The sequence below is a fragment of the Dipodomys merriami genome, unplaced genomic scaffold, assembly GCF_024711535.1.
Source record: "Dipodomys merriami isolate MVZ:Mamm:240054 unplaced genomic scaffold, mDipMer1.0.p SCAF_28, whole genome shotgun sequence".
In the NCBI taxonomy this organism is placed as follows: Eukaryota; Metazoa; Chordata; class Mammalia; order Rodentia; family Heteromyidae; genus Dipodomys; species Dipodomys merriami.
The window spans coordinates 7570721-7698248 of NW_027204270.1; the positions used below are offsets into that span (position 1 = coordinate 7570721).

Below are 127528 nucleotides of genomic sequence, written 5' to 3' on the forward strand. Positions count from 1 at the left end.
GACCTGCTATCTCTTTGTCCCTCGGTCTCTGGGTCTCTGGGTGGTCTCTCAGGCCCGGGATCCCCTGCCATCGCCGTCGGAAGACCCCCCACACACCTCGGAACCCAGGCTAGCGCTGACCAGAGAGCCGCCGGGTCCCCCCGACGCCGCCCGGGGTCCCGTGCGCCCCGTGCATTCCCACGCAGCCCATCTGGGGCTGCACCCCAGCACCCCGACAGTGCCGGGCTTCCTCCTCCGGGCAGACTCCGGTCCCCTTCCTCCCCACGGCCGCTTTTCCCCTCGCCACCCAGGGGCCTCATCTATGGGAGACCGGACAGCGCCTGCGTTTCCCGCCAAGTTTCCCTTGGCGACCTCTGCTGGGGGCTCCCTCGGCGGCAGCTCCCGGGGCGGCCGCCCTGGCCCGCTGCACCCCCCCCCCACTGCCCACCTTCTAGTCTGGCGCCAGCCACGGAGTTGGCAGCTCGTCCTTCCATCCTCCTGGGTGATGGCGCGCTGGTGTTCCTGGAGACATCCTTGACAAAGGCAGGCGTCTTTTAGGAGCCTGGTGCCTTCATCATAAAAGAGGGATCAAAAAAAGGGGGGGCGGATCAAGGGCCTGCACGCAGGGGCGTGTGTCCAAATGGGAGGAAAGCCAATGCAATGGTAGTGGGTGCTGGTGAGGACAGGAGCACCGCAGAAAACACCATGAATTCTAGGTGTGGAGACGGGGACCCTCCCACCACCCTCTCTTGCACACGCAGGACCCAGGCAGCCATGCTTCCCTGCCATTGCTTTCTCCTCTCTGCCTGTCCTACAGTCAGAGTTTAAAAGGCAGGTGGAATAGGGAATATGAACTATGGGTGCTTTGCTGGCCGGCCCTCAGGAGGCATGGGGACCGCTCACCCCCACTTCCGAACCTCTCATCCTGCACAATTTCTTTTCTTCTACTTTTTTAAAATGGTGCTAGCCCTCAAGTCATTTGCATTTCTTTCTCCTGGGGATTGTCTCGGTTGGACCCAGAACTGTAGCATCACCCACGAACCCCCTGATCATGGCTCCCACGCCTCAGATGTCCGGCCGTGATGTAGAACACACGGCTTGTTGAGGGCCCCTTCGGGAGAGGGCAGGCTCTCAGCTGGCAGAGGCCTGGCTGCCCTGGCTGAGTTTTTGTTTCAGCCACAGCTAGCTGAAAGCATTGGCGAGGAGCTTTTCCTTTAAAGAGGCAAGAATGGGCCGTACTTCCCCCCACCTCCCCACCCCCAGCTCCATCCAGGCTTCTTCTGCCCCGCAGACAGATCCATCTTGGCTGAACTGGCCCCTGCCAACTCTTCCTCCATACCCTGCCCCCCCCCGCCCCCCCAGCAGTTTTCCTGAGAAGCTAACTCAGCAGATCCTGTCACCTCCTGGGAGTTACACCACGTGGAAACCTTAGTACTCCCTCCCCCCATTCAATCCATCTCCCTTCCTCACCCAAACTCCCCCACAGCTCCAACACCTCTTCTGCCCCCCTCTCCAGCCCTTTGCCAGGCATCTTCCCCCCCATCTACATCCCAAGTTCCCCAGATCGTGGCTGGGCCCCCACTTCTGAGCTTTTGCCAGAGCTCCCCCCTCTGTCTGAGGTGTCTTCCCTGGCCTGCATTCAGTCCAAGCCCACTTCCTCCCCGGTGACCAAGGTGGGTGACCGTCCTGTGGGAGCCCACCACTCCCCCTCATTCCCTGTTCTTCTCTAGGTTTGGGGCTGGGGCTCCTCCAGCCTGGCACAGAGTAGATACTCCATGCACATTTGATCCAGAGGGCACGAATGAATGGAAAATTGTAAACCACAGCTTCTCCCCAAGTTCTGCCTGGTCCTGCTGGCCAGGCCAGGGCCGAGCTGGGTCCAGAGCCAAGCACTCTAGCCAGGCATGGTGAGGGCCGGGCGGATGGGTGCTGAAAGTCCCCGCTTTCCTGGGGCTGGGCGGTGCTCTGGAAAGTGATGATCTCTGTGCTTGGTGAGGAAACAGACTGGTGGGAAGGGGCTCACTGGGCAGACTGGCTCAGCCACTGTTCCTCCTGGAAGAGCAGGGGGCTTCCGGGGTGGAGGGTCATACAAGCATCCCTCATTCTGCCCAGACTGCCTCTTATCTATCTACCTATTTATTTTTAAATTTACTGCTATTTTAGAGATGATATTCATTTTCTCTTACTAATTTAGCTTTTTGTTTGTTTGTTGTTGTTTCGCCAGTCCTAGGACTTGAACTTAGGGCCTGGGTGCTGTCCCTGAGCTTCTTTTGCTCAAGGCGAGCACTCTACCACTTGAGCCACAGCACCACTTCTGCTTTTTTTCTGTTTATGTGGTTTTGAGGAATTGAACCCAGGACTTCATGCATGCTTGGCAAGTACTCTACCACAAGCCACCTTCCCAGCCCTAGTTTAGTCTTACTGCTGGTATAGGGGCTTGAACTCAGGGCCTGGGAGCCATTCCCTTAGCCTGTTTCTTTCTTTTTCTTTTTTCTCTTTTTTTTTTTTTTGCTCAAGGCCTGAGCTCTGCCACTTGAGCCACAGCTTCACTTCCAGCTTTATGCTGGTTCATTGGAGATAGTTTTACTGACTGGCTTTGAACTCTGATCCTCAGATCTCAGCCTCCCAAATAGCTAGGATTACTGGCCAGAGCCCCAGGCACCAACCTCTTGCTTGTCTTCATGCTTCTGACCTGACCCCTCTGCCAGTTCTAACCCAGCCTTTTCCTTTGCATAGGTGATGGCGGGGCAGGGGTGTGGGGGAGGGGGCGGGGAACCAATGTGTTCTCTCCAGCAGTGTAGACAGAAGGTGGCTAAGCCCTGCTCCCAGAGTGGATAACACACCACACCCCAATCCCATGTCCTGCCATTGGCCACCTGATACCTGTCCCTGATGGAGCTGGGCTGGGAGAGCGGAGGGTTTGTGGAGTAAGGCCCTGCTGGTATCCAGAGCAGGTAGATGGGGGCATCCTAGGCCTGTGAGTTTGTGTGTCACTCTCCCAGCCTCTGGGTTAGGCACATGTCTCTGGTCCCCAAGAACCCCAGCAACTGCACTGGTATTCCTTACTGAATGGGGACAGGAGGAATGGTCAGATGCAAAGGAGCCACGGAGCTATGGGTTCAAATCCCACCTCTACTGCTTTTTTTTTTTTTTTTTTTTTGTCCATCATGGGGCCTGAACTCTGGGCCTGGGCGCTGCCCCTCAGCTCTTCAGCTCAAGGTTAGCACTCTACCACTTGAGCCACAGTGCCACTTCCAGCTTCTTCTGCTCATGTGGTGCTGATGCTCATGCAGGGGAGGCAAGTATTCCTACCACTGAGCCACCTTCCCAGCCCTCTATAGATTGTTTTGCTGTGCAACCTTGGGCTAGTCCCTCAAATATTTATCCTGATAATTCCGTGTAGCCATTGTTGTTGTTATCTGAAAAATATCATCCAATGCAAAGAACTTAATTAGATAAAACACACAAAGCTCTAGGCCTAGAATAGGAGATGTCCAACAGCTGAAACCTAAAGAAATGTATTCACGGGGCTGGGAAGGTGGCTCAGTGGTAGAGCGCTTGCCTTGCATGCATGAGGCCCTGGGTTCGATTTCTCAGCACCACATAAGCAAAAAGAAAAAAGCCGGAAGTGGCGCTGTGGCTCAAGTGGTAGAGCGCTAGCCTTGAGCTGAAGAGCTGAGGGACAGCGCCCAGGCCCAGAGCTCAGGCCCCACGACAGACCCCCCCCCCAAAAAAAAAAGAAATGTATTCACTGTTCCAATGTGGGACAGAAGCCCAGAGAGGTGAAGCTACTTGCCTGGGTCACATGGCTTGTTCAGCGCAGGAGGCAGGATTCACACCCACATCTCTCCTGCTCGCCCGCCTGTGCCAGAACCCCACAGAAGGCGTTTTGTCACTTGAAGATTAAGTGACAGGTCTGAGCAAATGACAAATGATGCTGAATCGTCTGGGCACCAAGATAACGAAGTTTGGGAGACGGTGGGGCTTCTCTCCCTCCCCCCACAAACTGCTTTGGAGAGGAGGGCTGTTGAGGATCTGTGATCAGGCAGAAGCTGTAGGCCGGGTGGCGGGGTGGGGGGGACGGCGTCCGGGATGGGGGTGAGAGGAGGCAGAGCTGGAAGGCCCTGGCCAGGAAAGCCTCTGCAGTTCTGGGGGGGGGGTGCAGAGCCCAAAGCTGCTGTGGGACACAGTTAAAGCAGATGGAGCCACCCCTGCAGGGAAGTGAAATCTCATTTGCTAAGACAATGGTCCCCTCCAGGGTGGCCGAGTGCTGTCCACCGGGCCATCCATCACCCGACTCAACAAGGAGGATGTGGCCCCCTGCACGTGAAGCCACAAAGGGTTCCAGAGGCCTCCTGAGCCTTGCCCCACCCCGTCCCTAGCTCCCTGATTCCTCTCTTTCCCCATCTCATAATAACAGCAGCCATTAGCCGTACTCATTGCATTTACTCCACATCTTAACATCAGAGAGGTTAAGAGACTTGTTTAAGTCACACAGCTCCTTTTACTGTGCTCAGTGGAGTTCATCCATGGCTAGTTTAACAGGTTTGGGGGACCTATCTTTTAATTCTTAATGGTTATGTCTGTGCCTCTACCTTTCATTAGTCCTGTGACTCCTACCTATGATTCCAGCTAATTGGAAGGCAGAGATCAGGAGGATGACACTTTGAGGCTGCCCCAGACAAAATGATTGAAACTCATGCCAGGCGCTGAAGGCTCACACTTGTGATCTCAGCTATTCAGGAGGCTGAGATCTAGAGATCCTGGTTCAAAGCCAGCCTGTGCAGACAAATCTGAGACTCATCTCCATCCAATAACCAGCAAAAAAATGGGAGGGGAGGTATGGCTCAAGTGGTAGAGCACCAGCCTTGAGCAAAATTGTTAAGCAAGAGGAAGTGGCACTGTGGCTCAAGTGGTGGAGTGTTAGCCTTGAGCTGAGGGACAGTGTCCAGGCCCAGAGTTCAAGCCTCATGACTGACAAAAAAAAAAAAGCTCTAAGTAGGCCAGGCATGGTGGCTCACGCCTGTAATCCTAGCTATTCAGGAGGCTGAGATCTGAGGATCGCAGTTCAAAGTCAACCCAGGCAGAAAAGTCCATGAGACTTTTATCTCCAATAAACCACTCAGAAAACCAGAAGTGGTGCTATGGCTCAAGAGGTAGAGCATTAGTTAGCCTTGAGCTGAAGAGCTCAGGGACAGCGCCCAGGCCCAAAGTTCAAATCCCATGGCCTTGAGTTCAAGCCCTAGTACCAACGTACGCACTTGCTTGTGCGCACAACCACTAGAGCCACCAGCGCTGGACTTGAACTTTCTCATAAGCCTCGGAGGGCTTATGTTTTTGTGGGGAGCGGAGCCTCTCCCTGTCCAGCACACTTTCCCTCTGGTGAGGCGCTCCTGAAAGATGGCCGTACCCCCTCAGAGAGGCCCTGTGCCAGTCTCCAGGTGCCCTTGCCAGCAGTCAGATCTGTAAGGGTCACCCTCGTGCTCAGCAATCAGCCAGAGTTGGCTGGCAAGGCTGAGCACCGTCTGGGCCTGGCTGGGCTAGCCTTCACACGGTGTGCCCGCAGGCCGTGCTGGTACATGCATGGCCCAGCCCTGGTGGGCACCTGCAGGCCCCAAGGGACGGTCTGTCACCTCTCCCTACCTGTGGCTGGTAGCTGGATAGACACATGGAGGAGTCGTGTTACCATGGACTGTAAATGCCCAGCTGACCCAGAGTCTGGGGCTCAGTCTCCCCTACCTCCCTCTCTCTCTCACACACACAAAGTGGGGTTTTTGTTTTTGCTTGTTTTGGGCAGTGCTGGGGTGGAATCCAGGACCCTTGCACACTAGGCAAGCTCTCTACCTTTGAAATACAGCCTCAGTCCTACCCCCCACCCCCAAAAATCTTTTGGGGAGGTATTCAGTTGAGATTTCTCAATTGAAATCTAACCCAGAATCCCAATACTTCACATAAAGCCAGTAAAACGTATTTCATGAGCCGTGTAGCACCCCCGCAATGTTTGCTCTGATTTATGCAGCTGCAGCTGTAAGCCCTACATTTTCAGCCTCTCTACTTAGATTCTGTGCAGCCCCCTGCCAAACTTCTTTAAAGGAAGTCAACAAAGGCAAAGGAAGTGGCCACTTCCTGTCCTCCTAGGTATTTGCCGGTGCCCGGGTAGGTTCCTGTCACACCAGTGCTGAGCTGAGTCTCTAGCTGGCTTTGCTTGATGCTCCAGTTCAGAAAAATCCTGGCTACTCAGGAGGCCGATATCTGAGGATTGAAGTTCAAAGCCAGCCTGGGCAGGAAAATGTGTGAGTCTCTAGTAAACCACTAGAAAGCCAGAAGTGGAGCTGTGGCTCAAGTGGTAGAGTGCTAGCCTTGAGTGAAAAAAGCCAAAGGATAGCATCTAGGCCTCAAGTTCAAGCCCCAGTCCCGGCCCACACATACAGAAAATATTGTTTTGTGGTGCTGGAGGTGGAATCCAAGGTCGCTAGTGCATGGTAGGCAAGCACTTAACTGAGCTTCAATCCCCAGCCCTGGAAGAACAAAAATCAAACAAACAAACAAAAAACAACAGGTGCCACTCAGCCTGCTTGATTAGCTTGAGCCATGCCTCCACCCTAGCTTTTTGCTGGTTAATTTGGAGATAGTCTCTGGGACTTCCCTGCCCAAGCTGGCTTCAAGCTGTTATCCTCCAGATGGCAGCCTCCGGAGTAGCTAGAATTCCAGGTGTGCCCAGCTAAAATACAGTGTGTGAATTAGATTAGGTGAATTAAATTCTATTAGGTGAACTAGATTCAAAAGCTCTGCTCCACAACAGCACTGGCCAAGATTCACACCTCCAACATACCACTTTCACACAAGACTGGAGACAGGGCCTGAATTCTTGTTGGATGGGGGGGGCAATCCTTTGGCCCTAGCATAGAATCCTGACACCCCTCAGCCAGCACCCGCTCCCCAGCCCACCAGGCAACCTGTGGGCCCTCTAGAGCATGGTAGAAATCTGGTCTTGCAGCTGTCCTGGGGAGCCAGGTGGCTGAGCTCCACAGTTGTCTTGCGGGCATAGCAGGAGCGCCCTCAGCCCCAGAGGCAAGGCTGCTGGTGGGGAAGGGCTTTCGAAGGGATTAGTTATCTCATTTGCATATGCTGTTGCTTCCCGCCCCCAAGTGCTCTCCAGGGAATGGCAGGTGCATGTGGTGGGGGGGAGCTTTGAGCACTGGCTTTGGAGGCAAGGACTGTATCCTGTATCCCCAGTGCAGCCGCTACTTTGTGGCTTGCCATTACTTAGCCTGTTTCCTTGTTTGTAGACAAGTGGAGGGGAGCTCAAGTGTTATAATTCTGTTAGTAGGATGGTGTGCCTGTGTGTGTGTGTGTGTGTGTGTGTGTACACGCATGTATACATGTGTGTTCCAGTACTGGGCCTTGAACTCAGGGCCTCTGGCTCTCACTTGGCTTTTTCAGCCCAAGGCTGGTACTCTGACCACTTGAGCCACAGCTCTACTTCCAGCATTTTTTTGGTGTCTCACAGGGGGCTGGGAAGGTGGCTCAGTGGTAGAGTGCTTGCCTTGCATGCATGAGGCCCTGGGTTCGATTCCTCAGCACCACATAAGCAGAAAACGCCAGAAGTGGTGCTGTGGCTCAAGTGGTAGAGTGCTAGCCTTGAGCTGAAGAGCTGAGGGACAGTGCCCAGACCCAGAGTTCAAGAACCACAACTGACAAAAAAAAAAAAAAAAAAAAAAAGAGTCTCACAGTTTCCTGCCCTGCCTGGCTTGGAGCCATGATCCTCAGACCTCAGCCTCCTGATTTGCTAGGATGTCAGGCGTGAGCCACCGGAGCCTGGCTTAGGATCATTTTTTGTTTGTTTGGACTTGTGTCAAGATGGACACTCCTGAGGTCTGTCCACCACGCCCATTCAGATCAGCTCCGGGCTTGGCCTGTGCCCAGCATGGAGGGCAGGGGCGAAGGATCCACTCGGGCTCCTAGGCCGGCTTTGTGAGTGAGCTGCGGGCAGAGCCGTCTGAGGAGGGGGCGGGGGGAGCGCCTGCCTCCCGTTCTCACTTGGATGCTTGCTGCTTTGTGACATGGCCTCCAACTGGCTTCCAGAGTGACAGGAATGGATGGGCGCCTGTCACCTCATCGCTGGGGATCCTTGGCACGGCTTCTGTGGCAGCCCATGTTTCCTGAGTGGCGCTCTGCCAGGTTGGCATCTTGGTGGTTGGGCTGTTCCAAGATCTGATGGGCTTGAAGTGGGGGGGGAGGGTGCATACATTCTCCTCCCTACCCTGTGTACCCAGTACACACACACAGGCACACATATGCACAACACGTGTGTGCACACCCACTTCAGGGCGTCCCCTGCACCCTAATCTGCAGTCACCAGTGCCTAGACTTGTGCCTGATCTTGCAGCGCCCCGCCCCCGAGTGTCATTGTCTGGGCAGGGCTTAGATAAAAAGACCGAGATGCCCCGTCCAGCCTGGCAGACCAGGGCTGCAAGAGCCAGGGAGGGCTGTGAAGGAACAGAGAGAAGGCAGTGCACCGGGGCAGGGACTGGAGGAGGCTGCATGGAGCAGGAAACCCTGGGGACAGATGGAGGGTGCTCAGGGCAGAGGGGCCAGCCTGTGTGAGAACAGACGGCAAAGATGGGGTGTCCTGGGGGCCAGGGGCCAGCCTCTGCCCAGTGTGAAGAAGAGAAAGCAGAAGTCGGTATTGTAAAATGAGCTCCGGGCCACACTGTACAGATTCTTCAGCACCAAAATGAGGAGGCTGTGGTTCAGTGGGAAGGAAGTGCTGGGTGGGAAGGTACTAAGTGGAAAGGTGCTAGTTAGGAAGATGCTGGGTGGGGAGGTACTGGATGGGAAGGGGCTAAGTGGGGAGGTGCCGGGTAGGAAGGTACTAAGTGGGAAGGTGTGTGCTGGATGGGAAGGTACTAAGTGGGGAGGTACTGGGTGGGAAGGTGCTAAGTGGAAAGGTGCTGGGCAAGAAGGTGCTAGTTAGAAAGGTGCTAAGAGGGAAGGTACTGGGTGGGAAGATGCTGGGTGAAAAAGTGCTTGGTGGGAAGGTACTGAGTCGTTGACCATCCTCACAGTCAGAGACAGTGAGCGGCCTCTTTGTGCCCACAGGCCTGCCAGCCTCTGCCAAGTCCCCATCTGCCCCCTGCCTGCATTCCCTGAATCTCCCGTCCTCCCCTCTTTTATCCCAGAATGATGGATTCCATCCACCAACAGATAGATGCCCCAAAGGTTCTCTGTGGCCCGGGGACGTCCTGCTGGCATCTGAAGGACAGAAAGACGGGTCCTGAGTTGGACAGCGTCCAACCCAGACCCAGCCTGTCCCTTCTCCCCATGACAGGGAGTGCCGAGGGCGGTGTCCCACTGTGGTCAGACTAAATGCCGGCCTGGACGGCAGCCCTGCTCTGAACAGAACGAAGCTGGACTGATGCGTCCAGAGGCTCCTGGGCCCCCACGGGGCTGCCTCGGGAACAGCCTCACTAGCCAGAGGCCCTGGGGGAGCACTGCAGTTTATGACCTCCGGTCCGGATGGATGGGGATGAGGAAATGGTGTCACCAATGTCCCCCTTCACCTGCAGGCTGGTCCCCTGAGGGGACAAAATGGAAAAGGATGGAGGAGACTTATGCGTTCACTTTTAGCCCCAGGAGGAGCCTAGCTGGCTCAGTGGAGTCCGGATGTGCGAGGAGGGCCCCTCCTGGCCTCCCCCCTGGGCCTCCCTCCTGGCCTCCCTCCTGGCCTCCCTCCTGGCCTCCCCCCTGGGCCTCCCTCCTGGCCTCCCTTCCTGCCTCTGAGTTGGGTACTGCGAGCCTGGGGGGGGGGGGCACAGGAGCCGAGAAGATGCTGGGGGATTAGGGAACTTTCCCAGGCCTGCCAATCTTTCTTCAGCCCTGGGCTATTCTCTGGCCACAAATCACAAGGAAACCATGGTGTAAGCACCTTGGGGAGCCTAATGGAGTTCTGGGAAGGCCATAAAAATTCAATCAGCCGGCCTGGTGCCATCTGAAGATGGAGTGGGGTTGATGTGGGGGCAGGGCCCTAGGGCCAGACAGACACCCCCACCAACCCAGCCACCAGCCTCCTGAGCCCCGCTGAACAGTCCTCTGGGTACCTCCTGCCCCAGAGGTCAGCATCCTGGGGGGATGTGGCAGGGACGACAGAGAGCAGACAGAGCCAGCCTGCAGAGACCCCAACACTCATCAGCATTGCAGGGACAATGTCAGGAGTTCCAGGGAGCCAAGAGCTCATGATGAAAGGAGAAGAAGAGTAGCTGGGCTGGGCATTGGCTCACACCCCCCCCCCCGCCCGACCCCCTTAATCCTAGCTACTCAGGCTGAGATCTGAGAACAAAGGTTCAAAGCCAGCCCAGGCAGACAAGGTCCATGGAGACCCTTATCTCAATTAATCACCGAAAAGCCAGAAGTGGAACTGTGGCTCAAGTGGCAGAGCACCAGCCTTGAGCAAAACAAAGCAAAGAGACAGCGCCCAGGCCCTGAGTTCAAGCCCCAGGACCAGCACGCAAGCGCACACACATGCACACAATGACACTCGCAAAGTGTGACTTACCCACTCAGCCTTAATTGCCACTTCAGAAAACAAGAGCAATCACAGAAGCCTTTTCAGAGAGCGGTTGAAAGACAGCAAAACAGACCTGCCCAGAGCACGTAGCATGGGGTGTGCTATTATTCTGTTTGTTTGCATGTAGGCTCCCACTCAAGTCTCAGCGCCTTGCAGTGCATTCTGGAGCTCTGCAGGGCTCCGCTGTGCAGCAGGGGACTTGGCCAAGGGCAGAGGTCTGTGCAGAGAAAGGAATTTCAGTCGGGGCTGGAGCCTGGAGGCTGCAGGTCCCGATGTAGGCCACGGCTGCTCAGTCTGGATACCACCAACTTCCCCGGCCAGATGAATGTTGCTGGGGCCTGTTCTGTGCATGGTTGGGTTGCACCCCTCCCCTTCCTAGATGCCATTAGCTTGGAGAGTCCCTAGGGGGCACAGTCCCCCAACATCCCTGTTAAGAACCTGGTTAAGCCCAGTGCTAGTGGTTCATGCCACTCAGAAGGCTGAGGTCTGAGGATCGTGGTTCGGAGCCAGTCTGGGCAGGAAACACCATGAGACTTTTATCTCTAACCACCAAAAAAAAAAAAAAAACTGGAAGCAGAGCTGTGGCTCAAGTGGTAAGAGTGCTAGCCTTGAGCATAAAAGCTAAAGGACAGAACCCTGAGTTCAAGTCCCAGAACCAGAACAACAAAAAGAACCAAGTTGGGGGCTGGGAAGGTGGCTCAGTGGTAGAGTGCTTGCCTTGCATGCATGAGGCCCTGGGTTCAATTCCTCAGTACCACATAAGCAGAAAAAAAAAAAGCCAGAAGTGGTGCTGTGGCTCAAGTGGTAGAGCACTAGCCTTGAGCTGAAGAGCTGAGGGAAAGCGCCCAGGCCAGAGTTCGGGCCCCACGACTGACTATAAAAAAAAAAAAAAGAACCAAGTTAACTGAACACTGGTAGCTCACACCTGTAATCCTAGCTAATTGGGAGGCTGAGATCTGAGGGTCAAGGTTCAAAGCCAGCCTAGACACATATCTGAGAGACTCTTATCTGTAATTAAACAGGCTCAGATGGTAGAGCACCAGTCTTGAGTGGAAAGCCATACAAGAATGTAAGGCTTGGGGCTGGGAAGGTGGCTCAGTGGTATAGTGCTTGTCTTGCATACATGAGGCTCTGGGTTCGATTCCTCAGTACCACATAAACAAAAAAGAAAAAAGCTGGAAGTGGTGCTGTGGCTCAAGTGGTAGAGCGCTAGCCTTGAGCTAAAGAGCTGAGGGACAGCGCCCAGGCCCAGAGTTCAGGCCCCACGACTGGACTAAAAAAATTAAATTAAATTAAAAGAAGCCTCCGTACAGGTACCAGAAGAAGAAGGAAGTCCTAACAGTGGGTGAGGGATCTGGGACCAGAAGCAGGGGCTGGGGCCTACCCTAGAGAACTACTTTCCTTGCAGGGCAGAGCCAATGGCAGCATCCACCCTCTGCAGGGTCCCCACGCTGCTCCTCAGCCTCCTGGTGCTGTTGGAGGGGGGCCTGGCAGGCTCGCTCAGCCCAGCCCGGAACCTGCCTGAGATTCACAGGGACCCAGGCTCTGTGCTATGGACACGGGGCAGCCATCACCGCCGGCGGGGCCCGGGCATGCCCAGCCGGGCTCAGGATGGAGCAGTGGTCACCACCCCCAAGCAGGCCTCCAGGCTCCCTGGGGGGCAGCTGCCTGGACAGAGTCCTGCAGGCCTGCTGCTGGACAAGGAGCTGTTCCTGGGACTGGCGTCACCCTATCCCGAGAAGGAGCCCCGGCCTCCAGGGTGGGAGAGGGCGAAGAAACGTGGCAGGGAGCACAAGAGACGCAGAGACAGGCTGAAACCACACCGAGGTAGCTCGGGGATTGGGGAGGATTGGGAGGGGCGATGGCCCAGGGCAGGAGGGGGAGGCCAACTGGGTCTCCTGGTAGCTGCAGACAATAAGCACCCAGAAGAGTGGCGGGATCTCAGAGAGGTGGTGTAGGTAGTGGAGGAGGCAGGCGAGTTAGATCCTCCTCCTGTGTCAGGAAGTTCTGCCTTGTATCTAACCTAAATCTATCCTACTCTAAGTGCTAGGTATAGACAAAACAGCTCATCGCTGTTCTAGCCTCTCATTCGATCAATTGTAGAACAGAGTGGAGGCTCTGAAGTCAGATCCACCAAGATCAGCCCCCTGGCTCCACCTTGAGGATAATGTTCCCTCTTCCCCCAGCCTCAGAGTGGAGACCTGATTTGTGAATGTTTAGACTCAGGCATGAGCAGCAGACCATAACAAGTCCAAGTCCATCCTCAGTGGGACCGGCGTCCACTCTGTCACCTGAGTACAAGTGACTCCATGTGTCTGTCAGCTCTCTATAGCCACCACCCAAAGCCTGAGAGATAAACTAATTAAAGAAGGAAACCACGTCCTTTGGCTGGTGGTTTCAAAGGTCTTAGCCCATCTATGTCCTCCCCCCACCCTGCTTTGGGCCTGGAGTGGAGTCATGGCTGGAGCTCAAGCTGCTCACCTCTTGGGGGCCAGGAAGCAGAGAGAGGGGAAGAGCCCAAGGTCTTGATAGCTCCTTGGAGGCCACGCCCCCAATAACCTCACTTCCTCCCACCAGGCCCCACCTTTTAAAAAGGCAGCAGCATCACAGGCTGGGCCTTTGGGATGTATTGTAGACCTAAACCCTAGCACCCTGGGGGGAGACATGACACCCCCACTCCCCTGTGTCACCCTGTGTGTATCAGGAGGGCTTATCCACAGTGAGCTCCAAGCCACCCAGGCCTCCCTCCCTTCTTTTCCCTCCCTTGGCCCCTGTCCAGTCTCTGAAAAAAAACCAAAGCCAAACCCTAGGCAGCTAGCTCACAGGTAGTACTTCCCCAGTCTCCCCAAGGCCCCAGCAGCCCACTTGGAGCTTCTGTCTCTTCATGGGACAAGACTGCCCCTAGGGGCCAGGAAGGGCCAGGGACATGCTGGTGTTCCTTTGGGAAGAAAGAGGTGGGGCCTCTGCCTCCCTCCTCCCACAAGTGGGAAGGGGGGAGGGCTTGCTCCTGAGACCCCACCCACCCCAGCGGGCAAACCTAGACAAAGCCCCAGCCTGGGAGCCTGGAGATCCTCTGGGGCACCCTTGAGGATGAGCAGGAGGGCACATGCATGGCTCCATCTCCACCCAGCCCCACTTCCTGGCTTCCAGGGAGCAGTGGCAGGGGGCAAGGGACAGAGGAACCTGTAGGCTCAGCCTCTGGCTGTTTCCTTAAGGGAAGGAAAAAAAAAAAAAGAATGGTTCCAAAGGAATGGTTCTGAAGTCCCCTAAAGTCCCCTATCTGCCTTCTGGGATTCAATTCTGCAAGGTGAGATGACTGCTACAGACCCAACCTCACCTCCTCCAGGAAGCCTTCCAGGGTTAACCCCTCTAGCTCTTATGCGACACGCCCACCTCAGCCAGCTCCTAGGGGACTTGCCAGAATGCTGGGAGGCGGGCTTCACCGACTCGTTTCCTCTGTCCGGGGTCCCAAGCAGGGCAGGCAGCGGCGGGGATGGTACCTGGACTAAGTCACGTGGTCCCTGCCACCCCGTGGCTGGCGGTGGGAAAGGTGGGCTGAGCTGGTGTGTGGCAGCAGATCAACCTATGCTTGCTGCCGGGTCTCAGGCCGAGCGCTGATCCGAGGCCCCAGCTCCCTGATGAAGAAGGCGGAGCTGCCTGAAGACCAGATCCTGGAGGCCGCCATGGAGGAGTCGTCCACCAGCCTGGCCCCCACCATGCTCTTCCTGACCACACTGGAGGCCACACCTGCCACGGAAGAGTCCCTGATCCTGCCGGTCACCTCCCTGCGGCCCCAGGTAGGGGCCCCCCGCAGCTCAGGGCTGGAAGGGCTCTTGAGATGGGCAGGGCCATGTAGGAAGGCCTCTGATGCCAGGGCAGTTGAGTTCCCACCCTGCTGGGCGGGACTCTATCCTGAGGAAGAGGGCCCGGAGCCCACTCTGGGCAGAGCCCAGGAAGCAAGCGCCAACCTAGCATTCGGGTCTCCACGCACAGAGGGTGGTAGGACTTGGGAAAGAACCCCATTCAAAAGAGCTCAGAACAGTCTAGTAATTTTTAAAGCCGTGTTCCAGCCGAGTGCTGTGGTTTACACCTATAATCCCCACGACTCAGGAGGCTGAGGTCAGGAGGATCGCAACTCGAGGCCAACACCGACAAAACATTTATGAAACCCTCATCTCAATACATTAAAAAAAAAAAAAAAAAGACTGGACCCATTGGGGCACACCTGTCACTCCGGTTACAAGAGAAGCAGTAATAGCGGGATTGTGGTCTAGCCTGGCCTGGGGACAAAAGCAGATTCCTATTAGAAAAGTAACAAAAGGCTAGGGGCATAGCTCAAGTAGTAGAGCACCTACCTAGCAGACACATGGCTCTGAGTTCAGGCCCTAGTGTTGCCAAAACTCCCCATATGGCCTAGGCTCACCTGGTGCTAGTCAGCCTTTGCTCTGTCTACGCTCACATAAATGCCACTGCTGCTGCCTGTGGAAGGCTGTGTTGGAGTTCACCCGCTCACTCCTGACTCCTCTGCAGCTCTGAGAGCTCCCAAAATAAAGTCCTTTCAAGGGATCCGTATAATGGAATAGAACTTATAAATCAGCACTGACAAGTATTTACAATTTCACTCACTCCCCTCCCCCCAACGCCTAGTTCTGGGGCTTGAACTCAGGGCCTGGGCACTATCCTGAGCACTCTGCCATTTGAGCCACAGCACCACTTCTGGCTTTTTCTGTGTGTGTGGTACTGAGGCATGGAACCCAGGGCTTCATGCCTGCCAGGCAAGCACTCTACCACTGAGCCACCTTCCCAGCCCCAGTTTCATTTTCTGTAATTTCAGTCACTCCTGGTTGAAAGATACTTGCTTTCCCAAATGACCCTCATCTTACTCAGTGATGGCCTCAAACACAAGAAAAAGTGTTGTCTGGGCTGGGGAGGTGGCTCAAGTGATAGAGCGCTAGCTTTGAGCTGAAGAGCTGAGGGACAGTGCCCAGGCCCAGAGTTCAGGCCCCACGACCAGACCAAAAAAAAAAAAAAAAAGTATTGTCTTTAGTGGTCCCAAGAACACAAGAATAGGGGCTGGGAAGGTAGCTCAGTGGTAGAGTGCTTGCTTTGCATGCATGAGGCCCTGGGTTCGATTCCTCAGCACCACATACGCAGAAAAAGCTGGAAGTGGTGCTGTGGCTCCAGTGGTAGAGCGCTAGCCTTGAGCTAAAGAGCTGAGGGACAACACCCAGGCCCAGAGTTCAGGCCTCATGACTGGCAAAAAAAAAAAAAAAAAAAAAGAAAGAAAAGAAAAAAAAAAGAATACAAGTATAATAAAATCATTTGTGTGAGAGAGAGAGGCCATAGTCATAATATGTGTGATTGTGCCAATCCTGGGGCTTGAACTCATGTCCTAGACACTGTCCCTTAGCTTTTTTGCTCAAGGCTGGTGCTCTACCACTTGAGCCACAGCTCCACTCCTGGTTTTTTAATGATTTTTGGGGGGTTGTGGGGCTTGAACTCTGGGCCTGGGTGCTGTCCCTCAGCCCTTCAGCTCAAGGCAAGCGCTTTACCATTTGAGCCACAGTGCCACTTCTGGCTTTTTCTGTTTATGTAGTGCTGAGGAATCGAACCCAGGGTCTCATGCATAAAAGGCAAGCACTCTACCACTGAGCCACCTTCCCAGCCCTGGCTTTTTAATGGTTGACTGGAGATAAGAGTGCTATGGGAGCCGGGCGCTGGTGGCTCACGCCTGTAATCCTAGCTACTCAGGAGGCTGAGATCTGAGGATCGCGGTTCAAAGCCAGCCCGGGCAGGAAAGACCGCGAGACTCCTATTTCCAATAAACCACCAGAAAACCGGAAGTGGCACTGTAGCTCAAGTGGTAGAGCGCTCGCCTTGAGCTGAAGAGCTGAGGGACAGCGCCCAGGCCCAGAGTTCAAGCCCCACGACCGACAAAAAAAAAAAAAAAAAAAAGAGTGTTTGGGAGGGCTGGGAAGGTGGCTCAGTGGTAGAGTGCTTGCCTTGCATGCATGAAGCCCTGGGTTCAATTCCTCAGCACTACATAAGCAGAAAAAGCCGGAAGTGGTGCTGTAGCTCAAGTGGTCGAGCACTAGCCTTGAGCTGAAGAGCTGAGGGACAGCGCCCAGGCCCAGAGTTCAGGCCCATGACTGACCAAAAAAAAAAAAAAAAAGAGTCTTATGGGCTTTCCTTTCCAGGCTGGCTTCAAACCACAATCCTCAGATCTCAGCCTCCTGAGCAGCCGGGATTGCAGGCGTGAGTCTCCAGGGCTGGGCTTCACTTGGCTGGAACAGAGGCTCACCAATGTAGAGCAGGAGGAGCAGCTTCTCCTCTGGGGCCTGAGCCCCCCCCCCATTCCTGCTCTCTGGTGGGAAGGTTTCAGGTCCTCTCCTTCTTCCCCTTCAGGGGCAGCCCAGGTCTGATGGAGAGGTGATGCCCACGCTGGACATGGCCTTGTTCGACTGGACCGACTATGAAGACTTAAAACCTGAAGTCTGGCCTTCTGCAAAGAAGAAAGGTATGCCCAGCTCTCCCACACACACCTGGAACCCAGGGCCCTCCCTGGCCCCGTGCTGCCAGGTAAGGCCCCCATGGAGGGTGGTTTGAGCTGCAGATAGCCAAAAGTGGGCTGGGGGCTCGTCAGCCTGGAGCCAGCACTGAGGAAGAAAATGATGCCAAGTGCCTACCCCATGCCAAGCCCGTGGGGACACAGGCCTGGGCCTGGGCGCTGGCCTGAGCTTTTGTGCTCAAGGTGAGCATTCTCACCCTTGAGCCACTGCTCCACTTCCAGCTTTTTTTTTGGTAGTTACTTAGAGATGCGTCCCATTGACTCTCCTACCCAAGTTGGCTTTGAACCACAATCCTCAGATCTCAGCCTCCTGAGTAGCTGGGATTACAGGCGTGGGCCACCGGCACCCAGCTGCTCCCACTTTACAGAAGAAAGAACTGAGGCAGAGAGAGGTAGTGGCTTGTCTGAGCTATGCCAGGCTGCCTGGAATACCAGAGTCGTGTATTTAATCCCTCCCTCTGTTCTCCTTGCTGGGCTTCAACTTCTGATGACACACCTTGTCCCCAGAGAAACACCGGGGCCACCTCTCTGGTGACGGCAATGAGACATCGCCAGCCGAAGGAGAACCGTGTGACCACCACCAGGACTGCCTGCCAGGTACCCCCGTGCCCACACCCAGGGCCCCAGGCTGGGCCGCATGGAGTGGGGCAGGGGTTTCCCATTGGGAGCAATGCCTGAGGGTTCTTGACTCTTGTGTTGTTGCTGTTGTTGTCATTCTCGGGCTTGGACTCTGGGCCTGGGTGCTCTGCTTCAGCTCTTCAGCTCAAGGCTAGCTCGCTCTACCACTTGAGCCACAGCGGTTTTCTCGTGGTTTATTGGAGATAAGAGTCTCACAGACTTCCCTGCTCAGGCTGGCTTTGAACCTCGATCCTCAGATCTCAGCCTCCTGAATAACTAGGATTACAGGCGTGAGCCACTGGTGCCTGGCCAAGGGTCCCTGACTCTTTATAGACAATTAATAATAACCACGAGAGAGCCAATTTCCTAAGGGTGGCTATTGTACATGAATTCACCTAATACCTACAGCAACCCAAGGGGAGGAGAGAGACAGACAGACAAAGAGACAGAGAAAGACTGAAACAGAGAGAGACAGAGAGACCCTGCCATTCTGTTTGCTACAAAGCCCACTGGGCCCTAGGGAGAGAAGGGCTAAGTGTCTTACCCAAGGGCCCAAATTGGTTTTGATTGTTGTTGATTTTTATTTTTGTCAGTCATGGGCCTTCAACTCAGGTTCTGGATGTTGTCTCTGAGCTCTTTTTGCTCAAGGCTAGTGCTCTACCACTTTGAGCCACTGATCCAATTCTGGCTTTTTGCTGGTTAAATGGAGATAAAGAGCTGAGGGCCGGTGGCTCACGCTTATACTCCCACCTACTCAGAAGGCTGATATCTGAGAATCACAGTTAAAAGCCGGCCCAGGCAGGAAATCCTGAGACTCTTATCTCCAATGAACCACCAGGAAACCGGAAGTGGTGCTGTGGCTCAAGTGGTAGAGTGCTAGCCTTGAACTGAAGAGCTGATGGACAGGGCCCAGGCCCAGAGTTCAAGCCCCACAACTGACCAGAGACAGAGAGAGAGAGAGAGAGAGAGAGAGAGAGAGAGAGAGAGAGTCAAGGGCTTTTCTGCTCTGGCTGGCTTTGAACCTTGTAATCTTCAGCTCTCAGCCTCCTGAGTAGTTACGGCATGAGCCCCTGGTGCTCAGCCTAAGGAGAGGAAGCAGGGTGCGTAGAGTAACATCAGTCTCAGCCCGTGAAACAGGAGTCCTGGGGCCAGGCCTGGCTGGGCGGAGGAGGCCAGCCCTGGGGCCCTTGCTGCGCTGGTTCTCAGCTGGGGCTGGACACCGGCAGAGGCGACCTCTGTCACAGCCAGCAGCTGGAGACGGTCAGCCACGTGCCCTTTTTGTCACTGCAAAAACCAACCCAAAAACCAGAAATCCGGCACTGTCCTTGGGAGAGATCTGAGCACCATGATGGTGGCCAGACACCACTCCCGCCTGGCCCGCCTCCTCACGGGCTGTTTCTTTCTCACACTATTGTCTGAGCCAACTGGATAGACAGACCGTGTCCCTGAGCGCCGGCTCAGGAGAAGCTGTGCCTGGGCCCTCATCTGTCAGAAAGATGCTGGCGCCCATGAGCCCTGAGGGCCCGATGTCCAAGTCTAGTCCACACCTGGCACCCCTAGCTGTATCCCCCATCTCCCTGTGAGGTGGTCGCACCTCCATTCCGCTCATGATCGTTCCTAGCTGGGGTCTCCCGCCAGCGGCCCGCCCCCCGGGATGTCAGCCATGACACCCATGGGTAGCGCCTCACCAGATGGCCCAGCCTGCTGGGACAGGGCCGGCCTCCCAGGTGACCGATGTCCTGTCCAGTGGGGCAGTGGGCAGGGCAGGGCAGGAGGGAGGAGCAGCGTGGCTGACCACGTGTGCGCCGTGTGTCACCAGGGACCTGCTGCGACCTGCGGGGGCACCTGTGCACGCCCCACAACCGTGGGCTCAACAACAAATGCTTCGATGACTGCATGTGTGTGGAAGGTGAGACCCCGAGGGGCGCCCTGTGCTCCCAAGCCCCCTCTGCAGGGAGCAGGACAGGGGAGGACACAGGATTTCCTAGGAGAGTGGCCAAGGGTGGGAGGAAGCCGAGGGTGGGAAGGGCTGGGGAGGGAGGAGCATCCCCTGGGAACAGAAAATGTGAACTCAGATCAGCTTTGCTTGGAGGCCCCCCCGCCCCCCCTCACCCCACCCCGGTCTGGGTTCCCACTGTCTCCACTCCTGGCACTGTTTCTCAGATTTGTTTTTCTCACCCCTTGAAATACAAGCTGGCGCGATCGCCAGATCTGTTTCAATCCGATCCAACCTGAGGAGGCTGGCGCTGACAGCTCAGCTTTATCCCTGGCGGGACACCGGGGCCCCGCCGGGCCTCTCTTGGGCTGTTTAACTCCCCTGAGCTCCACCTCAGGCTGTCCATGTGCCCACCTGCACACGTGTGCCCAGTGTGCCCGGCTCTGTGCCAAGCCCTTCCTTCTTTTCTGGGATCCTCACAGCCATCCCCAGAGGAGAGCCGTTACAATCCCTACTTTACAGTGACACACTCAGACCCGAGTGGTTAGGGGAAGGGAGAAGGGAGGGAAGGAGGAAGGAAGGGAAGGGAGGACAAAAACTAAAGTCAGAGTATTGCTTTTTTTTGTCAGTCGTGGGGCCTGAACTCTGGGCCTGGGCGCTGTCCCTCAGCTCTTCAGCTCAAGGCTAGCGCTCTACCCCTTGAGCCACAGCACCACTTCCAGCCTTTTCTGGTGATGTGGTACTGAGGAATTGAACCCAGGGCCTCAAGTATGCAAGGCAAGCACTCTACCACTGAGCCACCTTCCCAGCCAGCCCCCCACAATGGTCTTAAGCAACTCCTGAAGGTTTACAGAAATTTCCCCTGGAATGATTTCCACACACAAAGTGTAGATAGATAGATAGATAGATAGATAGATAGATAGATAGATAGATAGATAGATAGGTAGGTAGGTAGGTAGGTAGGTAGATAGATAGATAGATAGATAGATAGATAGATAGATAGATAGATAGATAGAGATTTGGAGATACACACATACAGTGTGTGTGTGTCTGTGTCTGTGTCTGTGTGTGTGTGTGTGTGTGTGTATCCTAGTACTAGGACCTGACTCAGGGCTTTGTGCTCTCACTTGGCACTCTATGACTTGAGCCACTTCTGGCTTTTTGGTGGTTACTTGGAGATAAGGATCTCTTGGACTTTGCTGTCTGGGCTGGCTTTGAACTGTGATCCTAGGATTAGAAGTGTGAGCCACCCAGTTGCAGTATCCATATATATGTCAGCTGTGGGGCTGAGCTCTTTTGTTCATGGTAGCACTCTACCACTTGAGCCACAGCTTCATTTTCCATTTTCTGGTAGTTAATTGGAGATAAGATCCTTAGATCCCAGCCTCTTGAGTAGCTAGGATTACAGGTGTGAGCCACTGGCACCCAGCTGCAGTTTCTATTTTTTATTTTTATTTTTTATTTTTTTGGGTCCGGTCGTGGGGCCTGAACTCTGGGCCTCCGCTCTTCAGCTCAAGGCTAGCGCTCTACCATTTGAGCCACAGCACCACTTCCGGCTTTTTTATTCTGCTTATGTGGTGCTGAGGAATTGAACCCAGAGCCTCATGCATGCAAGGCAAGTGCTTTACCACTGAGCCACCTTCCCAGCCCTGCAGTTTCCCTATTTTTAATCATTTTCCTTTTCACTTAGTACTGTGGGGCAAAATCAATACAGGTACATTATTAACTATAGTTTATTATCATCACTGCCCTAAATATCCCCTGGTCCACCCCTCACCCATATGCCTCACCCCACCCTGTCCCCCCTTCAAACCCATCCAGGCACTGCTGCACCCAGGGGCCTTCGGGCAGAGATGGAGGGGGTAGGGTAAAGGGAGGGAGGGAGGGGAAGAGAGGGGAGGGGAGGGAGGAGAGCAGGCCCATGGCCTGATCCTTAGCTCCCCTCTGCCCAGGTCTGCGCTGCTATGCCAGATTCCACCGAAACCGCAGGGTCACGAGGAGGAAGGGGCGCTGTGTGGAGCCCGAGTCGGCCGATGGTGACCAAGGATCCTTCATCAACGTTTAGCGCCAGGGAGCCACCTCCCCACTGGCCCGGGGCTGAGCCCCCGAGGTCTGGGGAAGCTGGACCTGGGGTTTGTAGCTAGCAGTGGGAGATCAAGTGGGGGACAGGTGGCAGAGACCATGGACTCAGGCCCCGGACGCCGGGCCTCAAGCCCAGGACTGCAGGGTGGCACTCCTGCCCCATCTGCTGGACCATGCAGTCCGCATCTCCCTCACGGCCATGTGCACAGCGCCCTCTGCTGCTGGGCAGCTGCACTACCACAGGCTCAAGGTGAAAAACTGGAGGCGACTTCAGAGGCCCTGGTCAAGGCAGGCGGTGGATCTGGAAGTTCTCGGCCGGTGCTTGGTGCAGTCACATGCATTGTCTGTCTCTGTGCTTGGTGCAGTCACATGCGTTGTCTCTGTGAATCGTCCGGTGGCCTTTTCAAGTGGGCACAGTGGCCCTGTTGCAGGGCAGAACGTGGAGACACACTTGAGTCCCCTGATTGTCTGGGGTCCCCTGAATGAAGTCAAGTCACTTGGGACCTGAAGAGCAGAAGCAACCTTGGCTGGGTGCTGGGGGCAGATCGGAACCTGGGTGTGTGTGGGGGGGCTATGGACCACTAAGCCCCCCATCCCTCATTCTGCCTCTCCACAGCTAAGAACTGATGCCAGGTTTTCCTGTAGCTTTCAGCAACAGAGACACACTCCTTGGTCATTCCTTTTGCTGTGGCTAGAATAGTGTGAGCTCTCTCAGTCTTCTGTGGACATAAGTGTATTTGCGTGTGTGTGATGAGCCCTGAACTCGGGGCGCCGGGTGTTTGTCCCTGAGCTTTTGTGCTCAAGGCTAGTGCTTTGCCACTTGTGCCACACACAGCTCCACTCTGGCTTTTTGGGGGTGATTCATTGGAGGTAAGAGTTCAAAGACTTTCCTGCCTAGGCTGGCTCTGAACTACGGTCCTTAGATCTCAGCCTCCAGAGTAGCTAGGATGACAGGCGTGAGCCGCAGGCCGCTGTCAAGTGTGTCATCTTTAAACACAAAGCAAGCACTCGTGTGGCACTCCCAAGACCCAGGGTTCCACCCCAGGACATTTCTCCTCAAATTCATTACATTAAGCACCACTTAAGGAGTGCTGTGGGGGCCGAGGCGTCTCCGCTCTCTGGCAGTATTCTGAGACATGACGTGATTGGGAAACAGTAATGTTCTTTCTGACTCATGGCTCTGCTCCTCCAGCTCTGGGATCCACATTCCCTCCTTGTCCTGTCCTGAGGCCTTTGACCCCCACAGTCTGATGCAAGCATGGAGATGCACCCTTGCACACCACTTCGGTAATTCGCAGCCCCCTCAGGGACCATCCTAGATTCCATTCCATGTTTCAGCAGAGCTCTCCCCACCCCCCCCAAACTGGGAAGTGGGGGGGCACCTAAGCCAGACCCAAGATGCCCACCCAGAATGTCTGTCTGCATCCCAGCAGATCTGAGGGTCACCCAGGAGAGCTACAACCCCACTCACTTCTCCCTTTTGGCCAGCTGCCTGAACCAAGAAACCTGTGTTCATCCAAGTCTCTCACCCCCCTCGCCCACAGCCAGGCCCGTGGGATGCCAGGGCTGTTTACTGCTTTAGATCAGTCAGGACCAAGGGCCAGACACCGAGGAGAACAGGCAGATCTAGAAGAAATCAAATATGCTTGTTCTTCCCTCCCTGCTCAAGTTTGATAGCAGGCATGGGAGTCTGGGGGCAGAGCAAGGGTGGGGGAGGCGGAGAGGTCAGAGCCGGCTGCTTGGAAGGGGAGCCTGACCTTGGGAGAGAGGAGCCAGGTGCTGTCGGTGATTCCCAGCATTGCTGTGGCTGGAGGCCATGGTAGCTGTGGTCCTGGGACATCAACTACGGGAAACAGTCCAGACAAAGCCGGAAGGCGTAGAGGACTGTGGGAATTCCAGACCCAGTTCTTGGCTGCCTCCATTTTACCTGTGTGTGTGTGGGGGGGGATAGTAAGGGGTCTCCTTTTAACTCCAGAATCGAGAATTCACTCCCCCTCCAAATATTGTATCCATTCCTCTGCCAGGAAGTTCTTTCTTAGGTCTATCTTAAATTTCTTTTGCTGATAAACCAGTGTCCTCCACTCCAGGTTCTGCATCCTTTTCCCTTAAAAGGTCAAATAAATGTCCTAGGCTTTATAGACCACACAGTGTCACATGAGTCCAGTCGGCTGGCACTTGAAGCATCTGTGGACACCATCAAAATGAATGTTATGGGCACCAATGTGTGCCCATAAAACGGGGGGGGGGCTGGGTGCCAGTGGCTCATGCCTATCTCCTAGCTACTCAGGAGGCTGAGATCTGAGGATTATGGTGTGAAGCCAGCCCAGGCAGAAATGTCTGTGAGATCCTCCAGCTAATGATTCAAAAGCTGGAAGTAGAGCTGTGGCTCAAGCAGTCGCATGCCAGCCTTGAGCAAAATGCCAAGGGACATCGCCCAGGCATAGAGCAAAACGGTGAAGTGATCAAACAGCCTATTCCAACTCTCACCCCTTGCTGCCCTTTGGAAAGTTGTTGAAAGTGTGTGTGTGTGTGTGTGTGTGTGCGCGTGCGCGCGCATGCGTGCACACTGGTACTAAGGCTTGAACTCTGGGCCTCACACTCTTGCTTGGCTTTTCACCTTAAGACTGGTGCTCTACCACTTGAACCACAGTTCCACTTTCAGCTTTTTGTTGGTTCATTGGATATGTGTTTCTGGGGCTTTTCTGCCCAAGCTGGCTTTGAATCTGAATCCTCAGATCTCAGCCTCCTGAGTCATGAGGATTATAGGCATGAGCAACAGGTGTCCAGCCAACAGCTCTTCCTTCTTAGAGATGTCAGGACCAGTAAGTACACGATCCTTTAAGATGCTGGGCACACAGTACACGGAGACCCAGTATTACCTAGTTGATTATTTAGAAGATTTATTTAGCAGATCTTCTGCTCTCCTGCAAAGATCCATCACATGCTCAAAGGTATTTTCATGTCACCAGGCAGGCTGCAAAGGGTGCTCTGTAGAACCCTGGGCTGGGAGACGCTCCCTTGGGAAAGGTCCTGTGGTGGGCAGGGTGGGAGTCTCCTAGATGCAGCTCTGGATAGCATTCATTAGATAACATAGTTCAGACCCCGGGTGCTGAAGGAGAAAGTCATGAGTGCGAAGATGTTCCCCAGGGGACAGGGAGCTCAGAGGGGCCCAAGAGAAAGCCCAGAGCTGCTGAGGCCTGCCCTCCCCTGAGCCCCACAAAGCCTACCACCACTGCTTTGCTGTGCTCTAGCGATGCCAAGCACCAACCCCACAGCTGCTGGGCACTGACCAAGGCTCTGATGACATGAGGGTCATCAGAAAAAGCACCAAGATGCTACATATGGGTCTTTACTAAGCCGTGTTCACACCAGCCAGTCCTGTTCCCCAGCAACAGGAAAGCATGGGAAACATCAGGCAGGTATCGGGGTGCTGGGGAGAGGGGAGAGGCGCCTCCTTGGGAACTTCCTGAGGCTGGACTGGGGGCCATCGCTGCACCTCGACATTCACACCCCCAGGTGTGCTAGGGAGGAAGGGGCAGGGGTGGCCGTGTAACATCTGCGTCTAGGTGACAGGAAGTGCCTTTTGGAGTGCAAAAACAAGAGGTTACCCAGCCCAGGACCCAGAGTTGGGTCCTCACCCCTCTCACCATCTCCAGAACCTGGAGCATTATCTGGGGGCCTGGTAGAATGACAGAATCTTGGGGCCCATTCCACACTGCTAACTCACAAATACCAGGAATGGACCCAGCCACCTGGCCCCGGGCCGGTTCATTCTCCAGATCATTCTCAGGATGAGAAAGCCTGAGGTCATGGGTCAGAGGGGAAAAGGGAAATGCCTGCCGGGGAGGACGTTTGGGTGGTTCGGGACGGTTGTGTTCAGGCACGTGTTGGCCAATGGGAGGTCGTTTCTGGGCCACTTACCCTGGGTGACACATTTGCAGGCTCAGAGACCCCGCCCCTGGGCTGGCATCCACTGGTGTATTTACACTGGCACACCAGGCCTGCCTGCCGCTCTTGGCCCTAGGGTGCTCTGACTTTTAGGAAGTTTCAAGGGGAGGGGAGGGTCTTTAAAGTGTGGGCACACAGGGGTGCTATGCCTTGTAGTCCCACAATGTCACACTGCATGTGATCTCCCAAGCTGTAAATAAAGAGATGGTTGGTAGCCCTGCTTCCTGCTCTCCGCTCCCCCTCCCTCCCTCCCAGTGGGATGGTCGGTCTGCCTTGTCAGGGTCTTCCCACCGCACTTCCGGTTCATTCTCTCCACAGGTTTGATTGACATCTGCTCTGAACTGGGCTGCAGGCAAGGCGACCCAGTTCCGCCCTCTCCCTGGCCTGGACCCTTGATGGTCCTCCAGCCCGACCCCTGGGGGTTGGTGGGGAGGGGGGTCATGTCTTCACCTCACTCTCCATTTGGGGGTTGGGGTCACTGAGAGATTATGAAGCTGGTCACTACTGGAAGCCTTCCAGAAACTTCACCCTAGGAGTAGCCAAGCAGAGACAATCAGATATCCCTGGGAGTGAGTGGCTCATAACTGTAATCCTAGCCACTCAAGAGGCTTAGATCTGAGGATCAAGGTTCAAAGCCAGCCAGACTCTGATCTCCGATGAACCAAAAATATTCGGAAGAGGAGCTGTAGGCTCGAGTGGCAGAGAGCCAGCCTTGAGTGGAAAAAGCTAGTACCCAAGCTCTGAATCCAAGCCCCAGTACTGGCACGCGCGTGTGCATATGCACGCGTATACACACACACACACACACGTGTGTGCGTGCATGCACTCACACATTAGATGCCAGTTTTGGGGGGGCGGGGGGGAGGCAGGAGGAGGAAGCAGCTAGTGCTCAGGCCAGCTCTGGGCAGGCTCAGATGCCATCTTGGAACAGCATGTGAACTGCCCGGCAGTGGCAGAGTTTGGCACAGGAAGGACGTCTCTTAGCCACAGACCCTGCCAGCACCGCCCCACAGCGCTGCCCGCGCCCTCGGAGACCCGGGTGTTAGAGCCGGGTATGTTCTGGCCCCCTGGTGGCATCATATCCTGGCATAGCCAAGGCTAGACCCAGGCTTGTCCCCGCGTCCCCCCCCCCCCACCAGGGCCTGGTGTCCCCACAGACATCTCACTGCCCAGCCTGGACAGGACACCAGCATTTCCTAAAATGCGGAGAGCCACCCAGGGCTCTGAGGCTCTCTGGGCCTCGGGGCTCAGCCTGTTGGGTAACTCAGGGCTGAGCAGGGCTCCCTCAAACCTTCCTGCTCAGGCCCCAGGTGAAGCAATCACTGCAGATGGCTCTGAAGAATCGGTCCAAGAAGTTCCGTTCCCATGGGTGTCTCAGCCTACCCCTCCCTCCCTGTGCAAACAAATGAATGCAGTGAGTGGTGTGGGCTGGATCTGGGCCCGGGGCTGTGGTTTGCCCATCCCAGTGGCCAACCCCCAAGTCAGTGGTCTGAGAAGGACACACTGAGCGGCACAAACTCTTCCTGTTCTGGGAGGTGAACCCAAACCAGAATGGAGCTGAGGTAAAAGGTCAAGATAAAAGAACGCAGGAATGCCAGCTCTCTGGGCCCGCAGCCTGGTTACGGCCTCAGGTTAGGGGGCAGGAGGGAAGCAGGTCGCTCAGGGGCCAGGCCCTCTGGGACAGTCACTCACAGTTCGCCAAAGAAACAGAACCACAGTGCTGGTGACTGATGCCTGTAATCCTAGCTACTCAGGAGATCTGAGGGTGGGTGGTTCAAAGCCAGACCTGGCAGAAAGGACCATGAGATTATCATCTCTGATGAACTAGCAAAAAAGTAGAGGTGTGGCTCAAGTGGTATAGCACCAGCCTTGAATGGAAAAGCTAAGGAACAATATCTAGGCCTTGAGTTCAAGCCCTAGGACCAGCACCAAAATAACAACAACAAAAAGCCAGAACCAATACGGTATTTATCTATCTTAATATCTTACATATAGTAGTATCTTAACATCTCTCTCTATGCATATGTATGTGTCTGAGTACACCTATAGAGAGAGGACTAAAAGGGTTGTTTTGAGGAATTGGCTCACATGGCCACAGTGCTAGTGAACCTGGGTGAAACAGTACAGCAGCTGGTAGGCCAGAAACTCAGGCAAGATCAAAGCTACATGCAGACTTAAGAATGGATTTCTTGGGCTGGGAAGGTGGTTCAGTGGTAGAGCGTTTGCCTTGCATGCATGAGGCCCTGGGTTCAATTCCTCAGCACCACATAAGCAAAAAGAAAAAAGCCAGAAGTGGTGCTGTGGCTCAAGTGGTAGAGCGCTAGCCTTGAGCTGAAGAGCTGAGGGACAGCGCCCAGGCCCAGAGTTCAGGCCCCACGACCAGACCCCAAAAACAACAACAGCAAGAATGGATTTCTTCTCTGTTTTGGCTCTTTAAGGTCTTCCACTGCTCTTCTCCAAAATCCTTAACCTCCTGGGGCAGGGTTGCCTCTGGCCAGTGGTGGAGCTCAGGCCTCCTTTCTCCATTGGCCAGGTGGAGCTTTAGGTGACAGCAGAGGCTGAGGTGTTTTACCTCTGCGGGCCTTCATGGCCCAAGAGCCCAGCTCAGGAGCCTGGGTTCCTCCCCTCCTGGGGACTGGCAGAGGCAGCTCGGCACAGTGTGGTCCTGAACTGTCTGTGTGTCCTTGACCTTGGCCTTGGACCAGAGCCTGGAACAGACTTGAGTACAGCATGGAGAAGGGGTGCATTCATGCACCCCCACCTTCAGCCACAACTTACCACAGGAGACACCCCTTCTCTTGTGTAACTGGAAGATGTTAGATCCTCTTTTGTTTAAGAGCTTGAATTCAGGGCCTACTGCTCTCCTTTGGCTTTTTCACCCAAGGGTGGTGCTCTACCACTTGAGACACACCTCTACAGGCTTCTTGGTGATTAGTTGGAGATAGGAGTCTCCTGGCCTTTCCTGCAATTAAAGATAAGCCTTAGTCACCTCGATAGAACCTTTTGTGAAAAGGAAGAAGACTAAAACACAAAGCAGTGAAGGCCATGTGCCTAAGGTGTCCAGGCCAGTTGGTGGCAGTGTCAAAGGCTCCATCTATCTGACTCCCAATCCTGATTATATGGCCGTGACCCTAAGGCAGGATGGTAAGGGTGAGGTGACAGGGAAATTAGAAATGGGCCAGGTGCTGCACACCTGCAATCCTAGCTATTCAGGAGCATGAGATCTGAGAATCCTGGTTTGAAGCCAGCCCAGGCAGGAAAGTCTGTGAGACTTTTACGTCTAATTAACCACCAGAAAACTAGAACTGGTGCTGTGGCTCAAGTGGTAGAGTGTTTGGCTTTGACCAAAATAGCTTAGGGGCAGCACCCAGGTCCCAAGTTCAAGCCCCATGACAGACAAAAAAAGAAAAGAAATTAAAAATGTGGCCAGGTGCCAGGGGCTCATGCCTGTAACCCTAGCTACTCAGGAGGTTGAGGTCTGAGGATTGAGGTTCAAAGCCAACCCAGGCAGGAATGTCCCTGAGACTCATCACCAATTAACAACCAGAAAACCAGAAGTAGCACTGTGGCTCAAGTGGTAGAGCACTTGCCTTGAGCTGAAGAGCTCAGGAACAGTACACAGGCCCAGAGTTCAAGACCCATCACACACACACACACACACACACACACACACACACACACACACACACACACACACACACACACACACACACAATGTGGTTTAGTGGTACAGTGGTTTCCTAGCATGCATGAAGCCCTGGGTTCGATTCCTCAGTACCACATACACAGAAAAAGTCTGAAGTGGTACTGTGGCTCAAGTGGTAGTGTGCTAGCCTTGAGCAAAAGAGGCTCAGGGACAACGCCCAGGCCCTGAGTCCAAACCCCATGACTGACATAAAGAAAAGAAAAGAAATTAGAAAATGGATCAGAATAATAGTAATAATGAGCCAAGCGCCAATGGCTCACGCCTGTAATCCTAGCTACTCAGATCTGAGGATTGCTGTTCAAAGCCAACTCAGGCAGGAATGTCCCTGAGACTCATCTCCAATTAACAACCAGAAAACCAAAAGTGGTGCTGTGGCTCTAGTGGTAGAGCACTAGCCTTGAGCAAAAGAGCTCAGGGACCATGCCCAAGCCCAGAGTTCAAACTCCACAAAAACAACAACAAAATAATTAGCTGGGTCTAGAAGCTGAGGCTAAACAATCACTGGACCAGTAAGGAATCCAATCAACTGGTTCAAGAATGCCCAGTCCTGCATTCCATCCTCCCTCCCTCCCTCCCTCCTAGATTCTAAATGAGATACAGTGTCCCAGATAAGTAATGGAGTTGCAAGATACAAAATGCCTGGCTTGTTTTATGTATCTGTGACCACAAAAAAAAAAAAAAAGAAAGAAAGAAAGCCACAAAGAAAAGACACCATGTTCCCACACCCTTTGATTGTAAAGCCAACTCAAGACCCATTGTCCTCAGGCATGGATAAAATGACCAAAATGGGATAATTGGCAAGTTGGGTCACATGTCTAGGCTGTTGGGGACCGCTGATCTCCTAAGCTAGGCTATAGGCACCCTTGGCTACGTGTAAAGGCATGGTGCCAGGGATACCTGAGTGGCAAGGGTCACTCGGGTGAATGTAGAGGAGAACAGTGCCCGGCCCCTGTTCCTGACCCTTCTCCTAAACCAGGATAAGAAAGCAGCTAGTGGGGCTGGGAAGGTGGCTCAGTGGTAGAGTGCTTGCCTTGCATGCATGAAGCCCTGGGTTCGATTCCTCAGCACCACGTAAGCAAAAAGCCAGAAGTGGCGCTGTGGCTCAGGTGGTAGAGCGCTAGCCTTGAGCTGAAGAGCTGAGGGACAGCACCCAGGTCTAGAGTTCAGGCCCCACGACTGGACCCCCCCCCAAAAAAAAAAAAAAAGAAAGCAGCTAGTTTACTCACCATGTCAGCTTAAGACCTTATGTTCAGCCTGGGGTTACTTTTCTACCAAAATGATGTCTGCTTTGTGTGAGAAAACTTTTTTACTTATTGCTAGTTATGCACAAAGTTCACTGCCTTTCCTACTAGGTCATACTGATTAATAACTGCCTAGCCGGGCCCTGGTGGCTCACGCCGGGCCCTGGTGGCTCACGCCTGTAATCCTGACTACTCAGGAGGCTGAGATCTGAGGATTGTGGTTCAAAGCCAGCCTAGGCAGGAAAGTCCATGAGACTCTTACCACCAATTAACCACCAGAACAATCAGAAGCGTTGCTATGGCTCAAAGTGGTAGAGTGATAGCCTTGAGCAAAAGAGCTCAGAGATAGTGCCCAGGCCTGGAGTTTAAGCCCCAGGACCACCACCACCACCAACAACAAAAAACAACTGTCTGGGAGATGAACCAGGGACTTTGTCCTTCGAGGCAGAGTGTCCTCTGGCTCCCTGTGTGGATGCTGAGATGGCCTTTGTGTTTTTCTTTCTTTCTCACAGGGCACCGTCCCTTTCTAGCTTCCTGATCACTCTGCAGTGCTGGATGCAGCACCAGGTGACCAATTTCAAACCAGAAACCCCTCAGCCACTAAGGGACAGACATGCCCTGGGATGAAGGCTTTCCACTGAGCTTCAGTCCCTACTCCCGAGGGCCTGGCACAAGGTGCTGCACGACTCCCTCCTTCTTTTCTTCCTGTTTTGTGACCTGCGTTAACTCTGCTCACTTCTGGGTTTTTTGTTTTCTTGTCAGTCGTGGGGCTTGGACTCTGGGCCTGGGTGCTGTCCCTGAGCTCTTCAGCTCAAGGCTAGTGCTCTACCACTTGAGCCACAGCGCCACTTCCGGCTTTTTCTACTTATGTGGTGCTGAGGAATCGAACCCAGGGCCTCATGCATGCAAGGCAAGCACTCTTACCACTGAGCTACCTTCCCAGCCCTCTGCTCACTTCTGAATTCATTGCATCATTAGTCCAAGATTCTAGCATCTTAAATGATTAGAAAGTTGAGTAGAAAGTTCCTCCCTTCTAGGGGCTGGCAAGGTGGCTTAATGGTAGAGTACTTGCCTAGCATACATGAAGCCCTGGGTTTGGTTCCTCAATACCACTTAGACAGAAAAAGCCAGGGCTGGGAAGGTGGCTCAGTGGTAGAGTGCTTGCCTTGCATGCATGAGGCCCTGGGTTCGATTCCTCAGTACCACATAAGCAGAAAAAGCCAGAAGTGGTGCTGTGGCTCAAGTGGTAGAGCACTAGCCTTGAGCTGAAGAGCTGAGGGACAGCGCCCAGGCCCAGAGTTCAGCCCCTACAGCCAACAAAGAAAAAAGAAAACAGAAAAGAAAAAGCCAGAAGTGATGTTGTGGCTCAAGTGGTAGAGCCCCAGTCTGGAGCAAAAAAAAAAAAAAAAAAGCTAAGGGACAGCACCTAGGCCCTGAGTTAGAGATGGCAGGGAGATGAAGGAAAGTTTATTTCTTCTGTGGGGAAATCTCATTTCTGATAAGGTCCTGGTGACAACTCTTGTGGCCTCCCAAATGTCACTGTGTCCCTGAGAATCTACTAGGAGCTGTTAGTGGGCCCCTCCCCCTCGGCTTCCTCAGGCCGTGTGACTCACTCAGGCCCCCAAGTTCCCCAAGGCTGCTGTGAAGTCCTTCAGGCTGGCCTCGACTCTGGATTACTGCAGGGCTTTCTGTTGGGCCCTTCCTCATTCTTCTCTTATCTGGGCTGCTTGGGGACAGGCTGAGGCTCAGTTACACCCCTGCAAGCCGGTGAGAAGGCCCTGAGAGGCCCCAGTCAGACTTGAAAGCCATGGGAATGAAAGCAAACACCCAGATAAGCACAGGGGAAGGCCGTGGGCACCTTGGGGACTGCGGGGCCAGGTCACCAACGGCCTGTGTGCGCACCCGAGCTTCTGTTGGGCCAGATAGAGCCTTCAGGTGTCTCCTTTGAAATTCTAGCACCATCCACGTGGAAAGATGGGAGGTCTGACAAAGGCGAGCTGTCACTACCTGTAGTGTGCAAACCAGGCCAGGCCCTGGCTGGCAGGGGAGAATCATATCTCCAGAAACCACAGGTCTGCTGGGAGCCCAGCCTGGCCCAGAGACTGGAGAACGCAGCCTGAACAAGGGGCTTCGAGTCAAGAGAATGAACACACGTACACACGTACATACACAAGGATGCGCACATGTGCACAGATATCTCACACTTACGTGTACAATCAAACACAGGTGCACACATGCAACACACGATTATGCATGGCTATTGACACAGGTATATGTGTCTATACACACACATCAACTCACACACACGTATTCATACACATGTATTCATACACACATTCAAAGACACATTTCAATGCACATCACACACATGTATCTACACAACTATACACACTAGCATGCACACACATACACATGCATAGCTATTCATACAATATATACAATACCAGCATGCACATGTGTGCCCATGTGCTCACATGAATTTACATACATACATAGACACGCACACGTGTCATGTATGTGTACACATGTGCATTCAGACACAAGGAACTCACACACATGTGGCAGGCATATGTTCACATACACACCGAAGCACATGGAATAAAGGACTGGTGCTGTGAGGATGTTTGAAGGGAATGCCACAGAATGAAAACTAGGAGAGGCTAGGGGGTCCTTCTTTTTAGGCAATATTGTCTTTCCGCCTGGTTTCCTGGAATCCATCGGAACACAGGCAATGTCCTTTTCTGCCTTTTCCATAGGACCAAGATGAGGTGAAATGCTCCCCCTGCTCCTCCCCCCCCCCCCCCCCCCCCCGTCACAGGGCTTGAACTCTGGGTCTGCGTGCCATCGCTCAGCTCTTCAGCTCAAGGCTAGTGCTCTACCACTTGAGCCACAGCACCACTTCCAGTTTTCTGGTGGTTTATTGGAGATAAGGTGTCACAGAAGCCGGGCGCTGGTGGCTCATGCCTGTAATCCTAGCTACTCAGAAGGCTGAGATCTGAGGATTGCGGTTCAAAGCCAGCCCGGGCAGAAAAGACTGTGAGACTATCTCCAATAAACCACAAGAAGTGGCACTGTAGCTCAAGTGGTAGAGTGCTCGCCTTGAGCTGAAGAGCTGAGGGACAGCGCCCAGGCCCAGAGTTCAAGCCCCATGACCACTACCAACAACAACAAAAAGAGTATCACAGACTTTCCCGCTGGGCTGGCTTTGAACTGAGATCCTCAGATCTCAGCCTCCTGAGTAGCTAGGATGACAGGCGTGAGCCACTGGTGCCCTTTTGAGACAAGGTCTTCCTGTGTTGCGCAGGCCATCTTTAAAGTCAGGGTTTCAAGGGATTCTTTTGCTTGTTCTGCCTCCTATTTCAGCCTCTGGAATGGCTGGAATTACAAGCACTACGAAGTCCTCTTCTCAGCTATGACCTTGGCCTTCGGTCTCCCTGTCCTTGCTCAGCCTACATAACTAAGTTTAGTAAGAAATCTGCTAAATTTGGGAGGAATCTCTTTTCCCTGGGTGTCTTGGCTATAAACCCTCCCATGGTCTTGTTTGGAATTGAGCCCTAGCTCTGTCCCTTCAATTCTATTCTGGAATAGTTCCTTATTGAGTAAACAAATGTCAGTTTATAGCCAACTCTGACAGGCCTCCAATTCACAATCCTGCCTCAGCCTCCCCTGCTCTCACCACAGGTGTGAGCCACGGAGGTGAGCCTTCCTTTCTTTCTGCTGGTTACTTGGAGTCTCTGCGGCGGCTTCCGAAATCACGATCGCCACCTCTCGGCCTCCTGTGTAGCTAGGAGTACAGGCGTGAGCCACGGCCGCCTGACTTAATTATGCTCTTGGACGACATGGATTAGCTCATCTACGCTCACTAGCACCTGTGAGGCAGGACTGTCACTAACGTAAGTCCACCGGGAAGAGAGGACGGCCGGGACAGACCCCAGCTGTTGCCCATGGGGCTGCGGGTGATCCCACGGCGGTCCCACCGGCTCACCGGAGAGAGTAACCAGGTAGGGAAAGTATTGCTTGCGTCCAGGGCGACGCTCCCAAGCAAGGGCCTGGGCGGGGCGGGGCCATCTCGGGGCGGGGCCATCTCGGGGCGGGGCCATCTCGGGGCGGGGCCATCTCGGGGCGGGGCCAGCCAGGAATCCAGGGGCGGGGAAAGGAGCTTCCTAGAAGGCGCGAGGTGCAGGACGCTGTCTCCTAGCAACTGGTGGCGGCGGTCACGTGGCCGCGCGCGCGGCGCCTCACATGGGCCGGGGCCGAGCCGGGATTGGAGGAGAAGTCACGGGAGGGGCGGAGCCTGTCAAGTTTGTTCCCCGAGTTCGGAGCCCAGGATCCCCCGCGGCCGTGGCGCAGGTTCCCTCCGCCGGGGTTGGGATGGAGCTGCCGGCCGTGAACCTGAAGGTGGCCGCGGCGGGCGGGCGGGGCGGGGCTCTTGCGCCGGAGGGGGCGGAGCACTCGCTTTTGGGGGGCGGGCGGGGAGCAGGGCGAAGGACCCCAGGTGGGAAGCAGGTGCGCGCGGGCCCGTGGCCGGGCCGGGCCCGGAGGAAGCCCCGGGGCGGGGGGGGGGTCCGGCGGGCGCAGCAGCTGGGCGGCCCGTGCAGAGCACGCCTTCCGTCCGGACGCGCGGGTTCGCGTCCTGCGCGCCCAGAGTCTCCCGGGCGCAGGGCGGGGCGCGCCGGGGGCGGCGGGGTCCCCGGGGGGAGCGCGCCGGGCCTCTGCCGGAGCCCCCGCGGCCCCCGGTACGTGCCAGCGCCCACGGCGGAAGTCGGATGTCCGCAGGCCCTTGGTTCTCCAGTTTCCCAACGCGCCGCCCGGGTGTCGCAACCGGGGCGCGCGAGCTGCACAAGTTGCTTTAAAGTGCAGAAAACCCCGGGCGCCCTCGCTTCCGGAGCTCGGTCGGCCGGGCTGTTCTCCTTTTGCTCCCCCGCCTCCCCCTCGCCCCGTGGGCAGCCGGAGGCCTCTGGGCCGGGAGCCCTGGCCGAAACCGGCCATCTTGGGCCGCGGTGCGGTTGTGAGAAGATGGTGCGCCCGGGGGTGCCGCGCACGGCGCCCCGCATCCGGCTTGTTCTATCTCACGGCCCCGGCCAGCCACAGAGGGAAGCAGATTGTAGTGAAGAGGATGGACCTGCGGGAAGCATTTAGCCAGTATTGGCCCGCGGGGCGGCAGAGGTTTGCAGCGATCAGGGCTCCCTCCCTGTCCCGGCAACGCGAGCATACTACATTGAGTGCCTTTCCGCCTCCGGAAACGTGCACAAAGTAGTTGGTAAGACAGGCCCAGGTGAGGGGCAGAAGGAAGAGGGCACAGGGGAGACCCGGGGGACTCGAGTGTCTGTTAACCACAGCTGCCATCTGTGCAAACGGACACTCATTTTTTTCCCCTGGACAACCAACTTGGTATTATTTATGTATTTATTGTGACAGTCCTGGGGCTTGAACTTGGGGCCTCAGGTTCTTGCTTGGCTTATTTTTTTGCCCAAGGCTGGCACTCTAACCATTTGAGTCACACCTCCACTTCTGGCATTTTGCTAGTTAATTAGAAATAAGAGTCTGATAAGACTTTCCCTCCCAGGCTGGCTTTGAATCACAACCCTCTGATCTCCGCCTCCTGAGTAGCTAGGATGACAGTCTTGAGCCACCAGCACTTGAGTCAACTTTAGATCAATAAGCTGCCAAGGTCCTTGAGGGACAAGCAGTAGTCAGGAGGGCATTTCCCCGTACCAGGATAGTGAAGAGTGATCTCACCTTGAGGGTTTATGTACGTTTTGTTTTTTGTTTGTTGGTTATGGGGCTTGAACTCAGAGCCTGGGTGCCGACCTTGAGCTCTTTTGCTCAGGGCTAGTACTCTACCACTTTGAACTACAGCACCACTTCAGGTGGGTAATTGGAGATAAGAGTTCTCATGGGCACTTTCTTGCTTCGAACTGCAGTCCTCAGCTCTCAGCCTCCTGAGTAGTTAGGATGACAGGTGTGACACCGGCCTTTATGTGCATTTTTATGGACATGATGTTATATAAGCATCCAGTGCCTAGAATGAAAAAGCACAGGGCTGGGAAGGTGTCTCAGTGGTAGAGTGCTTGCCTTGTATGCATGAGGTCCTAGGTTCTATTCCTCAGCACCACATAAACAGAAAAGGCCAGAAGTGGCACTGTGGCTCAAATGGTAGAGCACTAGCCTGGAGCTGAAGAGCTGAGGGACAGCACCCAGGCCCAGAGTTCAAGCCCCACAACCAATAAAAAAAGAAAAAGCTGGGGCTGGGAAGGTGGCTCAGTGGTAGAGCGCTTGCCTTGCATGCATGAGGCCCTGGGTTCGATTCCTCAGCATCACATAAGCAAAAAGAAAAAAAGCCAGAAGTGGCGCTATGGCTCAAGTGGTAGAGTGCTAGCCTTGAGTTGAAGAGCTGAGGGACATGTGCGCCCAGGCCCAGAGTTCAGGCCCCATGACTGGACCCAAAAAAAAAAAAAAGAAAGAAAAAGCTAATCCTTTTTTTTAAATTTAATTTAATTTTTTTTTTATTTTTATTTTTTGGTCCAGTTGTGGGGCCTGAACTCTGGGCCTGGGCACTGTCCCTGAGCTCTTCAGCTCAAGGCTAGTGCTCTACCACTTGAGCCACAGCGCCACTTCCGGCTTTTTTCGTATGTGGTGCTGAGGAATCGAACCCAGGGCCTCAGGCATGCAAGGCAAGTGCTCTACCACTGAGCCACCTTCCCAGCCCCAAAGAGCAATTTTTTTGTTGTTGTTGGTCGTGGGGCTTGAACTCTGGGCCTGGGTGCTGTCCCTCAGCTCTTCAGCTCAAGGCGAGCGCTCTACCACTTGAGCTACAGCGCCACTTCTAAAAGCTAATCCTTTCATTGACCTTGGTCACAGGGTACCGTCTTCAGTCTCTACTAGTCAGACAAGTAAACCTCAGAGGCCTGCAAGGCCAGAGCCAGGAAACCCACAGGACGAGTGAATTGGGATTCATATCAGCAGGATTTTAATGTGGCAGGGGCGGTGTGTGTGTGTGTCTCAGTTGGTGTCAGGATCATACTCATTTACTTGTGATCTGCAGTGCAGGGTGAACACGGTATTCTGTAGTGAACTCCTGTTGTCAAACCTGGAGACTGTGAGGCCAGCTTTTAACATGGTGCTCTGGGGCACTGAAGTGCGGTGGTACTCAGGAGCAGGGGAGACCCCCTGGGGCCCCTCCCCATGCCCTCTATCCCCTCAGTATTGTCTGAGCGCCTGCTTTACCCTGAGCCCATGGGAACTACTGTTGCAGGCCCTTTGCACGAAGACCTGTCCCTGACTCTCCCACCCATGCTTGAAGCAGGCCCTGAGCTGGAAGAATGGTATGGTGACTAGGTCAGAAAGGGCTAGTCTTGGGGTTATTACGGTCCTGTGAGTGGACGCAGGGCATGGATGGGGCAGAATCTGAGAAGCCGGCCTCCTGTTGTGTCTGAGGCTTGGCCCCCTGGCCGGCTTTGTGCTGAGGGCTTCCTGGCCTCTCCGCCGCCCCTGTCCCTCAGAGAGCAGATTGCAGCAATCAGAGGTCAGACAGGTTGTAAGTTTTGGAGCCAGGCTGGGTTCTATCCTCCGATCTCAGCCTCCTGAGTAGCTAGGGTGACAGGTGTGAGCCACCCGTGCTACACTAGGGACAGCTTTTTGTTGTTCAAAGTGAGTTACTGGTCTCTCCTGTAGGCACCAGAAAGAGGCAGGACAAGATGCCTCTGCTCCCCCTGGAGCTTTCTTGGACGTTGGGGCTCTCTAGGCAGACAGGCAGGAGAGGCTCCCTCGGCCATGCGTTCTGGGGAGCTTAAGAGGAGTGATGGAACGGGCACTCAGGTTGCTTAAATATTTTCAAAGCAGCAGTGTCAGGTGTCCACAAGGCGTCACACATCTTGTGCGGATGGAGCTGCAGAATTTCCAGGGTGATTGTTTTTCCTTGCAGCCAGAGGCAGAATCTCCCACAGTTAATTCAGAGACCTGCCCAGGGTGGGGTGGTCAGTTGCCTGCTGTACCTCAACCTTGTTCTACCCATCCTTTCCCCCCACCCCTTAAAAAGCCAGGACCTGCAGGCTGGGGGTAGAGCTCAATGCTAGAGCACATGCGTAGTGTGTGTGAGGCCCTGGATGTCATCTCCAGCACCCAAAACAATAAGTAAATAAATAGCAGCCAGGACTCTCAGGGTCCACTATTCTAGAATCTACTGTGTACAGCTGAGGAGTGGGAGGTCAGAGCATTTGGAACTGGAAGTTGGTAAAGAAGCCAAAAGTGGGAAGGGTCGGGGCTGGGAAGGTGGCTCAGTGGTAGAGCGCTTGCCTTGCATGCTCAAGGCCCTGGGTTCGATTCCTCAGTACCACATAAGCAGAAAAAGCCAGAAGTGGTGCTGTGGCTCAAGTGGTAGAGCGCTAGCCTTGAGCTGAAGAGCTGAGGGACAGCGCCCAGGCCCAGAATTCAGGCCCTACGACCGGACCCAAAAAAAAAAAAAAAGGTAGGAAGGGTCTGGATGTTCACTCCTGTAATCCTACCTACTCAGGAGGCTGAGACTAGAAGGATGGAGGTTCAAAGCCAACCCCCAGCAGAAAAGTTCCTGAGACTTCATCTCCAGTATAATGAGCAAAAAACAGGGCTTGACCCACAGCTTCCCCAGCTCCAGGGTCCCCAGAAGTCTCCACCATCTGAGCACGGCTCCATCTCCATATTCAAGTGCTCCCTAGAGCCTTGCTCTGCACACAGGTGGGGGCACCAGGGTCGGCTCCCCTCCAGTCCCGGCCCCTTGCTGTGGCCAGCGTTTCCTCTCTCTCTCTCTCTCTCTCTCTCTCTCTCTCTCTCTCTCTCTCTCTCTCTCTCTCTCTCTCTCTCTCTCTCTCTCTCTCTCTCTTAATTTCTTTCTTTCTGTCAGTCGCGGGGCTTGAACTCTGGGCCTGGGCGCTGTCCCTCAGCTCTTAAGATCAAGGCTAGCACTCTATCACAGCGCCACTTCCAGCTTTTCTGCTTATGTGGTGCTGAGGAATCGAACCCAGGGCCTCATGCATGCAAGGCAAGCACTCTACCACTGACCCACTTTCCCAGCCCTGCCATTTTTTTATTACATAAATTTCACAGTATTGTGGGATAGTGATACTTTGTTAAAGTCACAAACACATTCTAACTTTCATGGGGCAAATTGTCATTATCGTGGTCTATAAAGTTTATGAGTTTTATGAACTCTGACAATAGTTATTTCTTCCACATCGGGTGACAGGTACATTTCTTTCCTTTTGCTTAGTGTCAGCTGTTCCCTCTTTCCCACTCATTCCCTCCCTCCCATCTCTGCCCTTTAGTTGCTTAGTTCGTTTTCATCAATGTCCAGTGCAGCTGATGGGTCCTGCTGTTGTATGTTTTCCTGTTTCCTTCTGGTTCTGTGTCCTCCTAGTTTTCCTCCGATGTGCACATATAGACCATATATGTGGTCAGCAGCATGGGGTCATTTAGTAATGATTTGACCAGATGAGTGGAGGTCCTTTGTTTCTTGAGTCTTGTTTACTTTGTTGTATCACCTTACATTTTGGATTTAACATCCACTTATCAGGGAGACCATGTGCCGTTTATCTCTTTGCTCTTGGCTTACCTCACTCAACATGATTTCTTCTAGTTCCATTCATTTCCCTGCAAATACCATTATTTTGTCCTTTCTAATGGCTGCATAATATCCATTGTATATAGGTACCACAATTTTTGGATCCATTCATCTGTGGTGGGGCATCTGGGTTGTTTCCATATCCTGGCTATTGTGAACAATGCTGCAATAAACATGGAGGTGCATGTGTCCTTGTATCCTGGTTCCTATTGTTCAGGGTAGATGTTTGGAGTGGTATGGCTGGGTCATAGGGAAGGTCAATATTTAGCTTTCTGTGGACGCTCCAGACTGCTTTCCAGAGTGATTGTGTAAGTGTACATTCCCACCAGAGTGCAATAGTGTTCCTCTTTCTCCGCATCCCCTCCAGCATTTGTTGTTGGCTGACTTTAGGATGTGGGCCATTCTGACTGGGGTAAGGTGGTATCTCAAGGTTGTTTTTATTTGCATTTCCTTTACAACCAAGGATGGTAAACGTATTTCCTCCTGTGTTTCTTTGACATTTTTATCTCTTCTTCTGAGAAGTCTCTCTAGTTTCCTTGCCCATTTAGTAATTGGTTTGTTAGGTTTGGGAGGGATTAGTTTCTTGAGTTCCCTATATCTACTGGATATTAACCCCTTGTCTGATATATTGCTGATAAATACTTTTTCACAATTAGTTGGCTTTCTTTCTAGTTTGGTTGCTATGTCTTTAGCTGTGCAGAAATTTTTTTAATTTTATTTTATTTTATTTGAGAACATACTGTACAGAGGAGTTACAATTACATGGGCAGGATAATGCGTACATTTCTTACCAAGCACTGCAGCCTCCTCCTTTGTTTACCCTTCACATCCCTTCCCAGCCTCCCCCCCTCCCCAGAAATTTTTATTTTAAGGTAGTCCCATTTGTCCAGTCTCTCTCCAGTTTGTTGTGACCCTGTGACTCTGTTCAGAAGTTCCTGCCTGTGCCTTTAAGTTCAAGTGTCTCCTACTCTGTTGTGCAGTAGTTTTAGAGATTCAGGTTTGATGTTAAGGTCTTTAATGCATTTTGAGTTGATGTTAGTGCATGGTGACAGGCTGGGGTCCACTTTTAGTTTTCTGCATGTGGCCGAGTGGCTAGTGTTTCCTTGAGACTCGCGTGAAGCCCTGGTGGGCTTTGTTCCTGGCGGCCATGTCACATTGTTCACGTCTCGCACTCTCCTGTACCACAGGTGATTCTCCTCGTTCACTGGCTGCTGACCACCTGGTGAGTCACTGGGGGGTGGGGTTCCCTGCTCTGTCACCTGTGTCCTTCGGTCTTTCTCCTTCTTCCCCTTCTCTCCCTTTCATTTCTCTCCTTTTCTACTCAGCACCACATAAGCAGAAAAAGCTGGAAATGGCTCTGTGGCTCAAGTGGTAGGGCGTTTACCTTGTGCTGAAGAGCTGAGGGACAGCGCCCAGGTCCAGAGTTCGGGCCCCACAACTGACAAAACAAAACAAAACAAAAAACGAATACAAGGCCCTGAGTGTAAGCTCCAGTCAAGGACACTAGATAGATGGATGATAGATTAATGTGATTTACGGCCTGAGGCCATGGAGTGGGAGGGAGACCTTTGGGCCGCTGTAGGGCCTTCTGTCTGATGGTGTGGCATCTTCCTGCAGGGGCTGCATCGTGTTCTCTGGCCCTTATGCCTGGGCCAACTTCACCATCCTGGCCCTGGGCGTGTGGGCCGTTGCTCAGCGGGATTCCATCGACGCCATTAGCATGGTGAGTGAGGCCCTGGCTCTGCGGCCCGGCAGCAGGGGGCGCTGTGCCCCCATCTGCCCCGCCACCCTCACCTGGCTTCCTCATTGTCTGCTTTCTAAAGCCTGGCACATACATGAGCAACTTCCCAAGCCAGGCCTGCTGCACGGCTTGCCTGGCTCACCTGGCTCACTTCTGAACCCATCCCTGCCTTCCCTAGGACAGGCGATGGGTGAGAACCCAACAGTGTCCCCAAGATTGCCCATTCCCCAGGGCAGCCTGGTCCACCTCAGGGACTGTGTCTGGAGGGATGTGGCTGTGGGGGGAGCCACCAAGGCTCCTCTCTCCCGGCACCTCTGCCCAGGCACACCCGGGCCCCAGCCTCAGGACCCTGAGACGGGGTACAGCAGGCTGGCTGGATCCCAGGGGCCTTTCCTTCTTGGGCCCTGTGTTGACCTTGGGGGACGTGGGGGGTGGGGCTCTGTCACCAGTGAATGTCAGAGGCCTCAGGAAGGGAAGAACCCCGGGTGGGTTGGGGTGTCAGTGCCCATGAGCCGCTGCTGGTGTTTCTTGCAGTTTCTGGGGGGGTTGCTGGCCACCATCTTCCTGGACATCGTCCACATCAGCATCTTCTACCCGCGGGCCGGCCTGTCGGACACTGGCCGCTTCGGCGCCGGCATGGCCATCCTCAGCCTGCTGCTCAAGCCCTTCTCCTGCTGCCTGCTCTACCACATGCACCGCGAGCGCGGGGGCGTGCTCCCCTTCCACACCGGTGAGCCCGGGCCCGGCGTGCCCCTGCCGGCTGGCTGTGGTGGCTCCCTGTGGCCAGACCTCCCGCCTCCTAGCGCACAGATGTGGACGGGGTGGGGTCCCCCAGCCCAAGCCCTGCAGGCGACTATGGGAGCCTCTCCTCCCACCTGCCCCCAGATCCTGCTCTCCTGCTGTGTAGGGCAGGGGTGGGGGGAGGAAGGGAGGCTCTCACCTGCACAGAGAGCTTGGGCTATAAAGCCAACTCAGATACAGGCGACCCCTCTGGCTGCCTGCCGCCCCCTGGCACCGTGCCCATTTGTCCTGATGGAGGCCTGTGCCCTCCTAGCTTTCTGTGGCAGCCCGGAACCCACCAGGGCAATACTGGACAAGGACAGGAGTGGCCCATGGCCGCCTACCCTGGCTGACCTCAGCGCCCTCCTGACCTGCCCTGGGATGAGGAGAACCAGGGGCAGGCTGACCATGTCGCAAATAGGAAACTGAGGCCCACAGCCCTTGAGACTGGTTCAGATGTGCAGAGGGGAGGGAAGTGGGGTATGGGAGTTCTCACAGCCTTTCGCTCTGCCTTGCACTCCAAGCTTTATTCCCTGGTAGCAGTAACTCTGCCGGGCTGTGGGGCTGCTGGCTACAGTCATGCAGAGTCCCTGTTCTGGGAGGGGAGCTGAAGAGAAGTCTGGCCCTGGGCTGTATGTCTGGGTATCTTGGAGACCCCGGTGGGCCTCAGGTGGGGGTGGGCCCAGGGTAGCGGCTGGTCTCAGGTAGGGGTGGGTCTCAGGTGCGGTGGGCCTTGGGCAGTCCTCAGCAGTCTTCATCCTCCATTTCCCTCCCTCCCTGCCTGCCCCCCAGATGACCTTGGGCCTTCTCCAGAGCGCAGTGCCTACCAGACGATCGACTCCACAGAAGTTCCAGCAGACCCCTTTGCAGGCCCAGATGGCAGGGGCCAGGCCACCCCCCGAGGGTACTGAAGCCTCCCTGGTGCCCTCCTGACCCCGGCTGCATCACCTTTGGACGCTCCTGACCTCCTGTTCTTGCACCTGCGGTGGACTGTCCTCCATCCCCTCTCCAAACGCCTGAATCATGTGTTACAAGAGGGTCAGAGCCTCCCACCCTCTTCCCTTCATGGCACCCAACTGTCACCAGGCTAGAACTATAGCCTCTTTCTTCATCTCCCACCCCACAGCTGCGCTGTGTTGACCCTGACCAAGTTGTGCCTGAGTGAGTTGGGACAGTGGTGTCCCCGTCCCTACGCCACCCCACTGCAAACCCCCCAGGCTGTGGACCCCCTCTTCAGGAGCTCACTAAGCCTCAAGATCCACAGGGACCAGTGCCTCTCACTGCCTGGTCGCGTGGTGCCTGGGGATCTAGGCCCAGAGGGAGGAGGTGTCTGCAGTTCCCAAGACCCACCACAGCCCACAGCTGCCCCTCTCAGAGCCCTGGCATTAAACTCAGGTGATTCTGTGGCTGAGCCCTGTCTCCTCTCCCACCGGGGCCCACCCGGCCATCCCTGGCATGATTTCTTTGACCCCCAAGTGGAGCCTGGACAGTCACCTGCCCCGCTGTCTCCAGAGAAAGTGGGGGGCCTCACTGAGTCTGCTGGGGGACAGCATGGCATGGGCTTCATGGCTCCAGCTCAGGTGACCCGGGTGTTGCTCGGAATCCTGCTCTGCCACTTGGCTGTGTGCCTTCACAGGCTTCTAGCAAGGCCGGTGTCCGCTCGGAGGTGAGATTCAGTGCTGAGTGTCAGGGCCCTCAGCGGCGCACTCCCTGGTGTCTGCCGTGAGCTGGAGTGCCGGGTCCTGGGATGGCCTCTCCAGCAGGCCACAGAGCTCCTGGGACCCCAGGGTCCAAGTCCTTCCTTGGACTGGGCTGGCTGTTCACAGCTGCCTTTCTGTCCTCTCAGGTGCCAGACAAGGGCCTGCGGCCGTGTGTGTGTGTGTGTGTGTGTGTGTGTGTGTGTGTGTGTGTGTGTGTGTGTGTGTGTGTGTGTGTGTGTGTGTGTGTGTGTGTGTGTGTGTGTGTGTGTGTGTGTGTGTGTGTGTGTGTGTGTGTGTGTGTGCTGAAGCCTACTCACAAGCTACACAGGCCACTCTGGGTGGGTGAGGGAGACCAAGTTGAGAAAAACAGAACGTCCTGGCTGTCAGGAGGTTACGTAGCCCCACCCATTTGTGACTTAGAGTAACTACAATATTAAGCAGACCTGTGTATGTGAACACTGCTGCCCCAAAGTGGACAAATGAAACGTGCAAGGCTGGTGTCATCTTAGAACCTTGGTAACGCCCTAGAGTTCTTGTGTGTGTATGGTGTGATGCACGGATGCACTAAAGCAAGAGCTAGAAAGACAAGGTGGAGTCCATGATTTTGGTGGCATGGGCTGGGGGCAATGGGGACAAACAGGTCCGTTTCTCATGTTTGTATGGCTCCTGGCCTGTTTGGTACGTGCGGAGCTTCTGTTGCAAATTGAGACTGGCAGAGGAAATGAACGGGGGAGGGGTGGAAAGGCCAGGTCCCAGAGCCCGTGCCAGGCAGTGGACTGTGGAGACAGCTCCTTGAGTCCTGGGTCCCCCAGGAAAGGGCTCTGGCTCTGGAAGATTCCCCCAGAAGCAGTCCCAGTGAGAGGCAGGAGCGGGGTCTGTCAGTCACAGGCCAAAGGCTGCCCTGGGTAGTTCCAGGAGACTAGAAGGGGCGTCAAGAGAGGATGGCCCCCTACATCAGCCCCCCACAGAAGGGCACCCAGCGTTCCACAAAGGGAGCTGGGTGAGGTGCTGCGGTGGCAGAGGGGGAGAAATGCCTGTAACTCCAGGAGGCTCCATTTGGCCGGAGGGGCCAGGCTACAAAGTAACATTCCCGAGGTGGCGCGCGGGGCGGGGCCTGCGCGGGGCGGGGCCTGCGCGGGGCGGGGCCTGCGCGGGGCGGGGCCTGCGCGGGGCGGGGCCTGCGCGGGGCGGGGCCTGCGCGGGGCGGGGCGTACGTCGTTAGCGGACTTGCTACGAGTCCAGGACAGGAAAGTGGCCTCAGGCTCCCTTGGTGGGAAGGGGTGGGAGGCTTTTCCCTAAGTGGGCAGGGAGGGGGATGGCCTGCAGGCGGCCTGAGGGAGGAAGGGGCTGACGGGAGAAGTGGACGGATGAGCCCGGCCAGGGTAAGAAGAGCCCCTGTGGATTGAGCCGCCTGCAGTGGGCTTGGGCGGGGCGGGGCGGTCGCGCAGGTTTGACCCTGAGCCAGGCCTTGGGCGGGCAGGTGGCCTTCTGAGTCCTGGTGTCCTCTTTTTGTACTGTGCCGGTACTCAGGCTTGAACTTGGGGCCTAGTCATTGTCCCTTCATCCCTCCTCCCCCAAGCTGGTGCTCTACCACTTGAGCCACAACTCCACTGCTGGCTTTTTTGTAGAAATGACTCTAGCGGGGCACTGGTGGCCCACACTGATAATCCTAGCTACTCAGGGGGCTGAGATCTCAGCATCTGGTTCGAAGCCAGCCCCAGGAGCTGCTGGGAAGGTGGCTCAGTAGTAGAGTGCTTGCCTTGCATGCTTGAGGCCCTGGGTTCCATTCAAAAGAAAAAGCCGGAAGTGGCGCTGTGGCTCAAGTAGTAGAGTGCTAGCCTTGAGCTGAAGAGCTGAGGGACAGTGCCCAGGCCCAGAGTTCAGCCCGCACAACCGGACCCCCCCCCCAAAAAAAGAAGCCAGCCTCGGCAGGAAAGTCTGAAACTTTTTATCTCTAATAAACTACTCAGAAAAGGCTGGAAGTGGTGCTGTGACTCAAGTGGTAGAGTGCTAGCCTTGAGCAAAAACAGCTCAAGGACAGCTCCCAGGCCCTGAGTTCAAACCCCAGAACCGGCAAAAAGAAAAAAAAGTCTCAGATTTTCCTGTGCTGGGTGGCTTCAAGTCATGATCCTCAGATCTCAACCTCCTGAGTAGCTGCATGAGCCTTGGTGCCCAGCCAATATTCTCATTTCTAAAACAGGAAAACTAAACCATAGGCCTGCGGTGGTGTGGACTGAGTGGCAGGATGCCAGCTGAGAGCTTTGCTGGTGCCTAGTATGGGTCATTCACTTGACAGTAGTTTATGAAGCTTAGATATGTGCAGGGCTATTCTACTTACTCAAATTCAGCAGGGAAATAGGACCAAATGGCCTGTGTTCATATGCATCTATGCAAGAGGGGGGAAGAAAAGCAGTCGTTAAGTATATTGGAGGAAAATAGGATACAGAGCAAGAAGTGAGTAGAATGTTACATTTGGAAGGGCTCCTCAGGATATTCAAGGCAACAGGTAAAGGCATGAAGGAGACAGTTCTAGGCAAGAGGAACAAGTACAAAGGCCTTGGGGCAGACCTATCAAAGGTGTGTTGGAGAAACAGCTTGGGGAGGGCTGGTGGGCTTGGAGTGAGTGAGAGGAGAAAAGGTGAGGTTAGTGAAGAAAGCATGTGAGGAGCGTTACAAAAACCTGCCCCCTCCCACAGGGCCTTGGACTTCCTAGGACCCTTAGGTGGCCAGGAAGTTTTGGGGTGGGGTCAAGGCTGGTTGTGTGTTCATGAGCTCACTCTGGCCACCATTGGGGAGTGACCTGTTGGCTCATGCCTGGACAGAAATGTTCATGAGAAGGAAAGATAAGAGGGAGAGAGGGAAGGAGGAAGGGAAGGAGGGAAGGAGGGAGGGAGGAAGGAAGGAAGGAAGGAAGGAAGGAAGGAAGGAAAGAAGGGGCCTGAAATCTTAGGATCTCTTTATTTATTTTTAATTGTGAAAATATCATACAGAGGGGTTATAATTACATGGGCAAGGTAATGAGTTCATTTCTTTTTTTTTGGGTCCGGTTGTGGGGCCTGAACTCTGGGCCTGGGCACTGTCCCTCAGCTCTTCGGCTCAAGGCTAGCACTCTACAACTTAAGCCACAGCGCCGCTTCCAGCTTTTTTCTTTTTGTTTATGTGGTGCTGAGGAATCGAACCCTGGGCCTCATGCATGCAAGGCAAGTGCTCTACCACTGAGCCACCTTCCCAGCCCCATGAGTTCATTTCTTTTTTTTTTGGGGGGGTCCAATCGTGGGGCCTGAACCCTGGGCCTGGGCGCTGTCCCTCGGCTCTTCAGCTCAAGGCTAGCACTCTACCACTTGATCCACAGCACCACTTCCAGCTTTTTTCTTTTTGCTTATGTGGCACTGAGGAATCGAACCCAGGGCCTCAGGCATGCAAGGCAAGCACTCTACCACTGAGCCACCTTCCCAGCCCCCCATGAGTTAATTTCTTATCAAGCATTGTTACCTCCTCCTTTGTTTCCCCTTCCCATCCCTTCTCATCACCCCCCACACCCCCAGGATCTCAGTTTAAAGACAGCACAAGCAGAAAACATGAGAGACTTTAGCTCACCAACAAAAGGCTGGTCTGGAGGCATGGCTCAAGTGGTAGAGCTACTGCTTAGCAAGTGTGATGTCCTAAGCTCAAACCCCAGTACATCCAAAAAAGAAAGTGAGGAAGGGATGAGAAAGGGAAGGAAACTACTGGGGAAAGAGCAAAATACGTGCAGCGGGGAGAGGAGACTAAGGGGCAGGAGTGCTGCGGGGCAGACCCAGAGCAGCCGGGGACCAGAGAAATGTGAGCTGGTTACTCTGGCCTCTCCCTACAGAGCCTGGCTTGTCCTGTCCCAGTGGGGATGGAGCCCAGGGCTAGCGCTGTGTCTCTGAGCCAACCCCCAGCCCAGCCCACCTGGTTACAAAGGCAGACCCAACCCTGGCGTGAACCAAGAACGCTGCTGCCTCCACCCGTGGAGCGGACACCTGTCCCCAGCCACAAGGAGAACGTGCCCCCACGGCAGGCGGCCGCTCCAAAGCCAGGCAAGAGGCCCAGGGAGGTTGCAGAGATGGGGTCCTCTCCACCTGCCTGCCAGGGTCGCAGGCACATGTCCCTGGAGACCAGGAGTGGAACTGGATGTTCCCCGCAGCTGAGCCCGGCTCCCCCCGCCAGGCCAGGCTGGGGGAAGGGGTGGGGACTCCCTGCTCAAGGTCCCCCCCACCCCAGAGTCTAAGAAGATAGGAAGTGGGTCCAGCCCAGGACAGAAGCAACCCAAGAACACAACTTCAAACTGTGATTCTCGTCCTGTGAGCACGTTCCTTCCCTCTCTGAGCTTTAGTTGCTACCCATAAAGACAGCCTCTTCTTTCCTCCTCTTCCTCCTCCTCCTCCTCCTCCTTCTGCTGCTTCTTCTTGAATTCAGGCCTGGGCACTGTCCCTGAGCTGCTTTTGCTCAAGCCTAGCGCTCTACCACTTGAGCCACAGCGCCACTTCCAGTTTTTTCTGTGTGTGTGGTACTGAGGAATCGCACCCAGGGCTTCATGCGTGCTAGGCAGGCGCTCTACCACTCAGCCACATTCCCAGCCCAAAGACAGTCACTTCTATGGCCAATGGTACCGGCCAGCCCTGTGTCTAGAGCCCCTCAGACACCTTGCCAGTCCCCACCAGCCTGTCCCTCCACCTCTCACACCAGCCATGGAGAGAGTTCCTCCCCCCTTACCCTCTCCCCCCACGCCAGCCTGGATCAGCCCCTCACCGCCCCCATACCCACCCCTGTCATTCCCCTTCAGGGCTGAACTGAAGTCCTGGCTCCCAATGGAGCCTGGCAGTCCCACCTGAGAGCTAACCCCCGGGATTCTCTCTCCTGTCCCTAGAGCAGCAGACTGTCTGGAGGAGCCAGAACTGTGCGCATGGCTGGTGGCCGCCGGTGAGCTGGGACAGGAACAGAGGGCCCACCGCCACCTCCCCCCTGAGGCCAGTGCGGTGTCCGGAGCACCGCCAGGTCCAGACCAACGTGGCCAGCCCCAGTCCCCGCCTGGGCCTGGCTCTGAAGGATGCGATGGGTCCGTGGGTCCATTCACGCTTCCAGCAACAGAGCAACATGAGGCCCAGGGCGCCCGGGGGACCCCGGAGGAAGGCCCCAGAGCCAGCCGTGCAGCAGAGCAACCTGAGCCTCGGGGGGACCACCACCCCCCGCCTCCAGGCTGGCCTTGGGCAGCGGGCTCCCCTGGGGCTCGGTGCAGGACACATGACCCCGGCCACAGCGCCCTCCACCTCTGACCTCAGGCTCAGCACGGGTTTTCTACGTCCTGATGGGCGCACGCAGCTTGATGAAGGATCCCGGCCCAGGCTGGGGAGCGGGGCCCCCGGGCTCCTCGGGGAGCCCCTCACTCTGGAGGATCTGGCCGTCCCGGCCCCCACTGCCCTCCGGCGGCGGCGGCGGCGGCTGGGTGCTGCTCAGCAGCTGGAGCTCAGGGCGGCCAGGCTCAGGCAGCCTCCGGGCCCTGACTACAGCCGGTCACCCCCTGCCCGTCCCCAGCCCTGCCAGCCTGGTGTGGCCTCCCTGGATGAGAGGAACCGGGCCCGAGGCCCCAGGGGGACTGCACGGGGCTCAGAGATGCCCGAGGCCCAGGCTGGACTCCCGGACCGCCCAGTGCCTGGTGAGCCAGGCTCTCCCAACACCGCCTCGGGGGTCGTCACCCACAGTTTGCTCCGCTCTGAGCGGGGGCCCAGCCAGAAGTGCCCCCAGTGGCCTTCCCATGGCAGGAGGCACAGGGCGCCCCCCAGGCTCACTCCAGGGGAGCCCCGCTTCCCTGCTTCCACCGGGGGCATCCTGCGTGAGTGGGAAGGAGACAAGGTCCAGGGCCAAGGGGCCAGCAGGAAGGAGGAGAGGCTGACTTCCAGCCCACCCAACCCAGCCCGGGCCTACAGGAGTGCCCAGCAGGTAGAGGCCCGGGAGGCGAGGGTGGGTTGTGGGCTCCATAGGGGAGGCTGGGGGGAGAGGCCCCACCTGGCCCTTTGGCCTGAGAGGGGTCACATTGCTTCTCCAGAGCAACGCGCAAAGCATTGTGGTCCAGGAGCGCCAGGCAGCTGGGTGAGGTCTTGGGGGAGAAGGAGAGGGGGACCTTCTAGGGACAGTTCATGGGCTGTGGGGACAAAGGTCTGCTGGAGATACAGCCTTCTTGGGAACATGGGGGGAGGCTGCAATCCTGGGGTGGGGTCCTTGGGGATGGGTCAGCTTCTGGGGCCAGCAGGGCTATGGTGGTCCATTCTGCCTTGGGAGGCATCCTGGAGGAGGTTCTGGTCATTGCTGGAACACTGTGTGGCCACCAGGGGGCCAGGCCAGCCCCCTGACCAGTGTTGGTGTGTCCCCAGCCCGCAGCCGCTGGCCACCTGTTTCAGAGCCTGGAGGCGCCTGGCCCAGAGGCGGCGGGCGGTGGCCGCGGCCGTGGCTCTGAGTCGCCGGCGGCGGCTGCTTTGAAAGGGTCTCCGGGCGCTGCGATGGACTGTGTGGACACAGGAGGCTCAGCTGGACGTGGCCTGGCGGCGACACACCAGGGCCTTGCTGGCCCGGAGCTTCCACAAGGTCAGCCAGCTTCGGGCTGGGCCCCGGCGGGGAGGAAATACAGCCCTGGGGTGTCTGGGAAGTTTGGAGGGCCCCGCTGACCTCAGGTGGCCCCTCCTGACTGGCCAGCACCGTCCGGGTTCAGTCACACCGCTTTCCAGCTGTGTGACCTGGGGCAAATGACCTGACCTCTCCCTGCCTCAAGTCTCTCTTTAAAATGGGATGATAGGGCTGGGAAGGTGGCTCAGTGGTAGAGCACTTGCCTTGCATGCCTGAGGCCCTGGGTTTGATTCCTCAGCACCACATAAGCAAAAATGAAAAAAGCCGGAAGTGGCGCTATGGCTCAAGTGGTAGAGTGCTAGACTTGAGCTGAAGAGCTGAGGGACAGCACCCAGGCCCAGAGTTCAGGCCCCACGACCGGACCAAAAAAAATAAAATAAAATAAAAAATAAAAAAATAAAAATAAATAAAATGGGATGATAATAGTTGTAGGATTAACGGAGTGAATCCAGAAGGCTCAGATCCACTTGGCAAACACTCTGCTCTAGAAGTAGGTGCTGAGCCAGGCGCTTGTAGCTCACACCTGTAATCTTAGCCACTCAAGAGGCTGAGATCTGAGGATCGCGGTTCAAAGCCAGCCTGGGCAGGAAAGTTTGTGAGACTCATCTCTAATGAACCACCAGAAAACTGAAATTTGGAGCTGTGGCTCAAATGTCAGGGACAGCACCCAGGCCCAGAGTTCATAGTCCCACAACAACAACAAAAATGCTGTTTTTTATTACTGACTTGTCTGCCTGTCTTGCTGCTTGCTTTCCGCCCCCCTTCCTCCCCCTCCCTCCCCCTTAATCATTCCCAGCAGGGAGGTGGAATGGAATGGTTGAGACTACAGGCCGCAGGCCCTGGTGGCTCACCCCTGTAATCCAGGCTCTGAACCCCTGTTTTGACCCAGTGGAGGCGACTGGCTCTACAGCTGCCCCCCACCCAGGCTGCATCAGGACCCCCTACTTCCAGGAGAAGCCGGAGCCAAGACCCAGGCCCCTCCTCGGGAGGAAAGGCGGTGGTGGAGCCCGCCTGGAGGTTGGTCATTGGGGCTGCCCTTCCCCACCTCGCTGCCCTCCACCCCCTCCCCGCAGAGAATGAGGGTGCCAGCAGAGGGCGTAGATCTGGGCAAACGCCTATGTACAGTAGGAATTATGTCAGGGTCTAACCACCCAGCACGCAGCTGGCAGTATGTGTTTATGAAGATGTCAGCTTTTTTTCTGTGTATGTGGTGCTGAGGAATCGAACCCAGGGCTTTGTGCATGCTAGGCAAGTACTTTACTGCTAAGCCACATTCCCAGCCCCTTTTTCTTTCTTTCTCGTGCCAGTCCTGGAGTTTTGAGTTTTTTCACTCCAGCTAGTGCTCTATCATTTGAGCCACTTCCAGCTTTTTGCTGGTTGATTGGAGATAAAGAGATTCATAGCCTTTCCTGCCCCAGCTGGCTTCAAATCTTGATTCTTAAATCTCAGCCTTCTGAATAGCTAAGGTTACAGGCATGAGCCACCAGTGCCCTGCTTTGGTATTTCCCCACATTTCCACTATAGCTGTGTGTTCTTGTTTTTTGTTTTTGTTTTTTTGTTAGTCATGGGGCTTGAACTCTGGGCCTGGACGCTGTCCCTCAGCTCTTCAGCTCAAGGCTAGCGCTCTACCACTGAAGCCACAGCGTCACTTCCAGTTTTCTGATAGTTTATTGGAGATAAGAGTTTCACAGCCTTTCCTTGCTCAGGCTGGCTTTGAACTGAGATCCTCAAATCTCAGCCTCCTGAGTAGGTAGGAGTACAGGCGTGAGCCACTGGCACCCAGCATGTTCTGAGTCTTATTTGTAAATTGAATAATTATTTAAGTGTTATTTAAACACATCTTTATTGTTATTTTTGTTTGTTTGTTTGTTTTGTTGGTCATGGGGCTTGAACTCTGGGCTTGGGCGCTGTCCCTGTGCTCTTCAGCTCAAGGCGAGCAGTCTACCGCTTGAGCCACAGTGCCACTAACACATCTTTATTGTTAAAAACCAAAAGAAATGTTAAGTAGGAGCTGGCGGTGTAGCTGGGGGTAGAGTGCATGCGTGACCCACGCAAGCCCCTGGGTCTCATCTTCAACATCACAAGAAAATAAAATATCTAGGGCTGGGAAGGTGGCTCAGTGGTAGAGCGCTTGCCTTGCATGCCTGAGGCCCTGGGTTCGATTCCTGTCAGCACCACATAAGCAAAAAGAAAAAAGCCGGAAGTGGCGCTGTGGCTCAAGTGGTAGAGTGCTAGCCTTGAGCTGAAGAGCTGAGGGACAGCGCCCAGGCCCAGAGTTCAGGCCCCATGACCGGACCCCCCCCCAAAAAAAAAAAAAAAAAGAAAAGAAAATATCTGAACAAGACTGAAGGAAATAAAGCAAAAGCAGACGTGTCTCCCCGCCCCCACCCTGCCCTCCCCCCCCACCCCAAGCACCTTGGATAATCAGGAATAAAATAAACTGGAATAGAGCAGGGGGCCCTGGCCCAGCACCCCGAGCTCAGAGGCCGGGTGAGGGTGTGGGGGTGAGGGCACTGGGGTCTCTGGGCATCTTCCCTCTCAGTCCAGGGAAGCTGGGACCCACGGAGGGGACCAGGCCTGTGCCACGGCGGTCTGGGCAGAGACCAGGTGATGGAGACAGAAGAGTCCAGATCTTGCAGGCCTTGTATCACCTGGCAGGTAAGGTGGTGGGTGCTGGGGAAAAAAACCATGCAAGCCGGGCACTGGTGGCTCACGCCTGTCATCCTAGCTACTCAGGAGGCTGAGACCTGAGGATCACGGTTCAAAGCCAGCCTGGGCAGGAAAGTCCATGAGCCTCATCTCCAATGAACCACCAGAAATCTGGAAATGGTGCTGTGGCTCAAATGGTAGAGCGCTAGCCCTGAGCTAAAGAGCTGAGATACAGTGCCCAGGCCCAGAGTTCAAGCCCCATGACCGACAAAAAAACCCCAAAAATCATGCAGGCAGGGCCGGGGCGGGGGGGGGGGGGCAGGAGGGAGGGAGTTGGGGAGGGGGGAGAGCAGGACCTGAGCTTGTTCACATGTGTAGAGCACTATTTTGGTAATGCAAGTTGGAGCATCATGGTGACCTTCCTCCAGTAGTATGTCCCTGTTACTGATGGAGAACTGCGGCCCAGAGAAGTTAAGTGGTCAGCTTGAGGACACACAGCAGTGGGCGGTGCACGTGCTGTGTATTGTGGGCCTTTGATGCTGGCCAGAGGCCTAAGTGAGGTTGCTGGTTGAGGGGGGCATGGCAGACCAGGAGTCAGAGGCCCCTCCTGGCCTGGACCCGCTCCTTCCCCCTCCTCTCTCCCTCCACAGCTTTCCTCCTCTGGTGCTATCAGAAGGACCGGGCCAGGCGGGAGAAGAGGACCCTGGGGGAGGCCCCCGGGGCCACAGCAGGGACTCAGAGGACAGGGGACTCCCCGCAGACCCGGTGCTCGCATGCTACAGAGGCCCCAGCGGCCCCCCAGCCCCAGAGAGCCTGGCTCGGCAGGTAGGAAGACTCAGAGGACTCAGCGCCCAGAGCTGCAGGCCCGGGGCTTTGTCCCAGCCTCCCACCCGGCCCACATCCCCAGGGAGCCAGCACGGTGAGGGGACAGAAGGAGGGAGATGCCACCGAGTGCCAGCTGGCCAGGGAGGGCACAGGTCTACGAGTTTTTTGGTTGGTCATGGGGTTTGAACTCAGGGCCTGGCTGCTGCTCTGTTGCTCAAGGCTAGTGCTCTACCACTTTGAGCCAATAGCACCACTTCGGTTTTCTAGTTGTCTATGGAGATAAGTTTCACGGAGTTTCCTGCCTGGGCTGGCTTTGAACCTCAGTCCTCAGATCTCAGCCTCCTGAGTAGCTAGGATTATAGGCATGAGCCACAGGGCCCTGCCTTCCAGGTTAAGCTGGGAGTTTTCCTAGATAAGTGATGACCATGTCTCCTAAGGGAGACAGGGAAACTCGCGAGCAGCAGAGTCCTGCTGGACCTTCATTGGTCCAGGGAGGGGACCAGGTGTTTTGAGATGGGGGGAGAGGAACGATCACCCAGGGCCATCGGATCCTAAGAGCCAGGAGGCTGGGACTTAGAGGAGTGTGTGATGCGCTCTGGTCTCTGGTCTCTGGGTAGGAACTGGTTTGAGGGGTGCAGGGGGTATGGGAGGCCTGATGGGAAGCTGCTGGGGCCTTCTGGTGTCATGGTCTGGGCAGGTAACATACTCAGAACCCCTCTGGCTCGGCCGTTTCACAGATGGAGACACTTTCTCTCCAGGTGCTTTGGGGCCTGGCGTCAGCTCACGCGAGGAAGGGCGCGATGCCGGAGCGTGTTGACACTGTGTCTGCAGCGGTGGGTGCAGATGAAGCAGCACCGGGCCCTGGGTGGGGCCAAGGGGCTGCAGCTGGCTCTCTGCTGGCAGAGGACAGGTGAGCGGGTGGGGGGCAGAGCGCCCCTTCCCGCCCAGCGGGTGCCCCAGGTGCTGCTCAGCAAATACTGCCACCTAATGGAGGCTTCACCTGGGGGGGGGGGTCCGTCTGTTTCTGTGTGTGCCTGAACTCAGGGCCTGGGCGCTGTCTCTGAGCTCTTGAGCTCCAGGCTAGTTAGCGCTCTGCCACTTGAGCCACAGCGCCACTTGTGGTTTTCTGGTGGTTCACTGGAGATGAGAGTCTCACGGACTTCCCTGCCCTGGCTGATTTTGAACCATGATCCTCAGATCTCAGCCTCCTGAGGTCCTGGGGTACCTCACTCCCACTCAACGATCGGAGCTCCTGGTCTGATGAGGGACCCACAGCCCCCCCCTGCTGAGGAAGCTGGGGTGTTGGGGGTACCCCAGAGGGGAAGGTTTGAAGGTGGCCGGAAGGGGCTGTTGTCCACGAGGGGCCAGGCCCATGAGGGGCAGAGGCCGTGGGTTTGGGGTAGCTGGAGGCCTTGGTGGCAGCTCACTGTCTTGTGACGGCTTTCAGGTGGTGATTCAGCCTCGGGAGCCCCCGGGGCCCCTGGCCTGCGGGAGGAGGTCCAGGCTGAGCGGCGGACGCGCAAGCAGGGCTGGCTGCAGGAAGCCTGCCGGGGCCTGGCCCTGCAGCGTGCACTGCTGCTGTGGAGGAGTCGGCTCCACCAGCACCAGCAAGCCACGTAGGTGTCCAGGGGCTCGCCACTTCCGGTTGGCCCACGCCGCAGGGTGGGCACACAGCAGTCCTGGGTGCCAAGGGCCGTGTCTGGTCACGTGTGGGCCGGGCCATCTCCCCATTCCTGCAGCCCCAGCACAGGTCCTGGCACGCTGTGGTGCCCGGGGGATGCCAGGCCTCTGCATGGGGCCGAGCAGCGAGCTGCTGGCAGCCCGAGCCGACGCATCTGTGCCGCCCTGACAGGATGGTGACCGCCAGGACCCAGAGCCCAGGCTGGGGCCGAGGGATGGAGGACTGGCATCTTGCCCACCCCAGAGAGACCACACCAGCACATACAGGGCTAAAAACTCTATCTGTAGGCTGTGAGCCCCTGGTGCTTGGCTCACGCCTGTAATCCTAGCTGCTCAGGAGGCTGAAATCTGAGGATCACAGTTAGGAGCCGGATGGGCAGGAAAGTCTGTGAGACTCTTATCTCCAATAAACCACTCAGGAAACTGGAAGTGGAGCTGTGGCTCAAATGGTAGAGTGCTCACCCTTTTTTTTTTGGACAGTTGTGGGGCTTGAACTCTGGGCCTGGGCACTGTCCCTGAGCTCTTTAGCTCAAGGCAAGTGCTCTACCACTTGAGCAGCACTTCTGGTTTTCTGGTAGTTTATCGGCAATAAGAGTCTCATGGACATTTCTGCCCAGGCTGGCTTTGAACGGTGATCCTCAGATCTCAGCCTCCTGAGTAGCTAGGATTATAGGCATGAGCCACTGACACACAGAAAGTGCAAGTGCTTGCCTTGAGCTGAAGAGCTCAGGGACAGGACCCAGGCCCAGAGTTCAAGCCCCATGACTGACAAAAAAAAAAAAGTCGAGACAATGCCCAGGCTCTGAGTCCAAGTCCCAGTACTGGTGTGCGTGCATGCTCACGAGCACAAACACACACACACACACATACACACACACACACACAGTCTTACTCTGGGGCTTAGACTGTACATCAAGGGTCTCCCCCCCTCCCCGCATGCTAGGTAAGTGCCCACGCTCTGAGCTAGCCTGACTCCCCTGCGTGTCTTGTGCGTGGGTGGGTTCAGGACTCTGGGCTGTGGCCGGGCCGGTGGCAGGGGGACCGGGACTCACCCACCCCTCCGTCCCTTCATCCTGTCCGCAGCTCCTTCTCCCAGGGTGCTGAGCGGCGCCTGCTGCGGGGCGTCCTGAGCTGGTGGCGGAGGAGGGCATGGGGCCCCGACCCTCGGCCAGACGGCAGCAAGACCAAATCGGTCCTGGAGCTGTGGGGGGGCCCAGGAGGAGAGGGGGCTGGGCTGGGCTGCGGCACACCCCAAGGAGCCCTGGAGGAGGTAAGGGGGTGCCAGGACTTCCCCCATCCTCCCCGCTCCCTACCCTGTGGGCCCTGAGGGGCACTCACTGGGGGGAGGGTTTCTTCTGCTGGCAGGTGCGGGACCAGCATTCTTGGGGTGCAGCAATGTGGTGCCAGCCGGCCCTCCACAGGCGGTAGGGACCCCCTCCCCCCCAACAGGGACAGCCACGCTGCCCACTGCACAGGGCATTTGCTCCTTCCCAGCAGCTTTTCCCATCACTCCTTGCGTTCCAGCCATGTCCCCTGGGGGCTGGCATCCCTCAGGATCCCCTGTCCCTCCCCAGGGGGCTTGGCCCCAGGCTCAGGCCCCCCCACTCTTCCTGCTATGAGGGGCAGCATGGGGAGGTGCTCTGAAGGGGTCTCCCGCTTGATTCTGTGTGTGTGTGTGTGCGTGTGTGTGTGTGTGTGTGTGTGTGTGTGCGCATGCGCATGCACATACACCAGTCCTGGGACTTGATCTCAGGGCCAAGGCTAGCACTCTACCACTGGAGCCACAGCGCCACTTCTGGCTTTTTCTGGTGGTTCATTGGAGATGAGTCTCATGCACTTTTCTGCGCAGGCTGGCATTGAACTGCGATGCTCAGATCTCAGCCTCCTGAGTAGCTAGGATGACAGGCGTGAGCCACTGGCACCTGGCTCCTCACTTCCTCTTCCTTAGCATGGTGTTGATGGTGATGACAGTTCTCTGCCTGGCTTCTCAGCCCAGCATTGCACCTCACTGGCTGTGTGATATTGGACAAGTTGCTTGACTTCTCTGGGCTTCCTCTTTCCTATCTGTAAAAGGGAGGCCATACAAAGTGCTCACCCCACTGGGATAGCATCAGAGTGGCGTGCAAACATCCCCTGACACAGTGCCTGGCTCATGCTAAAACCCGAGCAGCAGCTGAGTCCAGGCCTGGGCACTGGAAGCTGATGGTCCCTTCCTGTCCCTGCCACCTGTCATGATGACCTTTGATCCCTCCTGTCCCTAGTAAGGGAAGCAGAGGAAAGCCACCCCAGTTCCTCCCTGCCACCCAGGGGAGGACCGAAGAGGGCTGGGGGACACGGCATCCTCAGGGTGGACGCTCCCCTTCCAGCATCTCCCACAGTTGGAGCCGCTGGACGGCAGTGCAAGGTGCCCGGAGAAAGCTGGCTGCCCGCCAGGCCTGGGTTTGCAGCTGCCCGGCTCCCGCGGCTGGCGCGGCGGCAGGAGGCAGAGCGACAGAACCAGGGCCGGGCGCGGGCTGCCCTGTGCCGCTGCTGCTCCTGCTGACAGAGTGAGCCGGGACTGGGTGCGGGGCACAGGGGTGGGGAGGGCGGGGGGGGGCGGCCGTCCATCCCCGACAGCCAGTGCCACGGTCCCAGCATGGCCGAGGGGGGCCCCGCGGCGGCCCCCAGCACGGGGTGGTTGGGCAGGATCTGGGGGCCAGAATTCTGCAGTGCTGGGGTCCCAGCTTTCCCACCCCCTGGCCGCCGCCCTCCCTGAATCTCGGCGTGGCCCCCACTTCACGCCCACGGGCCCTGCGTGGCCCCCTCGCCTGCACCCTGCTCACCCGCCCGGTACAGGGCATTGCCACGGTTCTCTTAGGGCCCAGCAGAATTAGTCCCAGAGCAGAGGAGAGGAAATAGAGGCAGAGGAGGAGAAGAAGCGGGTATACACATACACAGACACACACATGTGTGTCTGTGTGCGCATGTGTGTGTGTGAGGGACAGAGACAGGGGCCAAGGTGGGAGGCAGGAAGGACTCTGCTCGCCAGGCTCGGGAGGCTGCAGCTTGGGAGGGGAGGGGGCCTGGGAGGGAGAAGGGACCCTCCCTCAGGGGAGAGTTTTTCTTGCGGTCCAGCTGACCCCGGCTATGCTACACAGCGCCTGGGGCTGAGTCATTGCTTTGAAACAGCCCAATATTTAATAGTTTTTTGTTTTTTTTCTGTCGGTTGTGGGGCTTGAGCTCTGGGCCTGGGCGCTGTCCCTGAGCTCTTCAGCTCAGTTTTCTAGTGGTTTAATGGAGATAAGAGTTTCATGGATTTTCCTGTCCAGGCTGGCTTTGAACTGCTATCCTCATATAGCTAAGATGACAAGCGTGAGCCACCAGCGCCCGGCAGTTTTTGTTTTTGTGTTTTGTCTTTTGTCAGTGGTGGGGCTTGGATTCTGGGCCTGGACTCTGTCCCTTAGCTCTTCAGCTCAAGGCAAGTGCTCTACCACTTGAGCCACGGAGTCATTTCTGGTTTCCTGAGTGGTTTATTGGAGATAAGAGTCTCATGGACTTTACCTGCCCAGGCTGGTTTTCAACCATGATCCTCAGATCTCAGCCTCCTGAGTAGCTAGGATGACAGGCGTGAGCCACGGGAGCCTGATCCAATACTGAGTAGTTTTAATGAATGAATTGTGGTGCTGGGCATGGAGCCCCGGGGCTTTGCACCGTGCTAAGTAGCTGCTCCCTCCCACACTCCCCTCCCCCTCTCCCCCCCCCCCCAGCTCCTACCGGACTTAGTTTTAACCACTTTCATTTGGCGTCCCTAGTACAGGGCTGGGGTGAAGGGGTCAGCCAGGCAGAAGCAAGACAGTGAATACAGCACACGCCACTCTCAGTAGGGACACATGACACAGGATATGGGTACCATGAGGGGTCATGAGGCTTTAAAAAAAATTGTGTGTGTATTTTCTTTAGCCAGTCCTGGGGCTTGAACTCAGGGCCTGGTCACTGTCCCTGAGCTCTTCAGCAAAGGTGAGTGCTCTACCACTTGAGCCACAGCACCACTTCCGGTTTTCCAGTGGTTTATTGGTAATGAGTCATGAACTTCCCTGTCTGTACTAGCTTTGAACTGTGATCCTCAGATCTCAGCCTCCTGAGCAGCTAGGATTACAGGTGTGAGTCCTTGGCACTTGGCTCTGAAATCTTGATTTCTTTTCTTTTTCTATCTTTTTGTTGTTGTTGTTGTTGTTGGTTGTGGGCTTGAACTCTGGGCCTGGGCGCTGTCCCTCAGCTCTTCAGCTTAAGGCTAGCGCTCTACTACTAGAGCCACAGCGCCACTTGTGGTTTTTTGGTGGTTAATTGGAGATAAAAGTCTCATGGCCTTTCCTGCCCGGGCTGCCTTTGACCTGAGATCCTCAGATCTCAGCCTCCAGAGTAGCTAGGGTGACAGGCGTGAGCCACCGGCTTCAGGCAATGCACTGCCTCTCACCCACCCCACTCTGTGCCATCAGTGTGGCAGGGTGGGTGAGCACTGGGCACAGGACCAGACTCATAGCAGGTGGGCAGAGCACCAGTGTTCTTGCTAGGCAAAGGGAGGAAAAAACCCAACCATCCAGTCCATCCCTGAAGCAGAATGCTTGCCCTGTTTGCTGTGGCCATTCAGCCCTGCCATGCCCATTTAATAGGATTCCAGAAGAATGAGGAGGGGGGTGGGGCTCAGTCGGGTATGCCCTGAGCCCTTCCCAAAGAACTCTGGGAAAGGCCTCCTGCAGGGCTGTCTTTAAAGAACCATGGTGCCAACAGCTGAAGAGTGGGTGTCTCCTCCTCCACCAGGGCTCCAGAGGCCTCCGCTGGGAGCCATGTCCAGAGAGCTGCTATCATCTGGCTCCAGCAGGCTGGGGTCAGATGCCTCCTCTGGACCTGGGGAGTCCAGGGAGCTGGCCCCACGCACTGGCCCAGGCTGGCCAGCAGAGGGCGCCTCCTGCTGTTGCTGGACGCCCCTGTCCCTTGGAAGCAGGTGAGGTGGAGTCCAGCTTATTTCATTCAGCCCCACAGCCAGACGCTGTTTTGCCCTCCAGGACCCTGGTCCTCTTTGCTGTCCTGGCTCTGGACAACACAGAAACCATCAACAAATGTAATTGGGCCTGTCTTGGCTGCTAGCTCTGTGCAGGTCTGTCTGCCTGGGCCCCGGTCTGTTATAGAGACAGACAAATCCTTTTTCTTTTTTGGTATTACTGGGGGTTTGAACTCAGGGTGCCTCACTTCTAGCTGGCTGGCCCTCTACCACCTGACACACACCTCCAGCCCTGCTTTTTCCTGTGCTGGTCCTGGGGCTTGAACTCTGGGCCTGGGTGCTGTCCCTGAACTTCTTTTGCTCAAAGCTAGTGCTTTACCATTTGAGCCACAGGCCTACCTCTGGCTTTTTTGGGGGGAGGGGGTGTTTTTTTTGTCTTTTTGTTTTTTTGCCAGTCGTGGGACCTGAACTCTGGGCCTGGGCGCTGTCCCTCAGCTCTTGAGCTCAAGGCTAGTGTTCTACCACTTGAGCCACAGCACCACTTCTGGCTTTTTTTTTTCTGCTTATGTGGTACTGAGGAATTGAACCCAGGGCCTCATGTATGTAAGGCAAGCACTCTACCACTGAGCCACCTTCCCAGCCCAAGGGGAGGGGGGTTGTATTTAATTGAACAAAAGTCTCCTGCCTGGGCTGGCTTCAGATCTCAGCCTCCTGAGTAGCTAGGATTACAGGCATGAGCCATCAGTACTCAGCTCTCAGCAATTTATCATGGGGCAGTTTAGGAACAAGATGGATACATGAAGACAGTCACACATTTTTTGTTATTTTCTTTATTGTAAAAATGAAGTATCTCCATTATGGAAAAAATTCTAAAATACAAAGTAGAAAAAAATAATGTTTTCATAATTTTCTCCAGTCAAAGGTAACAGATCAGTTTCTCTCCAGCCCAGAATTCATTAGTTCTGACAGGTCTAAGTGGTGATGAGAGGCTGAGGGCCTAGGAGGAGGGAAAGCCACTGAGAAGTGACACCACACAGTGGTCTGGGGACATTGGCTGAGGGACTAGGCCCAGACGCTGACTGGGCAAGTAGTGTTTCTAAAAGATGACTTGGCATCACCAGGAATTTGGTTTCAGAATGCTAGGAAGAATCTAATAGACTAGACAGATACACAAGTGGTTGTCATGTCTTTTAAATAGAACGGAGACAATGGTGGTGGTTTGCAAAATTCACATATATAGGGTCACAGTAAGGGCTGATTCTGCAGGCGCAGGGTGTTTCGTTGATAGGCATGAGCTACCAGTGCCCAGCTTCAGGGCAATCTGTGTATGTGTGTGCCTGTATGAGGCTCAAGCTCAAGAGCCTTGCACTCACTGGGCTTGTTTACTCCTCTCTGCCACTCTATCACTTGAGCTACGTCTGCAGTTCTGGCTTTTTGCTGCTTAACTGGAGATGGAGTCATGTAAACCTTTCCTGCCTGGGTTGGCCTTCAATTGTGATCCTCAGATCTCAGCCTCCTAAATTGCTAGGATTATGGGTATGAGTCACTTTGAGACAGGAGCTGACTGGGTAGCCCAAGTTGGCCTCAAAACTCACAAACCTGCTTCAGCCTTGTCTGTGCCAGGATTATAGTTCTGTATTGCTATGCCCATGTGCCACATCTATATACATATATACATATTACTTAATTCTTGCCCCTGCTCTACCACAGGCCCACGTGCCCACGTGCCCACCCTCGCTTGGCAGTTCGTGTCACTGAGTCCCCTAGAACCCCTGGCCTGTGTGTTGTAGGTGCTGGGGGGCTCAGGCTCTGCCATTTTTGAGAAGCCTCAGCAAAGCCAGCTTTGTAAAGCTGGGGGGGGGGCAGGCAGGGCAAAGCCCCCCCCTTGGGCTCTCAGTGGTCAGCAGGCCCTGGGAGGTTCAGATCTCCCCCGCTGGCTCTCCCCGCAGACCCACAGCTGCTGGACACAGGCCACAGCGCCTGCACTGCCCTGGCCAACCCTGCAGCCTCCCAGCGCTGGACAGAGGCCCCGGAGGGGCAGGTCCCGGGCTGAGAGCAGCCGCCCGCTCTCAGGTGAGCCCAACGTGCTCACCTGCTGCCTCTTCAATCTTTCTGGGGTTTGCAGACAATTCCTCTCTCGTGTATTATCACTCAGGGTGTGTGTGAGGGGGGGAGACGCCCCTCTCCCAACCCAACCCCCTCCGTTCCAGGTGGCCGAGAGCTGCCCCTCTGCCCCGCCTCCCAGCTCTGGCTGGAGCGGCCTGGACGGGACAGCAGCGCCCCTGAGCTGCCCCCTTCCGGCCCAGGCGGGCTCTGCGGCTCTGCGGGCAGGGCTCTCCATGGCCAGGGCCCCTGGAGGCGACTGAGGTAAGAACGGGGGGGGGGGGGGGAGCACTCCCTGGTCAGTGCTGGAGCACCGCCCCTCCCCTTGGCCTTGAAGAGGTCCCGATGCCCTTGCCCCCAGGAGGAAGGCCGCGGGGCGCTGGCGTCTGGAGATTCTGCTTCACAGGTTCCAGGCTTCCCGGCAGGCCAGGCGCCTGGCCCTGACATGGCAGCGCTGGGTGGATGCTAAAGGGGTGGAGCAGCTGTCCCGGGCCCTGGTGAGTGGGCTTGGAGGCACCCCTCAGCCTAACCCTGCCGACAGCGCCCCCCCTCCAAGGGCGCATGCTCAGAAACCTGGGGGCGCAGGGCTGGGGCTGGGCTGCAAGGGGCACCAGGGCTTGTCGCCTGTCGCCGTGCCCCTAGCTCAGGCAGTGGCACCTGTGGCCAGCCTGGAGGACGTGGCGGCGGAGCGTGGTGTGCCTGCGCGTGGCTCAGCGGCTGCGGCAGGAAGAGGAGCGCTGGGTCCTCTCCCAGGTACCACTCGGTCACCCCATCTTGTCCCCCAGCCGCCTCTGGTGCCTGGGTCAGGGGTCTCCACGGTGGCCCCCCCAGGGAGGGGATCAGCTGGATTACAGAACGCAGCCAGATGTTGGTGCTGCTCCATCTAGGAGCAAGAAGGCTCGGCTCGGATCCCTGGCCTCTCATGCAGCCCCGGGGGGCTGGGTCCCCTTGTTTGGGGCTCTGCAGGCACAGCTTCCAGGTCACAAGTCAGATCTATTCTGAGACTCTGCATGTTCCCTGGGGAAGGGCAGGCAGGCTGCCCGGGCGGGGGGAGCGGCCTCTGGGGGGGACATGAGCTGGGCACAGGTGGCACCCTGGCAGGCCAATGCCAGGCCTTGAAGGCAGCCAAATAGCCTTTTCTGTCCCTCCCTGGGTACCAGGCCTTCAAACAGTGGTGCCAGTGTGTGACAGCCAGGAGCCGCAGCCAGCCGCAGCCGCTCCCTGAGTGCCCAGGCCCCGGCTGTGGTGAGCATGGGGCAGAACAAAGGGCCGGGCTGCAGCCGTGACTCGTGCCTGTGGAGTGATGCGCAGCACTGAGGCCCAGGTCCCTCAGGGCCCCCCAAAGACTCCTACCCCACGAGTGCAGCGGGAGAGGGACGGCTCTGGGGGACAATAAAAGGCCTGCTCCGTCCTGGCTGCTTCTGCTGTGTCCCCTGAAGGCTGCGTCACTCAGCCGTTCTTCTGACACCCGCGTCCGTGTGCGGGGCTCCTTCCTGCCAAGGCCAGCAGGCCAGGAGCCAGGGAAGAGCAGCCGGCGGCACCTGCTGGTCACTGCCGCGGGCAGCAGGACCTGGGGGCTGGGTCCTGGGAGGAGTGCCGGGCTGAGAGGAGGGCCGGCAGCTGGCATTAGGAAGGCCAGCTGGGGCGTGGCCGGGCCCTGCCTGAGAGCTGATGGGTGGAAGGAAGCATGAGGGCTGGGACGGCCTTTCGCCACAGGGGTGCTTTTCCATCCAGCCATCGGAACAGAGAAGCCACGGTAAGGGGCTGGGGGACCGCAGCTGAGGGAACGCTTGGGTGATGAGGTCTGGCGCCTGTCAGCACGCAGGGAGGCGGGCAGTGGCCTGCCCCTCCCACCTCAGTGGGACCATGTGGCACCTTCACTCTGTCATGTCGTCGTCAGTGCTGCGAGTCCCCGTTGAGTTCATCGAGTTCACTGCCGTCCAAAGAGGGCTCCAAGTGCGAGTTTACCGGGGTCCTTTGTTAGCTCCGGAGGCTGCCCTGGTGTGAGGCAGGAAGGGCGGTGTGCTCCTGACCCCGAGCACGCTCTCTCTGAGAAAGCGCCAGGCTCCCACGTGAGGCTGACTCTAGTCCAGCCAGAGCCCGGACGCCTCCTGCTGGCCTCACTGCCATTACCCCCTGGGGAGAACCAGGCCCGGAGGACAGTGGGAAAGGTGGGTGGGCACAGCGAAGGACGTCGGGCCTGGGGCTCAGGGGGCCTCCACCTCCCCGTCGCGCTTGGGGGGCTTGGTGAGCAGCTCGAATGTATCTTCCACCACCTGCCACAGGCAGTTGTCCAGTGGGAACTCGTTGTCCACCAGGTTGACCAGGAAGTAGTTGTCGTGGATGTGCTGGATGATGGCGCGGGACGGGGACTCCTCATCGTACAGCTTTCCCCACTGCTCAATCCACAAGGCGAAGGCCTCATCCTACACACACACACATATACACACAGGCCAAGACACCAGGGTTGCCTCTGGGTCAGGTTTCTATGTGCCCTACAGGTACAGCACGGGTCCCACGGCCACTGCCATCCCGCCCAGCCCACGAGGAACCGCCACATGACCATGTGGCTCTGCAGGCCAAGTCTGTGGTCTACAGCACCGGGGTTTCCCTACCGTCCTGAGGTGGCAGAACAGGCCCCTTCCCAGCTCCCTTACCTTCCAGAACATGAAGCTGACAGGATCCACCACGGTGGGTTGGATGATCTCCCGGCCAGGGAAGATGCCCCATGTGACGGCATTGGGCTGCAGCTCAGGGGCATTGGTTATGTTCTCACCCTAAGTGGGGAAGAGGGGTTGGGCAGATTAGACCAGAGACATCCACAGTCTTTCAATGACCTCCAACTCAGCATTTCCTGCCTCCAATACCCTCCCAGGCCTGTGTCTCTGACAATGGCATTGTTTGGTCTCCATTAAAACCCAAAATCTAAACTGGGTGCTAGTGGCTCACACCTATAATCCTAGCTACTGAGGAGGTTGAGATCTGAAGATTGTGGTTTAAAGCCAGCCTGGGCAGAAAAGTCTGAGAATCTTAGCTCCAATTAACTACCAGAAAACCAGAAGTGGTCCTGTGGCTGAGTGCTAGAGCAGTAGTAGCCTTGAGTGAAAAAGCTCAGGTATAGCACCCAGGTCCTGAGTCCAAGCCCCATGACCACCACTACCACTGAAAACTCCGAATGCAGACTTACCTACTCTGGTCAGCCCCTCATCTAATCTACTGCAGGCCTGTTGGGCCTCCTTGGCTCCAGCCCTCCCCTGCCTGTTACCAATGGCTACCTTCCGTGATCTGCCTAAAATGAAACAGAGCCAAGTGACTCCACTACTGGAATCCCAAACTTCAAGGAGGACAATCAGGACCCCTGAAGGATCCACTGAAGACTGACATCTCCCATTCCCAGGGTCCCGGACACTGGTGCCTCCGCACGTGCGTGCCCTGGCCTCGAAGCCCTTCTCCCCTCCTCTGTGCCTGTGGAAGGTTCTGTGTACACAGGATCTCTTCCCGATTTTCCCACTCACCCTGACCAATCTCACTAGGCTGCGAGCTCTTGAGAGAGCAGGGACCTGTTTTTTGTTTTTTTTTTTAAGTTTTTTGTCAGTCATAGGGCTTGAACTCAGGGCCTGGGCTCTACCACTTTGAGCCACAATGCCACTTCTGGTTTTCTGGCGGCTAATTTGTGGACTTTCCTGCCAGGGCTGGCTTTGAGCCATGATCCTCAGATCTCAGCCTCCTGAGTAGCTAGAATTATAGATATGAGCCACCAGCACCCAGCGTGGGGCCTGGTTTTATCTGTATGTCTGGCCTGATCTGCCTGGCCTGGGCAGGTGTGGTGACTGTTGAGGGAATGAATGTGAGTGTTCTCAGGCCCAGGTGCTCTGGCCCTGCTAAGTCCCAACTGAACTGTGGGAGTTAGCTCACCTTCACATCCACGATGTGGTAATTGACCCGGAGCTCGTACTTCTTCAGCACTTGCAGAAGCGCCTCCACTGTCTCTCGGGAAGTGAAGAACTCTAGGTAGGCCTGGGGGAGACAGGCACCTGTCACATATCTACCCCAGCTCCTTCCCCACTGCATGGTGAGCTCCAGGCCCAGTCAGATGCTCTCCGCCCTCCCAAAGGGCCCCCACAGGCCCAAGAGGGCAGCAGGACCAGAGACAGCCTGAGCTGGTGAATACACTAGGGGTGGGCATGTGAGGTTTCTGTCTGGACCCCTTTCCCAGCCACTGGGGAGAGAAGGCATGCTGGGCGCTGGACACAGGCCCATGTGGGTCTGACAGGTGAGGAAGCGAGGCCTGGGGTGATCCAGCATCCCCAGTCACTGGATGACATTTCCTCTAGTGCCACAGCCACTAGGGCTGAGCTGGGTTTATTTACATTTGGCAGTTAACTGTTCCCAGCACCGCAGGGCTGGTGCTGGATATACAGAGGAGGTGACCAGGCTGGGAGTAGTCGAGCCAACTGGGAAATGAACACAGATCTTTTTTTTTTTTTTCCTTTTTTGTTTGTCATGGGCCTTGAACTCTGGGCCTGGGCGCTGTCCCTCAGCTCTTCAGCTCAAGGTGAGTGCTCGACCACTTGAGCCACAGTGCCACTTCTGGTTTTCTAGTGGGTCATTGGATATAAGAGTCTCGGGCTGGGAATGTGGCTCAGTGGTAGAGCGCTTGCCTTGCATGCCTGAGGCCCTGAGTTCAATTCCTCAGCACCATATAAGCAAAAAGAAAAAAGCTGGAAGTGGTGCTGTGGCTCAAGTGGTAGAGCGCTAGCCTTGAGCTGAAGAGCTGAGGGACAGCACCCAGGCCCAGAGTTCAGACCCCATGACCGGACCCAAAAAAAAAAAAAAGTCTCAAGGACGGGCTGGGAAGGTGGCTCAGTGGTAGAGCACTTGTCTTGCATGCCTGAGGCCCTGGGTTCGATTCCTCAGCACCACATAAGCAAAAAAGAAAAAAGCCAGAAGTGGTGCTGTGGCTCAAGTGGTAGAGCGCTAGCCTTGAGCTGAAGAGCTGAGGGACAGTGCCCAGGCCCAGAGTTCAGGCCCCATGACGGGACCCAAAAAAAAAGAGTCTCAAGGACTTTCCTGCCTGGGCTGGCTTTGAACGGTGATCCTCAGATCTCAGCCTCCTGAGTAGCTAGGATTACAGGCGTGAGCCACCAGCGCCCAGCTTTGAACACAGATCTTTCTATAGCCAGGGCCCAGAGGCTTTAGTTCTGAACACCATCCACCTCCAGCAGCTCTGGGAGCGGTGTGAGCCAGAATGGCAACAACTCCTATCCGTACACTGCTTCCTGCATCCTTCATGCTTTACCCCCATTTCACCGAAGACAAAACTGAGCCTCGGGCCAAGTCTACGTCACTTAAAGTGCCAGCTCCTGTCCACCCCCATGCTCCTATCCCTCCCAATCCGGGGCAACCTCCAGGAGCCCCCTCTCACCTTCTGGAAGACATAGCCCCCGCTGGGACCCCAGCCCACAACGGGGTCAGAAGATGGCTTTCCATTGATGTTGGGCTGGGAGTTGATGGTGAGGATGCCCTGGCGGTTCACACGCAGCAGTTCTTCCTTCATCAGGCTGGTCTCGGCAGCCAGGGGCTCGTCATTCCAGGGCAGACATGTCACCTGGGGCGGGGGCGGGGGGGAGGAGCCACAGGTCTGGACTGGGGTCCCAGCCACTTTCCCGTGGGAGATGTAGACTGTCTGCCTCAATTGCTCCTCTCACCCTCCCTCCTTGCTAAGGAGCTCTGGCCACAGCCCCCCCCCCCCAGGCTGACCCACAGCTAGACACTGGGCAGGGGGTCCAGAACCCACAGCCAGCCCACTCACCCTGTGGCCCTGCCGGTTGGGCTCTCCTGACAGGTAGTGTGCAAAGACTTGGAAGACGCTCTCTTCGCTGGTGAGCTCCTCCCCCCACATTTTCAGCAGCTCCTCGGCGGGGGACTTGCTTTTCAGGTAGAAGAGGTAGTAATCCTTCAGCTCCCCGAAGGCTGGTGAGGAGGAGTTACCCCTGGCAGGGAGCATGGGGGGGCAGGGAGGAGGGGGTAGGTGTTGGGGTACACTCCTGGCCCTGGGCTCCTGCTGGAAGGCAGGGGAGCCATTCCTGTACCCCCTTTCCCCAGACACCGACTTCCTCACCAACGGCCATTGGGAAACTCGTCCCAGTCCTGGGTGCGGTAGATGTAGCTCTTTGGTCTGGAGGCCCAGAAAATGGGGCGCACATCCTCCTCCCGGCGCTTAGGGTGGGCGCTGACAGCCCAGGGCAGGGGGCGCCTGGAGACAGGATGGAGACAGAGGATCACAGCCTGGTGGGGGGAGCTGGGGCCCTGACTACACCTCCAGGTCCCCACGGGGCAGCCCTGTGAGGAACCCAGCCCGCCATGGCACAGGACAGCCCCCTTACCAGTGCCAGCCAGCACGGCCCCCTGGCTGCACTGTCTTCCCTGGGGGAGGAGAGGCTCCTCACCTGGGGTCCTCATTCCACATGCCCAGGCGCCTTAGCACCTCGGTGGTGGCCATCTCGCGGTTGAGGGTGTAGAAGTGGAGGCCTGGCACCAGGCCACTGGCCAGCAGCTCCCGGCACAGGCTCACTGCCAACTCGATGCCATAGTTGCGAATGGCAGCGTCGTTGTCCTTGATGGGTTCGATCACGTCCTTGATCTTCTGGGGCACTTGCAGCTTGGACAGCTTCACCAGCTGCCGAAGGGAGGAGTAGCCCTGCCCAAGACAGAGGAGGCCATGGGGTCATGCGGGGTCAGCTGGCCCGTCTCCCACTCTGAATACATGCCACTGCTTTCATGCTCTGGCTTGTGCACAGCGCCACATGGTGAGACGGGGAAAGTCAGATCGTGTCTGGGGGGTCTGCAGAGTCCAGGAGCTGCCCGCAGTATCTCTGACATCAGCCCTGCCTGCCCTTTGGCTCACATGTACTTGCTGGAACAGGGTGCTCTTCCACCCAGGCCACCAGGTTTGCCTGTCAATCTTTTTTTTTTGCCGGGCTTGGATGCTGTCTACCATGTACTTGCTGGAACAGGGTGCTCTTCCACCCAGGCCACCAGGTTTGCCTGTCAATCTTTTTTTTTGCCGGGCTTGGATGCTGTCTACCACTTGAGCCACAGCTTCACTTTTATTTTTGGTGGCTAATTGGAGGTAAGAGTCTCACCCATTTTCCTGCCCAGGCTGGCTTCACACTGAGATTCTTAGATCGCAGCCTCCTCAGTTGCTGGGATTATAGGTATGAGCCATCAGCGCCTGCCTCACTTCTGGCTTTTTAGTGATTTAACTAGAAATAAGAGCCTCAGACTTTTCTGCCTGAGCTGGCTTCAAAGGTCCTCAGAACTCAGAACTCAGTCTTCCTGAGTAGCTAGGATTATAAGTGTGAGCCTGGCTATTCCGGTCGATCTTAAGGGTAAAATACAAACCCTAAGCCCTGCATTAGGCCTGCAAGCAGCAGAATTTCTGGAGGTGGGCCTGCAGATCCAGCCTTGGGACAAGCTTAACAGTCCTGCCAACAGCTAAGTTGGGGAAATACTGTCTTTAACTACAACTTATTGTGCTAAGCGTCCCTTTGGGTGACACTTGGCAGCCGGCTAATATATAACAACCTCAGCAAACACTTGCTATTTTAGGAAGCTGGAGGTGGCCTGTCTGTCTGATGGGAAAATTACCAAGCATGAGAGAACTCTGAGCTCAGCACTTTTCCTGAGCCCCGGCCTGGGGCTGGGATGGTGGGCTGGGAACTGGTAGGGGAGGCCTCAGTCATGCGACCCCTCACCTGGATGGGAAAGATGCCAGGGAGAATGGGGCAGGTGATGCCCATGTCTGTGCAGGCCTTGATGAAGCGGAAGAAGGTGTCAGCCTCGAAGAAGAGCTGCGTGATGATGAAGTCGGCGCCCGCGGACACCTTCTCCTTCAGGTGCTTTAGGTCATCCTCAAAGCTCGCTGCCTCAGGGTGGCCTTTGGGGTAACCTGACAATAGGGAGCACAATAGAGTGGGGAGGAAGGCGGCCCCCAGCCGCAGTCTCCATGCCTGCACCCCCAGCACAGCACAGATGGTTGAACACGGGAGCTTCCTGGGTGGAGGCTGGAGCTGCTCCCTTGGTGTGGGGGTGGAGAGTTCCAGATGTCCCACCCCATCCTGCCTCATCCAGCCAGGCAGATCAGGCTGCACCTGGAGGACCACTGAGTGGAACATGCACTCCCTGGCCCGGGCAGGCAGCTTCTGGCATACCGTGGTATTTATGTATTGTACCCTTACTGGGGCTTGAATTCAGGGTCTGGGCACTAGGCTGGTGTTCTACCATCTGAGTCATAGCTCTACTCCCAGCTCTTTAGTAATGGATTGGTAAGGGTCTTCAGGATTTGTCTGCCCAAGATGGCTTCAAACTGGGATCCTCTGATCTCAGTCTCCTGAGTAGCTAGGATTATAGTAGGCATAAGCCACAGGTGCCTGGCTCTTATTTAATTCCGTCCCAGGCTTGCTAGGCAAGTGCTCTAACACTTGAACCACACACCTGACCCTTTTTGCTTGTTTTTCAGAGAAAGTTTCGTATTTTTGCCATGATCCTCCTGACTCTGCTTCCTCTGCAGCTAAGATCACAGGAGTACAACTGTATCTAGCTTCAATATTATTTCTATTTTTATTTTTATTTGTTTTTCGTGGGGCTTGAACTCTGGGCCTGAGCGTTGTCCCTCAGCTCTTCAGCTCAAGGCAAGTACTCTACCGTTTGAGCTACAGCACCACTTCCGGTTTTCTGGTGGTTTTTATTGGAGATAAGAGTCTCACAGACTTTCCTGCCTGGGCTGGCTTTGAACTGTGATCCTCAGATCTCAGCCTCCTGAGTAGCTAGAATTATAGGCATGAGACAACCGGCACCGGGCTCAATGTTATTTTTGTGTATATGTGTAGGTATTGGGGCTTGAACTTAAGGACTACGTACTGTCTTGTAGCTTTTTCTGCTCAAGGCTGGCACTCTACCACTTGAGCCACATCTCTATTTCTGGCCTTTTGCTGGTGAATTGGAAATAAGTATCTTATGTACTTTTCTGCCTGGGCTGGCTTTGAACCTAGATCCTCAGATTTCAATCTCCTGAATAACGAGGATTATAGGTGTGAGTGACCAGGACCCAGTAGTTAAATATTTTTAATAGAGTCCAAGACTGAAAAGCTAGGATCTACATCACACAGGAAGATTAGAACAAAGTGGGGCTTTGCTTCAAGAAATAGATGGAGCCGGGCGCTGGTGGCTCACGCCTGTAATCCTAGCTACTCAGGAGGCTGAGATCTGAGGATCGAGGTTCAAAGCCAGCCTGGGCAGGAAAGGCCGTGAAACTCGTATCTCCAATAAACCACCAGAAAACCAGAAGTGGCGCTGTAGCTCAAGTGGTAGAGCACTAGCCTTGAGCTGAGGGACAGAGCCCAGGCCCAGAGTTCAAGCCCCAGGACTGACCACCCCCCCCCCCAAAAAAAAAAAGATGGAGATAATACAATTGCTACCTTCAAACATCAGTCTGTCATGGAGTAAAAAAAAGACTCACCCTGGTTAAATTTGTGTTGCTTCTGGTGTCAGGTCCAAACCCCACAAAACAAAGTCCTGGGGTCTAAACACGAGGCAGTGGGATGACCTTGTGCTGGGCGTGAAAGGAATGGGGCCCCATGATTCCTGAGAGAGGGGCGAGTCCTCTAGCCCTGACCAGCTCTGGGCACTCTCACATTTTCCCTGATCCCACTACTGGCAGCCACACGAAGGCAGGAGGGCAGGAAGACAGCGATCTTAGCATCAGCCCAGGAGTAGCTGGTTTCTCCTGCCTGCACCCAAGGAAGACCCTGAGCTCAGTGGGGAACAGACCCAAGGCCAGAGCCGCTGGGAGCAGGAGCAGCCAGGTCTGGTCAGTCACACCTATGATCCTAGCGATTCATGAGGCTGAGATCTGAGGACCGTGGTTCAAAGCCAGCCCATGCAGAAAAGTCTGTAAGACTCTTATCTCCAATGAACCACCAGAAAACCAGAAACGGAACGATGGCCAAAGTGGTAGAGCACTAGCCTTGAGTGAAAATGCTAAGGGATAGTCCCTGGCCCTGAGTACCAGCAAGCCCCAGTACCAACACCAAAAAAAAAAAGGATATAAAACTCTTATTTCAGGAGCAGGGGAACTTTCAATAATGAAGCTATTCTTCTTTTAACAGGAAGTTCTGAAATGACACATTTATAAACACCAGCAAAACAAGGCTACCCCTGGATTTTGCTGAGTTTATGGCCAGCTGGATGTAACTCACTGGTAATTTTTTTTTTTTTTCTGTCAGTAGTGGGGCTTGTTTTTTTTTTTTTGTCGGTCGTGGGGCTTGAACTCTGGGCCTGAGCGCTGTCCCTCAGCTCTTCAGCTCAAGGCGAGCGCTCTACCACTTGAGCTACAGCGCCACTTCGGTTTTCTGGTGGTTTATTGGAGATAGGAGTCTCACGGTCTCTCCTGCCCGGGCTGGCTTTGAACCGCGATCCTCAGATCTCAGCCTCCTGAGTAGCTAGGATTACAGGCGTGAGCCACCAGCGCCCGGCTAGTAGTGGGGCTTGAACTCAAGGCCTGGGCTCTGTCCCGGAGCCTCTCTGTGCTCAAGGCTAGCGCTCTACCACTCGAGCCACAGTGCCACTTTTGGCTTTTTCTGCTTATGTGGTGGTGAGGAATTGAACCCAGGGCTTCATGCATGCTAGGCGAGCGCTCTACCACTGGCCACATTCCCAGCCCCTCATTGGTCTTATCATCCTCCTTAAGCAAAGCACAACTACGAGATACTTCCTTCATGGTCTCCCAGGACTGCATTAGTGATGGCCAGGTGGAGCCACACCTGTTCTCCTCCTGACTCCTAGCCCTGTCTCAGTGTCAGACACCTAGGCAGCCCTGCTGAGAAGAGCAGACGTGGACACAAGGGGCTAAAGAAAGGACCAACGTTATCCACAATGAATAATTACAAATTATTTCCGTTAAGCCATTTAAGTTTTTTGTTGTTGTAGTCTGAGACCAGGACTCAAACTCTTTTTTTTTTTTTGGCCGGTCGTGGGGCTTGAACTCTTGAGCCTGGGCACTGTCCCTGAGCTCTTCAGCTCAAGGTGAGTGCTCTACCACTTGAGCCACAGCGCCACTTCTAGTTTTCTGGTGGTTCACTGGAGACCCTGTCCTGAAAACACCCAACACAAAAAGGAGCTAGTGGAGTGGCTCAAGTGATAGTGTCTGCTTAGCAAGCCAAGGCCCCAAGTCCAAACCCCAGTACCACCAAACAGATGCTTTCCCGAAAAAGCATCACTCCAAGAAGACAGATCAGCCCAGGCACTCAACCTCCAGTCCCTGGAATGCTTGGCTTCCCCATTCCCAGCCAGCCATTTCTGTCAGGTGAACTTGGCCCCCTGCCTGGGCTGCTGGAGGTACAGTAAAGCCAATTCAATTCTCTCTGCTGGGAATTTGGAACTGACATTCAGAACTGCCAATCAATCTAGGCTTCCAGCTGCGACTGATACCATGGACACAGGAATGGAAGTAGGACACAAGTACAGGAAAGCATGCCCTTGGGGCCTGCCAGAGGGGGCAGGTGTGATATGGAAAGGGGAGGAGGAAGGGCCTTGGTTCCTCTCAGGCCAGTGCCTACTGGCATCTGATGCCATCTTCTCACTTTGGCGTGGGGATTCCCTGTCTTTTGGAGTTTCCTTAGTAAATTCTGGCCCTCTGCTGGACGGGAGAGGGCTGGGAAGCTTCTGGGAGTGTGAGGGGCGGTAGGCAAGTTCAAAGACAGCCTGTGATTCACCTTGAATCTTCTCAGCAGCCACTGGCATCCCCGATCCTCATGTCTCAGAATACAGGCAGGTTTTCCAGGCCTCTTTTCCTTCTTCTCTTCCTCCCCACCCACCGGGGTGGATGCGCTGGCCACTCACCTGCCACGCAGATGTCAAAGTAGTCCCCAAACTCGCTTCGGATGTGCCTCACCAGGTCTGCAGCACAGTTGAAACCTCCTTCCTCCGCCTCCCACCGGTCACCTATGGGGTCTGCAGGGTGGCTAGAGGTCATGGCTAGTGGGTCTCACCTGATCTCCAGAGCCTTTTCGTACCCCTAGACTCAGGGCTGTGGGCGCCTCAAAGGTTGGGACTTCACACTGTGTAAGTCTGACCTCACAGCTGACAAGTAGTGGAGGACATAAGCCAGCTGCCAGATGTGTACCAAGGGCAACTTGGTGGGCATGGTGCTAATGGTGGAGGTGAAGTGACTCTCTAGTGAATTTGCAGGACCTGGGACCCCCCCTGGCTGAGCCCTGGGGCTCAGCAGCCCCCTCTCCCTGCCCTCCCGCGGGCCTGAGTTCCTGCCTCATGGGAGTTTTCCACTAGTCTCAAGTTCTGCGGAGGTCCACAGACCCCTCCCGCCCATCAGCCTCCCTCAGCCCAATCCTGGGTGGCCCAATGGCACCAGGCACCGAGATGCCCCTGGGTGAACACCAGGTGTGCTCTGCAACAGATCAGGCCAAGCACAGGTTGACATTTATACATCTGTGCCGCTGGGACAAAGGTTAGCAAGCACTGTCCGCATCCTGACTGAACTCTTATGTCTGGGTTTTGAGGTGGAAAGAGGCAGCCCCATCTGGGTAGTGCTCCCCACAATGCTCACTGACGACAGGACGAGAGAGGACCCTGAGCATGCTCAGTTGCAGCCTCCAACAAGTAAAGAATGGTTCTGGGGACAGGACACACTTCTGGGGAAGTGAGAACCCAAAGGGGAGGGGGTGCTACGGCATACCTCCCCTCAGTGCCAAGATGTTCTTCAGGCCCAGCTGCTTGGCTTTGTGCAGATGGCGGGTGATCTCCTCCTGGCGCTGGCGGCAGCAGGTCATGTGCAGGATGGTCTCCAGGCCGCAGTAGTTCACTGCCGTGCTGGCGATCATCATGGAGGAGGTCTCCTTGTCTGAGCCAGGGTCCCCTGCAGGGTGCCAGGTCACATCGATGAAGAGGGGGCCACCTGTGGCCATCCGGTCAAACCTGTAGGGGGTTTCTTTCTGATGATGGGCCCCTGTGGGGGGATGCTGCCCTTCACCCTTCTGAGGGCAGGGCAGGGAGACTAGGAAAGTATACATGCAAAATCAGGTCAGCAACCATGTTCATCGCCTGGCTTCACTGACTAGCTGTGTGATCTCAGGAAAATTCATTAAACTCTCTGAGACTCAGTTTCTTATCTAGTCCATATCAACCAGGAGAACATGGTCTGAAACGGTCCACAGCACTTAGAACCGAGCCGGGGGCACACATACACATGCCTAAGATCACAGAGAAAATGTTATCACAGAGATGCCACTGGTTTGTGACGTGCATCCGCACCTCCCAACATGGTGAGGGTGAGAGGACTCCCCAGGGACTGGCAGTCATTTTGGGCACAGGCAGGCCAGTTCCTGAAGTAGTCTCCAAAGCCTGCGTGGGCATGAGCACTGGTATTCAGGATTGTGACCATTTATTTAAATGTTCTGTGCCTTTAAACTTTGAGCAACTTGAGAGCAACGCGTGAGGAGTTTGGACAGGAAAAAGCATAAGCTTTTTTAAAAGAAAAGGAACTGAAATTCACCAAGTTTGCTAACCTAACTCAGTTGGCATTTCTAGATTTTGAGAAGCATAACCCCAATTCCCAATTTGCTCAACACATTCTCTAAGCTGCTATTTGGTGACTTCCTAAACTACCCACGATCCAGCCTCAAGTTCTGCCAAGGAATGTTATGTGGGAATCAACATATTTAACCCTTACAAGTGTTTGTCTAGAGCTGGGCATCGGTGGCTCACACCTGTAATCCTAGCTACTCAGGAAGCTGAGATCTGAAGATCGAGGTTCAAAGTCAGCCCAGGCAGGAAATTGAGACTCATCTCCAATGAACCACCAAAAAACCAGAAGTGGCACTGTGATTCAAGTGGTAGAGCACTAGCCTTGAGTTGAAAAGCTGAGGGACAGCACCTAGGCCCAGAATTCAAGCCCCATGACTGACAAAAACAAAAACAAGCGTTTGTCTAGAAATATCTGGGAAGTGGTGCTGTAGCTCAAGTGATAGAGCGCTCACCTTGAGCTGAAGAGCACAGGGACAGCGCCCAGGCCCAGAGTTCAAGCCCCATGACCGACCCACCCCCACCAAAAAAAAAAAAAAAAACATCTGAAATATAGAAATATCTGATGCTAAAAGAGTAAGAAGTCATAAACAGCCTCTTTAGCCTCTGGTGACTGTGTTTTCTTACTGGGTTAAAGTGCAGCCCTTGGAGCCAGCCTTGGTAGCTTAGGTCTATAATCCTAGCTACTCAGAAGGCTGAGATCTGAGAATCACAGTTCAAATCCAGCCCAAGCAGAAAGTCTGTGAGACACTAATCTCCAATTAAGCATCAAAAGCCTGGAAGTGAGGTGTGGCTCAAGTAGTAGAGCAGTGGCCTTGAGTGAAAAAAGCTAAGGGATAGAGCCCAGGTTCTAAGTTCAAAGCCTTAGGACCCCGCCCCCTCCCTCCCACCCCCTACACACCCACAGAGGTACAGCCTTGGGACAGGGCTGACAGATGGTGTCCAGCTCACCCTTCCTTAACATATACCAGCTCACCTTGAGATCAGGTTGACAGCTCCCTGAGCGGTTCGGGGAGGGAAGAATTCCAGGGAGAACCATTTGTCTCCAGAGTCCATCCTCCGCTTCATCTTGTCCCGGAGTTTCTCGTACCGATCGGGGTCCAGGCCTGGTGTAGAACATCTTGAACTGTTTCTGGAGCTCTCGCTGCCACTGCTGCTGCTGCCCTCGGAGCGGGGGTTGGGGCCATCACTCCTGCCCACCTCATTCACCATGGCTGAGCTCCTGCTGCACAGGGTGGGAGCAGGAGGCATCAGAGAGCAGGCAGCTAAGCCCCAGGCACATCCAGACAGCTAAGTAGAAGGCTCCAGCAAGGGACGCTGCATTTAACAGGAAAAAAGCCAGTGTCGCTCACATGGCCCCTGCACAGCGGCTCCAAGCGCCACAGCTACTAAGACAGCCTGCGCCAGTCTGCGCTGGCTCGTGCAGAACCCCTCCCGGGCCCTGACACATGCGCCTTCCGCCCACAGATCCTCGGCGACAGCTACCTGATGCAGGGTGGCACAGAGAGCCCCACGCTGCCAGCCTGCAAGGCCCACTTTCGCAGGGAGGGGCAGCAGTGGCCAGCTGAGAGGACCCTGGCTTTCCGATGGTCCATCGCTTGCCAGCTTAGACCCAGAAAGAGGATAAAACCGAGCAACCTTCTCCAGCGGGTGTGCCCAGCTGGGCGGAGCTGAAACAAAGAGCCCCAAGCTAGAGCTTAACAGCAGCTCGGGGGCGGGAGCAAGGCCTCCAGGCCACAGGGAAGTAGAAGGGGGGGGGAATAGGGGGATGCGGGCGGGGCACCGCAGCAGTGGGTGGAGATAAGGCCACCAGTCTTTCAGGGTCACGGGATCCGGCAGCGAGCTCAGCTAGAAACATCTCCTATTACAGTTTGTGTGCTGTGCTGTGGTGGGTTAGAACTTAACACTGACTGGGTTTCCAGAACCAGACAGATTCAAATTTAAGGAGAGCCTGGATTCATGCCCAATTCAGAATAAAAGCTGTCCCCTCTGAGCCTGCCCTGCAGGACTTTCCTTACATGGGCTACTGAAGTTAAAGTCATCTCAGCAATTGCAGTTACCCCAGAGGAGGCCTGCTGGGCATGGTGCTCTATGCCTGTGATACCAGCTAATCAGGAGATGGGGGCAAGATGATTCAGACTTCAAAGCCAGCCGAGGCCAAAAAGGTAGCAAGACTCCTGCCTCAAACTAAAAACAAAAGGCCTAGGGAGGGTGGGGAGGACATAGCCCAAGTGGTAGGCTAGAAAGTATAAGTATAAAGTCCTAGATTTGATCCCTAGGACTATATTGAAAAAGAAAGAAAAAGAGCCCTGGCCGTTATAACTACAGGCTGGCCAACTGGGCAAGACACCATCCAGCAGTCCGGAGAAATTAAGACAAATACTGAAAGCAAAACGAAACACAGCTCTTAGTCAGATGCTGGTGACTCACTCCTGTAATCCTAGCTACTCAGGAGGCTGAAGTCTGAGGACAAAGGTTCAAAGCCTAACCAGGCAAGGAAGTCCATGAGACTCTTATCTCTAATTAACCACCAGAAAACCGGAACTGCCGCTAGAGCACTAGCCTTGAATAGAAGAGCTCAGGGACAGCACCCAAGCTCTGAGTTCAAGCCCTGTAAACTGAACCAAACCAAACCAAAAACAACCTCTTGCACACAAGCAGGTAAACACACGGTGGTGAAAAGTCAGCATGTGGTGTAAAGATCACAACCAGGCAACACCAGCCTGGCTCATCCCCTCCAGGATCTCCTATGGGAACATCTGGGGTCCTAGACTCTCTTGGAACCCAAGGAAACCCAGAGCTCCTCTAAGACACCTGTAAGTGCACAATACATCTGGATGCATCCCAAGTCAAGCTGATTTACACTAAGAAGTTTTGTGCCAAGGCTGTCTCTCCCTAGGATGTCTGTTCAGATTCTGACCTACAGCCAGATTCCTGGGGGGGAGGGGGAGAGGAAGAAAAAAAAGGCCCAGTAGCCAGGGCTCCCTCCTGCATTCAAAGGAATGTCACATTAGTTACCTGCTGGAACAAAACGTCCAGGACTGCAGGAGACTGAACTCCCTGCATACTAGCCTGTGCCATACTTCAAGAAACACCCACCGTTTAGCCATTTTAGGTTGGGCTGCCACAACTCCCAGGGCTGTAACCCGTGGGTTAAGAAATTTGTCTCAGCTGGGTGTCAATGGCTCATGCATGTAATCCTAGCTACTCAGGAGGCTGAGCTCTGAGGATCACAGTTCAAAGCCAACCCGGGCAGGAAAATCCGTGAGACTCTTATCTCCAATAAACCACTAGAAAACCGGAAATGGCGCTGTGGCTCAAGCAGTAGAGCGCTAGCCTTGAGCTGCAGAGCTGAGGGACAGCGCCCAGGCCCAGAGTTCAAGCCCCACAACTGACCAAGCTGACTGAGCCCAGGCCCAGGTATCCTGGCTGTGTCCTGTTCTTGTCCATGTGGTAACAGTCAACTCTTCCTGAGAGCCAACAGGCCAGGCGGTGCCAAAATACCCCCCTGCCGAATACCGGTCATTGACTCGGGCCGTGTCCAGCCCGGGGACACTAAGCCCACCACTCCCGGAAGAGTCACGGAGGTCATCAGTGTGCAACAGACGCTGCGGTGGCAGGCCCGGAGCCCCCTCTTCTCTGGGGGCTCGTGGGAGAGGCAGGTTTAAGATGAGGGCAGGAAGTCACCTTGGGCGCCAGGCGGCAGGGGGATCCGGTCACCGGGTCATCAGGTCACCGGGCCATGAAGGGGCGTGCGCACGGGCCCAGGCCCCTGGATCCCCGGGGGTATCCCTACCCGGGCAGGGGCCTCGGAAAGCGAGTCTATGCCTCAGGATTGGGGACCCCTGGGCGGCAGGCCCCGGGGGTTACCCTGGGCCCGCTGGGAGGCGCGGGAGGGTCCGGCTCGAAGGCGGCCGGATCGCCAGCGCTCCTCGCCCCCAACGAGGTCCCCGCACTCGGTGGGCAGCCTCGGGCTCCGGAGATCCCTCCCCGTGACCCCAAACCTCGTCGCCACTCACCCTCCCGTCCCAGGTGACTCCGAAGGCTCGCCCGCCCGCGAGCCGCACCTGGGAGGAAGCCGGCCCCGCGCGCGGAGGGGCGCGCGTGCGGCGGGGCGGGGCGCTGGTTGCCTAGCGAGGCAGGACCGGGGGCGGGACTACCGTGCGGACGGCCGGAAGTCCCGCCTCCAGCATGGCCGCGCCCAGAGGTCCTGTGGGACGCCGTCTTCTCGTCATGTGACGCGGGCCCTCGCCCCACCCGTCGGCAGCCACTCCCGGTCTCGGTCGCCGGGCTGGAGAGGGTCACGTGGTCCTTCTGGGGCCAGTCACGTGAAGCACGCATCCCAGGGAGGAGGGGTTTGGCTGAGGGGTCCGAAGCGGCAGTAAAAAGAGGAAGATGGCGGGGTGCAGGGGATCCCCGTGCTGCTGCTGCCGGTGGTGCTGCTGTTGCGGCGAGCGCGAGACCCGCACCCCGGAGGAGCTGGTGAGGCGCGGGCGGGGCCGGGCGGGGCCGGGCGGGGGGGGGGCGGTTGCTAAGAGACGGCGAGAGGCGTTGCCGGGGGTGGGGCCGGGCGCGGCTGCGCCGGCAGGTGGCCGGGGTGGGGCCTGGGGGCCGCGGCGCGGGCTGGGGAAGCCGCCGCCCCGCTCCGCGCGCCCGGGGCCTGGAGTCGGGGAGGGCGGATCCGGGCTGGCTGCGTCCGTTCTCTGTATCTCCATCCGAAGGGAGTGATGCCGGGAACGGGCGTCTTTCCCGAAAGACTCCTCACCGTGCTTAGTCCCTCCCTGGCTTTTCGCATCCTTTCTGGGTCACTGACAATCCAGCTTTCTCCTGCAAAGCAATCTGGGAAAACTTGAGTTGTGCTGTCCCCCAGAGTTGACAGGTCCCTTCTGATTTTAGATTTGTGGTACGTCAGGTGGAACCTGCATTTTCTTCCTCTTACTTAAGCTGGCGTTGGGCATCTTTGAACATGGAGATGAAAGTGGTTTTGTGGAGAACGTGTCAGTTTATAGAAATGCCTAGATCTCCACCCATATCCACTCCCCCCCCCAAAGGGTTGTTTTTGGTTTTTTGTTTTTGCGCGTGTTCCCCTCTGGTGATGGCTCCAGTTTAATTAGAAGGTAGCTAATAACATTTCAATAAATACCTCTGCATCCTTACACTCCTAACCAGTAAAAAGGTCTCCCTTCTGTGGATCTGTTTTTCTAGACCATCCTTGGGGAGACACAGGAAGAGGAAGATGAGATCCTTCCAAGGAAAGACTATGAGGTGAGATCCTTAGATGCTTTCTTGGATAACTAAAGTAGTAAGTGGCCTGGTCACTTCAGACTGAAGCAGTTGATTCCAGCCAGAGTTGCTCTTTGACCTTCTATCCCCGAAAGTAAGTGATAACAGAATTTGGCCTACCCAGGATCTGTTCAATAAATACTCCTGTCATCTTAATCCCCCAAGTCTGATGAGTTTTGCTGTTTTGCTTTTGTGGATTTTTGTTCATTTGTTTGTTGCACAAGTACTGGGCTTTAAACGAAGGGCCTGGGCTCTGCCCCTTTCTTTTTTGTCCAAGGCTAGTGCTCTTTCTCTGGTAGAATACTTCCCCCAACAAGTAAGTGGCACAGACTACAAACTCCAGTACTGTGGAGCTAGATGTTGTTGTGACACAACATTCTAGTCGTAGTCCTCCAGAGCCTGAGATAGGAGGATCCCTTGAGTCGAGGCGTTCCAGATCAGCCTGGCCAAAGATTTCTCAAGCAAAAGAATACATGTGTGTTCAGTAAGGCTGTCAGAGGGAAATTGACTTACATTTAATCAGTTCATGATGAAACTTCTTTTTTTGGTGGCATTTTACTCTGCCTCTAGCCATCATGAGTTTTTGTTTGAATTTTGAAATGATATATACAAGCCATGATTATATAAAGAATTATTAAACTACTTATGAAAAGAAGATAGAAGCCAGGCACAGGTGGCTCATGCCTGTAATCCTAGCTACTCAGAAGGCTGAGATCTGAGGATCATGATTCAAAATCAGCCTGGACAGGAAAGTCCATGAAACTCATATCTCTAATAAACCATCAGAAAACCAGAAGTGGTGCTGGGGCTCAAGTGGTAGAGCGTTAACCTGGAGCTGAAGAGCTGAGGGAAAGCTCCCAGGCCCAGAGTTCAAGTCTCATGACCGACAAAAAAGAAAAAAAGAAAAAGAAAATAGTGAATGACCCAGTTCTAGTCCAACTTAATAACAATACAGTGTCTTTGTTTTTGTTTTTGAAATAGAGTATCATTATATAGCTCAGGCTGGCCTCAAACTCTCAGTCCTCCCACCTGTGCCTCCCATCTGCTGGGATTAAAGGTATATGCTACCATACACCTGGTGCTACAAGACTTTAAAGAATAGTATTTTATTGTGCCATAATTTATTTGATCCTTCTTTAGTGTTTGTTCTACTTTTCTGAAATGAACTGCATCGTGGTGAATGTCCATTCTACCTTGTCTATCCTCAAGTTTTTCTTTAGGGTGAATTCTGAATTCTGAGAAGTAGAATTCATTCTGTTTGTTTTCTTTTTTTCTTTTTTTTTTTTGTCGGTCGTGGGGCTTGAACTCTGAGCCTGGGCACTGTCCCTCAGCTCTTCAGCTCAAGGCTAGTGCTCTGCCACTTGAGCCACAGCACCACTTCCGGCTTTTTTCTTTTTGCTTATGTGGTGCTGAGGAATTGAACCCAGGGCCTCATGCTTGCAAGGCAAGCGCTCTACCACTGAGCCATCTTCCCAGCCCTGTTTGTTTTCTTAATATCTCAATTTTTGCTGGGCACTGGTGGCTCATGCCTGTAATCCTGGCTAGAATCTGAGGATTGCAGTTCAAAGCCAGTCCCAACAGCAAAGCCTGGGATGCTCTTCTTTCCAATTAGCCACCAGAAAACCCAAAGTGGTGCTGTGGCTCAAAGTGGTAGAGTGCTATCCTTGAGCGGAAAAAGCTCAGGGAACAGTACTCAGGCCCTGGAGTTCAAGCCCCACGACCTGTAAAAAAAAATTAAAAAAAAATTTTTGGTGCCAGTCCTAGGCCTTAAACTCAAGGCCTGTGTGCTGTCCCTGAGCTCTTTTTGCTCAGAGCTAGTACACTACTAATCTATCCATAGTGCCACTTCTAGCTTTTTGATGATTAATTGGAGATAAAAGTCTCAACTAGATTTCCCCTAGCTTTGAACCACAATCCTCAGATCTCAGCCTCCTAAATAGCTGAGACTACAGGCATAAATCACTGGTGCCTGGGTTTCACCTTCCTTTTGCTGTAGAATTTTGGATTTGTAGCATACCATAGAATTTTTAAATTTTTTAATCATGAACTTCAGATAGGTACACCAAATGGACAGAATGATATAGAGTCCTCCTGTTCTATAACTTTAGCAGCCTTTATGCTCCTGTAGAAATGATTTTACCTGTTTTTTGTTTTTTTTTTTGGTCAGTCATGGGTTTTGAACTCTGGGCCTGGGTGCTGTCCCTCAGCTCTGCAGCTCAAGGCAAGTGCTCTACGACTTGAGCCACAGTGCCACTTCCGGTTTTCTGGTGGCTTATAGGAGATAAGAGTCTCATGGACTGTCCTGCCTGGGCTGGTTTTGAACCTCAGTCCTATCTGAGGACTACCTACTCAGCCTCCTGAGTAGGTAGGATGACAGGTGTGAGCCACCGATAACCGGCTAAGTTTCTTTTAATTTATAGTTTTCTTCATCCTTTTGTTTCCTTATAATTTGTTGGACAGAATAATTAGGATTCTGGAATATTCTACTGTCTGTTTTTTGCCAATTGTGGCAGCATGCTATAGTTTAGTATTTGACTTTAAGTAAATTGCTTTTTTTTTTTTTTTTTTTTTTTTTGTCTCCTGGGGCCTGAATTCAAGGCCTGGGCACTGTCTTTGGGCTTTTGAGCTCAAGGCTAGTGTTCTATCACTTTGAGCCACAGTATCACTTCAGAGTTTTTGGTGGTTAATTGGAGATAAGAGTCTCACAGGGGGGCTGGGAAGGTGGCTCAGTGGTAGAGCGCTTGCCTTGCATGCATGAGGCCCTGAGTTCGATTCCTCAGTACCACATAAGCAAAAAGAAAAAAGCCGGAAGTGGCGCTCTGGCTCAAGTGGTAGAGCGCTAGCCTTGAGCTGAAGAGCTGAGGGACATTGCCCAGGCCCAGAGTTCAGGCCCCACGACCAGACCAAAAAAAAAAAAAAAAAAAGTCTCATAGACTTTCCTGCCTGGGCTGGCTTTGAACCTTGATCCTCAGATATCAGCCTCCTGAATAGCTAGGATTATAGGTGTGAGCCACAGATGCCCAGCTAGCACTTGTTTTAAGCCAGGCACAGGTGGCTCACTCCTTTAATCCTAGCTACTCAGGAGGCTGAGATCTGAGGATCAAGGTTCAAAGCTAGCCTGGGCAGGAGACTCTGAACACCAATGAACTATTCAAAGAAGATGGAAATGGCGCTATGGCTTAAGTTGTAGAACACTAGCCTTGAGCTGAAGAGCTGAGGGACAGAGCCCAGGCCCAGAGTTCAAGCCCCACGACCAAAAAATAAAAGCATTTGTCTTTTATTTTGTTTTGTTCCTGGTATTAGGCCTTGAACTCAGGGCCTCACACTCCTTTTCTTGACTTTTCTCGTCATGGCTGGTGCTCTACTGCTTAAATCAAGCCTCCAGTTTGAGCTTTTTTCTGGTTAATTGGAGATAAGTCTCTTGGATTTGTCTGCTTAAGATGGCTTGTCTGCTTGTGCTGGCTTTAAACCTGGATCTTCAGCTCTAAGCCTCTAGAACAGCTAGGATTTCAGGTCTGAGCCACCAGGTGCCTGACCCCATATTTTTTTGTTTGTTTTTTGTTCTTGGGTCCAGTTGTGGTGCCTGAACTCTGGGCATGGGCGCCGTCCCTCAGCTCTTCAGCTCAAGGCTAGTGCTCTGCCACTTGAGCCACAGTACCACTTCCGGCTTTTTTCTTTTTGCTTATGTGGTGCTGAGGAATCGAACCCAGGGCCTCATGCTTGCAAGGCAAGCACTCTACTACTGAGCTACCTTCCCAGCCCTTGACCCCATATTTCTTAAGTGTGTGGTTGCTTGTATAGAGTTGAGATGGTCACAGGAAATTAGTATAAAGTACTTTTTGTTGCACAATATTCCTCTACCCTCAGTTGGGCCCTGTCAGTCATCCTGAGTGTGCTTACCAAGACTGACTGCCAGATGTCTGAAGCCTTCTTCCCACTTCCAGTTGCTCACCAAGGCTTTTCCAAAGCCCTTACCTCCTCCCACCACATAACACTGTGTTTGCAGTGCACTTACCTTAGGCTGACATGCATATTGATGTAAATATCTTGGATGAATGTCCTTTGATTTGAGTTGTTAATATTTTCCAATTAACCATCTTTGCCTGAGAGCTTCTCCAGAGCATTTGCTTTGTATAAGAGTCCATTAGAGAATTCTGCTCAGATTTTCTTTGGTGTCAACTAGAAAATCCTCTGTTAAGTCAGGTGGCTGAGATCAGCCCCTTTGGTTTAGAAAGATCCAGGAGAGCCGGGCGCTGGTGGCTCACGCCTGTAATCCTAGCTACTCAGGAGGCTGAGATCTGAGGATCGCGGTTCAAATCCAGCCTGGGCAGGAGAGACCGTGAGACTCCTATCTCCAATAAACCACCAGAAAACCGGAAGTGGCGCTGTAGCTCAAGTGGTAGAGCGCTCGCCTTGAGCTGAAGAGCTGAGGGACAGCGCCCAGGCCCAGAGTTCAAGCCCCACGACCGACAAAAAAAAAAAAAAAAAAAAAAAAAAAATTAAAAAAAAGAAAGATCCAGGAGACTGATTAACCAGTATCAAAGTTGGAAGTGGAGCTATGGCTCAAGTGGTAAAATATTAACCTGGAGGGGAAGAAGCTCAGGCCCTGAGTTCAAGCCCCAGAACCAACACACACACACACACGCACACACGCGCGCGCGCGCGCGCGCACACACACACACACGAAAACCCTCTGTTGAAAGAATAGCTATACTCCCCCTTTCCGGAGGTAGAGATGAGTTCAAGGCCAGCCTAAGGGTGAAAGATTTAAGCTCCACCCTCTTAAAAAAGGAAGGCTTCTGTGGGAATTCTCCCAACTCCACTACTTTGTGATTTGGAGTACATTTGGCAGTAGACCTTTCTTTGATAAGATGGGTGATACCTGAGGTTGGAGACCTTACCTTGACTAACTTTGTCTTGGGTGGTTCCAGTTGAAATGTCCCCATCCTGTCACTCAGGCTGGTAGCAACAGTAAGGTCTGTGCAGGTCCCAGAGCTTGAAATTGCTCTTATGACTTAGAAAAAGACTCCCCCTAGGGCAGAAGACTTAGACTTGAAGCCCTCCCCCTCAGCCCTAGCTCACCGTCCCCTGAGGGGCTTCTTGTTTGAACACTGAGGTGCCTTTTTTTGGTGGAAATTGGGCTGCCTTCTAACCCCAAGTGACCCTGGCCAGGAACTAATTTGCCCACAATCAGGAGCAGCAGCCCTGCAGGTTATCTGAAGATTTTTTTTTGGGGGGGGGGTGTCTGGTTGTGGGGCCTGAACCCTGGGCCTGGGTGCTTTCCCTCAGCTCTTTAGCTCAAGGGGAGCGTTCTACCACTTGAGCCACAGCGCCACTTCCAGCTTTTTTCTCTTTGCTTATGTGGTGCTGAGGAATCAAACCCAGGGCCTCATGCATGCAAGGCAAGTGCTCTACCACTGAGCCACCTTCCCAGGCCTATCTGAAGATTTTATGTAAAAGAAGAAAAGTTGTTTGTTTCCACAAGCTAAAAGGCAACACATATAGCAAAAGTTAGAGCAGTTGAGAGGCGCAGTCTGTTCAGCCCTGTTCTGACCAGATTGCATGGTGTCTTGTTAACTATTTGCAGTGCCATGCCCCGCCAAAAACAAACTCTGGTGTTCTGGTCTTGTACTTGTTTCTAACTGCCCTTCGAGGAGCTTGACTAAGCTATAATGCACATGGTGAATTGTAGAACACAATTCATCCACTTAGGGTTTCTAATAATATAGTCAGATTTGTGCAAACTATGAGCAGTCAGGTTTATTTATTTATACATTTTGGTTGGTCCTGGGGCTTGAGCTCTGGGCTTGGGCACTGTCCCTGGGCTCTTCAGCTCAAGGCTAATGTTCAACCACTTGAGCTATAGTACCACTTCTGTCTTTCTGGTAGTTGGTTGGAGATAAGAGTCTTTTCTTGCCTGGGCTGACTTTGAACCACAATCCTCAAATCTCAGCTTCTTTTTTTTTTTTTTTTGGGTCCGGTCATGGGGCCTGAACTCTGGGCCTGGGCACTGTCCTTCAGCTCTTCAGCTCAAGGCTAGCGCTCTACCACTTGAGCCACAGCACCACTTCCGGCTTTTTTCTTTTTGCTTATGTGGTGCTGAGGAATCGAACCCAGGGCCTCAGGCATGCAAGGTAAGCACTCTACCACTGAGCCACCTTCCCAGCCCCAAATCTCAGCTTCTTGAGTAGCTAGGACTACAGGCGTGAGCCACTGGTGCCTGGCAAGTTTGTTTATTTTTAACTGGGGCTTGAACTCAGGGCCCTGCACTTGCTTAGCAGACACTCTACCACTTCAGCGATACCTCCAGCTAATTTTGCTGGTTAGTTTGGAGATGGAGTCTTGAGGACTTTTCTTCCTTAGCTTGCCTCCTACCTAGATTCTCTGGATCTTAACCTCCTGTGCATCTAGAATTACAGGCTTGAGCCATCAGCACCAGGGTGAGCAGTCAGTTTTAGAACATTTGTATTACTCCAGAAAGAGATCCTTGTAGCCAGAACTTGGTCACTGTTCATTCCCCTTGCCCTGTCTCTATGCAACCACTAATCCTATCTTTTATCTCTATGGATTTGCCTACTCTAGACACCTAAAAGCCTTTTAACTATTAATGGAATGTTTGTTTAGAGCAAAAGACTCCCTATTCCCCTCCTGCCAGGTTTGATGATTAAGTCCAAGAAATAAACCCACTCTGACATATTAATGAGATGCTAGGTGATAAGATGAACACCAGTTATGTGCCCGGATGTAGCGGGAGAGTAAGCACCTAACCCAGTGAGATTTCGAAGTTGACACGCCCTCTTATAGAGAGAAGAATAGAGAACAGAGGCAACTCCAGAGGAGAGATGGTGATTGGTTTCTAGGAGCAGCGAATGAGCCTGAGAACAGATGGAAGCCTGGGCTGAGTTTGGGCTCTGTGTGTAGTGTGCACTCCAGTCAACGCCCTGCCTCAGGCCTCCCTGTCCTGCAGTCACCCTGTTGATGGGGAAGCTGGAGTCGGTTCCAGCAGACTCACATGGAGGATCTGTATTTGCTGCTCGCTTCCCAGGTGCCTCTCTTGGCTTTGAAGTCTGAAGAGACACATTTTGGGGTGTTTTCTGAGCCCCCACAGTAGCATCATTAGACAAGACCATCAAGAAAATAATCAGTTGGCCAGTAATTTCTATATAGATTTGGCGTGAAGGCAAGACCCCACACTTGGCTGACACTAGATGTGGGGTGCTTTCCCCACACCACTTCTCAGTTCCAAGGGACTCCAGCTGGGTGTCCTCTGTTCTGACACTACCCAGAAGTGCACTAAGCAACCCCAGGTTGTTGGGCCCCCAAGACTAATGGTAATTACGAGTGGGTTCTTCCATGCCTCCTGCCTGAGGGTGATTGATTGGTTTTAGCTGACTTCCCAGGATTCAGATGACAGCCCTGCCCCGTGGAAAGGCACAGCATGTGTGAAAGTGTGGAGTATCCATGGCCTCTCTCTGGGGGTGCCACCCTCCCAGCATCCCCCTGTGTTCAGCTGTCAGGAAGCTCTTCATTCAGACCCAGGCATCATTGTTTAGGCATGATTTTTTTTTTTTGGTCGGTCGTGGGGCTTGAACTCTGGGCTTGGGCACTGTCCTTGCGCTCTTCAGCTCAAGGTGAGTGCTCTACCACTTGAGCCACAGTATCACTTCCCATTTTCTAGTGGTTTATTGGAGATAAGAGTCTCACGGACTTTCCTGCCCGGGCTGGCTTTGAACTGAGATTCTCAGATCTCAGCCTCCTGAGTAGCCAGGATTACAGGTGTGAGCTACCATCGCCCAGCTAGGCATGATTTTTTTGTTGTTACATCCTTGGCCGTTGGAGATCCATGTAACCTTGGGCCCCTCACACTTCCCTTGGGTTAGAGGTTGTGGATGAAAGTTCTAATCTCCCTTTTATTTTGCTTTGTGTGTGTGAACCAGTCCTGGGGCTTGAACTCAGAGCCTAAGCACTGTCCCTGAACTTCTTTTGCTCCAGGCTAGCATCCTAGCACTTGAGTCACAGCTCCACTTACTACTTTTTTGGTAGATTATTGGAGATAATAGTCTATTCGCATGGACTTTCCTGCCTAGGCTGGACTTGAATCAGGACCCATAGTTCTCAGCCTCCTGAGTAGCTAGGATTATAGGCATGAGCCACCAGCTCCCTGAGAATAAAAGATAATTATTAAAGACTGTGCTGTAAGTACAGTTTCTGTGTTATATATCTGACATACAAATCCTAATTATATTTAATCAGAATGGGATTTTGTTATACATTGTTTGGTCTGGCTTTTTTGTTTGATAAATTGGGACCATTTTCCGTATCTGTCTGTCTAGATTTAGTGTAATTATTTTATTGCTAGTTAAATATTTGATCATTAACTTTGCTTATCACCTGTTCTGATACTTGAGGACTCTTATCAAGGATTAATTTGGATTTGCTCCTAGTCATCATATAGATGTGCTAAAGTGTCATAAATCACAGCTCTGTTTGTTTGACTTAGACCATTACCTGGGACCATCACCAGGCCAATGTCCAGCTTGTTCACTAGTGACGTGGCAGTAAGAGCTGCCTGTGGGAAGGAGAGAGCATGTGGCAGGCCACCTGTCCTTGTTGACACACTGCTGTTCTCTTACAAGACATAGAAACACAAACATTCCCTTGAATGATTTCTCAGAGTATCTATGGTCCCCTGCAGATGGCTTGCAGGATGTCTGAGTTCTGTGAAACCTGGCTTGAAGCAGCTGTAGAAGTTGTAGGGTCAATCTGGACTTCCAAATGTAAACCCAAAGTTTACAGCTGCTGGGCTCTGGTAGTTCACGCCTGTAATCCTAGCTACTCTGGAGACTGAGCTCTGAGGATCATGGTTCAAAGCCAGGCCCTGAGTTCAAGCTCCAAGTCCCACAAAAAAATGAATAAATAAATAATTAAAAATTAAAAAATAGGGCTGGGGCTGGGAAGGTGGCTCAGTGGTAGAGTGCTTGCCTTGCATGCATGAGGCTCTGGGTTCGATTCCTCAGCACCACATAAGCAAAAAGAAAAAAGCCGGAAGTGGTGCTGTGGCTCAAGTGGTAGAGCGCTAGCCTTGAGCTGAAGAGCTGAGAGACAACGCCCAGGCCCATTAAAAAAAGAAAAAAAGAAAAAAAAGAAAAAGGCAGAAGTGGCACTGTGGCTCAAGTGATAGAGCACTAGCCATGAGCTGAAGAGCTGAGGGACAGCGCCCAAGCCCAGAGTTCAAGCCCCACAACTGACAAAAAAAAAAAAATTGTGCATTTGTACCACAATGGCCCCTGCAGTGGTACCAATCTTGTCCCCTTTTTGGTTTGGCTCATTCTTCCTCCATGAGGTGACACTTCTCCTCCCATGTCCTCTTTCAGAGTCTGGACTATGACCGCTGTATCAACGACCCTTACCTGGAGGTGCTGGAGACTATGGATAACAAGGTGAGGTCCAGGGAGCTGACCTTGGGACGGGGGGTGGGGGGGGTGGGGGGGGGTCAGCCCCTTCCCTTGTCTCACATACACAGCCTTACCCTGGACTCTGCAAATCTTTCCACAAGATTAGCATTTCCCCAAACCTCTCTGCCCACCAGGGTGCCCACTGTCAGAGCTCCTGGCCCAGTGCCCTGGGTTCCTTGTCTTTCATTGTGAACCACCTGCGGTCAGGCATCGTCCTCACCCTGCATACGGGAGTCTGACTACGAGCGCTTTGTGTATGTGTTTCTTCCTTGTGTGAACAGAAGGGGCGCAGGTACGAGGCGGTGAAGTGGATGACGGTGTTCGCCATTGGAGTCTGCACCGGCCTGGTGAGCAGAGGGCCATGGGGAGAGGATGAGCTGAGGTCGGGGGACAGGGAAGGGCCTGGTCTGGGCAATGATTGGTCACTCATCACTATAGTACTCTAGCAGCGTTGCCATAACTAGCACTGACTTTTCCTCTTTCCTTGTTCTTTTATTTATTTTTTATTTTTTATTTTTTGGGTCCATCGTGGGGCCTGAACTCTGGGCCTGGGCGCTGTCCCTCAGCTCTTCAGCTCAAGGCTAGTGCTCTACCACTTGAGCCATAGTGCTTTTTTGCTTATGTGGTGCTGGGGAATTGAACCCAGGGCCTCAGGCATGCAAGGCAAGCGCTCTACCACTGAGCCACCTTCCCAGTCCCCTTTCCTTGTTCTTTTAAAGTAAGTAATCTTGGCCTTTCTTTTCTTTTAGAAGTTTAATTTAAAAAATTTCTTCAGTAATGTTACTAGGGATTAAACTCAGGGCCTGGAATTTGTTAAGTTAGCACTCTGCACTTGAGCCACACCCCCAGCCCTGACCCAGCGTTTCATACTGCTTTTCAGCTTTTTTGCTTTTGCTTTGTGAAAGGAAAGTGACTTATTCAACTCTGGGCTCTTTCAATGCCTAATGGTTTGCTCCAAACTCACCTCTTACTGTATGTTTAAGCTGGGTATGGTAGCTTATGACTGTAATTCTGGCTACTCAGGAGGCTGAGATCAGGAGGATCATAGTTCCAGGCCAGCCTGGAAAAAAGCTCATAAGACCCTGTCTCAACCAATAAAAAGATGGATGTGATGGAGCTTGCCTGCCTTCCCAACTATGTGAGAAGCATAAGTAGGAGGCTTATAGTCCTGGGTAGAAAGTAAGACCCTATTCAAAAAATAACAAGAACAGGTATGGGAAGGTGGCTTAGTGGTAGAGTGCTTGCCTAGCATGCATGAAACCCTGGGTTCAATTCCTCAGTACTACATAAACAGAAAAGGCCAGAAGAGTCACTTTGGTTCAAGTGGTAGAGGGCTAGCCTTGAGGAAAAGAAGCTCAGGCCCCAAGTTCAAGCCCCAGGATTGGCAAAAGAGAAAGAAAAATAACAAAAGCAAAATAGGGCTCAGGTTCTAGAATGCCTGCCTAGCAAGCACAAGATCCCAAGTTCCTTAGTATTGAAAGAAAAAAAAATCCATAATGTACCAGTAAAGTGAGACAGCATATCTGTCCAGTAGATAACCTAATAAGTAGGTTATCCTGCAAATGAAGTCACGCTGTCCTGGTCCCTTCCTGCTCCTTGATAACCTGTCTGTGAAGCTATGGTGGGGCCAAGGGTGAGCCAGCATGTCCAGGGCTCCCATAGGCTTACAGTTGAACCACAGACAGGGAAAACTGAAGTGTGACCAAAGGCGGTGGTAACAAAAGGTCTGGGAGCATCACTGCAGCCTGAACAACTTCTTTTTTTTTTTTTTTTTTTTTGGTCGGCCGTGGGGCTTGAACTCTGGGCCTGGGCGCTGTCGCTCAGCTCTTCAGCTCAAGGCGAGCGCTCTACCACTTGAGCTACAGCGCCACTTCCAGTTTTTTAGTGGTTTATTGGAGATAGGAGTCTCACAGTCTTTCCTGCCCGGGCTGGCTTTGAACCACGATTCTCAGGTCTCAGCCTCCTGAGTAGCTAGGATTACAGGCGTGAGCCACCGTCGCCCGGCCTGAACAACTTCTTAACCCTGAAGAGAGATGTGGACAAAGCCGTGGTCAAATGGGTCACTGGGATCCCATCAGCTCAGGACTGGAAAGGGACAGCTGCCTGCCCGAGCTGCAGTCTGTGTAGCACCTTCCTCTAGGACCAGCCACAGTCTGGTCCTTAATCTCCATGATATGCCTTGTGTGTCTAGGTGTAAACAGGTAATACAGGACTACCCCAAGGGTTTACCCAAGGGTCCATCTTTCTGGCACACATCAGGCTCCTACTCCGTAAATTCACAGGTTACTTCTACTGGGTGAGATTAAGGAGGTTCAAAAGGTGTCTTTGCTGACATTCTGCCAGCACCATTCTGCAGGGGATGAGGCTGGGTTGGTCTAAATTGTTTTGTCAAAATCTGTACAGCTGGGATGTAGCAAGGGAGTAAGCACTTGCCCAGAACACACAAGGTCCTAGGTTCCATTTCCAGCACTGCAAAACACCCTAAAAATGGAAGTGGCTATTTTTCTGTGTATGTTTCTTATTGCAAATTTCTCTGTAACGGCTATAGTCACTAGCCCAGCTGCCTTTCTGGGGCTGTCATACCAGCTCGTTAGAACTGCTGTTACTTGTGTTGACAATGTGTCTCCCCATCCTATCCTCAAAGCTAGAAGGCAGACCTTTATATGGAGCAGCCAGCAGCCTCACCTACTACTCTTACTTTTTTTTTTTTTTGTCGGTCGTGGGGCTTGAACTCTGGGCCTGGGCGCTGTCCCTCAGCTCTTCAGCTCAAGGCGAGCTCTCTACCACTTGAGCTACAGCGCCACTTCCGGTTTTCTGGTGGTTTATTGGAGATAGGAGTCTCACGGTCTCACGGTCTTTCCTGCCCGGGCTGGCTTTGAACCGCGATCCTCAGATCTCAGCCTCCTGAGTAGCTAGGATTACAGGCGTGAGCCACCAGCACCCGGCTACTACTCTTACTTTTGATCTGCCACCACATCAGCTTTAGCTACTGACTCTTTTGCGGGCAGGTGGGGGGAGTGGGGTCAGTTGTGGAGCTTGAACTCTGTGCCTGGGCACTGTCTCTCAGCTCTTGAGCCACAGCACCACTTCTGGTTTATTGGAGATAAACGTCTCACGAGACTGGGAATGTGACCTGGGGCTGGAAATGTGGGCTAGTGGTAGAGTGCTTGCCTAGCATGCACGAAGCCCTAGGTTTGATTCCTTAGTACCACATACATAGGAAAGCCAAAAGTGATGCTGTGGTTCAAGTGGTAGAGTACTGGCCTTGAGCAAAATGAAGCTCAGTGACAGTGCCCAGGCCCTGAGTTCAAGCCACAGGACAAGTCTATGGACTTTCCTGCCTGGGCTGGCTTTGAGCCAGTATTCGTAGATCTCAGCCTCCTGAGTAGCTAGGATTAAAGGTGTGAGCCACCAGCACAGGCCGGAGTCTTAACTGATCTGCCACTACCTCCTCCTTCTGTGTTAAAAAGCCTCCCAGTGGCATTAGCACTGGGAGGTACCAGTGGAAGAGTGGAAAGGAAGCTGTTTCCCCTGAACAGAGGAACTGTGTGATGGTTCTAAATCACAGAAATAACATGGAAAATACAAAACACTAACCCTGAACATGCAACCACTCATGCCTCAGTAAGAATACTTCCTTTTCAATGTAATTTTGTTTTGTGCTGATACTAGGGCTTGACGTCAGAGCCTGGGCACTAATCCCTTAGCTCATTCACTCAGTGCTGGCACTCTGTCACTTGAGCCATGACTCCACTTCTGTCTTTTTGGTGGTGAATTGGAGGGAAGTTTCACAGACTTTCTGCCTCGGCTGGCTGGGACTGTGATCCTCAGATCTCAGTCTTCTGAGTTGCTAGGATGACAGGTGTGAGCCACCGGTGCCCTGCACTGTTGTCCTTTAGTATACTAAGCTATGTGCTCACACAGCTAAGTGCCACTAGGGACATTTCAGCTGTTCTTTTGGAACCATCTTTGCAAATTTCCCAATGGTTTCCTCCACAACTCAGTGTTACTACTGCTTCACTATCTTTCTCTGCGTTCTTTCCTCTTTTTCTCTTTGCTTCACTGTACCTCGCTGTGCCCCTGCTCTTGTATAGTGGAGGGCCTTGTGGGGCCAGGCTGTGGCAGGATCTTGTGAAAGCCAGAGTGTCTTCACAGAAAGTTCATCCACCCATGAGTTGCTGGTGGTAGCTTAAGCAGCCCCTGTGGTACACTGGGCTAAGGCACCACGTTCTAGGATGTGGGCTTAGGGCTGCGCTCAGATGAGGCTGTGACTGCTCTCTGCTCTTTGCTTGTTGCAGGTGGGTCTCTTTGTAGACTTTTTTGTGCGACTCTTCACCCAGCTCAAGTTCGGAGTGGTCCAGACGTGTATCCTTTTCATAGTTCCTGGTGTTCCTGAACCCTGGAAGTTGGGGAGATTCTTTGTCTATAAGTGAATATGACAGGCTGCTTGATATTTGAAGGCCTCCTAATTAACCACTCAGCTTTAATTATCAGGGAAGGACAAGGGAAGATTTTCATAGATGCATTCATGTTCATGGAGGCTATAACACAGCACCGATGTGTCTTCTTCCCATCAGTTTATAAATTCAGTACTGCAATCAGAATTGCAGAATAGAATTTATCTTGGAACTCAGAACTGCTTGTTCTTAACAATATAAAATGTGTTCATTATAAAGGGAAAAAAGCAAACAGCCGGGTGTAGGTAGCTCACGCTTGTAATCCTAGCTACTCAGGAGGCTGAGATCTGAGGATTGCAGTTCAAAGCCAGCCCAGGCAGGAAAGTCTGTGAGACTCTTATCTCCAATTAACCACCAGAAAACCAGAAGTGGTGCTGTGGCTTAAGCGGTAGAGTGCTTGCCTTGAGCTGAAGAGCTCAGCAGTGCCCAGGCCCAAGTTCAAGCCCCATGACTGACCAAAAAAAAAAAAAAAAAAGCAAACAAACTTGACTACATCAAAGTAAATACTCCACTTATAAAGGCAACCAAAAACCCAAAAAACCACAGAGAAACAACATAGATAAAATGAAAACAATTCCCCAGCCTGGAAGAAAGGTGTGTGTGTGTGTGTGTGTGTGTGTGTGTGTGTGTGTGTGTGTGTGTGTGTGTGTGTGTGTGTGTGTGTGTGTGTGTGTGTGTGTGTGTGTGTGTGTGTGTGTGTGTGTGTGTGTGTGTGTGTGTGTGTGTGTGTCCACGCACACTTGCCATCAGTGCCTGGAAGAAAGGGGTGTGTGTGTGTGTGTGTGTGTGTGTGTGTGTGTGTGTCCACGCACACTTGCCATCAGTGCCTGGCTTTGTTTTTTATGTATTCAACAGGCAAATAATTATTAAAGGTGTGTGTGTGTGTGTGTGTGTGTGTGTGTGTGTGTGTGTGTGTGTGTCCACGCACACTTGCCATCAGTGCCTGGCTTTGTTTTTTATGTATTCAACAGGCAAATAATTATTATCCAAAATGTAATATGAACTCATGCCTACAACAACAGCAACATCATAAAAGTTAATACTATAAGCTGGATGCCTGTGGCTTATGCCTGTAATTTTTGCTATTCAAGAGACTGACATCTGAGGGTTGTGGTTCAAAGCTAGCCAGGGCAGAAAAGTCTATGAGACTCTTTTTTTTTTTTTTTTTTTTTGCCGGTCATGGGGCCTGAACTCTGGGCCTGGGCGCTGTCCCTCAGCTCTTCAGCTCAAGGCTAGCGCTCTACCACTTGAGCCACAGCACCACTTCGGGCTTTTTCTGTTTATGTGGTGCTGAGGAATCGAACCCAGGGCCTCATGCTTGCAAGGCATGCACTCTACCGCTGAGCTACCTTCCCAGCCCCTCTATGAGACTCTTATCTCCAATTAACTACCAGAAAACTGGAAGTGGCACTGTGACTCAAAGTGGTAGAGCACTATCCTTGAGCAAAAAAGCCGGGGACAGCACCTAGGCCCTGAGTTCAAGCCCCATGACCAACAACAACAACAAAAATTAACACTAGGTGCTGGGAAGGTGGCTCAGTAATAGAGTGCTTGCCTTGCTTGCATGAAGCCCTGGGTTCAGTTCCTCAGTACCACATAAGCAGAAAAAGCCAAAGTGGTGCTGTGGCTCAAGTGGTTGAGCACTAGTCTTGAGCTGCAGAGCTGATGGACAGTGCCCAGGCCCAGAGTTCAGGCCCCACAACCAACACACATACACAAAATAAACACTATCATAATAAATAAAAACTTAAAACATTACAGTAGGAAAATGAGCACAGCAGGTGTCAGTGCCTTATGCCTTTAATCCTGGCTACCCCCAAGGCTGAGATCTGGAAGATTGCTATTCAGGGCCAGACCCAGCAGAAAAGTCTATGAGACTCCTCCAAAATAACTAGCAAAAATCCAGGCTAAAGGTGGGGCTTGAGTGACAGGGAGCCAGCCAAGGAAACGAGCAGGCAAGAAAGTGAGAGGCCCTGACTTCAAACCTTAATACCAACCCGAAAAAAAGAAAAGAAAAGCAGAGACCTTGTATGGAAGTGGAGAGGAGGGTACAGAATGGCTGATATGCAGGGAGCACTCAGGAGGGTGCACATTCATCTGACTTGTGGATTCTTGCAGAAGTGGGCCCTGCGCATGCCAGAACTGTTGTTTGAGGCTTTGTGGCAACAGAAAGTTGAAATGATGAAGTTGGAGAATGGGAAAATTATGGTGTGTTCATACTCTGTAATTCTGTAGAGGTTAAAATAAATGAGGCAGAGCTGTGGCTTATCAGCATGGTGACTCATGTCAAGGAAGAGGAAAAGAACAAGTCTGAGGATTACGTATGAGCAGTACGGACACACACACATGGAGGCACACAGTCATTGAGGGAGTGAGGTATGATTCTTTTTGGGGGGTGTGTATGTGTGTGTGTGATTCAGGCTTTTTTTTTTGCCAGCCCTGGGGCTTGAACTCAGGGCCTTGGCACTTGTCCCTGAGCTTCTTTTGCTCAAGGCTAGCACTCTACCACTTGAGCCACAGCACCACTTCGGGCTTTTTCTATGTATGTGATACTGAGGAATCAAACCCAGGGCTTCATGCATGCTAGGTAAGCACTCTGCCACTAAGCCATATTTGTAGCCCTTTTTGTTTTTGTTTTTGTTTTTTTGCTGGTTTTAGGGCTTAAACTCAGAGCCTGGGCACTGTCCCTGAGCTTTTTCACTGAAGACCAGCAGTCTACCACTTTGAGCCGCAGCCCCACTTCCAGCCTTTTTGGTGGTTAATTGGAGATAAAAGTCCCATGGACTTTCCTGCCTGGGCTGGCTTTGAACTGCAATCCTAGGATCTCAGTCTCCTGAGTAGCTAGGTTAAGTATGTTTAAAAAACAAAATCTAGGGTTGAGTGGGGGAGCGGGGGAGGGAGGATGGGATGGGAAGGAGAAACAAAGAAGGAGGCTACAATGCTTGATAAGAAATGTACTCATTATCTTGCTCATGTAATTGTAACCCCTCTGTACAGTATTTTCACAAAAAAAAACATCTGGAGCATCAGGCATGATGTTGAAGTTTGTTAAGCCCATGTTGTACCCGTGTCCTTCATTATTACTTGCTGTGATGTTTGTGGTATTCCATAATTTTGAAGTGGTTCTTCCTATAAGCAGCATCTTTGGCACCTTTTCAGCACGGTTATGACTGGAGGCCCGGACGTAGGGGAAGGGCATCCACACTGCGCCCAGCCACTGGGGTGCACATGCTTGAGAACTCCGTTTCCTTGACCCAGCTTCCGCAGCCGTGGAAGAATGTAGCCAGAAAGGCTGCCTCGCCCTGTCCCTCCTCGAACTCCTGGGTTTTAACTTGACCTTTGTCTTCTTGGCAAGCCTTCTTGTCCTGATTGAGGTGAGGAGGGCTTGCTGCTTGCTGGTGAGGTTCTGGGGTTCTGCACTTAGGCTCTCCCGATGTCAGGAAACATTGGGTTCTAGAGACGTGGCCCCTTGTTCACTCAGACATGTATTTGGAAGTAAAAATTGTAAACTCTGCTAAGGTTTAAGATTGGGGTGGTGCCTGGCACTGGTGGATCACACCTGTAATCCTAGCTACTCAGGAGGTTGAGATCTGAGGATCCTGGTTCTAAGCCAGCCTGGGCAGGAAAGTCCGTGAGATTCTTATCTCCAATGAACCACCAGAAAACCGGAAGTGGTGCTGTGGCTCAAGTGGTAGAGTGCTCACCTTGAGCTGAAGAGCTGAGGGACATCACCCAGGCCCAGAGTTCAAGCCCATGACCAACCCAAAAAAAAAAAGGGCTTAAGTCAGGACTGGGATGTGGCTTAGCAGTATAGCACCTGCCTAGCAAGTAGGAGCACCCCTATTTCCCATTCAAATCCCAGCACCACCAGAAGCAAATAAGATGAGAGTCTGTGGAGGTGGGTGCCATGGGGATGATCAGAATGCTCCCAGGTGATGCCAGCCTGCCAGACTCACCTGGGAAATGTCAGAAGTGCACTGTTCCCATCCCCCTGTGACCCACCGTGATCTGTGGTTGAAAAGTCCTCAGGTGAGGGGAAGCCAGTGCGGCAAGTGAAGGTGGTGGGCTCTCCCTGCACAGCCGTCCAGCCCCTTGAGGGTAAAGTGAAGAACCGCTGGCGTGTGAATTGACACTGTGCCCCCGTCCCCGCAGCCAGTGGCAGCAGGTTCGGGAATACCTGAGATCAAGTGCTACCTGAATGGCGTGAAGGTGCCAGGAATCGTCCGGCTCCGGACCCTGCTCTGCAAAGTCCTGGGAGTGCTGTTCAGTGTGGCTGGAGGTGAGTCTTACTCTCTCTTACTCCCACATGGTCCAGGGGGAGGAAAGTAGGGCATTTTGTGTGTAAGCGGATTCCATTTGGCCAGCCCAAAGGAGATGTCCACACTTTGGTGCGATAGGATTTTTGTTTTGTCGGTTGCAGGGCTTGAACTTAGGGCCTGGGCACTGTTCCTGAGCCTTTTTGCTCAAGGCTAGCATTCTACCACTTTGAGCTACATGCTCTACTTCCTGTTTTCAGGTGTCTTAATTGGAGATAGGAGCCTCCTGGACTTTCCTGCCTGGGCTGGCTTTGAACTGTGATCCTCAGATGTCAGCCTCCTGAATGACTAGGATTACAGGTGTGAGCCACTGGTGCCTGGCTGGGCTATATATAGTTTTTAAATGCAGACACTGTCAGTGTGTTGCTATTGGACATACCTGAAATAGAATAACCATCTGGTTTGCATTCTTGGTTCTTAGCAAAGTCTGCCAGCTTTTTGTTCAAACAGACAGCTGGTAAATAATTAAGGCCTGGGGCAACAGGCCAAATTGAAGGAATAAATGGTTCAATAAGAACTGAACCTTTTTTGTTGTTGTTGGTCATGGGGCTTGAACTCTGGGCCTGGGCTCTGGCCTTCAGCTCTTCAGCTCAAGGCTAGCACTCTACCACTTGAGCCACAGCGCCAGTCTAGCTTTTTCTGTTTATATGATGCTGAGGAATCAAACCCAGGGACTCATACATATGAGGCAAGCACTTTACCACCAAGCCACCTTCCCAGCCCCAAGATCTGAACCATTTTAAGATGTATGGATTGAAGATCAAAGAAGCCAGGTGACAATGACTTATGCCTATAATCCTAGCTACTCAGTAGGCTGAGATCTGAGGATCACAGTTTGAAGTCAATCTGTGCAGAAAAATCTATGAAACTCTTACCTCAACCACCAAAAAGCCAGAAGTAGAGCTGTGGCTCAAGTGGTAGAGTGCTAGTTTTGAACACAAAAGCTCAGGGAACGGAGTTCAAGCCCTGGAGTGGCACATACATCTACAGAGATGTACACACATACGTGTGGGAGCCATTCTCAGCTCTCAGACTAAAGAGACAGGCATGGAGTAGCTGTGGCCCCGGCTGTGCTTTGCTGGCCTGGAATTTCAAGAATAAAGAGTATTTTCTCTCATAGCAAGATTTAAAGGGAATTTGGCATTGTCTTAGAAAATCATCTGCTCATCTGTTTTGTAATTGTGTTGTAAAGCAAGGGTCTCCTGAGCCACAGGTGCTCAGTGCTGACTGCTTCTCTCTCACTTTCCCAGGGCTCTTTGTGGGGAAGGAAGGGCCCATGATCCACAGCGGAGCCGTGGTGGGAGCTGGCCTTCCTCAGGTAAGGGCTGCCAGGGCAAGTCTATCAGGGGCTGCCCAGTGTGACTTCACCCCATGGATGTCACTTGGGGTGCCCACAGAAACTGGGGTGTCAAAGCCCTGCCGAGTCCTAGGAGGGAAAAAAACCCGTGACATAAAGAAATGAAAACCAGGCACTGCTGGCTCACACCTGTAATCCTAGCTACTCAGGAGGCTGAGCTCTGAGGATCACGATTCAAAGCCAGCCTGGGCAGGAAAATCCATGAGACTCTTATCTCCAGTTAACCACCAGAAAAATGGAAGTGGTATTGTGGCTCAAGTGGTAGAGCCCTGGCCTTGAGCTGTAGAGCGTAGGGACCACACCCAGGCCCAGAGTTCAAGCCCCACAACCAACAAAAAAAGAAAGCCTCCCTGGCGGCTTGGTGGGTCATCTCCACAGTGCCACTGACCAGGAGGCAGGAGCTGCAGAGGTCTAGGACTTGCTGCAGACTCATTGCCCCTGACGCAGTGCCTGCACAGTAACAGCTGCCCTCCGTGTGCTGCCGCATCCTGTGCAGATCCACCCCTCTCCTCACAGCCACCCATTCTCAGGGGTGAAACTCGGGCTGAGACAGGTTGAAGAACCTGCTTGGGGCTTCAAAGCTTCCATTCAGAAAGGCTTCTCTAGGTTTTGGAGCTGCAGGTTCAGTCAAGTCCATGTGAACTGTTACTGTGGTCATGAGTTGTTGAGGTGCAGAAAAGAAGGTTCTTCCAGGGGAAATCTCTCAACTCTCTCAATGACACTTAAAGTGCCAGGTCTCCCCGAAGTGCACAGAAGGAGGCAGACTTGGGGCCAGGATGTGTGGTGCTGATTGGGGAGTGGCTCTTGGGGCAGAGCTAACTCCATCTTGGGGCCTTCCCTCCCAACATCCCTGAACAGAACTCACTCCATCTTATGCAGCAGCTTTTGGCTCCTCCCAGTCCTTTGCTCAGCTCTTTCCCCTTTTTCTTTCTGATTTGTTGACTTTGTACAAAATGCAATTTCTGAAAGGCCTAGAAATTTGAGGGCAGGAAACATAAGCTCCTCCCACAGGAGGTGGCTTCCTTCTCTTCACACTGCTGTTCTGGTCACCTTGTTCCTGCAGCCCCCCCATGCGGTGGGGTCCTGCAGCTTCCATCCTGGTGTACCTGCTCTGATTTTGTTTTGTTTCTGTTTCCTGTTTTAGTTTCAGAGCATCTCCTTGCGGAAGATCCAGTTTAACTTCCCTTATTTCCGAAGCGACAGGTATGGAAACATGAGGACTTAGTGTTTATGCAAAAAATGGTCATGTCAGGCCAGGCTCAGTGCTTGCCCTAGCCTTGCTCAGAGCAGCCCATGCAGCCGGTGGCACTCACACCCACTGACAGAGGAGCACAAATACCAAGCTGGCATCATGGCTCTGTGTGTGTGTGCGTGTGTGTGTGTGTGTGTGTGTGCGCGTGCATGCATGTGTGTGTGTGTGTGAGAGAGAGAGAGAGAGAGAGAGAAAGAGAGAATGAGAGAAACGCCAATACTAATGCCAGTCAGGGCCCGAATGCTGTCCCTGAGCTTTTTTGTTCAGGGCTGTCACTCTACCACTTGAAATACAGCTCTCCTTATAGGTTTTTACTGGTTAATTGAAGATAAGAGTCTGATATACTTTTTCTGCCTGAGCTAGCTTTGAATCACAACTCTCAGCTCTCAGTCTTCTGAATAGTTTGGATTACAGGTGTGAGCCACTAGCACCCAGCGCATGGCTTTTATTGTTTCTTGCCACAAGGCCTAGAAGCATCTCAGAGCATGAAGCCTGGTCTAAGATTGCTAACCAACCAAGAAAGGACACGTGCAGATGTGTTTGTGTGATTCAGACGGGGCGAGGTGGGAGGTGCTTGCAGCAGAGGGCTCTTTTCTGGATTAACTATCCCCAACCCTCACCCACCCTCTCTTCTTTCCTCAGAGACAAGCGAGACTTCGTCTCAGCCGGGGCAGCCGCAGGGGTAGCTGCCGCTTTCGGGGCACCCATTGGAGGCACCTTGTTTAGTCTGGAGGAGGGCTCGTCCTTCTGGAACCAAGGGCTCACATGGAAAGTGGTGAGGAGATACTGGAGGAAACCGCACCCCAGAACCCACCTGGGCATCATTCTGGGGAGGCTGCAGGGCGAGAGCCGCCCGAGCCTCCCCTCCGTGGCTTTTATCCTTTCATGTCAGCACTGCCCACCCCACGGCAGATGGCCACCGTCCTCTGTGGGCCATCTGACGAAAGCACAAAGTGGCCGTCATCTAGGGTCGGGACTTGAACCCATCTCCCTCGAGCAATCCTTCCTCTTGACGCGGTGTCTGCTCTCAAAGGGCTCTCGTGGAAGGCTAGTGGGAGGAGGCCATCTTAGGGCCTGTTTCCACATTGTCTCCGGAAGTCCATCAGCTGGGTGGATCCATCCCCATCCCAGCCCCGAGTCTGCAGGCCTGGGGCGGGGGCGGGGGGGGGGGGAGTTGTGGGGCTGAGCTTCAAGGGAGAGAGGAAGACCTGTCACAGTTGAGCCCCTGTTTTTGTCACTGTCTCCAGCTCTTCTGCTCTATGTCTGCCACCTTCACCCTGAACTTCTTCCGTTCTGGGGTTCAGTTTGGAAGTTGGGGCTCCTTCCAGCTCCCAGGATTGCTGAGCTTTGGCGAGTTTAAGGTATGCCTGTCTTTTCTCCCAGTATTCCTTGCCTGACCCATGGAACTGGCTCTTAGGTGAAGGACCACACAGGTGGTCAGAGGCCAGGTACAGCTTCTAGTGAGGCGTCTGTCTGGTATTGCCACACATGCCATGCTCCGCGTGGGAAGGATTCTGACAGGGCCTCAGCTCTTAGAGAAGGGAAGGCAGCCCCATTCTTGTTTGTTTGTTTGTTCTTTTGGTCGGTCATGGGGCCTGAATTCTGGGGCCTGGGCGCTGTCCCACAAGCTCTTCAGCTCAAGACGAGCACTCTACCACTTGAGCCACAGCACCACTTCAGTTTTTCTGGTGGTTAATTAGAGATGAGACTTTCCTGCCAGGGCTGGCTTTGAACCATGATCCTCAGATCTCAGCCTCCTGAGTAGCTAGGATTACAGGCGGAAGCCACCAGCACCTGGCGGCAGCCCCATTCCCGTTTCTGTGTTCTCTCTGTCCCTTCTTGTTCACATGGCCACTCTGGTTTTTCTCTCTCCCTCCCTTCCCCCTTCTCTCAGTGCTCTGACTCTGATAAAAAATGTCATCTCTGGACAGCTATGGATTTGGGGTTCTTCGTCGTGATGGGGGTCATTGGGGGCCTCCTAGGAGCCACGTTCAACTGTCTGAACAAGAGGCTTGCAAAGTACCGGATGCGAAACGTGCACCCGAAACCTAAGCTCGTCAGGTATCTGCATAGTTGCCTCCCCCGGCCTGCTGTAGCTCCCTGAGCCCGGCTCAGGGGCCCTCTTTCCCCAAGACACAGCTCCTGCCTCCCCCACAACAATGAACACAGGCTCCCAAGTCCACCTTGCTGGCCAGACAGGACATGGGGCCTATCCTGCGCTTCATGTATGCCCAGGTGCTGGCTGACGCCCACCTCTTATGATCTCTCGGTGGCAACAAGACCAAGTCAGGAGGGTCATTGTAGCCCTGTGGAGGCCACTCTTGCCGAGGATGTACTGTGGAGGCCAGTTAATTCTGTGGAAAGAGTATGTGGATATGGTCACCTGCTTGATTGACTGCCCATTTTGAACTGCAGATTGCTGGGATGCAGCAGTCATGCAGCCAGTGTGGGCTGGCCAGGGGCTGATGGGAGTGCCCTGGTGGGAGGGGGGCGCAGGGTGTGTTTCCTCCGGCCAAGTGTCATTATGGATTGTGACAGCTGTGCTCTGCTTCCTAGAGTCTTGGAGAGCCTCTTGGTGTCCCTGGTAACCACCGTGGTGGTGTTTGTGGCCTCAATGGTATTAGGAGAATGCCGAGAGATATCCTCTGCGGGTCAAATCGGCAATGGCTCCGTCCAGCTCCAGGTAGCCCCGACACACCTGCTGCCTTCACCCTCACCAGAGCCTGCTGTTCCTAGGTGTTAGATAGCAGGTGGCTGAGAGGGGACTGTGCACCATCTTTCTACCTGAGAGGTTGTACACAGACACCCTCTGCCTGGTCCGCTTTGTGAATGAGTCTGGCTCTTGGTCTGCCTTTGTGAACGAGTCTGGCTATGTGGGAAGGGAGCTGTTCCCTAGGGAACACTTGTCAGAAACGAGCTGGGGCTCTGGACTGCTCACTCTCCTACTCCAGGCCTGCAAGGACCACTGAGCAGGTCTCCTTACCCACCCCCTGGCCTTTGAGAGTGTGAGAGTCACTCTTAGGACTGGGTAAACAAGCCTGTGAGCCTAGTTACTCAGGTGGTTGAGAACTGAGGATCAAGGTTCAAAGCCAGCCTACACAAAAAAAAAAAGTCCATGAGATTCTTATCTCCAACTAGCCATAAAAATGCCAGAAGTAGAGATGTGGCTCAAGTAGTAGAGCACCATCTTGAGCACAAAAGCCAAGCTAAACCACCAGGTCCTGAGTTTAAGCTTTAGTACTGGTGTGCGCATGTGTGCACACACACACACATACATACAAAGGAACGTTGGTGTCCGGGTGACCCATGAACCTTTTCCTGGTGTCTCCTGGCTCTTGTGGAAGTATCCTGTGTTCCTGTCTCCCCTTCATTTTCCAAGGTCTTTCCTTGGGGAGCAGGGCACAGGAGCTGGCATGGGGGCTGACTCTACCCTGTGCTTTGGCCACTGGTGGGTCTGAGAAACAGCCATGTGTCCAGCCTGTAGGGTGGCAGCTGGTAAGCCTTCTCCACATTCTTTTTGTTGCTCTTAACTGGTCATGTGAGTCTTTCAGACATTCCCCATCCCGACCCCCCCCCCCCAATCCTTTGTCTTGGAGAACTGCCTCTTCAGTGTCCCAGGAACAGGGCGTGCAGCCCTAGACACGTTAGATCTGGGGTCAGCAGGCCACAGCCCCACCCGGTCCTCATAGCTGCTCGCGTGTGCTGCCCGAGCTGAGGGCTGTTTACATTTCAGATGGCCGGGGGAAGGGAGATGGCCACACTGGGTGATGGCAAAATGTACAGGACACTTCCTTGCTCTCCAGGGAAGCTTGCTGGCCCCTGCCCCAGTTATTTCCTGGGTCTGTGTCATGAGACCAGTAGTTTTCCAAGTGTGTTCTGTTCTGGAACATTCAAAAACAACCACAGAAGCATTCTGTGCCAGGCATAGTGGCTCCTGCTGGTAATCCTAGCATTCGTGAGGCCAAAGCATAGCTAGCCTGGGTTACAGAGTGAAACCTGTCTCCAAAATCAGACAGAAAAAAAAAAAATCAAGCTGCATTCTGTGCCTGTGGTCTCGTGGGTCGACCTAGACCAAGCAGACCTCCTTAGCACATTGTTCCAGGAAGTGTGGCTGTGTGCCAGACCTCAGTCTCTACGGGCCCATTAAAGACATGGACTCATTCAGGCACTGGCTAGACCAGCTCTTCCTACTTTACATATTAGGAAACCAAGGCAAAGAGAGGTCTTGGCCCAGATCCCTTAGCTAATAGCATGTGGCATGAGGGTGGCTTTGCTGTCACCGTGTAGATGAGACATGAAATGCTGTCCCTGGCAGAGTAGGTGGCAAAGCCACGTAATTTTCGTGTCTGCTCTGCTTTTCCAAGAAGTGCTGTCCTGCTTCTCAGTGCAGCTGACACGAGATCTTCCAGAAGGTCTTCAGGACTGGTTCCTCCAGTTGTGCTTTGGGAAACCCTGCCTGCCACTGCAGCCTTGCTGCTGGGGCTCAGCCGTCCACCATCGGCTCAGCTCTGCTCTGCTCTGTGATGCTAGAACGTGGCACACATTTCTCCTTCACCAGCTTCTGCCAGCAGGGCTCCATTCTGCCCCCTGTGGCAGCCTGAATCCTGTTGTGTGGCCCAGTCAGCTTCACCTGGGGTCATGCTATTAAAACATTGCCCAGTGTCACGGTGCCCACCCAGAGCGCCTCCACCCTGCCATCAGTGGAGTCAGATGCATGTTCTTAATCTTTGCAAAGCCATTCTGTATTCGAGTGGACAGCCATGGGTGTGACGCATGACCCCTGAGCACTGTCTGCTAGAAAACCAGATGGTCCCATGAACCACGGTGAGAGCCCAAGGCTGGGAGGGTGGGGAGCAAGTTGGTTCCCTTTTCCCCTTTGGATTCCGATCTCCAGATGGGGTTAGAAGAGGGGTTGCCAGAGTGTGGCACAGCCACCAAGTTTCATGACAGGTGGGTTTCTGTCCCAGAAAGTTCAAGGCAAAGGCTGTTAGGTAAGGCCTTTTAGCAGTGGCCTGGACACCTGTCTGTCACCTGCTGAACTCTTCCCATGGGGGGGTCCAGCCATCAGCCCCAGAGAGGAAGCAGGCCATGTCCACAGTGAACTGTGATGGAAGGTTTTTGTAGTGGTTAGTTCACTCTACATCAAAATGCAGAGTTCAACATCATGGTCAACTACTGTTGGGTTTGCTCAATTTTTTTTTCTGGTCTTAGGGCTTGAACTCAAGGCCTGAGATCCGTCTCTGAGCCTCTCTGTGCTCAAGGCTTGGTGTTCTACCACTTGAACTACAGAGCCACTTCTGGCTTTTTCTGAGTAGCTCATTGGAGATAGGTTTCACTGGTGCTGGGAATATGGCTAGTAGTAGAGTGCTTGCCTACCATGCATGAAGCCCTGTGTTTGATTCCTCAGTACCACATAAACAGAAAAAGCCAAGCTTAAGTGGTAGAGTGCTAGCCTTGTGCAAAAAGAAGCTCAGGGCCTTGAGTTCAAGCCCCAGGACTGGCAAAAAAGAGTCTCACTGACTTTCCTGCCTTCCTGCCTGGGCTGGCTTTGAACTGTGATTCTCAGATCTTTGCCTCCTGAGTAACTAGGATTACAGACATGAGCCACTGGTGCCCAGCCAATTTTGTTTATTGTGATTATTGAGTTGTACAAAGGGGTTACAATTCCGTAAGCAAGATAACGAGTATAATGCTTCTTGGACAATGTTACTCCTTCCTTTGCTTTTCTGCATTCCTCCTTCCCCCGTCCCTGCCCACAAGTCGCATTGTTCATTTCTTACATAGTGTGTATTAAATACAGTGACTACATTCATTCCTCCATTGCTGCCAGTGTAAGCAGAGGCAAAGCTGTGCAGCTGACTTCTGACCTTGCTAGAGACCAGAGTGTCCTGGTCAGGTGTCCTTAGGCTGACCTTTTTTTTTTTTTTTTTTTCCTTGGTTGGTCCTGGGGCTTAGACTCAGGGCCTGGGCACTGTCCCTGAGCTTATTTGTGTTCAAAGCTAGCACTCTACCACTTGAGCCACAGCGCCACTTCTGTCCTTTTCTGAGTAGTTTATTGGAGATAAGAGTCTCACAGACTTTCCTTCCTGGGCTGGCTTTGAACTGTGATCCTCAGATCTGAGCATCCTAAGTAGCCAGGATGACAGGCGTGAGCCACCGGCCACCCACTTAGGCTGACTTCTTAACTCCTGCTTTCTAGGTCACATCAGAAGATGTAAATTCAAGTATCAAGACGTTTTTTTGTCCCAATGATACGTACAATGACATGGCCACACTCTTCTTCAATCCTCAGGAGTCAGCCATTCTCCAGCTTTTCCACCAGGACGGTAAGTCTGCACTGCCCCAGCCCAGTGGGGCTTGGGCTTGGGCTTGGGCTCCCACTGGCTAGCCTCACCCTTCCCTCCAAGTGACTTCAGGCTTTTCCTGTATCATCCCAGCCACACAGCAACTAGCAGCCCCTGCCCCTGTGCTGGGAGGGGGCCTGGGGCAGGCTGTGGAAGGGCCTGCGAGGAGGACAGCCTGCTGGGTCTTGGTGGCGCTGGAGGCCTGCATCTCAGTCTGGTCTTCCCTTGCAGGGACCTTCAGCCCCGTCACCCTGGCCTTGTTTTTCATTCTCTATTTCCTGCTTGCCTGTTGGACTTACGGCATTTCTGTTCCGAGTGGTCTGTTTGTGCCCTCTCTGCTGTGTGGGGCAGCTTTTGGGCGCCTTGTTGCCAATGTCCTGAAAAGGTACAGTGTGTGTGTGTGTTGTGAGAGTGTATATGTGTGAGTGTGTGTATATGTGCACAGAGGTGCGTGTGAGTCTAAGTATATGTGTGAGGACCAGGTGCTGGTGACTCACGCCTGTAATCCCTAGCTATTGAGGAAGCTGAGATCTGCGGATGGAGGTTTGAAGCCAGCTCGGGCAGGAGAGTCTGTGAGTCTCTCTTTTTTTTTTTTTTTTTTTTTTGGGTCCGGTCGTGGGGCCTGAACTCTGGGCCTATGCGCTGTCCCTCAGCTCTTCAGCTCAAGGCTAGCACTCTACCACTTGAGCCACAGCACCACTTCCGGCTTTTTTTCTTTTTGCTAATGTGGTGCTGAGGAATTGAACCCAGGGCCTCATGCATGCAAGGCAAGTGCTCTACCACTGAGCCACCTTCCCAGCCCATCTGTGAGTCTCTTCAGTTAACTTCTAAAAAGCGACAAGTGGAGCTGTGGTTCAAGAGCACTAGCCTTGAGCAAAAAAAAAAAAAAAAAAAAGCTCAGGGATAGCACCCAGGCCCTGAGTTCAAGCCCCAGAGCCAGCACCAAAAAAAAAAAAAAAGTTTATGTGTGAGAGTATATGTGCGTAAGTATATGTGAATACACACATTTGTGCACACAGGCACAAGTGTGGCGGCTGTAGATAAACAGGTGCATACTAAGACTCTCAGCCCATCTTCGTGTGCTTCTTCACCAGCTACATCGGACTGGGCCACATCTACTCGGGGACCTTTGCCCTGATTGGTGCAGCGGCCTTCTTGGGCGGCGTGGTCCGGATGAGCATCAGCCTGACGGTCATCCTGATTGAGTCGACCAACGAAATCACCTATGGGCTTCCCATCATGATCACCCTGATGGTGAGTGTTCCCCTACACATACTCCCTGCAGGCTCGGGGCCAAGCCCACCCCACAGGGCCTGCTTTCAGGCTGCTACTTTGTGTTTCAGGTAGCCAAATGGACAGGGGACTTTTTCAATAAGGGCATTTATGACATCCACGTGGGCCTGCGGGGCGTGCCACTCCTGGAGTGGGAGACCGAGGTGGAGATGGACAAGTAAGGCCCCATGTCTGGGGTTGGGGTGGGAAGGCTGGCTAGGGGGGACAAGGCACATTGTTCTCCAGCATAGCAGCTCAGGTGGGGACCAGAGGGGCTAAGAGGCTGGGCGAGGCTGAGGAGGGTGCAGCCAGGTGTCTGGGTCTGGTCAGTGACGGATGGAGTCTGAGTCAGGGAATGAGGCCGGCCTGCTGCATGCACACCCAACATGTGCCCCACAGTTGGCCTGGGCGATCCCACAGACCCTGCAGCCTCCAGTCCAGACAGCAGGCAGCTCCGATGGGCTAGCGCAGTGCCAAGAAACAGCTATGGTCAGCTTGGTGCATCTCTGTCACCACTGAGCAGGAAAATACTGTGGCTGAGTGAGCAGGGCTGGATTTGATCTGTGAGCTGGGGTGTGCCATTCCCTGATCCAAAGGAGACCCCAAGATGAAGATTTCAGTTCCAGTATCATTAGCAGTTTAATGGTGATACCTAGCAGGTAGCGGGTAGTGTGCAGGAGGCTGGCCAGCTCTCCCACGGGCCTCTGGGTCTCGTGGGGAGGGGGGGCATGGGTAAAAGCCCGCCGCCCACCAGCATGACAACACGGCATGTGAGAAGGGAATGGAATGCTGCAGAAGGGAAGGGGAACCAGCACCACCCCCTGAGCATGTTCCCAGTAGGCTTGCTCTTGAGGCTGCCTGGTTCACCCCTCCCTCTCCCCTCCCCAGGCTGAGAGCTAGCGACATCATGGAGCCCAACCTGACATACGTCTACCCTCACACGCGCATCCAGTCTCTGGTCAGCATCCTACGCACCACGGTCCACCACGCCTTCCCAGTGGTCACAGAGAACCGGGGCAATGAGAGGGAGTTCATGAAGGGCAACCAGCTCATCAGCAACAACATCAAGTTCAAGGTAGGAAAAGTGGCCTTGGTGTTCCCGCTCAAGCTGCCACACCCACTGGGTAACCCTGACTGGCTGTGTCCTGGCCTGCTGCGACAGCATAGATTCACGGCACAGATGGGCCTTATCCGTCCAAGACATGCCACAGGATCTTTTTTTTTGGTCAGTCGTGGGGTCTGAACTCTGGGCCTGGGCGCTGTCCCTCAGCTCTTCAGCTCAAGACCAGCACTCTGCCACTTAAGCCACAGCACCACTTCTGGTATTCTGGTGGTTTATTGGAGATAAGAGTCTCACGGACTTTCCTGCCCAGGCAGTCACTGAACCATGATCCTCAGATCTCAGCCTCTTGAGTAGCTAGGATTTACAGGTGTGAGCCACTGGCACCAAAACAATTTTATATGTGTGCTTATTGGGAAGAATTGTTCCCAAGCAAAAGAAATCTAGTCAGGATTTGAGGCTCTCTAGCTAGTGCAGCTCTCTGCACATAGATTGAGGAGACCTTTTAACTAGGTATGATGCAATGTACAGAATAGGAAAGAAGCCACAGGGTTGGCAGCCGTCCTGGGTCTCTGACGGCTCCTGTCCAGTTCTGTCATTAGAGCCCGGTTGTTCTCCGATCCGTGGGCTGGGCAGTGGCCGCTGGGTGTGTGTGCCAGGCAGAGCCATGCGGCGTCCCTGCAAAGCCTGCCCCTGTGCCTGCCCCTCCTCAGAAGTCCAGCATCCTCACGCGTGCGGGTGAGCAGCGCAAGCGGAGCCAGTCCATGAAGTCCTACCCGTCCAGTGAGCTGCGCAACATGTGCGAGGAGCACGCGGCCCCTGAGGAGCCAGCCGAGAAGGAGGACCTGCTGCAGCAGATGCTGGAGCGCAGGTGGGGCCCGCACCCGCGCTGCCCGTGGCACTGAGGGAGCAGCCCGGCCCAGGGTGTGCTAGGCAGCGTCTGGTTTTTGTGTAACAGATACACCCCCTACCCCAACCTATACCCTGACCAGTCCCCGAGCGAAGACTGGACCATGGAGGAGCGCTTCCGCCCGCTGACCTTCCACGGCCTTGTCCTGCGCTCACAGCTCGTCACCCTGCTCGTCCGGGGCGTGTGCTACTCGGAAAGCCAGTCGGTGAGTGACCCGGAGGCCCTGGGCCACACGGGCTCCCGGACCTCTGCCTGCCCACGGGCTGGGCACATCCAAGCACCGTGCTTCACTCCCAGAAAGGGGGGCACCTCCACCGGCTCTCTCCTCTCACAGGTAGACTTTTGAGTATTCCTGTGCCCCCAGGAACATATACCTATGCCGCCCAAGACCAGGCACATGTGCGCACACACACCTGCCACCCGTGAATATACATAGACACACCTATGCCACTCAAGACCACGTATATGCACACACATGCACCTGGGCTACCCAGGAACACACATACCTCCCTGTGCCACACGGGAACACACACATATACACACCTGTGCCACCCAAGAACATACACACACACCCTGTGTCACCCGGGAACATACACACACCCCTGCCTCGGGCCCCCACACTGTCCACAGTAGGCGACTGGGCAAGTTGTCCACAGGCTCCAGCCTGAGGTCCGACAGGCCTGCACAGAGCAGTGACGGGTGGCACAGGAAGATCCCCACATGGTGATGGGGAGGGAGATGTGCAGCAGGGCTGGCAAAGGGGGACGCCAGCCCCTGCCTCCCCTGGCAAGGACACTCGCCTTGGTTGGGATTGCAGAGTGCCAGCCAGCCACGCCTTTCCTATGCTGAGATGGCCGAGGACTACCCGCGGTACCCCGACATCCATGACCTGGACCTGACGCTGCTGAACCCTCGGATGATTGTGGTGAGGGGCTATCTGTGGGCTGTCTGGGATGATTGTGGTGAGGGGCTGTCTGGGATGGCTGTGGTTGAGGGGCTGTCTGTGGGCTGTCTGGGATGGTTGAGGGACTGTCTGTGGGCTGTCTGGGATGGTTGAGGGGCTGTCTGTGGGCTGTCTGGGATGGTTGAGGGGCTGTCTGTGGGCTGTCTGGGATGAGGGCTGTCAGCTGCAGCTGACCCCTGCTGTCTCTTCTGCAGGATGTCACCCCATACATGAACCCTTCCCCATTCACCGTCTCTCCCAACACCCACGTTTCCCAAGTCTTCAACCTGTTCAGGACCATGGGCCTCCGCCACCTGCCTGTAGTGAACGCGGTGGGAGAGGTGAGCCTGACCACACCCCTTGGCCCTCTGCCTGGGCCGCCTCTGTCCCAGAAGGCCAGCAGGTGGCGCCAGGGTGCCATGCTGCCTTCTTGCCTTACTGTGACTTGTGACTGTCCGAGTTTCAGTCTCCTCACTCCAGACCTACCCTATTGTTTCCTACCTATTCATGGAGATTTGTAGCACTAACAAGAGGGTTTAGAACAAAATGCTTAGGCTGGGTGCACAGTGCCCAGCACTCAAGTGCTGAGTTACAGGTGTGTGCCACCATGTCTGGCACCTTATATTTCTGGTTGTCCTAAAAATGCAATCACTCTCCAGAGCATCTGTGGGACATGACTTTACACAACAAACAACTTGAGACCTTTCTCTTGTTCTAGATCGTGGGGATCATTACTCGGCACAACCTGACATATGAGTTTCTGCAGGCCCGGCTGCGGCAGCATTACCAGACTCTCTGAGTCTGCGGCCCCCTCCCCAAGCCGCCTGGCAGGCGCATGCTCACTCGAGGGCCCCACAGGTGGCTGGGCTGTTCCAGCCCAGAGGTTCCCAGTTACGCCCTTGCCCAGAAAGCCTGGAATCATCAAGCACTACGCTGGCCAGAGATCCTGAAGATGGGCCTGAACTGGAAGCTTGGGCTCTTCCAGCTTCTCCACAGGCCCCCGTTGCTCCCTGTGCTTCTGCATCAGTGTCGGCACAGGCCTGCCCAACCCCCGTGAGCCAGGGCCAGGGGTGGAAGGCAGGCTGGGCCCTGCGTATCTTTCCTGCCCTGCCGTTCCTGCTCTTCTGAAGTGCCCAGTTGCTGCCTTATATCCTGGATGGCCTGGGCCCAGGTGAACATTGCGGGGCTGTTTTCCATGAAGTCCATTGCTGAGTTTGGAAATTGGGCTTGGAGAAAGCCCCTGTGAACAGGGAGGCCTTTCTTGGAACAACTCCTCCTCCTCCTCCTCCTCCTCCTCTCCCCCTTCCCTCCCCCCCCCCCCCCGTGGTTCGGGAGCTTGAGCCCAAGGCCTCCCATACACAGTCTCTTAGCAGCTTCTCTGATCTGTCTGAAAGGCAGTGATCCACCTCTTCCCACCCCCACAACCCTCGCCCTGGGCTCCCCATGGCCCAAGTCTCACTGGAGCCACCACCAGCCAGAAGCACAGAGCACGGAGATCCGACTCTCAGTCTCCAGATTCCAGTCCTATCGAGAGTCACCCCCCCCCCCCCGCCCCACCATTCGCAAACAGCCGTGGTCTCCCCAACCCTCTCACTCCCATGACTTCTGGGCTTTCTTAGTTCCCAGTTCCTCCCTGGTAGGGCAGCCACAGCTTAGCCTCGACCCTGCTCCCCAAGTTAACTGGAGCTGGGTACCCCAGACCAAACTCCGAGCACCAGGGAAGGGGCCGTTTTTACAGACCGGCAGCAAGCCGTCCTGAGCCAAGGCCACTCAAAGGTATGTGACAAGGTGGGTGGCCATGGGACGGGAGGGAGGGAGGGAGGGAAGGGAGGGAGGAAGGTCGCCCTTCTGGTCAGTAGCCTAGAGGGCCAGTGTGGAGCTTGAGGAGCGTGCAGCGTGCCGCGCCCTGGCACAGGCCAAGCCCAGCCCAGGCTGATGGCCGCTCGTGGGCACTGCGTGGCATCCGGTAAGGGCGCTGTCACGCATCTTCCTCCCCTTCCACATGTGTGGCAGCCACCCTCTGGGACTCACGGTAGCTTTTGTTTGAATTTCATGTTTGTTGTCGTTTTGTTTTTTGCCAGTCCTGGGGCTTGAACCCGGGGCCTGGGTGCTGTCCCTGAGCTTTTGTTCTCGAGGCCAGCACTCTACCACGTGAGCCACAGCGCCACTTCCAGTTTTCTGGTGGTTAATTAGAGATAAGAGTCTCACAGGGAGTTTCCTGCCCGGGCTGGCTTTCAACCTCAATCCTCAGATCTCAGCCTCCTGTGTAGCTAGGATTACATGTGTGAGCCACCAGGGTCCAGCTCATTTCATATTTTTCAAACCATAGAAATCTGAGAGCCTGGGTGCATGGGCCTGGCTCCTTGCAGCCTGGGAGAGGCTGGTCCTGGCCGGGCCTGGTGGGTCTCACGCTCACTCCCCCCTCCCCCAGCCCAGGAAGCTCCCCGGGCACTCGGGACCCCGCAGCATCACCTCCGGTTCCCCCCACTTGCTTGTTTTGGCCAAAACAACTTTGATATTTCCACTTCTGGCCTCTGTGGTAGCCTGGTGTGTGTTTGGGATGGTACTTCCAACAAAATGGAACTTAGCCAGTGCGTTTGCCTCGCTGCTCTTGCTTTTCTGGCAACGTTCAAAACTTGACCACATTGTCCTTTTTTTTTTAAATAAGGGCCCAGCCAAGCACTGAGGCTTATTCCTGTAATCCCAGCCCCTCGGAGCATGAGATCTGAGAATTAAGGTTTAAAGCCAGCTCAGGCAGAATAGTAACCCAGTAAAAAGCTGGAAAGTGAAGGTATAGCTCAAATGGTAGAGCACCAGCCTTAAGTGAAAAAGCCAAGAGTGGGAAGCCCTGAGTTGAATCCCCAGTGCCCACCCCCAAAATAAAGTACCCAACTGTCGGAGTGCACCCCCTGCCACGGGCTTCACCCCTTCAGGCCCCCTGGGTCCCGCAAGGGCCAGCCATCCCATGAGGTCACACAAGGAGATGATGTGTCCCCTCCTGTCGCTCCCTACCCAGCCCTGTGTCCATGTCACTTGAGCCCAGAAATAGAATCAAGCCAGACTCCCCATCCATCGTTCCATCGCCTCCACTCTTCCAGGCTGGCTCCCTGGCTCCCTATACTGACCACTGGCACCCTTTGGCTCCCAGTGCTCTGCCCATTGCAGCTTGGGGTGCAGGTGGTGGTGATGGGGTGAGGCTTGCTGTCCTCAGTTCCAAGCAGTTCTGTGCTTTGGGGGCATCTGCTTGTGACCGTATGTCACTAGTGGGGTGGACGCTTGCCTGTGCGGTGGGCCTGATGCAGCACAGGGCCGGCCGCCCTAGGAGGACAGAGCTCCAGGAGGCCCGCGGGTGCAGCCTCCATGGAGGCCCATGCTCTGGGGGAGGCCAGCGCGGCCTCCTGGGCCTGGCAGTATTGACCTACAGTGTTGGCCCTCAGCCCTGCAGCCCCGGCTGTCGTCCTGGCCGCGGCTTCTTTACGTTTGCACTGTTAGTTTGAACTGTAACGTCAGCCATGTCCGTTGTGTGTGTAAATCGTAGTTGTTTTTTAATTTGTAAAGCTCTATTTTTATTTGAACTTGGGAGGTCCTCCTAGTAGCCATATCATGTGGAATAAAATGTCTGCATCCATCTCCTTAGCCTCTGCCTCCGGGTTCTCTCCTGCCGTGCTGGGTGTCACAGGGCCTCGCCCCTCCTGTCTGCCCAGCAGGCCTAGCGGCCACCAGCTCCGCTTACCAGCGTCCATCAGTTGCCTTCATAAGAACAAATTTAGGAAGTCGGGCGCTGGTGGCTACTCAGGAGGCTGAGACCTGAGGATCGCAGTTCGAAGCCAGCCCAGTCAGGAAAGTCTTTGAGACTCTCATCTCCAAATTAACCACCAGAAAACTGGAAGTACCACTGTGGCTCAAAGTGGTAGAGCCCTAGCCTTGAGCAAAAGAGCATAGAGATAGCACCCAGGCCCGGAGTTCAAACCCAATTAACAACAAAAAATTAGGGGCCTGGGTGAAAGTGGCTTTACACCTGCAGTCGGGTACTTGGAAGGGATCTTGGAGAAGTGAAGGTTTTTGTTTTTGGGGGGGGGGGGTTGGGGGGTGTCCGGTTGTGGGGCCTGAACTTTGGGCCTGGGCGCTGTCCCTCAGCTCTTCAGTTCAAGGCGAGTGCTCTATCACTTGAGCCACAGCACCACTTCTGGCCTTTTTTTTTCTTGCTTATATGGTGCTGAGGAATCGAACCCAGGGCCCCACCTTCCCAGCCCAGAGAAGTGAAGCTTGGGCAAAAAGTTGGTGAGACCCCCATCTCAACAACAAGTATATGGTGGTCATGTCTCTAATCTCAGCTATGTGGGAGAGATAAGGACAAGAATTTCCAATTCAGGTCACCCGTGGTCAAAAACATAAGTTCCTATCCAAATAATAATAATAACTTTTAAAACAAAAATTAAAGATTAAAACATTAAGATTGGTTTAGCTCTGTGGAGCTAAAAATCATCAGGATACCACTGTTTCTCCTGTGAGATGAATACTGGTCTATTTGTCTTTCTTCCAAAAATCCTTCTTTCTACTAGGGGCAGCTTCGCAGAGCCAAGAACAAGAGATTTTGGAAAGGGGTGTTGGTCTTTCTTTCCCCTCCTCTCCTCTTCTCTTCTTTTTCTTCTTCCCTCTCCTCCCTCTCTCTCTGAATAACCAGTAAAAAAGTTGGAATTGGAGCTGTGGCTCAAGTGGTGGAGCTCCAACCTTAAGCAAACAAACAAAAAACTCAGGGGGCTGGGATTGTGGCTTAGTGGTAGAGTGCTTGCCTAGAATACATGAAGCCCTGGGTTCAATTCCTCAGTACCACATAAACAGAAAAAGCTGGAAGTGGTGCTATGGCTCGTGGTAGAGTGCTAGCCTGGAGCAAAAGCAGCTCAGGGACAGTGTCCAGGCCCTGAGTTCAAGCCCCGGGACCCATACAAAAAAAAGAAATGTGACCTGGCTTGCTGGCCCGAGTGTGGTGTGCTCCTCCTCCCCCACCCTCTCTGCGCACTGGGGTGTGTGGTCTGCCCTGTAGGGGGCGTGGCCTGCCATCACTGCTGCTCAGAATCCAATGTTCTCCCCAGGGCTGAATAACGGGAGGGGGGAGGGGGAGGGGGCGGGCAGGGACACCAGCCAGATGGCTCATGCTTGTAATCAGCTGAGATTTGAGGATCTTGTTTTGAAACCAGGAGAAAGTCCTTGAGACTCTTATCTCCAATTAACCACCAAAAAGCCAGAAGTGGAGCTGTGGTTCAAATGGTAGAGTGCTAGCAGAAAAGCTCAGGGGCAGTGTTTAGGCCCTGAGTTCAAGCCCCAGTATGGACACACACACACACACACACACAGGCTTAGCACCATACCCTTTTCAGAAGCAAGAAGAGAAATCTATATAGTCCAGTCTACAAGCTACACACTAGGGCCCTGCAAAGGGAGAGACCATGACTCAATGGATGTGGTTTGGTCCCCAGCACCCCTAAATAAATGAATAGCTGCCCATTGCGGGTTGTGTTTTCACAAACATGAACCTGGAACTTCTCAGCACAGCAAGCCATTCTCTGCTCACTGGGCTTTGAAGTGGCAGCCTTGTTTGAGCTCAGGTGTCCTTCCTAGCTGTGGCAGCGGACTCCCAGGTTCCAGAGGGAATGCAGGGGGCACCCTCGCTTCCGACATAGGCCCTTCCACCCACCAGCGTTGTAACCCAAAGTCATCTAATTTAATAGCTGTTTCCAGGATGAGAAGCCCTCATGTTCTGTGGGTTTTTCTTCCAATAAGCAAGGGCCACCACACCTGTTGGCATCTGGAGAAAAATGCTCTATTTTTTCCCCTCCAGGGGCCTCTGTGGCTGAGGCTGGGTGAAGGGCAGAGCAGGTAGAGAACTGGAGTTTAAGACCCTTCCTTGCCCCAACCAAGAAAAGAAAGGGAGGAAGAAATGAGGAAAAGAAGAAAGAAACTTGGGTGTGGCCAAATGGGATTGTACACACCTATAATCCCAGCGTTCAGGAGGCTGAGGCAGGAGGGTTAGGAGTTCTAGGCTAGGCTAGGCTAAATAGCAAACCTTGGCTCAAGGAAATAAGGAAAGGAGAGTTGGAAAGGGAAACTAGAATCATTTTCTCTCTGACAACGAATACATGACTTTGACTCTCTTCCCCCTGGGTAGGAAAGAAATCACACCACATCAGGCCTTTGGCTTCTGTCCATGGTGCTGAAGTTTAATTCACTTGCCAAAAGTTTTCAGTCAGAGGTGAAGGAGCTACCTTAATGCATGGGGTGGGAGATAGGGGTGGAGAGCCACGGTTACACCACTCTCTCCATATTTAGCATAGAATGGCAGCATTGACGGGATTCTGCAGCTTCGTGCAGGTTCATACAGAGCTGAGACCCGGCTGTGAGGGGTGCCAGGGCTGCAGATCTCCCAGCCCGCCCCAGCCTGGCCGCCTTTTGTCTCGCTGGCTGTTATCTTCGATACTACAAAGAGAAAATCAGACTTGTCTTGGTGACCTTGTCCTGTTGAAGAGGTGAGCTCCCTTGGACTGCACTAAACTCAAACTTGACCCACCCAGCTTCTTCCCCCAGCCTCAATCTCAGCCCACCGGCCTCTGAGTTTCCTAAATAGGGAAGAGTTACTCCTTAGTGCTAATAAGGGCAGTCTTTGTGCATTTCATTTCCACCTTTCAGGATCTTGAAAGATTAATTGGGAGATAAGAGTCTCAGGGACTTTCTTTGCCCGGGCTGGCTTTGAACCTTGATTCTTAAATCTCAGTCTCCTGAACAGCTAGGATTACAGGTGTGAGCTACCAGAGCCTGGCTGCTTCCTTCTTTCCTTCCTTCCTTCCTTCCCTTTCTCCCTCCTTTCCCTCCCTCCCTCCCTCCCTCTCTCCTTCCTTCCTTCCTTTAACAATTCTCATCAGGCTAGAGCTGAAGATGGTGGAATCATCCTCAGATTTTGGGGAAAGCATCAAGCTGGGGCAGAAGTCTCAGAAGGAACTAGCTTCTATGCTGATCCATTTCCTGAGAACATGCCCCTCCACCCCTGCAAAGTCAGGTTCTCCCCAAACCCATCATTTTCCTCCTCCCTCCAGCCCCCCACCTCCACTTACCCGGAAACTGTTGCAGCCCAGCCCGCTCTGGGCTCCGATCCTGTCCATCCGGCCCCCGAAGCAGCTGGACCTGCGCAGGCTCCGCGGGGCAGCCAGCAGTGCCCTCAGCCTGCTCTTCAGGAGGGCAGAGCGCTCAGAGGAGTCCCAGAGGCTCCGCCCCACGGCACCCCCCTCTCTCTGCACGGGGCCAGCCTCCCCGGTCCAGGGAGGGACCTCAGGGAGAGAGCTGAGAGCGGCCCCCACTTCTTCGTTCTGCTCGCTCAGGCCTTGTGGGGGCACAGCCTCCTCTTCCAACGGCATCTTCTCCTCCAACTGGTCCAGCAGATTCTTTAAACACGCACACACACACACACAGGGAAAGGGAGAGACCTCACTGATCCAGAGAAGATGGAGAGGAGGAAACCCAGTACCAGAAAGCCTCCCGCTTCCTATCTGGGTATCCCCCGCTTTCTGGCCCTACCTTGAAGTCCATCAGATCTGCACTGGACACGGTATTGTACACAGGGTTGGCGCCTGTTTGGTCCGGAAGCTGAAGGGCTAGGAAGAGGAGGAGGCTCACGGAGATGGTGGAGAAGGAGCCCATGCTGGCCTCGATCAGGGAGCTGTCTGGTGCTGGCTGCCTCTTCTCGCTTCTCTTTGCTTGCTCTCGCTCTGTCTTTGTCCCTCACTGTCCCCAGCTGCCCAGCGCCTCCGTTTTTATAGCCCCCCAGCTCTCCAAGAGCGCTGGGAGTGCTCGAACCCTCCCCATTCTGTCACTTGCAGCGATAAAGCCCGCCAAGTGAGAGCCCGGAGATGTCCTTTTAAAGTTATCAGCCCAGCAGAGCACCACGGCTTTGAGCAGCCCCCCTGGACCCTCGGGCAACAGCCACATTCTTGCTGATTTCTCTCAAGAGGCCCCCACTTCAAAGGTGTGAGCGGAGCAAAAAAGAGTCCTTGATTATCAGCCCACTGGGCCCTCGGGATTCTTTCTCCTTGGCAACGCGCGACCCACGCGGGGAAGCAGAGGGTGACTGAAGCTGGCCGGCGCCCAGCCACGCCCGCCTGCTTGTGGCTCAGCTGTCAGGGGTTCCAAATAAGGGCGGGGGAAGCGGAGGAAATGGCAGGCAGCCTGTGAGGGGAGCGCGGATGCTCCAGCTGGCTTCACACCTGATTCATCAGCTTCGTGGGAGGATCTCGGGCCCCAGACAGACGCCCTCAACTCCTGCCCATCCTGTGCTCACCCCAGGTCAGATGAAAGGCAGGCGTGTTGGAGAGCACGAAGTCAGCCACTGGTGAAGAGCCCAGGAATTCAGCTCCCAAATATAAACGCCAAGGAAAGTTCTTTGCAAAACCTCTTCCTCTTCCTCCAGTGCTCCGGCCTCCCCCCCATCACCCCCCCCCCCGCCCCTCTACACCCCCCACAGTGTGGAGAAGATGGGCTAGGCCACAGCAGCCATCATCATCTCTTGGCCTGGCTGCTTCAAAAAGCTCAGACTCCAAGTTGAAGGCGTCTTAACAGTCCTGCATCTCACAGAGGCGGGAGACAGGGAGGGGAAAGGTGGTATGCAGAGTTTACTTTAACGTCCATGCAAGTGTGTGTGTGTGTGTGTCTGTGTGTCTGTGTGTCTGTGTGTGTGTGTGTGTGTGTGTGTGTGCACCAGTCCTGGGGCTTGCGCTTTGAATTTAAGGCCTCACACTCTCACTTGGCTTTTTTATTCAAGGCTAGCACTCCCCCACTTGAGCCACAGCTCCATTTCCAGCTTTTTGATGGCTAATAGGAGTTAAAGAGTCTCAAGGACTTTCCTGCCTGGGCTGGCTTTGAACCAAGATCCTCAGATCTCAGCTTTCTGAGTAGCTCATATGACAGGGGTGAGCCACCGGGGCCCAGACATATATTCTTAACCCACTTCACACATGCTACTTCCTCTGTGCCCTGTGGATGCACCCCCATTTAGACACCCTATACCCCATCTCTTAGATGCTGGTTTCCTACCCTCTGTAGCTCTGCACCCTGGACAAGTCTGTATGTATTTGTCTTTCCTTTCTGTCTTCAAGGAAGGGTCTTCATCTAGTCTCTACAACCTGCTTCCACCCCAGCCCTATGTTAATCTAGGGTGGGAAGGCTCAGGAGATGTGTGTTGAAGGACCATCTGATCCTGCCTAGATCTGTTTCCGGATGGCCTGGCCCTGTTGACCAGATTGAGAAACCTCGCCACATAACCGCTAGACAGGAAACAAGCTGGGCGCCGCTGACTCATGCCTGTAATCCTACCTACTCAGGAAGCTGAGATCTGAAGTTCTCAGTTCAAAGCCAGCCCGGGAGACTCTTATCTCCAATAAACCACTAGAAAACCGGAAGTGGCACTGTGGCTTGAGCGGTAGAGCGCTTGCCTTGAGCTGAACAGCGCAGGGACAGAGCCCAAGCCCAGAGTTCAAGACAGGAAATAAGCGCTGTCGTAAGAGCGTCCTGGGTGGAGATATTCTAAGATGGAAGGAAGCCAGGCCCTGGTGGCTCACGCCTGAAATCCTAGCTACTCAGGAGGCTGAGCTCTGAGAATCACAGTTCAAAACCAGCCCAGGCAGGAAAGTTCTTATCCCCAATTAACCACCAAAATGCCAAAAGTGGAGCTGTCATCCAAGTGGTAGAGTGCCTAAAGTTCAATGACAGTTCCAAGCCTGAGTACAAGCCCCAGGCCTGGCGCGCGCACACACACACACACACACACACACACACACACACAGCGCTTAGCCAAATGGAACTTGAAATCTGAAGTGATGAATTCTAATAGGAACTAGGAGACCAAAACACCATCTTAGCTGCTGAGCCGCTGGGATGTGCACACAGCCTAATTGTCAGCTTCAGGGTTATTATTAGCCGAGATGACGGGGCTCCTCGCAGCGCGCGTGCGTCACACAGGCTGTCTCCCGGAGATGGCCTTTGAGACGGGCCTTTGATGCAAAGACTTCCAGAAAGGCATCGGGCAGGGGGTCTCCACTGGGGCTCAGCCTCTGAGGAGGCCAGCACTGCCCAGTCCTGACCCACATCAAGTCCATAGGTGGTGGCCCTAGGAAGGCAGAAGGTGCATCCAAGGTTCCAGAAAGATCATTTCAGAATCCATCCCCACTTTCTTTTATGAAAGCCAATTTTGAACCGAGTGCCAGTGGCTCACACCTGTCATCCTAGCTACTCAGGAGGCTGAGATCTGAGGATTACAGTTCAAAGCCAGCCCAGGCAGGAAAGTCCATGAGACTCTTCTCTCCAATTAACTGCCAGAAAAATTTAAGTGTTGCTGTAGGTCAAAGTGGTGGTAGAGTGCTAGCCTTGAGCAAAAGAGCTCAGGGATTGCACCCAGGCCTCGAGTTCAAGGCCCACATCTGACAAACATACATACATACATACATACATACATACATACATACATACATACAGCCTGATCTGCTAGGAGGCCCGAAGTGAGGCAGGGTGAGGCGTCTCTGGACTCCACTGGATTCCAGGCCAGAGATGGCACAAACTCATTCTTCAGAAAGTATTTTCTTGAGCCCAGCACCAGGAGCGTATGCCTGTGAATCCTAGCAACTCAGGAGGTTGAGATCTGAGGATCGCAGGTGGAGGCCTTCAGGGTCAGCAAATCTAAGAGCATCTTATCTCCAATGAACTAGCCAAATGCCCAACTAGAGGTTTGGCTCAGGTGATAGAGCACCTGTTATGAGCAAGTAAATCAAGCAAAAGGGAGAGGCTCTGAGATCAAACCCTGGGACTGGCACATACCGGCCACCATTCACAAGGATGATCAGTGAGCCCTCCTTCTTCACCTCCTCTACCTCCCACCTGTAGTTCCTTCCCCCTTGCCCGCCCTGGGGACCTCACAGGAAGGAAAAGTGACCCTCTGGGCCGGAGGCCTTGCAGGAGCCGAAGTGCAGGGATGGGAGCCAGTGTTGGGGGTGGGGGGAGTTGGGCGGTGACGTGGTACCAGCTTGTGTGGTCCAGCCCAGGGAGCCTCTGAGGCCTGAGTCACTCCGGCAGGGCCGGGAGGGCCCGGAGGGCCGCCAGGCTGATCAAGGTTTAATCACTTGGGAGTGGCTTTGTTTAGGTTTTCTTGAGCCTGAGACAGGAACTTCAGGAGCAAGGGTTTCTTTTGGAGACCATCCCAAGAAATGTCAGGGTGAGTGGAGAAAGAGACACAGGGCAAGGAGAAATGAGGGGCTGCCATGGGCACCCCAAGAAGGGGAAAGCCAGGGCTACCGGCCACCCCAGGCAGGGGAGGCTTTCCTGCCTGCTCTGACCAGGTACTGGGTGATGTGGAACACCCACATGGCACTTCTGGCCTGCTGGGGGAGGGCCTGTGGACAGGTGTGTGGACTCCAGACAAAGTGCTCACAGTGCTGCAGGACCAGGCCAGTGAGCACTGAAGCGAGAGCCAACAAGCCTGACAATGTCCAAGATAGGAGAGCTGGGGCAGGAGAGCAGGAGCCAGGGTTCGAGAACAGCCAGGGAGTCTAGCTTCAGAAATGTGCCCAAACCCCTGTAATTGTAGCTACTCAGGAGGCTGAGATCTGAGGATTGTGGCTTGAGGCCTACCCCGGCAGGAAAGCCCAGGAGACTCTAATCTCTGATTCACTAGCAAAAAAAGCCAGGGGCTGGGAAGGTGGCTCAGTGGTAGAGTGCTTGTCTTGCATGCATGAAGCCCTGGGTTCGATTCCTCAGCACCACATAAGCAAAAAGAAAAAAGCCAGAAGTGGTGCTGTGGCTCAAGTGGTAGAGCGCTAGCCTTGAGCTGAAGAGCTGAGGGACAGTGCCCAGGCCCAGAGTTCAGGTACCATGACTGGCCAAAAAAAAAAGCCAGATGTAGAAGCATCCCTCAAGTGTTAGAGCTCCAGCCTTGAATGGAAAAGCTAAGGGAGAGCACCCAGGCCCTGAGTTCAAGTCCCAGTACTGGTGCACATGTATGTGCACACACACATGAATTGTGAAGTTCTCGCTGTGTTTAGAGAAGGGGAGGGCTCTCTCTGTCTTCATTGCTTGAGCAGCAAGATCAACCTTAAATATTGAGCTGAATGATATCACTAAGCAAGTCTTTATTTAGTGCCAGTCCTGGGGCTTGAACTCAAGGCCTGGGGCACTGTGCCTGAGCTGCTTTTGTTCAAGGCTAGAACTCTACCGCTTGAGCCACAGCACCACTTCCGGCCTTTTCTGTGTATGTGGTACTGAGGAACCCAACCCAAGGTTGGTTCCACTAAGCCACATTCCCAGCCCTAAGTAAGTTGAATTTTCCAACTTGGCAAACAAATCCTGGCTCTGTCATTCACTCACTACCCTGACTAACACTCCATCACCTCCGTGTGCCTTGATTTCCCTATGTGGATATGAGGAGTGAGGTTTATTTGTTGTTTTGTCTTTGTGCTAGTACTGAGGCTTGAACTCAGGGCCTGAGCACTGTCCCTGGTAGCTTTTTCACTCAAGGCTAGCACTCTACTGCTTGAGCCAGCTCTTCTTCCAACTTTTTGGTGGTTAATGGGAGATAAGAGCCTCACAAACTTTCCTGCCTGGTTAGCTTTGAACCACAATCTTCAGATCTTAGCCTCCTGGGTAGCTAGGATTACAGGCCTGAGCACTGGTTTATGATGAGGTTCTTATTAGACTTGTTATAAAGACTATCACAGTTGTTGGAATTGAGCCTCTACATTCTTCCTCATTAACTGTTCTAACTACACATTGCCTTCCCAGGTCAGAAACATGAGACAAAGATGACTCACAATCTCTTGGAAAATAAACTGCTTCTAAAATCTCATTAAAAAAAAAAAATCTTTCCAGACGTGGCAGCTCATGTCTGCAATCCTAAATATTCAGGAGGCAGAGATGGAGATGGAGAGGATCAGGGTTTAAGGCCAGGAGGGTACAAATACAACCCCACCACTCTGTGCCATCAACAGCTGCATGGGATGAGATTCACCTGTCCTCCTGGCAAAGAGGAAATCGTAATAGGCGGATCACAGGCCAGGCTGGCCCTGGCATGCACACACACAAGACGTTATTTGAAAAATAACATAGGTAAGAAGAGCTGCCTGGAACAATACGCACACATTCATATGTGTGCGTGTGTATATCTTAATTAATCTGATTGGCTATCCACAATCTCTGGCGCCTACTGGATCAGAATGAGACCTATCACACATGATTCTCTCTCACTCAAAGAAAAACAGGCTGAGTGCAGCGAGAGTCGGAGGTAAGGCATTGTGGGGCTCTGGGTTCACCCCACTTCCAGCATGGTGTGGCTGTCACCACCTGTCTGGCAAGATGCTTCCTCTTGCTGGCTTTCCATTTTCTTTTATTTTTGTGCCGGTACTGGGACTTGAACTCAAGGTCTCGTGCTAGAATCGTGATCCTCAGATCTCAGCCTCCCGAGGAGATGGGATTACAGGTGTGAGCCACCGGCCTGTGGGGGGGGGGTGGTTCAGAGGGCTCCTTTCCCAGCCTGAGCGAAGTGGAAGGACTGAAGGTGGAAGCTGGGATTCAGAGCAGGATGGAGGCCCGATGCCCAGGGGAGTACATGGGGCTAGGGTGCCCTTCCCTACAGACATTGCAGTTCCTACACACACACACACACGCACGCATGCCCACATGTGCACACATACACAGTGCCCTGGTCTCCGGCATTCATGGTGGAATCCAGCCCCAGGGAGCAAGCTTTCTGGTTCAATTCCAGAAGAGGACAATCCAGGAAAACACCTGCCTTTCACTCCCTGGAGACAGGTGTCTCTTGAGCCTCAGGACCGTGGGGACAGCTCACAGCAAGCAGGCAACGCTCAGAAGGAAAGAAAGCCCCGCCATGCCACAGACTCCCCCTGCAGCCTCATCC

The 127528-nt window shown here is 54.0% G+C and overlaps 6 protein-coding genes across 13 annotated transcripts in view; 4 read left to right on the top strand and 2 right to left on the bottom strand.

The window, feature by feature from the left end:
• Draxin (dorsal inhibitory axon guidance protein) overlaps positions 1-25912 on the top strand; it is a 26543-nt gene extending 631 nt beyond the window's left edge. The window contains exons 2-7 of the mRNA XM_070037377.1: positions 11955-12373; positions 14153-14343; positions 16952-17063; positions 17622-17711; positions 19552-19641; positions 21621-25912. Of these exons, the coding sequence (XP_069893478.1) occupies positions 11965-12373; positions 14153-14343; positions 16952-17063; positions 17622-17711; positions 19552-19641; positions 21621-21733 (1005 nt within the window). The 5' untranslated portion in view covers positions 11955-11964 and the 3' untranslated portion in view covers positions 21734-25912. The remainder of the gene's footprint in view (positions 1-11954; positions 12374-14152; positions 14344-16951; positions 17064-17621; positions 17712-19551; positions 19642-21620) is intronic.
• Positions 25913-34908: 8996 nt separating this feature from the next.
• Agtrap (angiotensin II receptor associated protein) lies at positions 34909-44190 on the top strand. 4 transcript variants are annotated; one of them, XM_070037378.1, is made up of 5 exons: positions 34909-35043; positions 41428-41462; positions 41858-41963; positions 42516-42711; positions 43554-44190. In XM_070037378.1, exons 1-5 carry the CDS (start codon positions 35017-35019, stop codon positions 43670-43672), a joined length of 483 nt encoding a protein of 160 aa, XP_069893479.1. In that variant the 5' UTR covers positions 34909-35016; the 3' UTR covers positions 43673-44190. The 4 variants fall into 4 exon arrangements, with proteins under 4 accessions (XP_069893479.1, XP_069893480.1, XP_069893482.1 ...); XM_070037379.1 differs by lacking the exon at positions 34909-35043 and adding an exon at positions 35118-35151; XM_070037381.1 differs by lacking the exons at positions 34909-35043; positions 41428-41462 and adding an exon at positions 35583-35905.
• A 1616-nt stretch (positions 44191-45806) lies between these two features.
• Positions 45807-63867, top strand: CUNH1orf167 (chromosome unknown C1orf167 homolog). Its single transcript, XM_070037951.1, is given in 15 exon segments — positions 45807-45843; positions 48315-48522; positions 49353-50443; positions 50529-50572; positions 50854-51064; positions 51993-52120; positions 53646-53761; positions 54403-54577; positions 55336-55487; positions 56025-56193; positions 57341-57527; positions 57623-57681; positions 58624-58803; positions 61055-61082; positions 63676-63867. Coding segments are annotated over 15 exon segments (2955 nt in total). The 5' UTR covers positions 45807-45828.
• Positions 63868-64728: 861 nt separating this feature from the next.
• Mthfr (methylenetetrahydrofolate reductase) lies at positions 64729-81047 on the bottom strand. Of its 4 annotated transcripts, none has more exons than XM_070037384.1 (12): positions 80957-81047; positions 77914-78162; positions 76093-76331; positions 75240-75350; positions 71096-71289; positions 69788-70038; positions 69460-69594; positions 69151-69331; positions 68764-68946; positions 67254-67355; positions 65996-66115; positions 64729-65764 (listed from the first exon to the last, which is right to left on the bottom strand). In XM_070037384.1, the coding sequence occupies exons 2-12, from the start codon at positions 78147-78149 to the stop codon at positions 65546-65548; spliced, it is 1971 nt and encodes a 656-aa protein (XP_069893485.1). In that variant the 5' UTR covers positions 78150-78162; positions 80957-81047; the 3' UTR covers positions 64729-65545. The 4 variants fall into 4 exon arrangements, with proteins under 4 accessions (XP_069893485.1, XP_069893484.1, XP_069893486.1 ...); XM_070037383.1 differs by having other exon boundaries at positions 77914-78254; positions 80957-81024; XM_070037385.1 differs by having other exon boundaries at positions 77914-78159; positions 80957-80998.
• A 214-nt stretch (positions 81048-81261) lies between these two features.
• On the top strand, positions 81262-115383 carry Clcn6 (chloride voltage-gated channel 6). Of its 2 annotated transcripts, XM_070037386.1 has the most exons (23): positions 81266-81419; positions 82143-82202; positions 91595-91660; positions 91957-92022; positions 95974-96040; positions 99400-99506; positions 100285-100411; positions 101699-101766; positions 102950-103008; positions 103700-103832; positions 104305-104418; positions 104952-105118; positions 105614-105740; positions 109257-109383; positions 109633-109786; positions 110496-110655; positions 110745-110851; positions 111562-111748; positions 112447-112604; positions 112692-112848; positions 113461-113568; positions 113802-113927; positions 114305-115383. In XM_070037386.1, the coding sequence occupies exons 1-23, from the start codon at positions 81333-81335 to the stop codon at positions 114383-114385; spliced, it is 2613 nt and encodes an 870-aa protein (XP_069893487.1). In that variant the 5' UTR covers positions 81266-81332; the 3' UTR covers positions 114386-115383. The 2 variants fall into 2 exon arrangements, with proteins under 2 accessions (XP_069893488.1, XP_069893487.1); XM_070037387.1 differs by lacking the exons at positions 113461-113568; positions 113802-113927; positions 114305-115383 and having other exon boundaries at positions 81262-81419; positions 112726-112842.
• A 4400-nt stretch (positions 115384-119783) lies between these two features.
• Positions 119784-121428, bottom strand: Nppa (natriuretic peptide A). Its single transcript, XM_070036947.1, has 3 exons — positions 121153-121428; positions 120693-121019; positions 119784-120060 (listed from the first exon to the last, which is right to left on the bottom strand). The coding sequence occupies exons 1-3, from the start codon at positions 121273-121275 to the stop codon at positions 120049-120051; spliced, it is 462 nt and encodes a 153-aa protein (XP_069893048.1). The 5' UTR covers positions 121276-121428; the 3' UTR covers positions 119784-120048.
• Between the last annotated feature and the right edge of the window lie 6100 nt (positions 121429-127528).

Excerpts from the sequence above, each read along its gene's own strand:
- Nppa (XM_070036947.1), bottom strand. The coding sequence starts at position 121,275 with ATGGGCTCCTTCTCCACCATCTCCGTGAGCCTCCTCCTCTTCCTAGCC. Across the intron at positions 121,020-121,152 it reads CAGATCTGATGGACTTCAAG|AATCTGCTGGACCAGTTGGA; the intron begins GTAGGGCCAGAA and ends GCGTGTTTAAAG.
- Agtrap (XM_070037378.1), top strand. The coding sequence starts at position 35,017 with ATGGAGCTGCCGGCCGTGAACCTGAAG. Across the intron at positions 41,463-41,857 it reads CACTGGCTGCTGACCACCTG|GGGCTGCATCGTGTTCTCTG; the intron begins GTGAGTCACTGG and ends ATCTTCCTGCAG. Across the intron at positions 42,712-43,553 it reads CGTGCTCCCCTTCCACACCG|ATGACCTTGGGCCTTCTCCA; the intron begins GTGAGCCCGGGC and ends CCTGCCCCCCAG.
- Clcn6 (XM_070037386.1), top strand. The coding sequence starts at position 81,333 with ATGGCGGGGTGCAGGGGATCCCCGTGCTGCTGCTGCCGGTGGTGCTGC. Across the intron at positions 112,849-113,460 it reads GCTACTCGGAAAGCCAGTCG|AGTGCCAGCCAGCCACGCCT; the intron begins GTGAGTGACCCG and ends TTGGGATTGCAG. Across the intron at positions 113,928-114,304 it reads TAGTGAACGCGGTGGGAGAG|ATCGTGGGGATCATTACTCG; the intron begins GTGAGCCTGACC and ends CTCTTGTTCTAG.
- Mthfr (XM_070037382.1), bottom strand. The coding sequence starts at position 78,532 with ATGGACCATCGGAAAGCCAGGGTCCTCTCAGCTGGCCACTGCTGCCCC. Across the intron at positions 71,290-75,239 it reads CTTTGACATCTGCGTGGCAG|GTTACCCCAAAGGCCACCCT; the intron begins GTGAGTGGCCAG and ends CCCTATTGTCAG. Across the intron at positions 70,039-71,095 it reads CTGGCATCTTTCCCATCCAG|GGCTACTCCTCCCTTCGGCA; the intron begins GTGAGGGGTCGC and ends TGTCTTGGGCAG.